Source organism: Myotis yumanensis, unplaced genomic scaffold (assembly GCF_028538775.1).
Source record: "Myotis yumanensis isolate MYYU_CA2020_CCGP unplaced genomic scaffold, mMyoYum1.0.hap1 SCAF_1, whole genome shotgun sequence".
Classification (NCBI taxonomy): Eukaryota; Metazoa; Chordata; class Mammalia; order Chiroptera; family Vespertilionidae; genus Myotis; species Myotis yumanensis.
The window spans coordinates 20,922,452-21,066,630 of NW_027223752.1; the positions used below are offsets into that span (position 1 = coordinate 20,922,452).

At 40.9% G+C, this 144,179-nt stretch overlaps 1 protein-coding gene across 6 annotated transcripts; it reads right to left on the minus strand.

The window, feature by feature from the left end:
• Positions 1 to 5,697: 5,697 nt before the first annotated feature.
• On the minus strand, positions 5,698 to 110,476 carry FLRT2 (fibronectin leucine rich transmembrane protein 2). 6 transcript variants are annotated; one of them, XM_070415483.1, is made up of 3 exons: positions 23,472 to 23,575; positions 22,331 to 22,386; positions 5,698 to 12,489 (listed from the first exon to the last, which is right to left on the minus strand). In XM_070415483.1, the coding sequence occupies exon 3, from the start codon at positions 12,059 to 12,061 to the stop codon at positions 10,079 to 10,081; it is 1,983 nt and encodes a 660-aa protein (XP_070271584.1). In that variant the 5' UTR covers positions 12,062 to 12,489; positions 22,331 to 22,386; positions 23,472 to 23,575; the 3' UTR covers positions 5,698 to 10,078. The 6 variants fall into 6 exon arrangements, with proteins under 6 accessions (XP_070271584.1, XP_070271601.1, XP_070271575.1 ...); XM_070415500.1 differs by lacking the exons at positions 22,331 to 22,386; positions 23,472 to 23,575 and adding an exon at positions 110,189 to 110,476; XM_070415474.1 differs by lacking the exons at positions 22,331 to 22,386; positions 23,472 to 23,575 and adding an exon at positions 110,099 to 110,476.
• Positions 110,477 to 144,179: the final 33,703 nt, after the last annotated feature.

A 144,179-nucleotide genomic window follows, 5' to 3' on the forward strand; every position in this document is an offset into this window, starting at 1 on the left:
ATGCTCTATCCCAGCCATGAGAGCTGATATGTGAAATATTTAAGAACAGAAAGAGATGGGGGCCAATCTATCAAAACAGACACTGGCCCAAACAGAATAGAAATTGGCTGTGGACCACAGGAATGCCAGTATTGATTTATAACTGCCCTGAAACCAATTAAACTCTGCAGTCAAGGACTCAGAGAGAAAATAGTTTTCCCTCTAGCATCCAAATATCCCACCTTCTCCATTTATTGAGCAAGGAAAACAGGATAAAAAAAAGAAAAATAATGTTAACATAGCCCCAAAGGAGTGTGCTGCTTTGAGCCTATTTTAACTACCACCAACAGAAAGTGTACAGAAGAAAAAAATACCATGATCCAGCCAGAGGGGATGCATTCTTAATTACAGCTAGATATCAAGATTAAGAATGGTATTGATTGCAAAAAGTAACTGGGGGACAGCTGGTATACTATCCTGTCTGCAGCACAGAGCCATGGAAATGTTCCTCCTTTTGGTCGCTACCATCCCCCCTATCTGCCAACCAAATGTGGATGTAGATTGCATGTTTGATCATGTAGTAGAATAAAATAAAACTATGTCATTTTTACATTAGAGATGTTTGAAACCAAGTTATTCCCTTGATTTTTTTAAATGTTTCAATGTCCCAATGTCTTCTGGACACTCATTTTAGGGACTATTTGATACTCACATTTCCTGAATTAATTTTCAACTATAACCACACCTGTATGTACCCTTTAGATCCAAGAGGAAATATAATACACTGAAGGGAAGGCTATTCTTTTTCTCTTCAACAGTGCTGTTCAGTGGTCCCATTCACCATGAGACAGAGGACCTAGTGCTCTGTGTCACCCTGTGGGACCTCACTTTCCCAGACACCTGGGGGTGGGGGTGGGGGGGGCATGGAGAGAGACTAGGGAAAATGGGAAAATGGAAAACTCCCTGTCAGACTTGTACTGATAATGTTTGCACAGATTTGTAGGAGATTTGGGATACTAATTACCTTTAAAGAGCTGATCTTTACAAATAATTCTGATCTGAATACTCAAGAAGTTTGGTGTCATCACGTCAAGTTGGCAGTATGTCACCCTGTGCTTGTGAATTGGGTTTGGCTGGAAAATAAATGGTGCTTGATATCATTTATTCAGTCCCAGCGACTGTGTTAACTGCTCTATATGCCTTCAATTCTGACAACTACCATATGTGTTAGACTTCGCTGTCTCCGTTTACAGCCAAAGAAATCAATGACCATAAAGTGTAATTTATTAACAGGGCCAATTGGCAGGTCAGTGGCAGAGGCAGACTTCCAAAAGAAGCCAGCCTGATTCAAGTCTGAGTCCTTAATAGTCACCACTGTCCCCGGCCTCCTTTATGGGAATATCCTTTCTAGAAGAGAACTATCTATTTTCATGATAATAACCCCAAATGGCACAACATAAACCTTTAAATAATGTATGCCATATTTTAGATATAGGATAGAACACGGTGAATAAGGACTGTCTCTTTTGATATTGCTGATGGAAAAAAAAAATAATCTACCTCTGCTTTTACAAGTGAAGAATTCATTTTGACTAGCAAACTGTCAAAACATTTGACTTTGACTTTGTGTCTGCCATACTTTTCATGATGGTGACATTATGTTACAACAGTTCTTTAAGATAGTTCTGTATATGCCTTTCTGCAAGCTGGCTCGGAGCTTTGAGGTTGTCTGTGAAATGTAAAAAGGATGTTCTTCAAGTCATTGTAATCGTTCTCTCAGCCTTCCCTGTGGGTGTAGACATATCCTGATTCCATCTAAAGCTTTCAAGTCAGATTAATGTGCGGCCAGCCAATAATCCCAAACATAAAATTTCTGTAAAACATGGGTAACCGAGAGCTTTTTAAGAAAATGTGTATGTTCTGCTGCTTCTTGTAAAATGCATATTGTGGTGTTTGAACAAGGCTTACTGGGCATGTTTCAGAATTCCACAGCTCTTTCTGAGGCTTGTTTTGAAGTCATCTAGCCATAGGGATGGACAAAGCAGCTGGTATTTGAGCTGCTGCTGTGGGTGGAGACCTTATCCCACAAAGGAGTCTGCAGGGCCCCATGTGCTCCATTCACACTTTCTCCAAAAAACGTGTGGTGGGCACCAGCCAGAGGCTAAACACCTTACTCAGCTCTGAATGAGATACAATTGACAGAATATGTGCTCTGTCTCCATGGGGTCCAGAAATCAGGCCTGGAACAGACCCATCAAAAGTTATCTTACAGAGGTGCTATAAACAAAAGTATTTAAAAGTTCTATTAACTGCACCAGGGGAGTCAGTTATTGACAGGTGTGATTCAAGAAGCTTTAGGGTTAGGGGCCATTTGAATTGTATCTTGAAAGAGAACCATGTCACCAGGCAAAGGAGAAAAATCAATGTCATAGTATGAAAGACCTTGAGCAAAACTAGAGCAGTATGAGGATCTGGGGATCGCTTGAAGATAGCCTGAAACCTTGTTTGTTTATTCACTTCAAGCATATATTGAAAATAAAGCACAGCCTGGCTGGGCTGTTGTGGTTCAGTGATTGAGCATGGACCTACGAACCAGGAGGTCACAGGTCGATTCCAGTCAAGGGCACATGCCCGGGTTGCAGGCTCAATCCCCAGTAGGGGGCATGCACAAGCTGGCTGATCAATGATTCTCTCTCATCATTGATGTTTCTATCCCTCTCTCTTCCTCTATGAAATCAATAAAAATATATTTTAAAAAATAAAGCACACAATGACTGAGGAAGAAATACTTGTAGAAATACCAGAGAAATGTGTGCTTTGACATATATGTGACACAAATATTTTTTAAAGTAAGACAGTGTCACAATCAGGCATTCAGTTCACCTGGTAACAGACTGGAGGAAGCGTCTTAGCCATGATAGAGTTAGGAAACAGAGAAGCAAGCACATGTGAGAGAGCATGTACTAATAAGTGCTGGGCTATGACGGTTGGCTGACTAAATGTAGGAGGGTGAGCGCTCAAAGAGGACAACATGGCAGCAACAGCCTAGGATATGGATGTAAGAGAAACACATCAATTGGTTGCCTCCTGCACGTGCCCCAACCAGGGCCCCGGCCGGGAAGGAGCCTGCAACTGAGGTACATGCCCTTGACTGGAATCAAACCCGGGACCCTTCAGTCTGCAGGCTGACACTCTATCCACTGAGTCAAACTGGCTAGGACCTGGGGAGATTGATGGTCCAGTTAGCTTTCCTGGAAAACAGGCTCTTCGGCAACAAAATGTACCTGGCCTCAGCAAATATTTACTGAATGGAAACAAAATTAAACTAACAAAGGCCCATGTTACCCAAGCCAAGGAGTTGAGTACACTCTGAGCTAGCACAGTATTTGATTAGGAAAAGATTGACCCAATATGGAGTTGTAAGATGTCACTGAAATGATAAGAATCCTCCAAAGGGTAGATTGAAATTTTTATCTAGTCTAGACTTTATACCAAGGGAATGGATACATGGAATTATCAGCTGGTGAGTGTGCTAAAATGACATCTAGTTTGGAGTATGACATTAAAAATGCTTTATCAAAAAAATGCTTTATCCCTTTCATATGACTAGTGAATATAAAGCTTGTGTAATATCCTCTAAAGCATACATTCTCCCTTTGTGCTATGAAAACAGCATAAATCCAGAAACTGGTTTGCTAATGCCCTAATAGATTCTGACGTGTGAGCATCTTCAGCAAGATCTACAAAATACTTAGAGCAACCTCTCCAGTATAAAATGAATTTATTGCTAAACATAACCTGACTCACATCCTTTTAATAGTTTGCTCAGCTCGCCCTGTGGGTGTAGACATATCTGATTCCATTTGAAGCTTTCAAATCAGATAAATGTGCAGCCATCACATAATCACAAAAACAGAATTTCTTTTAAAATGTGGGGATGGACTACCAAGGAAGTTCAAAGACATAGATATTTTGAGGTTTATAAAAACTTTCCCTTGATTTGTCACAAACACTATTTAATATATGCATCCAGAGTGAAGAGATAATACCTCCATTATCAAGAGTCTCAAACATCAACTACAAATTTGTCCTAAAGGCTAGTCAGTGTTAAGGCTAGTCAATTTATTAAGAGGCAGGAAAACAGTTGAAAGTCCATAGAGTCATGCTTGGGGTTAATTCCTGACTCTGCCATTTTCAGGAAGCTGAGTCTTAAAATCTGAAAAAATTAATAACAGAATACACCTTACAGAGTAAAAGACAAAACGCAATCACCTCTATCAAAGCACTTGGAATGCAGTCTTACATATACAGTGATGATGCTCAACAATTTTGGGGTGTTATTATTATTAATTTAGTTTTATTTCCATTCTGGCACTCAGTGGAAGTTTAAGAGGTTGCATGTGTAATTATCAAATACAATTCTTACATTTTTAAAGTGCTTGGTATAAATTTGAAAAATTAATTAAAATTGAGTTCTGACTTTATCCATGTACGATCACTTTGTTTCATCTATTAAACACCAAGATCATCTAATATATGACAGACGTGTTATTAAATTTACCAACATGTACATATGTCTCTTTTGTTACCTTAGATACTTTGTTGAGTTTAATGAGTGTTAAGTTATTACATAGGCTCTCGGACACTAGAATGAGTGAGAACATGAGTTTATTACATGATCTGTGATCTCCTTAGCAGTAGGGCCATACTTTTCTCTGATCCCCTCTATAAGCTAACATAATCCTTTGTATAAAGTGGATGAGGAGTAAATACATTGAACGAGCAAACATATTTCTCTAGGAACATTGTGGAGTAGAAGGTATATTTGATTTGGCTAAGGCTGTATTTTAGTCGCCTATGAGACCTCTAAACACAGCCCAGTGCCTGGAAAGAGCAAAGTTTCATAAACTTTTTTGAATGAATGATATTCCTCAACTAAGGATCTGGTCTTCTTAGAATAAGGTCTGTAACCCTTGATAGAAGTAACCCGAAATACATGAACATTATTTTGAATGAAATCCCCCAAACTTAATATGAATCACTCATTACCACTGCCTTTCATAGTTATTTTTCCAACAGAAATTCTACAAATAATTAATACTAGTTAACTGAAGTGCCGTGATTTTATGTACTGATTTAATCTCTAATATATTATTAGTGAAATGGCCAAGAGGGGACTTAGAAAAAGGGGAGGGGGTCCTGGAAGATCATTAATCCAGAGTCAAATTTGGGCATATGGATAGATCTTTTTCCATGAGTGCTAATTAAAAGTATAGGTAGACGAGCGATAAAAAAATTCTGAAGTAGAAAACCAAAAGAGTTCTTAAATAAAATTGACATTTAAAGCCAATAATGTATAAGGGAAAGGACTACTCTGATTAGATAACTACATTGGTGTTTATCTATATGCTAAACAACATAGGCTTCACAAATACAAAATAATATGCTCAAAGTATGTGTTTACATTCTAAAGACATTTTTAGGAACACACAATTTAAGAAATAGAAGAGAACATGAAGATTTCATGTAAAACCCCTACATGAAAAGAGTCAAATGATCTTAAAACACCAACGCTGTCTTCAAGGTAGGAGAGAACAAAAATCCTATTCCCTCCTTCATTCCTGCCCGCTTCCTGTATGATCTAGAACCACCCCTCGTTTCTCTACCATTGACAAGCATTGGCTGTAACCCAATAAACTTACTCAGATAAACACAATGTGGTTTTCTTTTAAAATAAGCCTTTACTGAATATATCAACAAGGTACTGTATAGTGTAGAGTGAATTTGTAGTTAACAAAGTGTGCGACATGATAGGTCTCAGAGGGTGAGCGATGCAGAATCTTCCAGCCCCTTGCAGTCCCTTGTCAGCAAGAACACATGAAACACAAACCAGAAGCAAATCAACATATGATTCAAACAATAACACATCATCAGGGTTAACTTTCAGTGAAGATATACAGGTCCTCTGAGGGACACACAGTGGCAACGCCTTATTCTTGCCTCCGCAAGGTTATAAATCTGACATCCCATCTCTCTACCAATGCCCCAGCGTGTGTGTTTGTGTGTGCACACACGTGTTTTACACTTGGGTAAAAATGCCTGTTGCGATGGCCTTGCATTGTGCTCTTCTGGAGGGTGTGCTGCTAGGAAAACGAGGCGCTTAGCAAAATGACATGATTGGTGTGTTATAACAACAGTGTCATACGTGTACGAAACTTTCTCCCCACACTCAAGTGACAAGCTCCCCCATCACCAGTATTGTCTTTCTATCCTGATGAAGACATCAGAGAAGGATATAAATGACAGCTTTCTATATTAGAACTTTGAGTTAAAAATAAGAGCCTCAGGCAAGGGTTGACAGGATTGAGGACTGGGAGGGGTCTTTTGTTTGTTCTGTGTAAATATCTCTTTCCCAATTGGGCACTCTTTCCTGCTTTGCTTTCCCAGGCAGCTGGAAAAGTAAGCCAAGAGCAAAGTTATTCTCACCTTCTAAAGTGAAACGTAATGTCTCCTTGTTAAGAGTTAGAGAAAGGTGTTATGAACAAAGAAGTCAAAGGAAAGTAACCACTTCACTGTCGAAGTTTGCAATGGGTTCTGCAGCTGAGGTTCGCTGGTCAAGGACCACATCCGCTCCCTGTGTTTGGAATGGATGCTCTGCTCACATGAAGAGCATGTCCTCCGTGGGGAAGTCCTGACTCCTGTGAAATGTCTAGGACCATTACGACCTGCATTGGTAGGAAATGGACCTGTACTATTAGCTACATCATTAATACTTCTTACCAGACTGGTCACATTACACCTTTCTTTTTAACATCAGGAAGGGAATTTCTAATGTATTTTCAACCAACATCCAGGTAATTAGAAATTGTAATATTTCCTCACAGGGTAGAACGAGGGCAATACAGTCCAGTCTCTGCCTGTGACTGTCCCATGTGATAGGCCACTAATGTGTCTGATAGTTTTGAGGAAAGCCCAGGGTCCCACCATGATCAAACACATTTCCTTAAACAAGCAGGTATTAATGACGACCCTGGGCATGACTGATGGTCAGTAATATCTCTATGATCACGACTATGCCTATTCCTTTGAGAATTTCCTCTGCATGTTGGTGGCCTCCTCTCTGAAATCATCTCACTTGGTCAGACAGCATCAAGCTCTTTATAAGCCAGTGGGTATGGCTTTGCTCATGGTCTTGGCCTGCACCTTCAACTTTGACTCTCAGCTAAACACCTCAGAATACATAACGATGCCAGCAAAACAGGCCCAAATACAGCAAAGCATAATCCACTACTGATAGTTGTTTACCAGTTTTCCTAAAACACATACCACATTACAAATCCCACGATGTGTTTCTCATCTTGGTGTAGGTGAGCGCCTCGGTTATGTGATTACAAACCGAGACTGATTTTCATTTTGGCCATCTTTGTCATGTTGCACTACAAGATGTAACCAGATTCTCTCTCTTCAGGAGCATCTTCTAGCAAAGAAACCTTTTGCGATCATCCTGACCATTTCACATGACTAGTCCCCAATATACCACGTAAGCCCCCAATAATTCTGTGAATCTCATGAGATGTTAAAGAACCTCTCCAACCTTGGCCCAGAGTAAATCATTTTAGCAGCCAAATACCCCACTAGGGGTTGGAGACACACAACACAAATAAATAAGAGTGATTATTCTGTGAATAAAAGGAAAAACAACCTCAAAAGTCAAAGTACCATCATTTGAACACATAGTTTTATCTACACGGCCAAGGTGAAGAGGGTGGTGGAAGTGAATTATCCAGTTGAATACACAAAACCCCATGTCATTGTCCTGAAGTTTAGATGGTTCACTGCTTTACTGACCACCTGCACAGATTGTCTTATCCCTTCACTGTGTGGACCTAGCTCTAGAAAAGCAACAGCCAAAACTCACTAGCTAATCAACTAAAATGGAAATCAAAATCACTGTAGAATTAATTCAATTAATTCATAGTTAATTTCAGCTCAACTGACTACACAGTTTCAATTCTTGTGTCTAGAACATGATATCATCGGTTATGTTTTCTGCTTATTCTGAGGGACAAGGAAGGTTAAAACATATAAGTTGGGGCTATATTATTAAAGAAAATAAAGCTCTTACTATAAAGAAAAACTTGCATAGCATTTTATACCTAAACTTACAAAGAAGACACATCACAGTTCTATTGTGTTAAAAGTGAGTGACGGAGAGAGAGAGGGTGTGTGTGAGTGAGCGCAAGCATAAAATGATTGTGACATTAACTTTATGGGTCCCTAAAATAATGGCTAGTGGTAGAGGAAATATGCAACATAGAGTGATATGCCTGAATTTGACTTTGAAAAGAATTTTCCAAGGGTATATTTTTTTAGAAAATATATGAGATCTATAGCCCTTCTAAATCTAAAAGATGGAAAGGAGGAAATTATATATGCTTTCTGAAGATGGTCATTGCCTCAAAATGGTCCAGATTGAAGCACGAACATCCCTCTCTTCTCTATGCCCTCTGTTCTGTGCCCAGCCCTGCCAAAATTAGGGGGGAAAAAATCTTGGCTCTCTGACTTGTTCATTTTTCAACTTTTATCATGTTAATATAAGATTGATTATCCCTCCCCAATTCCCAAAGAAGAGGAACATCTGAGATTGAAAAGGAATAAATAAAATTTCAAAACGGGACAGAATCAAAGTCAATCCAAGGAGAGAACTCAATATTGCTTTTTTAAAAAAAATGCATTTTTTGGTCAGTTTTGCTGTGTCCTTATAGAATTATTAGCAGTGAAAATTAGTATGCATTTTAAAGTGTATATGGATATTTTGTGAAACCAAGACTGGCATCCATAACTTTCTTTTAAATTTTGACTAGAGTGGGGAGAAAAACAAACAGCATAAATAGCTAATTATGAAAATATATGTGAGGTGATTGGAAGACAAGAATTTGCGAGGGGTTAAAGGTATTAATTCAAGCTATTTCAACATGATACTAACAAAGGCAGTTGACAGTATAGCAGAACCACTGATTTCTTGCTGTTGTCTGAAAAGTATCAATACTTTTTAAATACCAAGCTGTTTTAGTATATTCCAAACACTGATGACCCCTTGTTTGTCTCAATATCATGTTGACATAGCTGCAGTGACTCTACCAAATAATTCTCATTATCAAAAATAATTCCATTCAATATAATCTTCCCATTATTTTTATTAGCCTCTTCTAAAAAAAGTATTCTAGAATATATCTCTGTTGAATGTGATTCAACCTGACATATACTTTGAATAGTAACACTTCTAAAGGGAATTTTCTTGCTGGGACATCGTACCTGTCCCCGAAGATGAGTGGAATCCGACTCGGGTCTCTAACTCTGTTATCACATAGGACCAGGGAAGCACGAGGAGTGATTTTTTATAAATTCCTGGTCAGAACACCAACCCCCAGGTTTGAGGGTCTGTTCAAAACTCGCCTCATTTTCTTGATGGCGCCAGTTTGGGTTAACTTATCATACAGGAACTGACTTCCTGGTGATGCTCTCTCCATTTCCTGCTTTGGGTCAAATCAGGGTAACTACCTCCTTTCTTATATTTTGGCATTTTTTTTAACTTTTCTTCCAGACCAGGAAGTATAGAAATAGCATGAAGATATCTGGGCCATCCTTTGTTTGACCCCTATTATTTCTCCTACCCCGATGAGTCCATTTTCATGGCCCCTTTCATCTGACCACCAGCTCTAGGAAAAGGAATGGATCCTGACAGCGTCAACAGCAAAGTGGTGAATGTGCATCGGAAGGAAGAATCACCGGTTCTCTCGCCTTGGCGTTGGGTTCTCTTTGTACAACCCTGTACAGTACTTCAGCAACTATATATATTTTTTGTAAGATTTAAAAAGCAAAGAGTTACAAAACCGTCTGTAATTAACTTGAAATAGAAAAGATAGCACTTTTTTTTTAAATCCCATTATATAGTACACCGTATAAATTACAGAGTATTCAAATGCACAAATGCATCTGAGTAACATTTATCAAATGTAATCTGCGTGTCTCTAGGCGCGCACACGTGTGTGTTCCCGGGAGTGTCCCCGGGCGCCGGCGTGACGCTGGCCCCGGACCGTCACGTGTGGCAGTGCTCCAGGTCTGGCACACTGCTGTTGCAGTATCGCATGTTGTTGGGGATGTGGCAGTCTGTGTAATTAATGCCCCCGTTTGGGGTGTAAATGGGCTGCAGTCTGAAATCTCCTTTAAGGAGCTGATCGTTATTTAAGGAGACGATCTGAAAGCTGGTTTCCGTCATCTCCAGGATGGAGTTGTCCTTCTTGGTGCCCGCCTCGCAGTAGTCATCTTTCCGCCGGCCGCGGTTGTATTTCCACTTCTGGGACGTGTAGCGCCCCTTTTTGTGCATGTGCCAGCAAAACACGCTGAGCAAGACCACGAGCACAAAGATCACGGCGCCCCCGATCAGGCCCGCCAGCAGGAACGGGGAGCCCAGGCTGTGGGGCGTCGTCTGCTCGTGGCTGGAGGCAGTGTTGCTGCCGTTGTTCAAATACGAGGCGTGGGTGGTGACCTCCGAGCAAATGGTGTCCTCCACGGCCCGGTAGTTAAAAGCATCCAGGGGCACCAGGCAAATCCGGTAGGTGGATCGGGGCTCCAAGTTGACCAGGCTCAGATGCTGCTTCTCCCCACTGACGATGCGCTCCTGAACGATGCCACCGACCAAACTGTGGCCCATTTTCACCCAGGTGAGTTTGTAGGCCATCACCGTGAAGAGAGACAGCCAGCTGACTTGAATGGAAGTGTCGTTCACAAAATGCACGGACAGCTGGATCCGCTCCGAAAGAGGCGGGGTCCCTCTTTCTCTGCCATCCCAGTCGGGGATCGTGGGGAGTTTGGAGGTGGTCGGAGTCGGAGGCGGGTAGCTTTTGCTAGGGGTGGGGACAGCGGGAGTGGGCGGCTCAGTGGTCGGAGCCGCGGTGCTGGGCGCTGGGGTGAAGACAGGCAGGCCGGGGGTCGTGGTGGGGCACGACAGAAGATTCATATTCAGCTCCCTGACGGCCATCCCCCGGACTTGCTCGGGGCCTTGGCACATGAAGCCGCGCACGTTGAGGGAGGAAGGGATGTATTTGAGCCACTCGGTGACCCACTTAATGCTGCAGTCACAGAACCAAGGGTTATTCCGCGCCGTGAGCTGCTTCAGGTTGGCGAGGTTGTCGAAGACCCCTTGGGTCAACACGCGCAGCTGGTTGTTGGAGATATCCAGCCGCTCCAGCTTGCGGAGGTTGGCGAAGGCGGTCAGGGGGATGTGGTTGATCTGGTTGTCCTGCAGATACAGCCGGAGCAGATGCGTCCCTGGGAGATCGGGCGGGGGGTGGGAGAGCGAGTTCCTCACCATGGAGAACTCCTTGAGCTTGGTGAGATGGCTGAAGGTGCCCTCGGCGATGCCCTTGTTGGTCAGGAGGTTCCCGTCCACAATGAGGCGCTCCAAGCTCGTGAGGTTCTGAAAGGCCATGTCTGAGATGACAGCGATCCGGTTCTCATCCACTCGCAGCTCCTGCAAGTCCACGGGGAGCCCGACGGGGACACTGCTCAGGTGGTTCTTGGAGAGAAACAGCAGCTTGAGGCTGATGGCCTCCCGGAAGGCCCCGTCTTCCACCCCCACCGTGGAGATGGAGTTGTCATCCAGGTGGAGCTCTTCCAGCTTCAGGAGCTGGGCGAGAGCCACCCGCGAGATGGTCTGAATGTTGTTTTCCTGCAAGTGGAGGACGCGGACGTTCTTGGGAAGGTTCATGGGAAACTCATCCAGTTGGTTGCCGTACAGGTAGACCGTGTGCACCGACTGGACGTTGTGCAGTTCTGCAGGGAACCCCGCGTTATTAATTTGGTTGTTGTGGAGGTAGAGTACGGTTACGCCCTCCGGGATCCCAAGAGGCACTGAGGTCAAGCTTCGCTCGTTGCAGTAGACGAAGTTCCGGTCGCAGCGGCACACGCTGGGGCACGCCAGGAGTTTGGACACTTGCGAGTAGAGCCCCAGGGAAATGAGAAGCCAAGATTTCAGGAGGAAGGCCCCATGGCTGGGCCACTGTGTGGTCTGCAGGCCCATTTCTGAAGTCCAGAAATAAAATACAATGTGCTGGACAAAAGAAAAAGATGAAAGAAAAAAAAAGCCAAACCAAAATGATTGGATGGGATCTGTCGAAGTCCAGAAATCCAACCAGAGGAAAAGTCCCAAAGGCCCGCGCTGGAAGGATCTTCCTGCGGCCTCTGGTCTTAGGAGCCTGGCGTGCCCTCCTTACTCTTGTCCTCCATGTGCAAAAAAAAAAAAAAAGAAAGGAAAAAAAAAAAACTTCAATAGAGAAAATTTTCTATACAGATGCTCCAAGCAATAATTTTCTGCACAGGCAACAAAGGAAGCCAAGTTATGAGCGCTCAATAGGGGCCCAGCTGGGCAGGCGGAAGACCCTTCTCCGGTTGTAATTCCGGGCAGCGTTAGTCAGCCTATGGCCTTCTCGGTTAAGCTCTATCTGCAACCTGTTGTAGGAAAGCAGAGAGAAAAAGTCAGTTAAGGGAAGTAATGCGGGAAGTGTTGACCTGATTGTACACCTTTCAAGAATGATGTAATTGGGACTAAATGACTAGAGGCAGGTGATTGGCATTAAGTGACACTTTAAGTAACAACGATTTAGTTGCAAAGGTATTCAAGAAATGAAAATGACTCAATTATCTTCCAAACAAAATCATACTGTTACCTCTTGCTACAGATGATCATATTGTGCGTTTTACAATCCCAATCAGCACCTTCTCTTCAGTACCTATTTGCATAACAAAATAGATAGGCACACTGCTAAACCCACTGAATTAAATATGGAGGTCACCTACAAATCCAACTGGTCCAAGTCTTATTTCAAGATGAGACAAGTGAACGAGGAACTAATAAGATTTAAGGAAAAACAATATGAAACCCTTTTGAGTTATAAACAAACCAATGCAAAATAGGGACTAACAAAGTCATTTTAAAAAAATGCAGCCTATATATATATATATATATATATATATATATATATATATATACTAGAGGCCCAATGCAGAAAATTCGTGCAAGGGTTTTGGCTCTCGCAGCCCCAGCTACTTCGGTGGGCCCTGACAGCCCTGGCTTTGTCTGGAAGGTCGTCTGGAAGGTCGTTTGGCTGTTCTGTTAATTAGCATATTAGCACTTTATTATATAGGAGATATATATGTATATATATTTGTATATATATACATATATATATATATATATAATTTTTTATTGATTTCAGAGAGAGAGAGAGAGAAAAAGATAGAAACATCAACGATGAGAGAGAATCATTGAATGGCTGCTTCCTGCATGGCCCCTACTAGGGATCGAGCCCAAAATCCAGGCATGTGCCCCAACTGGGAATCGAACTGTGACCTTCTGGTTCATAGGTTGACATTCAACCACTGAGCCACCATGGCCAGGCTAAAGATGCAGCCTTTTGATCTGACACCGTGATGAAGCACTATAAACATAAGGTGCCAACGCATGAGTGACGGCAGAGAAGAGATATTTCTTCCCCATTTCTTGCCTCCTCTCATCCTTTGTTTTTCTCCAAAATAGCTTACATCCGAATTACCAAGTAGAATGAGCAAACTCCAGTCCATAACACATTTTCACTTATCCTCTTTCGGGACCTCCAGGTATAGATGAGATATGCCACTGTGATCCCTTAGAGCAGTGGTTCTCAACCTCCTTGCCCTTTAAATACAGTTCCTCATGTTGTGACCCAACCATAAAATTTTCATTGCTACTTCATAACTGTAATGTTGCTACTGTTATGAATCATAATGTAAATATCTGATATGCAGGATGGTCTTAGGTGACCCCTGTGAAAGGGTCATTCGACAGCCAAAGGTTGAGAACTGCTGCCTTAGAGGGTTGCAGAGCTCATTATTGGGAATACATTATTTTTCAACAGCAGAACCTTCTTCCCACCTGTGAGTTTTTCCTTCTTTTAAAGAAGGACTTTCAGTAAACTTTGACATGAGAGAAGACACAGTTGCTGCGGAAGTGAAGGCAACCCACAGATAGAAATCTTGCCTTCATGCTCCAGGACGTGTCTCATCTGTTTTGAGATTAGAGCGGTAAAGGAGCTAATTGAAAGGTGCCAGATTTGATTTTCCTATAGGATAAGCTAACATGACAGGACATGGAAAGCTATGAGTCTCTTAATTCTCACCAATATCCAGAGATTGAAATAACCTATATGAAAACGCACGGAGGAACTATTTGAAATTGTTCCCTTAGCTATCTTTAGAAAGATAATTAAAAGAAAACACACACCATTCTAAGTGCTATTGAAGTGTCAAGGATATCGTAAATGTCTTCTACAATTTAAAAAATGGTGAACCATCTAAAAATGTCTTTCATGACCAAAATGGTCAAATTGATTACTTATTGTTCAGAAACATTTTCTTAAAAAAAAAAGGAGCGGGGGGGGGGGGGGGGGGGAGTCTCTTTCTAGGCATAAACAGATGGATGTGTCAAACATTATTTAATTTGTTAAACTTACAGATATATGGTTTGTCACTGAACGGGAGCCATCCCCTCTAGAAAAATCCCTCTATGGTTGCCCTAGCCGGTTTGGCTCACTGGATAGAGCGTCGGCCTGGGGACTAAAGGGTCCCAGGTTCGATTCTGGTCAAGGGCATGTACCTTGGTTACAGGCACATCCCCAGTAGGGGGTGTGCAGGAGGCAGCTGATCAATGCTTCTCTCTCATCGATGTTTCTAACTCTCTATCCCTCTCTCTTCCTCTCTGTAAAAAATCAATAAACTATATTTTAAAAAATCCCTCTAAGGTTAAAAAATAATTTATAATACAACTAAGGGTTGTATTATAAGAAAAATGAGTTTAATGCCATACACTTGGTGCCTTCTTTAGCTTAGGTTTCACATTTTCAAACCATCTCAATGTTCCCCAATAGCCTGCTACTCAAGTATGATCCTTGGTCCAGGACCATAACCTTGACCTACATGTTAGTGAGAGCCTCGGGTGTGCGCATTGAGATCTAAGAAGCACTGTCCTACACACAGTGCCATCTCATTTACTCATTCAGTTTTAGTTTATTACATGCAGAATGAGTGGAAACCCATGATGTCAAATGACTCTTTTGAGAAAAGTAAAGGCATAAGGCTTACTAACCACTTCTGTCCCTAAGAGATAGACTCAAATGACATCTGACGTGCAAATGACATTTTATAGGTGGGCCAGTGCAATGACGACATATGTCACGTGGTCTCAGCAGACTGTCACCTGGCCTCAGCGGATTCCTGAAGAGTGTTTATCTGACTGACAAGCACTATGTCTGGTCTGAGTCATTTGTAATCAGGACTCTATTTGCATGATTTATTGAAGAACAAAAAACTGTGCAGTGTTATTAGCATTTACTCTTCCAAGGAGGGAGGAAATGGAGACTGAAAGAATAAAATCTAGTCTGTTTTTGAGTCCTCCACAGGAAGCTTCCAAGCATGATAGTAACCCACAGTGAATAAACCTTTCCTAAGGGGGGAAAACAGCTGCTCCAGGGGCTCTAAGTAAGTTCTACATAAAAAACAGTAGATGCTTAACTGTGCTGACTTGCCAAGATTTTAGGGCCTGAGAAACAATGAACCAATACTTGAGGGTGACAGAATTGACTTGGAAAGTTCCTCAGCTAACAGCCTCTCTAGGCAATAATCACTGGGAGTGACCACAGTGCTCAGGACTGGACCTGGGGACTCTCATTATGTACCCAAATTGTAAATCTTCCACCTGCCTGAGCTGTGTCCTCTGCAGGAAGGGAGTAAGTCCCTCTGCCCAGGCCTTGCGCCCTTGCAGGTGTATGCTACTCAGGAGTGCTTCTTCTCTAATTGCATAAGAAGAGGATTCGATCCTGAGGAGGGCTCCCCACCAGATTGCAGGGCAAACAGTTACTGTGTATCCACCTTCCTAGGAGAAAAGTCCAATCTAGATCACAATATTCTGATCAGCTATGACAAGTGCAGTTTGGAGTGACAACAAATTCTCAGGGTTTTCGCGGAGCTTCCTGGGAACCCCGCAAAATAACAGTGCACACTAGATTTTTTTCTCATCCTTGGATCAACAACAGCCTTCATATTATGTCAGCCAATATACTGTCTCTTCATGCAAAGTAGCTCAAGTGTAAAATCACGAACACGTAGAAAAAGACATTTTTGAATTTCAGGAGGCTAAAATGTCCTCTATATTTTCAGCTCTGATTCCTACTGAATATTGAAGACAGAAATCTTGTTAGACCTCGAGCTAGAGACTGTAATTACAGAGAAAGTTGTACAGAGCAATAGCCAACAGACAGGGCCCTGAGTTCGTATTCTACCGCTGACCCTCAGTGGCCATAGGACTTCAGATAAATTAACCTTTTAAGTCTCGGTCTCCCCATAAGAGAAATGAGTTTCTAACTCACAGCACTCTTGAAAGGATTAAGTTTGATAATATTGTGAAAAGCTTATATAGTGCCTGACACATTGCAAAAACGTAATAATTACAAACTGTTATTCTCTGTGTACTTATTATTGGTACTATCCAAAGAGGTAAGCTCCAGTATATAAAACAAAATAAAATCACCTTTGACCTGCCACCATCTGTGCCCATTCATTTACCCCAGGATTTCTCAACCTCAGAACTACTGACATGTTGAGCCCGATAATTCTTTGGTTATGGAGCTGCCATAATCACCCAAACATGTCTCTAAACCAGCCGTGGGCAAACCACGGCCCGCGGGCCAGATCCGGCCCGTTTGAAATGAATAAAACTAAAAAAAAAAAGACCATACCCTTTTATGTAATGATGTTTACTTTGAATTTATATTAGTTCACACAAACACTCCATCCATGCTTTTGTTCCGGCCCTCTGGTCCAGTTTAAGAACCCATTGTGGCCCTCGAGTCAAAAAGTTTGCCCACCACTGCTCTAGACAATGCCACATAAATGTTCCCCAGGATGCACATCTCCCCAGGTTGAGAAACATTGATCTGCCCCCTCATCTGAGCACCTGAAAAGGTTGACATTATTATTCTGATTTTACAGAGAAAATTAAAGGTCCGTTTCTAATGAACAAAACCTAAAAATGCTCCTTGCCGCACATACTGAAAATGCAGTATGTTTTTCATTCATTTCCTCAACCAATATTTACTGGGCACTAGACTGAGGTACAGTCTTTTGCAGAGCTGATGTGGTTTTTGTGAGGCTTAAAGTTTAGTGACTGGAGAAGACTGGATAAGCAGGGAATTACGGTACTGCGTAAAGAGCACCAACTTTGCGGTATCCGAGAATTACGGTACTGTGTAAAGAGCAGTAACCTATCCCATGGGTTATCAGGCAAAACACTGATGGAGAAGGATCATCTATGTGACCACCTGAAAGATAAGAAGCTGCAAGCAAGGTAGGATTCCAGAAGTTCTGCATATGGATCCAAGCTGGTTGTAATGTTGGTCAAGAGGCAACACTCAGCCCAGCTGAGAAAAAGAAGAAAACTCGGACTGCACAGCCCTTTGCCCCAACTCTGTCTGCTCCTCACTGAGGTAGTCCAGTTTCTAGAAGGTCATAAATGAGCCCATGTTTCATAATCCCTAGCCATTTCCTTTGTAAGTCTCTACTGCTGGGAATAAAAAGATTCTGCTTCACAGGATGGATTTCAAAGATTGAGAGCCAAAGGGATGGTGTTTCTTTTTTTTTCCTTTCCTATTTGTTTGAATGCTGCATTGACTATGTTTCCCCTCCAGGAAACTGGAGATTACGAGGGCTGGCTCCATGGAAGGCGCTAGGTAAAAACATAAATTTGTATTTAAAAGCAGAAAACACAGTTTCAAAAACCTGGGTGTAAATCAATGCACAACCACCGCTCTCTGGAGAACAGCAAGACCGGGCCCTGCCAATCCGTTGAAGATGACAGTAACAGCAGTTCTTCCAGCTACTTTACTTTAACTCTTTTCCTGGGAACTTAGACTCGAAGCACACAAATCATGGAAAAGCGTTCTGCAAAGTGTTTCCCTCCTAGTGCTGCCTAAGAAGATTTCTTTTTAATTAATTCCAGGAGCCTCTATTCCAGGAGCGCTTAATAAACTCAGGCTATAAAAATCATAGTTCAGAACATAGGAACTGTCCATAAGCACTGGCGATGGCGTAATATAATGATACTAGGACAAACCTAATAAAATCTTAATGGTTTCAGCATTGGCTGGATTGTGACCAGACAGCACAGTGTGTGTGACGCGGTACAAATGCAAAAGCTCACACGGAGAGGGATTCTCCTAGAGGTTTCCTAGGGTACGTGGGACTCCGAGCTTCTGGAGGTAGGCAGTCTGTGCTTAAAATCAGACACACGCAGGTGCAGGATCCACAGGCCTCCCTACACTACAAATGTGTCTGTTGCAATCTGGAAACACTAAAGCAATTTTAGGTCTTGCGCACATTTCCACATTCCGGAGGATAGGTTATAAATACTGTGCATACGACAATCAGGAGAGCGCTATAGTTAGTTGGCCAAGATGTGGGGATTAGCAGAGGAATTTGGAGGAATATATAACAATAGTCACCCCCTCACTTGAAATCACTTTTCCATCTCATTCACTGAACCTCAACCAAGCCCCTTAGAGTTTCTCATTAGGCAAATATTTTTCTTTGTTAAGACAAAGAGAGAGAAAGAAGGGAAGAGAGAAGGAGGGAAGGAAAGAAAGGAAACACTTTATTTAAACAGTTGACAATTTCCTGGCTCCGGTCCATCTAGAATTGAAAACATTAAAATTTAACCCAAAAAAAAGCTATTCTCCCGGCAAGCATAAAACTTTCTAACACATTTGAAGAGTTGTTCTCCCAAGATTTCCAAAGCAGTTGGTTCAAATAATAGGGATAAGCTTAGAACAAGCAAGCAATGTTACAAATTCAAATGCATAAACTTTGAAGACACATTCATCACTGCCACAGGCTGCTCTAAATCTCGCAATCCACTGACCATTCCTTGGGTCCATTAAAATCTGCATAATCTAAACTACAGACTGAGCCTTTAGAGCAGGGGTCCTCAAACTTTTTAAACAGGGGGCCAGTTCACTGTCCCTCAGACCATTGGAGGGCCAGACTATAGTTTAAAAAAAAACTATGGCCAAAACCGGTTTGGCTCAGTGGATAGAGCGTCGGCCTTCGGACTGAAAGGTCCCAGGTTCGATTCCGGTCAAGGGCATGTACCTGGGTTGCGGGCACATCCCCAGTGGGAGATGTGCAGGAGGCAGCTGATCGATGTTTCTCTCTCATCGATGTTTCTAACTCTCTATCTCTCTCCCTTCCTCTCTGTAAAAAATCAATAAAATATATTTTAAAAAAAAACTATGAACAAATTCCTATGCACACTGCACATATCTTATTTTGAAGTAAAAAAACAAAACGGGAACAAATACAATATTTTATTTGCATGTGGCCTGCAGGCCGTAGTTTGAGGACCCCTGCTTTAGAGTCTTCGATAAATCCAATGGTGAACAAACACTAACACAGAAGAACTTTATTGAGACAGCAGCAATTGAATTAAAGGAAAGAAAAAAGTACATGGTCCATAAAGAATGAACCCACTACGGCTAATCTACATACTTTGAAACCATTTCAAAGAGTTCATTAAAGTTCATTTATTCATACATTCATTTGCTCAAAGAAACAGATACTGAGCACCTCCTGTTTCAGGCATGAAAAAGAGACAATTTCTTAAACTCTCATCTTTGTGAGAGATTTTTCCCAGCATCTGATCCAGCGATTCCCCAACCCCAAGAGTCATCCAAAACACTGGAGGAAGGTAATGAAAATTGAAGATTTCTGGGTCGCACTCCTGCAGATTCTAGTTTGATAGGTCTTCAAAGAAGACTGGGCATGTACATTTTATCAACTTTCCCCATTTGGGTCTGATGATTAGCCACTTTAAGGTTCTACTAACCAGACACTCACTATCAGAAATTGCTTTCAGGGCATCGAGACAACTGGTCTTTCTCTCTTCTGGATCAAACCAACATGTGAGAGGAAGGTACAGAACAAAGGGCTGGGAGTCAGAATTCAGCTTTGATCACAGCTCAGCCACTCATTAATAGCATGACAATGGGCCCTTGATTTAACCTCTCTGAATCTCACTTTTTTCATCTCAAGAGAGGATAATAAGCCATGCTTATAAAATTGTTGGGAGGACTAGTTATAATGCATATAAAGTAACTAAGAGTGGCAAGTAGGGATTAAGGAAACAATAAATTGTCATGTAAGAGAGGTACAGACAGTATAATGAATGACCTGAATAGCTTCCCCACTTATCAGCTATGCTAACCTGAGCACCTTGCTTTACCTCCCTATGCCCCAGTGAACTCATATGTAAAGTGGAGAAAGTGATCGTATTAATCTCTCACTGTTTAAGTAATTGTAAGGCTATAAAGTACTTAGAATATTATCTAACCTGGAAAACATAAACTAATTATGTGCTGGTCAGTCCTGCATAAAAAGCAATTATAACAACAATGAAATACTACTCAGCCATAAAAAAAGAATGATATCTTGCCATTGTTAACAACAAGGATGGACCTTGAAGGCATTATGCTGACTAAAGAAGTCAGACAAAGACAAATACCATATGATTTTACTCATATGCAGAATCTAAAACCAAACCAAACCAAACTCATGGATAAAGAGATCATTGATGGTTACTAGAGGGGAATAGTGCTGGCTGGGAAAGGGACAAAATGAGTGAACAGAGTCAATTAAAGGGTGAAAATGGAAAATAGACTCTTGGTGGTGATGACTTTATAGTTCATATGATGTCCAATTACATGCTGTACCCCTGAATTTATATAATGTTATATACCAAGTTTACCTCAATAAAAAAAGTAACAAAAGCCTCTTGTTCCAGAGCTTTTGTCTCTAATATGGTCGAGAGTTGGTTCGTTTGAATCCATCAAATTTTACAGTCCTCTACCTTTCATTCGCTGTTTGGATCACAGTTCTTTCTTTTGGAGATACACACATACACCTTCCCACCCATTATCCCTGCAAATATGTGGAGATGCTTATTGGGTCTCTGAAATCTTCTCCTTTCCTGTGTAAAAGTTCTGTTTGTTCCACATCCTTCAGACTCTTTGCAATGGTAAAGCCTTCACTGGTAATATTTTTCTTGATATGTGTTACCCAGAATGGGGAGGAAAAGCCCACAATGTGGTCTGACCAGCACCAAGTACAGCCCAGCAAATACTTGGGGGCATTCCCACTCCCTGCCAGGCATAGTCTAGTTACTAGAAAGATAACCATGGCACCACCCCTAGTATTGAAAAGAGCTCCATGCCAGATCAAATAACTCTTTGAATAAAGCTCTTAAATTCCCAAATCATTTTAATGTTTCATTTTATTTACTTCCACAACAACCCATAAGAAATATGTATATCAAGTCCACATAAATAAAATAAATTACCTGAAGCCATATAGGTGGTTTGGGTAGAGAATGGTATTATAAATTTCCTGTAAGAAAATACTAGCTTCAGGTGGGATGTTATAAATGCTATTAATTATAATGGTATTAAAACCAACATTTACTTATCTGTAAAAATGAAAGCCCTGCCCCACTATTTAAACTTATAAAACCAGCAGTTTCCTGACACTGGAAGCGGGTAACACTTCCAAGCTGGACTTGTGTACAGGTGAAGGGTAATTGGGTAGGTACCCATTATCCACTCTCCCCCAACCACCGCAGGGAGTGGGGGACCAGTGGCCTGGCTGCCTAGCCAAAGGGCAGCACCGCGGTGCCAAAGATCAGGAGTGTCTAAAAGACTTGACAGCTATTTACAGAATGATAGCAAGACAGACAACAAGGTGTCCTTGCTTACCTCAGTGTCAGAGTCCCAAGTTCTCTGCCACTACATTCTATAGCTTGAGAAAGTCTTTCTGTGTAGCCATTGTGGAAAAAGCTGTTGAAGGTGAACCTATTCACCAAGTGCCCAACATATGGCCACCTTATGTATGTATACTAACCACTAAGGATGAGACATCACAGGTATCATGAGTTCCTTGAATTTCAAAGGAAAAAAAATCTGTAGAAAGTGGCATCAGTAATCCACTAAACAGAAAATGTAGGGGAAATGTTGCTAGATCTGCTTTAGCTCCACAAAAGACAGTGTCCAGGCAATCCCAGAAGAGAATTTAACTCCAGAAAGTCTGAAAGATTTCTCCTTCCATCTTCCACTCTACAGTTCAAACATGCAGTGGTCATTCTAAATGTGAGTGTCCCTTTCTCTGCTGCCCCCCATCCAGTCATGCACCCAAGTGCAATCTCCCAGCATTTATTTACCTGGAGTGGGGAAGGAGAGAATAAGTCATCCTGCCTCTCTCTTCTTCCCCGCCTTTCTGTATTGGAAGGAAGCTATGTTAGCATAGAACAGAGAGTTGTTGCCAAACATATGAGTCTACCTGAATCTGTACCCACTTTCTTTTCTTTAAAGATTGACCACATGTTTACTCTCCTAGAGCCCTTGCCCTCCAGGCCTCTCCAGAACATAATTCTCTATCTCCTCCTTCCCTGTGTGCATAACCTCTTGCTCTCAAACTGGATCCACTTTTGCACCTTCTCCAGTATTTTTGACTTAAAAATAATCCCCAAATCCCATCCCCCAGCTGTTGTCACATTTCTCTCCTTACTTTTTGCCAAATTCCTAAAAGGAATAGGCTGTCATTAATATCTCTGTTTACTCACCTCCCACCCATCTCTCACCATCACAGCCCACACTGGTTCCTGCCCTAGTTTCCCAGAAGCATCTCTCACTGATGCCAACATTCGGCCCCAGGTTGCAAAATGCAAAGGGTGTTGCCTGTCTTCCTCCTACTTGAGCTCCCAGCATTATTTAACTTGTTGTGCATACCCTTCTAGAAACATCATCATTCCTTTGTTGCTATGGCATCTAGTGTGCTGGTTTTCTTTCCATTCTCCCTGCTATTTCCTATTCTGCAGGCTCTCCCTCTTCAATTCTAGCCATTCCGTGTGAGTCCAGGAAGCTCGGGTCCAGGCACTGGTCTTACTTTCCCTCTGTAAGACATGGTCTCCAAGCTTTAAGCTTAAATTATCATCTTATGCAAATACATCATTAAATCTCCATCCTAGACAGTCCTCTCAGCTCCTTACCTGTACATCCCAACACCCCTTGACTTATTCTCTTTGGGGTTTCAAGATCACTTTCAAGTTAGCATTTCAGATATTTTGAATAACTTTACATGCACTGACTCATAATAAAGCAATGCATTTTGTATTGTTATTGCTCCCAAAGAAGGAATGCAGTGGTCATTCTGAAGTTAAATAGCTTCTCCAGAGCCAATCAGCAGATAAGTGAGGGGGATGAGATTTGAACTTGGGCATGGACTGGAGAGCCTTGCTCCTGACCCACGTCCTGCCTCCTTGTAAGCTCCATGCAGCTGGAGATGGCTCTATTTTTACTCACTATTATTTCCCCGGAGCCTAGAGCAGCAAGTGGCTGGCATTCCAGAAGTGTCTGTAGAATGAATGAAAGAATCAGATGATTGCTTTGTTTGAAGACGCGCTCTGTAAAATCTCTTTGACATTTTCAGTCTGAGGTCCCATAAGGAATCATCCAGTCTGAGGAATCATCAAGATTAATATCTCAGAACAGCCTTCAAGGGGTTTAAGCTACACTAACCTATCCAGAGAGACTGAGGAATAGATGGAGAAATGGATGGATAGTCCCTGAACACAAAGAAGCTCGATGCCCTTAGAAAAAGGTGTAGAAATGCAACTGGAAAATAACTACGACAGCACTATTTTTGTTTTACAAAATCACATCAAATTATGTGCCTTTATTGACCAACAGTACTGCTGACATGGGTCAGTCTAACCCACGGGAAATTTCATTTGCTGAAAGGTATGTCTGACCATTGTGGACAAAAACACTGCAGTTTGATGACATTTATGACCTGAATTTTGGTCTTTGTAATCTACAACACACACACACACACACACACACACACACACACACACACACACAATGCATGTTTCTGCTCATATAATACAAATGGCTTATATATTTGCATAGATTCACTGTGACAGTTGAACTGTGCTTTAAAGTATACCACTGTACTGCTCCAGAGAGTTAGAATCAATACAAAATAGGCCTGTGTCTTTGAGAGCTATAAAAACGTGTATGCACTAATTTGGAAGAATATATGCACCCCATGTTCATTTTAGCATTATCTGCAATAGCCAATATCTGGAAACAGCCCAAATGCCCATCAATAGATGAGTGGGTAAAAAAGCCATGGTACATTTACACAATGGAATACTACAGGGCCGTGAAAAATAAGGAAATCTTACCTTTTGCAACAGCACAGATGGACCTGGACAGTATTATACTGTTATACTAAGTGAAATAAGACAGTCAGAGAAAGAAAATTACCATATGATTTCACTTATATGTGGAATCTAATGAACAAAATACACTAACAAAATAGAAATAGGGGAGAAGCAAGATGGCGGCGATATAGGCAGACGCGTCCCAGGTCTTGTCCCGGAGCAAATGGAGTAAGCAGCTGAAACTAATAACACCCACCCCGAATTGGCAAATTTACTCAGCTGGTGAGACGGTTTGCAGCCGGGAAGGGCAGACCTCCCCTGGAAAGGTTAAAAACCAGGGATCTGGGCAGGAAAGTTTGCCAGACCTGAGCCCAGAGGGTCGGAGGGAGACCGCATGGCAGACAGCCGCGTCTCTTGGGACAGACACAGACCCTGACCAGGGTAAGGAGTGCCGCGGGTTTGCTGGCGCCAGGAGATTTGAGATTTGGATTTTGTGATTGCGGAGAACTGAGACTAAAGGGGGCATCCTGAGGAACTGATCAGACCATGCAGTGCCCATAAGAGAGGAGCGTTTCCCAGACCATGCAGTGCTGGTAAGAGAGGAGCGTTTCCCAGACTGATCCAAGCAACAGCAGCCCCCTGATCACCGCAGCCTCCTGATCACCACAGCCTCCTGATCACCACACCCTCTGTCTGTGGAACAGCAGCTGTACGTGAAGCCTCCCCCCACCAGCCAGAAGAGCCAACACAGCTGTGAACAACACCCACCAGAGGAGCTGCTGCCAACTGGAAAGCAGCTGCTACCGCAACCGTCTGAGCAGCAACCACAACCCAAGGAGCCCCTGCCACCCAGGGAGCAGCCACTGAACATCTCAACATCTACATATGTCAGCGAGATCAAACATGGGTAGGCAAAGAAACCCCCAAAGGAAAGAAAAGGAGGACTCGCCAGAAAAGCAGCTAAGTGAGACAGAGATATGCAACATGACGGAAAAAGAATTCAGAATAAGGTTCCTAGAGTACATGCACCAGATGTTCAAGAAGCAAGAAGAAACAGATGAAAAACTCAACTACTTATGCAAGAAGCTAGAAGAAACAGATGAAAAAATCAACAACTTAAGTAAGTCCCAAGAAGAAATGAAGAGCGACATAGCTTCAATAAAAAACTCCATTGAAAGCATCAACAGTAGACTGGGAGAAGCGGAGGACCGAATTAGTGAATTAGAAGACAAGGAAGCAAAACACACTCAAACTGTACGGCAAATGGAGAAAAAAATTAAAAGACAGGAGGAGAGCCTAAGGGAGCTTTGGGACAACATGAAACGAAACAACATACGAATAATAGGGGTGCCAGAACAACAGAAAGATGAACATGGATTAGAAAACCTATTTGAAGAAATAATATCAGAAAACTTCCCTGAGGTGGGGAAGAAAAAAGTCACACAAGCCCAGAGAGTCCCAAACAAGGTGAACCCGAAAAGACCCACACCAAGACACATCATAATTACCATGGCAAATGTTCAGGATAAAGAGAGAATCTTACAGGCTGCAAGAGAGAGACGGAAAGTAACATATAAGGGATCTCCCATTAGATTATCAAATGATTTCTCAACAGAAACACATCAGGCCAGAAAAGAATGGACGGAAATCTACAAAGTGATGCAAAGCAAAGGACTGAATCCAAGAATACTCTATCCAGCAAGGCTATCATTCAAAATTGAAGGGGAAATAAGAAGCTTCACAGACAAAAAAGGGCTAAGGGAGTTTATCACCACCAAGCCAGCCATGCAAGAAATGCTAAAGGGACTGGTGTAAAAAGAAGAAATATCAAGTTCAGAAAGAAAACAGCCACACACACACACACAAAAAAGAAATGGCTACAAACATATACCTTTCAATAATAACTTTAAATGTAAATGGACTAAATGCTCCAACCAAAAGACATCGAGTGGCTGAATGGATAAAAAAACATGACCCATACATCTGCTGTCTACAAGAGACCCACCTCATTAGAAGGGACTCACACAGACTGAAAGTGAAGGGATGGAAAAATATCTTTCACGCAAATGGAAAGGAAAAGAAAGCTGGGGTAGCAATACTTATATCTGACAAAATACATCTCAAAGTGAAGGCCATAACCAGATAAGGAAGGCCACTTCATAATACTAAAGGGATCAATACAACAAGAAGATATAACCCTGGTAAACATATATGCACTCAATGCAGGAGCACCCACATACATAAGAAAACTTCTGGAAGATATCAGGGGAGAGATCGACAACAATACAATCATAGTAGGGGACTTTAATACACCACTGACATCACTGGATAAATCCGCTAGACAAAAACTCAGCAAAGAAACAGCAATCCTAAATGACTCACTAGATCAGATGGACTTAATTGACATCTTCAGAACACTTCACCCCACAGCTGCGGAATATACATTCCTCTCAGGTGCTCATGGGACATATTCAAAAATAGACCACATATTGGGTCACAAGCAAAGTCTCCACAAATTCAAGAAGATTGAAATCATAAAAAGCTTCTTCGCAGACCACGATGGTATAATGTTAGAAATAAACTACAATAAAAACAACCCAAAATACTCAAACACTTGGAAGCTGAATAGCATGTTATTAAATATTGATTGGGTTACCGATGACATCAAAGAAGAAATTAAAAACATCCTGGACACTAATGACAATGAAAACACAACAATCCAAAACCTCTGGGACACAATGAAAGCAGTCCTGAGAGGGAAGTTTATAGCTCTACAGGCCTATCTCAAAAAACAAGAAAAAATGGTAGTCAATCATCTAACTCTACAACTCAAAGAATTAGAAAGAGAGCAACAAGAAAACCCCAGAGTGAGCAGAAGGAAGGAGATAATAAAGATTAGAGCAGAAATCAATGAAATAGAGACCAAAAAAACAATACAGAAAATCAATGAAACCAAGAGCTGGTTCTTTGAAAGGATAATCAAGATTGACAAACCCCTAGCCAGGCTCACCAAGAAGCAAAGAGAGAGGTCCCAAATAAACCAAATCAGAAATGATAGAGGCGAAATAACAACAGACCCCACAGAAATACAAATGATTGTTAAACAATACTACGGGCAACTCTACTCCAACAAACTAGACAACCTGGAGGAAATGGACAAATTCCTAGAAAAATACAACATTCCAAAACTCAATCAGGAAGAATCTAAAAACCTCAATAGGCCAATAACTATGGAAGAAATTGAAGCAGTCATCAGAAAGCTTCCAGCAAACAAAAGCCCAGGGCCAGACGGCTTCACAGGGGAGTTCTACCAAACATTCAAGGAAGAACTAAAACCTACCCTCCTCAGACTACTACAAAAAATTCAAGAGGAAGGAACGCTTCCAAGCTCATTCTATGAAGCCAGCATCACCCTAATACCAAAACCAGGTAAAGACATCACAATGAAAGAGAATTACAGGCCAATATCCCTCATGAACATAGATGCCAAAATCCTCAACAAAATCTTAGCAAATCGGATCCAGCAGTACATCAGAAGGATCATACACCATGACCAAGTAGGATTTATCCCAGAGATGCAAGGATGGTACAACATCCGTAAATCAATAAATGTGATACATCACATAAACAAATTGAAAGAAAAAAACCACATGGTCATATCAATTGATGCAGAAAAAGCATTCGACAAAATCCAACACCCATTTTTGATAAAAACTCTCAGAAAGGTGGGAATAGAAGGATCATACCTCAACATAATAAAAGCCATATATGACAGGCCCACAGCCAACATCATACTCAATGGACAAAAACTAACACCATTTCCCCTAAGAACAGGACAGGGATGCCCACTCTCACCACTCCTGTTCAACATAGTACTGGAAGTATTAGCCATTGCAATTAGGCAAGAAGAAGAAATAAAAGGCATCCAAATTGGAAAAGAGGAAGTAAAACTGTCCTTATTTGCAGATGACATGATATTATACATACAAAACCCTAGAGACTCCATCAAAAAGCTACTAGACTTAATACATGAATTTGGCAATGTAGCAGGATACAAAATTAACCCCAAGAAATCTGAGGCATTTCTATACACCAATAGTGAACTTTCAGAAAGGGAGATCAGAAAAACAATCCCATTTACCATCGCACCAAAAAAATTAAGATACCTAGGAATAAACTTAACTAAAGAGGTTAAAGACCTCTACTCAGAAAACTACAGGACGTTGAAAAAAGAGATAGAGGAAGACATAAACAGATGGAAGAACATACCATGTTCTTGGATTGGTAGAATCAACATCATTAAAATGTCCATACTACCCAAAGCAATCTATACATTCAATGCACTTCCCATTAAAATACCAATGGCCTTCTTCAAAGATCTAGAACGAACTCTCCAAAAATTCATCTGGAATAAAAAAAGACCCCGAATAGCTGCAGCGATCCTGAGAAAGAACAAAGTAGGTGGGATCTCAATGCCAGATATCAAGCTGTATTACAAAGCCACTGTTCTCAAAACTGCCTGGTACTGGCACAAGAACAGACATATAGATCAGTGGAATAGAATAGAGAGTCCAGAAATTAGCCCGAACCAATATGCTCAATTAATTTTTGACAAAGGAGGCATGAACATACAATGGAGCCAAGATAGTCTCTTCAATAAATGGTGTTGGGAAAATTGGACAGATATATGCAAGAAAATGAAACTAGAGCACCAACTTACACCTTACACAAGAATAAACTCAAAATGGATAAAGGACTTAAATGTACGACAGGAAACCATAAAAATTCTAGAAGAACACAAAGGCAACAAAATCTCAGACTTATGCCAAAACAATTTCTTCACTGATACAGCTCCTAGGGCAGTTGAAACTAAAGAGAAAATGAACAAATGGGACTACATCAAAATAAAAAGCTTCTGCACAGCAAAAGAAACCATCAACAAAACAACAAGAAAACCCACCTCGTGGGAAAACATATTTGCCAACGTCATATCTGATAAGGGCTTAATCTCCAAAATTTATAGGGAACTCATACAACTTAACAAAAAGAAGATAAACAATCCAATCAAAAAATGGGCAAAGGATCTAAATAGACACCTTTCAAAAGAGGACATTCAGAAAGCCAAGAGACATATGAAAACATGCTCAAAGTCACTAATCATCCGAGAGATGCAAATCAAAACAACAATGAGGTACCATCTCACACCTGTCAGAATGGCCATCATCAACAAATCAACAAACGACAAGTGCTGGAGAGGATGTGGAGAAAAAGGAACACTTGTGCACTGCTGGTGGGAATGCAGACTGGTGCAGCCACTATGGAAGGCAGTATGGAGGTTCCTCAAAAAACTGGAAATGGAACTCCCATTTGACCCTGTGATCCCACTTCTAGGAATATATCCCAAAAAACCAGAAACACCAATCAGAAAGGATATATGCACCCAGATGTTCATAGCAGCACAATTCACCATAGCTAAGATCTGGAAACAGCCTAAGTGCCCATCAGTAGATGAATGGATTAGAAAACTGTGGTACATCTACACGATGGAATACTATGCTGCTGTTAAAAAGAAGGAACTCCTACCATTTGCAACATCATGGATGGAACTGGAGAGCATTATGCTAAGTGAAATAAGCCACTCAGTGAAGGAAAAATACCACATGATCTCACTCATTCATGGATAATAAAGACCATTACAAACTTTTGAACAATAATAGATACAGAGGCAGAGCTGCCTCAAACTGATTGTCAAACTGCAGTGGGAAGGCCAGAGAGAGTTGGGGGGCAGGAGGGAGGGGAGTAAGAGATCAACCGAAGGACTTGTATGCATGCATATAAGCATAACTAATGGACATAAGACACTGGGGGGTAAGGGAGGGTAGGGGTTTGTCAAGGGCGGGGGGGAAAAAAGGACACTTATGTAATACCCTTTGTAATACTTTAAGCGAAAAATAAAAAAAAAAATAGAAATAGACTCGTGGATACAGACAAGAGACTGACAGCTGTCAGAGGGGAGAGGTTTTGGGGGGCTAGGTGAAAAAAGATGAAGAGATTAAGCAAAAAGAAGAAAAAATACCTCATAGGCACAAACAACAGTATGGCAATTACCAGAGAGAAAGGAGGTGGGGGCTGGGGGGTGGGGGGGTGGGGGGGGGGGGTCTAGGTTGTGAGAGTAAATAGGGGATAAATGGTGATGGAAGGAGACTGGACTTGGGATGGTGAACACAATACAATATACAGATGATGATTATAGAATTGTACGCCTGAAACCTATATAATTTTATTAACCAATGTCACCACAATAGATTCAATACAAATAAAATAAATAAAAATAAAGTGTTTGTAAGCAAAAAAAAAATCTTATGAAAAATATAAATTGAAGCCCCAGATATAAACATGACCTACTTTCCTATGAAAATATTGCTGCATACATAATATGCATAATAAAACAGGTTGTCGGATGTCTTCTTCACAAAAAGAATACAGATTTCTGTCAGTGATATTGATCAGCACATGGAATGAAATTACACAGTATGCATTTCCAGGTGAGCTATCTGATTTTGAGTCTAAAATATGAAAAATTCATTGCTTAATCCTATATCGGTATCATAGGGAGGTTCTGAATGTAAATGCTATAAAAATTCCTCGCTGAATAAATACGTTTTATGTGCGGCTTCTTGTCTTCAGAACACCTGTCATGCTGAGGTGTCAGGCCATGTTCAGGGAATTTAGGGGACAAAAAAATAATTATTTTCTATCCTTGACCTCTCCTTCACTCAAGGACATCTCTCACCCCTGAGACATGATCCATGTGCGAGCTAAAATAAAATCAATTGATTTCCAAAACATAAAATAAAACCCCCAATGAGAAGCATCTGTATCATATCCAGTGTAGCTACAGAGAGCACATAAGGCATAATTCAAAGGAAAATAGTAAGAAAAAAATAAATTGTAAAAGCTACCTTTGAAAAATCTATACTGGTGGTCTTTCTCATTTGAAAGAATTCTGAAATATGTTCCCCAAACACAGAGGCATTTAAACATCCTTCTAGAGGTTTAAACAGTCAGAGCACTGATTTCATTTATGGTCTCAGCAGGTTTCAAACTTTACCCAAATGCAAGATGCTTGTATTTCCTTAAGGATATTCTGTTTCTAAAAAAGAACTTCTCCCCTGCCCCCCAGACACACACACAAATCAGAAAAACGTAATTTTCTCCTTCTTTTTTTCTTTTAAAGAAAAGCAAGTTAGTATGGCTCAGTACATGCCACCCAGGTCCCTGTGCACATAGTTGCCACCAGAGGGAGGCAACACAGCAGAAAGATGGTCCCTTAACATACATGTGCACACTCACACACATGCACACACTCACACACACGTACACATACTCACGCACGAGTCACATGAGAAGATAGTTTTGACTGGTTTCTTATCTTTGTTTCAGCTACTCGATGGCTGTCCAGAAAAGAGTTCTAATCGTCACTTATGAATAAAACTAAAAACTGAAATTTTATAGAGTAATGTGAAATTTGGGGTGATAATCAGATTAAAGTGATTGAGATTGAGATCAGATTGGATTACTTATTCCTTCCTTAGCTAAAATCACAATTGGCCTCTGTTGCCTCTCAAACCTTTTCTCACCAGTTCCCTGACACTTAAAATTTTATAATTATAAACCACTTTCTTTGGATTACAATGTTACCCTCTCTCAATGGGCAAATATTTTTGGCAGACCTTCTAAATCAAGTGAAGTGTATCAGCCCATTTCCAAAAATCTAGAACTTCACATTCATTCATTCATCAAACAATTATTGGATGGCAGCTCTGTGCCTGACATGGTGATGGCCATTCTGTGCCTGACAGGGTGCAAGGCCCTTGAGCTGCAAGGTGAACAAGACAAAGTCCCTACTGTGAGGAAAGTGATGTTTAGAAAGCAAGACTGAAAAAAAAAAGTTAAAGAAAAACAAAAGACCTAAGACTAGACATAACAAATCTGTGAGCCATGTCTTGAAGGACATTATGAAGTATGACAGAGAATATTGGGAGGGTGGGGGCGTGGGTTTAGATATGGTGGTCAAGAATGGCATCAGGGACAATAGGATTCCAAGAGAATGAGGAATCGTTGCTGGGAATCCAAGACAAGGGAGAGAGCTAAGGCAATAGTCAGGCCTAAGAGCAGGTGCAAAGGCATAAGGGAAGAAAAAACCTAACCTCTTCCAGGAAAGACCAATATGGCTGGGGATGTCCTGTGAGGAGTCGGGTGAGTGGAGGACCTTAGGTTCTGATGGGCCTGCTCAAACCAAGCCCCAGGACTCTGGAAAACCACCTGGATTTTTTTCTAAGGGCAATGGAAAGCCAAAACTGAAATGGACTAGAATAGGGGCGGTATGGTGAGAGAAGAGAAAGAACAAAAGCACCCACTTGAATCTGTACAGCAGAGTTGAAAGATAATGGGCCAGGAAAGTAGGGATGAACTCAAGCAATACATTTTATCAAGAAAAGGAGTTTGGGGAGGAAAAGCAAGCTCCAAACTCATCCTGTCAGAATTTTCTCTTCCAATGTCCTGTTTTAGAGAGCCTTTCCAATATATACCCCCCACACACACCACACACACACACACACACACACACACACACACACACACGCACACAGGCACATTTTTGCAGCTGTCCCAAATTCTCTTTGGAAATAGTTGATGTGTGAATAATAAATAAATAAAAGAAATACAGCTTCGACTAAATGAGAACTTTGATGACAAAGTGAGATACCCATGCTGGGTAAAGACAGCCATGTGATTAATTCCAAGAGTCTCTCCCCTTCTGCGGGGAGAGCTAAAGCCTGCCACCCTGCTTAGCATAATGGCCCTTCCACTGGGAAAGGCACAGACCACCCGCTGTTCCCTAGCAAGCAAATTGCTCCCTACCTATAAATTATTCTATGTGGTGAAGAAAAGCATTGACTTGTTTTTCTGAAGCTATAAGCACAGCCTGGCAAACAACCAGAGATAATTTGAAAAAAGTGGCTTTTAATGAGCCTGGTGACAAAACCGTCACTAGTGCTGTGCAGTCCAGGGTTTGACACGGCTGTGTCATTAATGAGCATCTGGACAGGTCAGGTTGGGCCCCCCTCCAGGCGTCAGGAGCCCACCCATTGCCTGCTTTTACCTGAAAACTGTTCACACATTTCTAGACACAAGTCTTCTCAAAAGTGATTAGATGGTCTTTTAGGAGACTCATGGGTGCAGGAACTAGGGATATGTAGGGTCAAGACTTAATGAAATAAATTGTGAGGTGCCTCCCTTAGCCGCCTTTGGATGTGGCCAAGCCCTGAGCCAGGGTTTTCTCAGAATGTTCTATCCCCCGACTCTCTTGCTTACTCTTCATGGAAATGAGATCACGGGAATAATCTTAAAACCAGTGAGAGATCCTGTAGGACCTGAAACTGACCGCAGTCCCACCCTCAGAACGATGACCCACATCCTCCCATTAGGGCAAGGTGTGCTCAGGGCCAATGTGGTATGATTGTCTGAAGCCTGGAGAGCCCCTTCTAGGCTATGTTCTAAGTAGCCAGGTTCCAGAATTTCCTGCCCAAACCTTCTCCCTGGGCCAGGGTGGGCTTCTCCCCTAGGTCCTTCCTTCCAAGGTTATGACACCTGTAGGCCCATTTTCTGGGGAAAGAAGAATGCAGATCTGGTAGTGTGTGTGTGTGTGTGTGTGTGTGTGTGAGCGCGCGCAAGCATAAGGTTCCTTAATGTTCAGGATGGAGCCTCCTTGAAGGGGAAAGGAGGCTTGGGAATAGTTCTACTTGCACTGCCACTTTCCATGCAGAACTTGGTAGACTTTGAGAATTCTAAAGCCAAACCTGCCTGGCCTTCTAGAACATTCAGAAAGACAGCAGTCACAGGAGAACTGGGCATATTTTTTACAAATGTATTGATAAGGTTTATAACTTCTGAAAGATGAGAGCTATGGTGGGCCTCTCTCTAAACCTTGCCCAGGGCCCTACCAATGTCTGGGCAAGATGCTGATAATGTGGCTCTTCACATGATGAGTCACTGAATAAACAGAAACATCACCATGGAATTTTGTCTCCTAAGCATATCTTTAGGCTGAAAGAAATATACACATTTTAATAAATGTATTAATAACTCACAAGTATTGATAGAATTGCTTGTTTAACTAATTTAGCAAAAAATGTATTTATTCATTCATTCATTCATTGTTGAATGTCCATTACAAGACAGATAACTATAGACTGAATTGTGTCCCCCTAAACTCATTTGTTTAAATCCTAACCCTAAGTATCTTAGAATGTGATTGTATATGGATACAGGATCTTTAAGGAGGTGATTCCATTAAAATGAGGTCATTTGGGTGGGCCCCAATCCAATCTGACTGGTGTCCTTATAAAAATACAGAGATATGCTCACTTCAGTAGTTCATTATTGAGTGTAAAATAAAAATATGCCACACCCAATCATAAGGCAAGGTGATTAAGAAACATCTCACACTGAACTCTCGCAGCAGAACTTGCTCATAAACTGAAGGCAAGTGTTCCTTCTGGACATTCATTTTGAACCTAATTTCAGCTTCCAGACCTCCCCAGAACCAATTCTCATTCTTGATACTGAAAACCTTTCCCCGGGTGCCAGGGTCACACCCCAAGCAGTTCCAAGAATCCATCCACTCCTTACTTTTCAGGCCAAAGAATAATGACTTCCGATCTTCAATGACACTCCATTAACAAAAAATGAAAACTGCTAAGTGATTGCTAAGAAATGTAGTAATAACTGACTCTAATTACCTTTTCAGACTCTAAAAATCATTGATGTGCCTCAACCCTTTACTGGGTTCTCTAAGTCAATAACTCTCAAATCTCAGCATCTATCTTGGGTGAGAAACATCATGGGAGGAGAGAGTAAACTCCCAAGCCAAAGCTTGCTCAACCCTTTATTTTCAAGTGTCAACCCCAATCTAACATGGTGCCCTGATGCCTTGGGTGGGGGAGACACCATCTGAAATCCAATAGATCATGCATTCTCAACAAGGGCGATATCATCTCTGATGGGTAAAAACTGAGATTTGGGGGATAGAGAAGAAAACCTTAGATACTATGAGAGTGTATGACCCTCCATGTGGAACATAAACACATACACATCTACGGTATTAAAATGTCATGAGCGAAGGCGATCTTTAGGGGGAAAAATATAAACAACCTCCTTATCAGAGTCAATAATGAAAACATGTTCTAGAGACACTGCCATAGCCTACCAAGGGTCAAAGTCAGAATAATAATAGCTAACAAGCTGAGTGCTGTGTAAAACAATGAAATGCACAAGGCCAATGCTGAGGTTTGCCAACTCATTTAATTCTCATGGCAACCCTATGAGATGGAAATTATTGTCATATTACCATTTTAATGATGTAGAAATTGAGGCATAAAATGTTTAAGTAATTTCCCCAACATTACACAGTTTAGATGTATAGTAGGTGGCCTATATGTAGCAGAAAGTTTCTTACCAATATTACACTTGATCAATATTTCGATCAATATAACAGAAATCTCTGTGCTCTCAGGCACTAATGAAATACAGGCTGCACCATGATGCACTAGTTGTTAGCGGCTGCTCAGGTATTCTTCAAGCACTTTCACACATGCTCTTGACTGTTTACCAAGAGATCCAAACCATATTATGCTTTTGTACTGTAATTATATAATAATAACACACATTGTGTAAAGCAATAAAATAAGAGTATCAAAAGGGAGTTACTCGTGTGGAAACCTAGTTGAATGGTTTAGAAAAACATGAATGGCAAATCAGTTGCAGTTGCTGGCAAATTGGGGGGCGGGGTGGAGATGGAGATGGAGAAAACAGAATCTTAAAAATCTGTTATGATTCTACACTCAGATTACTCTCCATGTGCTTAAAGGTTTTACTCAAATATAACAAAGCAAACAGGAAATCAGAATTGATGCATCTGGTGGAGAAAACAATATTAATTCAATCAGTGGTTCCATATGCAGACAATTACCCGGGCACTACATCAAAAGCTTGGCAAATTCATTTCCACTTAAATGTGTGTGTGTGTGTGTGTGTGTGTGTGTAAGTCACAATTAAATATTTTTAATGATTTCTTAATTTAACTAAAATAACTTTCCAATTATGCTCAATTGATATTAGATGACTTGTACACTGCATATCGTGGTTCTACCAGCCTTAAAACCTGGAAAACCCTGTGGCTTATTGAGGCAAAAATTCAGGAAGAAATGAGTTCCATTCAATGGAAAGAGCTACCATTACTGAAATAAACAATGCTCCTCATTTCCAACTATATTTCTGAGTTATTGAAGGCAAAATGTAGCAGAGAGAAAACCAAACATTGGGCTCCCTAAATGGCCTTTCTTGACAAAAGATAAAGAGAAACAGATGGAGATAGAGATGATAGCAGGAAGAGAGAGCGAGAGAGAGAATGAGAGAGAGAGAGAGAGAGAGAGAGAGAGAGAGAGAGAGAGAGAGAGATTCAAATAGAAGAGAAGGAAAGGCCAAGGTTGATATTAAAGAGAAAGATGAAAAAGCACAGTGGAAGTCTTCTAGACCCAGGCACACTTCGGACTACCTGAATTATGTATCAGGTGCACTGTAGTTAGATTCCAAAGAGCTCTGGGTTCTTAACAGGGTCCTTCTAGTGACCTGTGATGATTCTGAACCCTTCATGTCAAAGCCCAGCTTTTGCTAACCAGCTCTGACAGCCTGGCAAGGCTGGGGAGGCCGCTGCCAGGTCTTCCCATTTCCTTTGCTAATCCCTGCATTCCACCACTCAGTGTGCACACACAGCAGGAAAGACTAATTTCTTCCCATTTTCTAAACCCTCTTTGAAGATATTTCTCTAGCACTGCTCTGAACTACAGCTATTTAGAGCAATTTACTTTATCTGCATCCTTTATTCCCTCTACCGTTAGTCCAATTTCAAAAACGTTAAGAACAAAGGAAATTATTCTCAGTTTTAAAAAGTCCTTGTCGTATTTATCTTGCTTCTAATGTTTTTTTTCTCCTTTTAAGTGAAGTTTTCTAACTTTATTTGTTCACCCACAGCAATTTGTGCAAACAAATGCTGCCCACGGCCATCATTAATCTTTAAAGTGTGACCTATTGTGAATAACAATGTTCAAAGAATTGGGATTGTTTGTGAGAGGTCAAAATAAGTTAAAAATATGGAATCCTTGAAAAATTTACAATTTAGTTGGATAAATAAAATACCCGCATTAGAGGAGATTACCAGGCAACAGAGAAACATATGAAAAATACGTGAAATAAGATAGAACTAAAGGAGGACTTGGAAATATTTTACTCCCGAACAGTCCACTGAAACAGGACTGTCACTTCACTTTCCTGGGCTTCATGTCACACATCTCTTTGGAAGAAGGTGGATTTGACTATATCTAAGCTCCTTTCAATTTTAAAATGTGACAATTTGCAACCATCCCACCACCCACAATCAAAAAATCAATATCTGGGAAGAGATCAACCCATGAACTTGTATGCATGTATACATGACCTATGGTCACAGACAATGGATGGTGAGGGCTTGCGGGGGAGGCGGGGGGGATGGTCAGGGGGAGGAGGACAGGAGCAGGCTGGAAGAGGTTAATGGGAGGAAAAAGAGAACCAATGCAATACTTTCAACAATAAAGATATTTAAAACCAATGTAATACTTTCAACAATAAATATTTTTAAAATTTTTTTAAATGATAAATCCCTGCAAAAATGTTTTTTAAAAACTGATAAAACAGGCTAGGATTAATTTAGAAAAGATAGCATTTGAAGTTCTTGAGTTCATGCAAATATATTTAAAGAAAAACAATGCATGCAGACTTCAGCGAAAGCAATACATTTTAACACGTCAAAATGGTCTCATCAAGATGCAATTAAAAGTCACTTCTTTGTTACCCAGAAATCTGGACAGTTTTAATCTCTAAACTTTTCTCTGTTCTGAATCCAGGTCTCAATTACCTGCCAAGATCTGATAGAAAAAGAAAAGAGAAGAAAAACTAAAGAAGGAACCCCTTCATCTCCCATCAGAAGTTATTTATCTGTCCTAATCTTGTCCTCAGCAGAGAGCTTCAGTCATCAATCAACAATAAAGACAGGGTCATTCTTTATAGGCTGGTTTTGAGCTTATCAGTTATTCAGTCAATGCCATTATTTTAGAAAGCATTATGACACGAGTCTCCCCCCGCCCCCCCCCCCCCCCCCCCGCTTTGATAATCGATGCCCCAGAAGCTCAACTTTCCTCTTCCCCATGGATACAAGCAAAGGGGCCCCTATCTATTGTTCTCTGGAGTTTATGTCATTGAACAGCTCACAGTTACCAAGAGAGCACATACGAAGTGGAGGACTCTGTACTAAGTGCCTTCAGGGCACTTACAAATATATCAGTTTGCACCCTTGCCTACGCATTACTTAGGAGACAAGAAGACAAGGAAGATGAGTAGATCCATCATTGAAGGCAAAAGGTCACATATGTCATAAATAGAGGTATCCACAAAATTATATCCAGGCAGAAAAGAGAGGGAATATTTGATTGGAAAGATCTGAAAGACTTGAAAGAAAAGTATCATGAGTTGTCAAATCACCTCAAGACTCCCCGCCCCCCCCCCCCCCAACTCCCAAATAAACCTGAGAACAGAGATTATCATTAATTTGGGATTATGATAGATTTTCTCTGCAAGATATCTTCCAAATGGTGATTAGTTTTATTTTATACAGGAATGAAGGAAGGGTCCCCACACAGAATGTACACGCATCAAAGGATACATCATCCACTTATGACATTTTAGAAACGTGGTTCCTAATAAAGAAATTGTAGAACCATTCAGCAACCAGACAAATTGGTCCTTGATGTGAATGAAAGGTTCCAAAAGCAAAATGATGCCTATCCTTTCCCTTTCCTTCTTCATAATAACTGGATGGTTTACCTAATCATAGTTGTCTGTGCTGAAGATAGAGTTCCCGGAGCTACTCTCGCTCTGGACACTCTTTGACCAACTTGGCTTTGACCAAACCTTAATAAAGACAACGAGAGCACAGAATGTAATCATTCCTGGTTCCTCCCATTTGTTCCCTGAGCTTCAGGGTGATTTCATAAATTGGAAGCGCCACCTAGCCTCCCAATGAAGAAGCTGGGCAGGGAACTGAGCCAGGAATAATTTCACAATGGGAACTCCAAATCGGATCAGAGATAGGTTGTTTTAGCAAGAAACTTACACTGGGAGAAGCTGGAATAAATGTACCAGCACTGGAAAAGACAGTTTTGTTAGGAGTGAGCAAAGAAAATAAGGCAGTAAGTAATGTAAATATCTTCATGTAACATACATGTACATTTTATATGCGTTTACGTGAATATATTATAAATATATGTACAAATACATTTATAGTCACATAATACATTTTATTACCCTTTACTAAAAATAAGTATTTAATGATAATTTATATATGCTTTAAAAAAGTGTTTATTGTGAAAAGAACATTTCCCCCATATCAACCAAGAAGCGCTGTTTGTCATAGACAATGAACTCTTCTGACCTCCATGAGCAACCGCGTATATAGCCTGTCATTCAAAACATTCCATAGTGAACTCGAGGATGAATCTCCCCTTTCTGAGTACTGTACACCAGATATAGGACTATCGGAACTGCTTCTTAGCAATCTACATCTATGTAGCTTTACCAATAAGAACGATGATTATTCAAGGCTCAATATTCACATACAATTTACAAAGTACTCACGCAAACATCTCTATAAGGAAAGTCTTGTCAGAGGTCCCATTTTGAACATGACAAACTGAGGCTCAGGCAGTGCCACAGATGTGTTCAAGCTTATCTAGGTAGTGGGTAGCAGAGCTGGGATTTAACTCCAAGTGATTCCAGGGTTGTGCTCTTTCCTTTGGGGTGAGATCTTTAGGGCTCTTAGCCCCAGGCCATTAATTCACTGCAGCTTGCCACTCACCAGCTGCTAGGGCAGCCTGCTGCCTTCTCTTATCCAGAGGCCGCAGTCTCTGTGGGGAAGTGGTGATGTTGGGAAGAAGTTTAGTCCTGGCAGCCTGGCTGTGCTCCAAGACCTCTTTATTAGGATCATGGCTGCCGTCATTTAAAATTCAAAGGGAGCCCTAACTGGTTTGGCTCAGGGGATAGAGCCTTGGCCTTCGGACTGAAAGGTCCCAGGTTTGATTCCGGTCAAGGGCATATACCTTGGTTGCGGGCACATCCCTAGTAGGAGGTGTGCAGGAGGCAGCTGATCGATGTTTCTCTCTCATCGATGTTTCTACCTCTCTATCCCTCTCCCTTCCTCTCTGTAAAAAATCAATAAAATATATTTTAAAAAATAAAAATAAATAAAATAAAATAAAATTCAAAGGGAGTTGTAAGCAATGCTGATAAAATGGCTCAACAATGGTATATGAGTCCATGGTGAGTTCAACCCAGCCCTGATGGGTTGGGACTGCCCCTTTATTGCCTGTCTCGGGTCACGTTCATCAGTGATCTCTTCCAAGTTTTGTTTCCCTTCAATACCATCCTACACCCCCGTTTAGCACGTTAGCCTCTATCTCTGCATCTTCACTGCCTTCCTGAGCCTTAGCCCATCAGCTAAACCTACTTCTTTATGAAGTTAACATGTGTTCTTCATTCCAACTCCTCCTTACTCTCCTGACTACTATAGGACATGGCTCCCATTTGCTTATTCCATTTTTTAACATATAGAATGTCGGTAATAACTATCTTTCTGGACTGATAAAAGAATAAGTTAGTCATTCAACTAACATCTACTAGAACCTGGAGTAGATCAGGTGTATAGCATGTGCATAAGTCAAAGACTTGACCTCAAACTAGGTCTTCCCTGATGACAAAGATGGTCAGGTCTTCAGTATTCCAAAAACTCTGAAGTTCACCAAGCTCTCACTCCATCTTTCTCCTTGCATTCATATAAATTATCTCTATTTCTTACCCTCTGGCTCTTACACTATCCTGAAATATTTGTATAACTCCTACCTCAAAAGTCCACACTATGATTTCAAAATACAAAATCCAATGGTCTCTTTCACTCTTCCTCATGATGACTTTTCTGCAAGAATTGATACTCCTGACCACTTTCCCCTTCCAGGAACGCTCCCCTCCACCAGTGTTTCTGATATCCTCTCAGTCTTCCTCTTGCTTTTCTGACTACATGTTTTCTTCCCAACCCCTAAATGTGGACAGTACTTATAGTTCTAGCCTTACATACCTGCTCTTCGATACATGTTGAAATGCTACTGCTTTACAAAGCTGGGTCCCAAACTCCAACCCAGTTCCATTATCTGATCAGAAATACAGTCCTATATATCCATACCCATAGACATTCATAGCCATAGATCCGTTTGGAACTTCAAACCAAATATCTCAGGCCCTTCTTCTGACTTCTCCATTTTGACCAATGGCATTGACATCCTGTTACAAGCAGTCAAGAGGTCACCACGCCTATGTGCTCCCACCCTGCCACCCAAATGAGTCACTAGTGACTACAATTCTTTCTTGAAAACTTCCTCTTCAAATATTTATTGCTTTCCCCCATAAATGAGTTAATCTTGCACTGGAAACTCATTGTCTCCAGTCTCTCTTTCTTAACCACCCTCAACTACTTACAGGTAAACATCCTGACAGTATCATTGTAGTGCCTGACTCTAAACGTTGTTTCTACTGCCTGTGAGGATAATGTCATTTCGACTTTTCTATTGCTGGATGCAGCCTATCTTTTTACTGGGGTCTTGGATTTAAATCCCAGATTTACCACTTCCTAGCTATGTGATCTTGAGGAAGTTACTTAATCTTCCCGTGTCCTGGTTCCTTCATTTGTAAAATACACATGCATTTGTTAACTCACTTATGAAAGAAAGGATGAACGAATGATTATACTAAATTTCTAAGGGACAAGATAAGCAGGAGGTAAATTTTATTATGTATAGCATTGTTAGACCTACTTGATAATTCTTTAGCTTTAATTCTTTAACTTTAATCTTGTTAGTCCAATGTGGTACAGAAGGAAACATGCAAGCTTAATAGTTAGAGAAACCAGTGTTTAATTCCTGAATATTCCAGTGAACAGCTGTATGACATTGTTAAGTCATTTAACTTTGCTGAGTCAAGGTTTTCTCCTGGTGAATAGGGATAATGATACTTACCTTATAGGTGACTTTAAAAATTGGGAATAGCAGACATGGTAGTATCCACGGTAGCTACCAACTTGGTAGTCATTAAGATTATTCTTGAGAATGGCTTAAGGAAATTGCAGCCATCTCTGACACTGGAAAATATTATTTTATCTCATTGGGGCAAGAATGTTTCATGGACTTAAAAGCTGTTTGCATTTTTCACCTAAATTTAAAACAAAAAAATATATTTCCCTTATTTCATCTTAATGCATAGCTGCATAAAATACATTGTATCTGATTAAATCTGTCACTCAACACTACTTTTTAAAGAGAGGCTATCTGAATAGTAGAAAGAAGTAACACCCCAGGTTCCAGAGACTTAGGTCTCTAGCTAAGTTTTGTCACTAAACAGATGAGATGTGTGGCCTTGGGAAAAGTCATTTCCTTTTTCTGGCCTTGAACATTTTTACAATGTTTAAGGATTCTTGCAGTTTGAAAACCCCGTGCGCTCCAGAAATGGAGCACCAGCCACGGTGTCCACCTGAGAGGTGTCTTTAAGATTTGAAGAATTCAGTGTCACCATCAGAAGTTAAGCTCTATGATGAATAGAGTGGACATAACATGTTGATGATGATGACAAAGACTTGGCTTCCTGAATCTGCTCCCAGCATCCAGATTCTCATAAGTATCACTTATGAATCAAAACTTAAAATCTCATGAACATCTAAGGGAGTTTAGAATTCCTTTATTCAATTAAAAAACCGGTTTAGCCCTAGCTGGTTTAGCTGAGTGGATAGAGCGTCAGCCTGCAGACTGAAGTGTACTGGGTTGGATTCCCGTCAAGGGTCTATGCCCCAGTTGTGGCTAGATCCCCAGTAGGGGGCGTGCAGGAGGCAACTGATCAATAATTCTCTCTCATCATTGATGTTTCCGTCTTTCTCTCCCTTCCTCTCTGAAATCAATAAAAATATATTTAAACAAACAAAAAAAACACACAGTTTAATTCTAGGATGAATAAATGCAGTTATAGACTTGAGTGTCCAAACATTTTATCTGCCATTAATATTAGGCAAATCATTTAACTCCTTTAATCCAAAATTTCCTTACCACATGGCTATAAAGATGAAACGAGGGCACTTATGCAAAGCCTTTATTTAGTAAATGGTCTGAATGGAGTAAGAGCTCAGTAAATGCGAATCACAATTTTCATCATTAGACTTGGGCTGTGTCTGTATCAAGTAACTAGATTAAGTTTTGAATGAAACGACTGAAGTGAAATAGTGATGAGTGTAGACCAGCCATTAAAGAGAGTCTCAAACTGAGGGAATCAAGGGTTTATTTCCCAACTGCAGACAACAATATTTATGACTGTACATAAGTCAATTTTGCTGCTGTACAAAACAAAACTGCCACCAGAGCATATCGTAGCCACAGTCCCGCTCAGCTGTAACATCCTGTCAGTATGAAAGTTTAAGCCACATGTCTTACTGTATAATTCACTGACACCTTTAGATTTCTACCGAAGCAGAAATGACTGAAGCGGAGAGAAACACGGTGTCTCTGTAAACAGAGCAGACTTCTCACAAGTTCTTTACACCCTCGAAATGGCTGGCGTTTTGTTACTTCTGGTATTAGGCATTTAACTATGACAATAGTCCAGTTTAAGAAAAAAAATAACCTCATTGACTCGTTATTTAGCTGGGAATGGCGGCCAGGAAAATCGAGTAGAGTAAATAAAAAAACAAACTCATCACAGCACAACTAGGATGTCTTTCCTTGTAAAGAAGCCCAGTATCTCCTAATGGCTCAACTCATTTATTCACATGCTGCTCTCAGGTGGTAAGAGCAGTTGGGATACATGTACTGAGTAATATATAGAAATGTAGCTCATGCCTAAATAGCTCCTATTTCTCTTCATCTTTCTTTCATGCCTTGACATAGTTTTGCTCATTTTCCAGCTCCTTAAACTTCATTTTTCCTTATTATGTTTTAATTGACTTTTCATAGTACATTTTGCTAGAAAGGATGCTTTGAGTTGCAAACCACCAAAGGAGTCAGACCTTTTGAGCAAAGCCTTATGTCATATTTAATTTGATCCAAATTTCTATTGCAAATGCTGATCTGCCTCTTTATTTTTTCCTCTCAACACAATAAAATATGATAAGGGCACAGCTAAAAAAAATAATAGAGAAGAAAAAATGGTTTCTGTCACTCAAACACTCTGATTTTACCTTGACTTTCACTATCATGAAAATCTATTATTTTTCAATGTTTCCTTGCTTTCTTAGAATCTAACTGTTAAGGCCATATGCTATCTCCTAGCTCCGCATTCTCATTACCAAGTAAAGTGTACTTAAAATCAATTGAAAGCCAATACATCACGTACCGAGGCGCAATTAGCATGCTCTGATCTGGGCAGTAGCATGGTAAATGCTCGCCCATGAAACACCCAAATTCTCCCAGGTACCATGGTGATAGGCAATGGAGAAAATGTTAAAAAAAAGAAAAGAAAAGAAAAAGAAAAAGTCCTTCAAATGATGATGGGTTCAGTTACTTTATAATTTCTAAATCTGAAATTCTTTTATCATCTTGCACATTGGACCAATCAATCCAGAGAATAAATTCTCACATTGAAGTCCCTTTTTCACATAAAAGAAAAAAAAGAGTTGCTTAAAACAAAAGAAAACAAACCAAAAAAAGCTTTGTCTCATGTTTGGTATAATTGGCAGTTTAGTCCATGATTTACAAGGCATCAGTGTGGCAAATAGCAAAGGTGCTGGAGCATCTCAAAAAAGATTTTAACATTTTACATTAGAAAACATGTGTCCAATTGTTTGACTGTTTCCAGAAACATTTGGTTCATTTTAAGTTTCTTGTGAAGATGAGGGTTGATGGCCATTTCACTGACCACACCTAAACCCATGAGGACAGGTTCTGTGTCATTCTCCAGATCTGGAAGAGAAGATAACATTTGAAAACAAACAACTGTCCAGATTCAGGAGAGCCTGTTTCCTGGCCCCTGGGTGAGATGCAGCCTCCTTGCCCTGTGCAGGGAAGGAGACTATTTGTTTGTTGGATTCAGTATTTTAAAAGGCTCTTCCTGAACAGTCAAAAAATGACCTGTCATTTCCCCAGAGATGCAGCCACAATCCTGTCTAAAGATAATGAAAAAACGCCTGGTCCCAACTGCAGAAACCTCAAAGACCTCCAAACCTACCCCAGGAGACTCGTAGGGGTTGATGCTGAGGGACAAACCAAGCCAAGAACATGCTCAACTCTTGCTATTTAACTGAACTGTCCTCAACCTTCTTCATGGCACCAAGAAAATATATATGTGAAAGAGGAAAATACATTGAACAGGAAATGGCCTCCTTTTCCTACTGGGCCTGTTATTTGATATTGAGTACTTATCCCCCTGTAGAAATAGCTATGGGTTTTATTTCCAGGCTCTTCTATATTAGGACTTCAAAGACAATTCTGGATATTAATCCTATTGATGCCCTTTGAACTTGGTAGATGCTTATACTTTGGATAAAAGCAGGACATTAATTCCTAAGCTCTTTTCATATAGACTTCAAAAGGTTCCTCCCTGTCTTTGAAAGGAATCATGATTTCTCGTGGCTATGTGCATATACACATCCATAATAAATACACGTAGATGTACATTCAACATATGTGCGCACCAAGGCTGTGTGTCTTGTCAGGCATTTGTTTACATCTTTCCACTAATCCTTACAAAACACAGGTAGGTCATTATTCCTAACCCGTTTTTTTCAGACTTCTTTTAAAAATCTAAAGTTTAAAAAAAGTAAAACACTTCGTTCAAATGCACACAGATTATAAACAATTTATTAAATTCAACTGCTCTTGAATTTAGGATTATGCAATTCCTTTCACTGAGGGAAAACTTGCAATACAGAGAGGACCTGAGCAAGACCTCTGCACCCATCCTCAGTCATCCCATCCCTGCCTGCATTTCCAAACTCCTGCAGAGGTGCCACTTCCTTTCATAGACTTGTGGCTTGTCACTTTCCTTAGGATCAAGCTCCTGCCTCTTGAGTCTATGGAATTTCTTATGCCTCAACTCCTTTGCTGTCTCCTCCTTGAGTCAGTTGAATTGTTCCATCTGTCCTTTCCCCAGACACCTTCCCTGGGCTCACTCTTATTCTAAATCAAAAGTCAACCTTGTCCCACTTTAAGGGCTCATTAATATTAGAAGACTCTCTCTAATCAAGATAAATGTTTGTAAAATGTATTCTTATCTGCAGAAAAGCCCTGGGGGATGCAAAGGAAGGAAGCCATGCTGATGGGTAACAGACAGTAGGGCTGGTATTTGGAGCAAAGCACAAATTCCATGTGTCGCCTCCCACCAGTCCATGCTTCATGTTCTCAACCACGGGATGATGCTCATCTTGGTCATGTCAAGACAGCACCTAATCTGTTTTCACATGACTGCAGAATTACCTGGGTCTACGGACTGCGGTTTGAATTTTTCTAGAGAAACTGGATCAGGGGGCTTAAATGTAAAGTCAGTTCATGAAAATATGCAGAAGACCATAATTTGAGCAGACTGAAAATCTCATTACTATTGAAAATATAAAATTTAGCTTAAATTCTTTTAGGTTAAAAAAGTGGTCATTCACTATCAAAAGTGCCATTACTTGTTTGTTTAATATTATTTAAATAATAATATTTAAATATAATATACTTACATTATGCTAGATAAATTTGGAAGCATTAATAACAGATACCTATGACCTGAATATTCTACATAAGCAGACAAATGGTGGGATACAGAGACTGTAAAGTGAATAGGAATTCTAAAAAGATTATTTTTAAAAATCAGATGCTGAGTAACTGTAATGCTCAAAGCCAGGTGTAAAATTATTACAGTCCAAGGAAGAAAAAAAAATACAGGAAACTAAGAGCTATGTAAACAATGCTATAAAACCAAAATAAATTGTTAGGGTTGGCAATGATGTAAAGAGTGCAGGATCTATAAAACTTTATTCATTGGTTCCCAGGTAGACTATAAATACCCAACAACACCCCTTGGTTTTAGTCCCCAAAAGTACATGACATATTTTAAATCCTACCAGCACTTATTGATTTTAGCCAACCACATTTTCAATCATATCGAGTCAACAGGGTTTCCCTGTTATTTAAAGAGAAATCATACCAAAGGTATGACAAATCTTAAATTAACCTACTGGCCATGGAGACAGGAGATGAATTTTGAAGTACAGAAAAAGAGTTTGAATATTATGAGGAAGAAATTTTAGGAAAAGTTTAAAAACTTGTTAATCATTTGAAAGCCATGTTCAAAGAAACAAAAAGTTAATCTAGAGATATCATAGAGACATCTAGTAAATAACATTTTTCTCCTTTCTTCTGAAGTTAACCTAAATGCTCTGAAATAATCAGAGTATGACTCAGTGGCAATTATTTAGCACAAGAGGGAAAGAAAACGTTCTCCATATATGAACTGAGATTGAGTATGTTTAATGGATGACAATGTATTTCGTGTATTTTCCATTTACTTATTTAAAAGTATCATGCAAACTCTTTATATAATTTGAAAATATTATGGATTGACTACAAAGAAAGCTCATGAAACCACCGATGTGGAAGCTTCTCCACCTCTGTTATGGCATCCTGCATGCACAGGTGCAGAATTGGTTAGTTTTTTTTGATTGAGCAATACTCAATCAATGCCATTACTCAAGTAATGCCAATACGTCTTTGCACACACCGGACCCTATTTATTCTCAGAGTTGATATACGTTTATCCCCCAAGGGAAAAGGATGTACCAGTCTTTTACCTGTTAAAGAAGGAAGGAAAGGTCCTCACTTACTGTGTGTCCCAATTGCTACCAGCATGGGAGAGAAACAAGGAATGTGGCTTTTTCGATGTAAAGAGCAGTAAAGAGGAGGAGCTACCCCCTTCCTTTTCTAGTAATTTCCTTCCTTTTCTATACCGTCTTCCATCATCACAGAATACATGGATTAACATTAAGAAGCATGAAAGCCGTCTTTATCTTATCACTTGCTTTCTTTTTAAATCTCATAAAAGATTTTTGTTCTCTTCTTGTCACATTTATTTTAATCACCCATCTGAGGAAGGATGGAAGAAATATTAATTTGACACTTTAGCAATCAATTGGTAATTTACTTTGTTATTTAAATTTAGTGTAGTGAGTCATTCATTTCATAACTGTCATATGTGTTTAAAACAATGAGATAAATGCAAATTAAAGTTATATAGCATTCCGTGTAAGCATAATGTTCCTTTGTTCCCTACACCCATAAGAGTCAGGGCTTAGCTCACAAAATATTTATTACGCAATAAAAATGCTATACATTCAGAAGACAAAATGCCAACTCGTTTATAAATTAGGTAGCCATGTACTCCTGTCACTCAATAACGAGAAAGCAATTAAGAAGAACCATTTAGCTGCCTACTAACATAGATATAGAAGGATTTGTTCTATGCTCAATGTACTATTTTTTTGTACTAACTGGCAAAAAAAAAAGTAGATGGCTGTTTTGCAGGCCCAAGGTGATGGGATTTCTGATCACATAATCATCTACCTCAGTTATGTTTCCGGTGTTTAATCAGAACCTGCACCATAACTTCCCCACGCAAGGGGCAGGGCTGTGGTCTGTTCCCTGGCTTTGCATCTTCAGATCTTCCAAGTCCAAGCTCTTTGGCACTGCATACTCTCTCACCTGGAGAATGGATTCCCACAAGACAATGCACTTCAAACACCCAGGATGAGAGAGGGCAAGATGTGCCCCCAGCTTCTGTGAAATGAATGGGTGACACCAACATCAACACACCACGGGTGTGTGCCTTCATTCTGTTTTTCCAGAATGGTTTTGCATGTCTCCAAATGCTCAGTGACTAGAAAGGCTGAGAAGGCATATACCACTGAGAAAAACACAGCCGGCCTGAGGAGGGCTTGAATAAGACTTGTATGCTCCCTCTGGACTTCCTTATAGCGATGGCTGGCCAATGGAATGCTGATCTATTTCATCTCCAAAATCAATTCCCAGGTATAATGCTTTTTTCCCCAAAATTATATTTACTTTTCAATAAATGGAATGTCAGAATTCCTTTCAAAGTGTTTTGCAGTTAAGAAGCCTTATGATAGAAAGATGGTTTTCATTTTGACAAAAAGAAAAAAAGAAGTAACACAAATGATTCAGTGACTTGCTCAAGGCCACTCACAATTCAGAGGAAACAGTGATGAGACCTCTGTCCCAGTGACCACATGGCTGTAACACAAGGACACAATCAGCAAGGGAAGAGAGAGGAGCAATTTAAAAAATGCTTACTGTCTGGTTCCTCACTCCTGCAGCTATGCCTATGTGTCATCTTCACAATGCCTAGACCTCTATGCCATTTTTAACTGACCACACCCACAAATAGAATAGGAAGGTATTTATCAATGCAATTAGTTCATCTTTGAGATGAACAAGCTGACATTAGTGATCACTTATGAAGGACTAAAACTCTCTGTTCAGAAAAGAGAGAGAGAGAGAGAGAGAGAGAGAGAGAGGAGAGATAAGAAGAGGTGAGAGCTGTAGCTATGCACAAGAGTTAAGAAGAAGGGAATTCATCTAGCAGTACCCCATAACTAATGCAATGGTATTCAACAGGGGGGATTTTTGCCTTCCTCCCCTTGGGGACGTTTGGCAATGCTGGAAAATTTTTTGTCATAAGCAGGGTCGCTACTGGCATCTAGTGAGTAGAAACCACGAGTGCTGCTCAGTCTCCTATTTTGCCCAACACAGTTCCCCACAACCAAGAGCTAACCAGTTCAAACTGCTGACAGGGCTGCAGGGAGGGACCCCAAGCTAGTGATAGGTATAACATTGAACAAGTTATTCAACTTCTGGAAGCCCAAGTCTCCTCCTCTGTGTAATATTAATAATAATACAGCCGTACCTACCTTGAAGGCAGGTTGGAGGTACCACAAGAGATAATTCAAGCAAAGCATTTTATCTAGTTCCTGGAATGCTGATTGAGTTGTTATTATTTTTTTATTATTTTTACTATTTATACTGCTCATGTCTTTGACTGAACAATTACATGAAGAGAGAAAAGGAAAATATAAAATGCCCCAAGAATAAGCACTCATTTTACATTGACAATAATATTTAAAAATAAAATTCAGTACATGAAAAGTTACATTTGGTTCATTCTAGAATATTTAATCTAATCTCATCACCACCATTTTTTTTTTAAAAAAGAAGTTAAAATAAAAGCAATCTTCCAGAACATTCCCTTATCATTCACCGTGGGAGAGAGGTAGAGATCTTAGTAGGGGGACAAAGCTAATACAGCCTTGTGGGTAGGGTTTAATCAGGAGAAATGTATGCTAAAAGGGGCTATTAAAAATTATTATCATTTTAATATCATCTTTGAAATATGAGCTCTCATTCCAAGGATGAACTTTTATTTCAAGTCTTAAGGGTTTGGATTTCGCTCTTTTGAACTGTCAACTGTGAAGACCACATCTAAAGAGGCAGCTTGCATTTGTCCGCTGAACGTGTGGTAGGGTTTGAGTAACAGCAAAGTGTTCACTTAAGAAAAAAAAAAAATTCCACACTCAGGTCCTTTGATTTGTTGAAATAGTCAGAACTTGAAGAGCAAGTTCCAGTTCAAACGGCCTAAGAACCCAATATGTTTTTCTGCTTTAGGTGGTGAAGAGGGCCAGAAACCACAAGATCATACATTAAATGAGCAAACAAAACAAGTGGGGGAAATCTAGGCGGGCAGAAGTCGCTCTTCCACAGGAATTCTCTGGCACTGTTGGCACACTGGTGTCTGCTGTCGGTGCCAATTAGAGTGACCAAGATGAGTTCTGCTTTTTTTTTCTTTCCTCTAGCCAGCTGCAAACTGATGACAAAGCAGTTTCAAGGCTAAAATCTACTCTTGCCCATTTCCTGAAACGCTGGAAGAATGTAAATGTGGTAAGTTCTTTTTTAAAAATATCCTTTTGAAAACAGAGTAAAACTGAGCTTCCTCATTTGGTGGAAAAACTAGAAATTACGACACGTAACCAAGATGCTGGTTATATAAAAGTGGTATAGATTTCCCTATGGCCAACTCCAAAATTTTTTAAAATCTCTACTATTTTTTTTTCACAGGCTACCTGGGAATTTCTTTGACTTACCTAAACTCCATGAGAACCAGTTCACATTCTGATGTGGACCTTTCAAAAGTGAACTCTCCTGTGACTGAGAAATATCATGGCCCCATTGTACAATCCTGGCCATGAGGAGTTGCCGGACCAGTATTCTACCTTCAACTGTTTTAAAACAATATTAAACAAAGACCCCGTTTTATCTTTTACTTTTACTAACACCATATTTTCCATTCCTAAATTGTTACAGAATTGACACATAAATAGAAGTGAGTTTTATTAGAATTATGAAACACCAATTTGGGCATTATTTATTTTCTTCTTTTTTTAATTTTTACCTTACATGGGGTAAGAATACTTAAGATAGACTCCCTTAACAAATTGTAAGGGTAAAATATTGTTACTACAGGCAGAATATTGCACAGCAGATGTCTAAAGTGTATTTCTCGTGCACAGCGGAAACGTTTTGCCTGTGGACTGAGTGGTAGTTCTTACCCCAGCACTGCCATTGCAGTAGGCAGGGTAGATAAAGACACAAGCTCTGCATTCCCCTGGGATGAAAGCCTGGCTCCACTGCTTAGTGGCTGTGGGACTTGTGGGCAAGTTCTTAACCACTATTATCTGCATTTTCCACTCCTATGAAAAGAATTAAATAAATCACATATATGTTATATGTATATGACATATATAACATATATGGTGTTTGTATGTATTATATGTGTACTAGAGGCCCGATGCATGAAATTCATGCAAGGGTAGGCCTTCCTACCCCCAGCTGCCAGCACCGGCTTCCCTCCAGCTGCTAGCACCCGGACTTCCCTTCTGGCTTCCGGCACCTGGGACCTGGGATTCATCTGGCTGCCTGCACCCAGCACCCAAGCTTCCCTCTGGCTGCCAGCAGCAGGCCCCAACGCCCTCACCCCGCCCCCCATCCTTATCTGCCTTGGCCTGGCATTGCCTGTGTCTACCGCCACCACCTCTCCCTTCCCCCTCATTGATCACCCTGCCTGGTCGGTGGCCAGGGCCTCCCTCTGCGGGGCAATCATGGGGCGAAGGCAGGGGACCCCCTGACCAATTGCATCGCACCCGCCTTGGCTGGCCTGATGCGCGTGTCATTTCATGGTTGTCTGGACGGTCGTTTTGCTGTTCAGCCGTTTGGTCAATTTGCATATTACACTTTTATTATTACAGATGTGTATATGGCATGTCAGACCAATGCCAATGTAAAGATATTCACTTTCAAGATCACTGATAACCAGCAAATGTGAAGCTGGTTTTAAAGAACATTAAAGAACATTATCAAAAAAATTATATACAATTACATTTGTCATTTATTTCTCAATAAAGTGGGGGGGGGGCGTTAAAAGGAAAATGCACCACTAATTTTTTGTTTCCCAGCTTTTTGCCTAGACCTTCTGGAAGGCTCCAGATGGAATTGTCAAATCTCTTGTGATTTAGATATATCTAAATATGAAGAAAATAAAATCCATCCATCCTCAACCTCAAAATAACTCTATTTTGCAGAATCCAGACCATAAATTATATAAGTAATATAATTCACGCCATATTAACTCTCATGCATATATCATACACATACATATATATAATGTTTCTTTCTGTGTATTGAGATTATAAGTGCTGGTTATTTTACTCTTTAACTTGGGTTTTCCAAATTATCTATAATCAGCTTGACTTACATTTGTTATCAGAAACAAAATGGTTTGTGTTTTTGAATTTTAGTATTTAGGAGATAACTAGTATCCTCATTGTAACTGAACACCATTGACCCTCCTTTGAGTGTGTGGGGGGCAGTATGAGCATATTGATCATATAAATACTTCCCTGAGAAATGACAGTCTCCGATACACCAAATGTGAAAAACATTTGAGCAAATGATCTTGCTCCTTCAGCTCAGAGGGCAGACTCAGTTCAGTCCAACCCAAGGAGCGGTGGCTTCAAAAGGCTTAGTGGCTGGAGACGCTTATTAACTGCTGATGACAGATGACAAGCACCATCTCTCTTCATCTCATCTCCACCCTGTAGAGAGCTCTTGGGAACCCAATTTTGCAAATCAGGAAACCAGGGTTCAAGGTCACACAGCCAGTCAGCAGCCAGCAGTAGAATGCCAACCGCATTTCCGGGCTCTAAGTTGAATATCCTTGAGCCATGCCTTACCTCAGCCCTGTCATATCTTCTTCATTCATTGCCTCTATCATCTTCCCATTCAAGCCCACCACCTCCCATGCTTTTTGGATGCTGCCCCATTTGCAATGAAAAGTGAGCAGGGTTACAAAAGCCTCCTATAGCTCCCACACAGAAGGCCTGACTAAGGTAGGGCAGAGCTGCCTGAACCCGCCAGTATTCTCCCAAACATGCAGCTGCAGACAGGCTCACGGACTCTGCAAGGCTCATAAAGCAGCTTTCAGCACCACTTAGCACCCTGTGTTAGGGGGCATCTGCGGAGGCGCCTGCTACGGCACAGTAAGTAATTCTCTGCTGAGCCCAGGCAGCACTGCTGTGTGAGCAGAGAAGCGGGCACGGGAGGGGAGCCCAGAGAAGAATGTCTGTCCTCTGCGGCTCTGGAGGGCATATTGTCATGCCCTGGAAGGCAGGAAGGGGAGAAAAGAGCTGCAGAAATGTCTAAGAACTTCCAAGTCTGAGGGTCACGAGTCACCCCACGTAGGCACTCGATGTCTACTACTGCTTTACGCAAGCCCAGAATTAACACATCAGAGAACAGGCCTTTAGCAGCTTTCACTGGCCACAGCATTTTTCTCACTGAGACTTCTCAGCAGGTTTTTTTTTCCATGTCATTTCTTCTGCTAATTATTTAAACAAGGAACTAAGTGTAATGTCCTGCGTCAATACTCTGTGGCCTGGTGCGTGCGCATTTCATTCATAAAAGGAGCTTCCTAGTTCTGTGCAAATATTAACCAGCTCTTACATTTTGTGAGGCAAGTAGCTAAGGAGGACCCAGTTCACCAGTGCTTCAGTAGAGAAGTTAAGACAATAGAGCAATTTAACTGCGGAGCCTTCCTGAGATGGCAAGCTTCAGGGGAGAGGAGGGGGAGCTCATATTCCCTGAAGGAGAGATGAATCCTCTTGCAGGGATAAAAACCGTCTAGTGCACTACAGGAACCAATCAGCAACCAAAAACCAGTGCCAATCACCACCTGTTCTTCAAACATCCCTTATAATCATTGCCACGTTCTGATTAGCTCAAGAAAGACCCATTTTCTCTCCCTTCTGCCTGATTTTCAGGAGGTGGCTACGCTCCCAAAGCATCACAATCAACAGGCAGCACTCATGTCATAAAAAGTACGTTATACATTCTTCCCTGCACAATGCCATTAAGGATTATTGTAAAGCAGGCCAGGTGTCTGATCTTGACTTATCCTGACAAGGATGTGCTTGGAGCTTCTCCCCTTGGCATGTACTGCCTGATTCTGGGTATATCTGGGGCTTCAAGTACCTGATGCCAAAACAGAAGCATTCTGCTCCTAAAATGCACTGCTGTCACCCATAATTGAATTCTGTTCAGGGAAAAGAGCACCCATCCCTTGCTCAATGGATTAACTCCTTGGTGGCCACTCTTGGGGAACTCTGCCCACTCCAGCTTACCAGCAGCATCCATTTCGGATGGGTTAAAGGTGTCTTGTTTGCTTCTGCTTTGACAAAACAGATGAACTTTATATGTTCTGTCTCATTCCCTCTGGTTCTTTAAGTGATATGACACAGCATAAAAATAAAATGAATTAAAATCAATTATCATAAATAAATGTGCCTCCAGTATTTCCTGTTGTAAGTAGTGGGATAGATGGATGGTCTAACCGTCAGGGCTGATCCTTTCCACGAATGTTCAGCATCTTATAGAGATTACCTTTTAATCATTTTCTCCTCATGGTTCCTAGAGCCTGAACCCTTCACAAAGACAATTTCATGCCTCACGTGGGAATTTTCTCTAGGGTCTTCTCTTCCAGGTGGCTTTCTGTTTCAGATAAGGGCAGGGAGAGGGGAGTGGGGGTAGAACTTTAGCTTTAACCTCCAAATTTGTGCAATGAATCAATGCGAAAAATTTTATTCTAAAAAAATCAGAAGAATATAATAGAAATACATAGTAAAAATCTAAAATATATTTCACTTACTCAGAAATAAATATAAAACAATGCCCCTTTTCAGAGTCACTACTTAATATCACTCAAAATCAAGTGATTTCCTCCCAGGTTACTAATAAAAACAGCTGGACATTCCTGAGCACTTTCTTTGCAAGACAAACCTACGCATGAATATCTCATGTAATCCTCAGGACTGTGTACCATAGGACTATTATGGCCATTATATCTATCATAATAAGGATTATAATAACAGCTATAATTTATTTATTGAGTGCCTAACTATGTGCCAGACACCTTATTTAAGATGTTTCATTTAATCCAAGCATTAAATGGTTGCTTCTCAAGTTATTCCCATTATACTGATGAAGAAACTGAGCCCACAGAGGTTAACTCACCCAAGATTCATACTCATAAATGCCAGGATTTCAACCCAGATTGACCTGATTCTAGACTTCTTAACCATTTTGCTATACTGCTTCAAACAAACACTAACTACAAATTAAAATCAGTAAGGAGGGTTGAAAAATATCTAAGAGTTATAGGGCAAATATTTTTTAAGACTTTAGTTTCCCAACTCAAGCTTTGTATCCCTTTCATGGATATTCCCAAATTGAAAGAAACCACGATTCTCTCTCTCTCTCCCTCTCTCTCTCTCTCTCTCTCTCGGCAATATTGCACATGTATCAAAATAATGTTCCTCTGGCTACTGAGTAGAATGATATCCAAACTCCATTTATTTCACCTTCCTATCAGCCTTTATATGTAAGAACAGGACCTAAATATACCTTAAACCTGGTATATCCCACAGAATATGGAATGGTAGTGGCTATTATCTTCCACTGTTAGAGGTCTGTTCCCTATAAACACCCTCTCAGTAAACTTCATGAGAACATGCAGAAAGAATTCTTATGTACAGTTTAGAGACACAAAAACCTATATTCAGAAAAATAAGATCAAATAAATATTTAAGATTAGTTCTTCCTCCAAAGCCTTTGCTCTTTCCAGGGACACACTGAACCAGTGCTGCTTCCCATTTGCTACCTGCCCCCCAGGAAAAAAATAGCCGGTGTAAATTATGAACTCCATGAAAGGAAAGTCATAACCCATAAAAGGAAACACATAAGCCAATGACAAACTGCGCCCATCTTCGTGGGTACAGCTGTCATCCAGAGCCAAGATTTCATCCATTCAAAGGTTATAACCCAAGTTGAAATGAAAAGACAAAAATCACATTTATCACACATCTTAATTGCACTGCAAAATGACCCCAAATATTAGACCTTTTTTCATTCAAGTAAAATGTGTTAAGGATCTTTAGACACCATCTTCACAACCCTCGTAAGTAAACACATCTATATTTTTTTCTGAAAAAAAAAATTAAATCATTAAAATTCGATTTCTATAAGTTTTTAAATAATTGATAGTGTAAAACAAACTTTATAAAATGCATGTAATGTCACCATTGCATAAAGAGAATTTAAGCCCTGGCCGGTTTGGCTCAGTGGATAGAGCATTGGCCTGCGGACTGAAGGGTCCCAGGTTCGATTCCAGTCAAGGGCATGTACCTTGGTTGCGGACACATCCCCAGTAGGAGGTGTGCAGGAGGCAGCTGATCGATGTTTCTCTCTCATCGATGTTTCTAACTCTCTATCCCTCTCCATTCCTCTCTGTAAAAAATCAATAAAATATATTTTTAAAAAGAGAGAATTTAATATTTTATTCCAGAAGAACATGGACCACTTCAGCCTGGGATCAACCTCCAATGCTAACATCATTGTGCTCCTGACTATGAATGTCCCTGAGGACTGGGGTTTTGAACCTGAGAGAAGGGAACCACGGCCATTTTGTTGCAAGTGGAGACGTGGTAGAATTTTCTAAACTGTTTGAACTAGGACTCCTTGGTGCTGTCAAACTATTGTTTTCCTTTCTCTAACCACTAAATATAGAGGCTGGTCTTTTCTGGGGATAAGTGGCATCCTGCGTGAGCCATATGAAGCCACAGGCTTGTCATTCAGAGCACTGCTTGCTTGGTCTAGAATCCTGGAATACTGGCTGGCTGGCTGCTGCTGTTTCCGGACCATCTCAAACAAATGGAAGGCTAATTTGCATCAGCCTCACTTTCATCTTATTCGTCCCCTGCCCAAATCTAGATCAGGATGGTTAATATCATCCCACTGTGGGAGGTTTCGGGAATTTAAAGGGCATTTTTAGTCAATGATTAGAAGGCATGGGTTCCAGAACTGAGTTTCTTGAAATTAAAAGCTGAAACAAGAGAAAGCCTGTTGCAAGATACAAAGGAGGAAAAACAAAAGGTCAACTAAAGTATAAACATGGAAGAAATCAGAAGCATCACGAAGGTCTTCTATCTCTACTAATGAGTTACAAAACCACTGCTGAAGGAAAGACGGTGATGTCCGCCAGAGCCTTTACTTACGTGTCCACATTTAATCTATTTTTACTCTCTGATATACAAGTAAAGACCCTGAGGAAAAGGAAAGTCGAAAGGCAGGTGGATTCCTCAATGTCAAACATCCTCTAAGCAACAGAAGCAAGATTCGTGCAGTAGTGTCTGCTCTGGCCCATTCCCCTCACCCACCACTCCAGGTGGCCTCTTCTGCTGACCGGCTGTTTCTGAAATCAGCCCTTCATGTGTCCTAACGGGTGTCAACAAAAACTTCAGCGATTCACTCAGCATTTGAGTGTTTTCTTCTCCTTGCACATGAAACAGATTGAGACAAACTGTTAACTCAAACTAAACTCCATTTAGATTTATGAGCCAGATGTTTTGGTGTGTGTGTGAATATTATTTTCTAAGAAGAAATTGGCTCGATATCATAATAAACGAATATACACAAACAAACGTGTGCATGCCTACCTATAAATGCCCATTTCTTGAGCAAACATGATCCCATTAGAAGAAAGCAAATTTACTTCTGAAAATGCTACAAAAATCGAGCAACACAGACAGCACCTTCCACGGCTCATTAATTCTGGCCTAAATTTGCTACTGTCAGGCAAATCAGAAGCACTGGCCAGCAGACACCCACCTGCTATTAGGCTGAATGTGCCTGGCATCTTGACATTCTATTGATTCCAATCCAAAGGTTATGTAAAAAAAGGCAGCTCGGCGTCCAAAATGAATTTTAGCCACAAATACTTTGGGAGAAAGCCAAACAACTAAACACAGAAAGAAAGACAAGATGCAAACCCGAGTGACAGAATTGAAACAACCCCAACCAGGCTGGTGAACGTTCAAGGACAAATCTACACATGGTCCAGGCATCCTCTTTGGATAAAGACTTACTTTAGGAAATACCAGTAGCCTATGCATTGAATGACCACCCTTTCTAACCTGGACTGTGGCAAATAGGTTCACAAGGGCACTCATTATTCTGCCAGTGGTGTTGCTTTTAAAGGGGACCCTGTCCACTTCTACCCTCTAGACTCCTGTATATAATTCGTGAAAATTTGCTATACCCTAAATACAGTCATGATCATGACCAAGGATTCCAATGAAGCAGTTAAGTTGAACCAGAAACTGTGAAATGTTTAAGAATGCTGCATCCTTTCATCTGCAAAACAGCCCACCAGCTGAGAGTTTTATTTCCATTTTATAAGTAGGGAAGTTGAGATTCTGGGAGGTAAGGTACTTTTCTCCAGGTAGCTGGGGAGGAGATATTAAGAAAGGGAGAGCATCAGGAGTCCTTTGTAAATTTTCTGACACCTCCCAGTCCTCCTCTCCCGAATCACCTAAACCTGCATGAAATGGGTATAAATCTGATTTCCAAATCCTGGCACTCATGGCTTTGGCAGCTGCCTGTCACCATCAACTCTGCATACATGCACTGCCTCTGGAGGGGATCTGTGAAACCAGACCGATCCTCTGTCTTATTATAGCCAAGAGACCGCATACATTGTGAAATAAAAGTAAGCATACGTTCTTTTTAAGGAGGAGAAAGAGAAAGCTGTAATCCCAGGGAGCAGCATGAATTCCAGCTGCCCCTGCTCCTCCCCTCCAGCTCCCCACTCCCACCAGCCACCACACAGCTCTGCCTGACTTCAAAGACAGCCCAGGAGAGGGGAGCATGAGGTCTGTCAGCACCTGCTGGAAGGAGGACCTCACGCCTGGGGGAGGGTGGAAGAGGACTCGGGATTCGCTGCAGACACCGGTCATCCCCCAAAAAGACTTTCTGTGTTTCCAGGAGCTGATTTCTATCAGGGCTGCTGGGGAGGATCAGAAGGCATGAGGTTCCAACTGGGAGGGTGTTTCTGCTGCCCAGACATTTCCCAGGTTTGCAAGATGGTTCCAGGTTTCTGAGTGCCAGTCTGCGTTTGAGGAGCAGAGACAGAGATCTAGAAGGCAATCAGACTCAATGTACCTCCTGTGCCATGAGAGGCAGCAGCATTTCACCCGCCCAGAGAGCCAGCAGCCAGCTGTGACTCCGTGCATTTCTGTCATTTGAAGCAATCCTCTTTTTATAAAAGAACACTCCTGAAATGAGCCCCATAAGGTAAATAAGTCAGATAACCAAAGAGTTCCTTAAAATAGTTTGTTACATCCCGACCCCCATTTGTCCCACACTGCTGCCCTATTTTCTTTTTAAAGAAATACATCTTTATTGATTTCAGAGAGGAAAGGAGAGGGAAAGAAAGAGAAACATCAATGATGAGAGACAATCATTGATCGGCTGCCTCCTGCACCCACCTCTCCCCCAGGGAACGAGCCCGAAACCTGGGTGTGTGCCCTGACCTGGAATGGAACCATGTCCTCCTGGTTCATGGGTTGACGCTCCGCCACTGGGCCATACCGGTCAGACTGCCTGTCTATTTTCTTCTATTGTATCCTGGGGATGGGAGGGGGGTGGGGGTTAGGGATGAAGACTCTGCCTGTTAGGTAGGCTAATACATCCTTCCCTCTGCTCTGCCTCTAATTTACAAGGTGACTTTCTTAGCGAGCCATTTAGCCATCTAGTCTTGGTTTATCATCCATCGGATGTCACTGTTACTGCTGCGATGATTATTCTACATGATTAGAGACTTATAAAGCTGTTCTCATCTGATGATAATGTTTGCAGTATGCTTTTACACTGCTGCGTTAACACAGTGTGCCTGTGATTGTTATGCCAGCACAAGTCACAAAAGCTGATACAGTGGAATGTTTAGCCGTTTTCTGAATGGTTGCATGAAGAACTGGGCAGGTGAGGGCGGGGGTGAAAGGAGGGACTAGATAATGACAAAACAGGCCAACAGTGCACGGTGAAAGGAGTTTTTAGGTTAAAATAGGCAGGTTTAGGGAGTTTTAGGAATTAGGGGGCCCATAGGGGGAGGAAGGCATAGTTGGTCGGGGCTTGGAGCTGCCAAAAGGTATACATTCACAGAGAACAAAAGGTGCCACAGGATAAGGGGAGAGGAAGACATCCATTCATAGAAGATAGGGACAAGCCACAGGGAATGGGGAGAGAGAGGAAACAAACTTTCACAGAGGGTAGAAAAATGCTGACAAACGGGAGAAAGAGGAAAACAGATTTTCACAGGACACAGAGAATTCTACCACTGAAGGGGGGAAAAGAGGGGGACACCAAGTGGGGTTTGAGCTTTGAAGCTGATCTAGTGACCAATCAGAAGGGAATATCAAGAAACAAAGAATTGCAGCCCTTTGTACATCTTAGAAAGAAGGAGCTCAGTGGGCTACCCCCTTTGGAACCCCCTCTCCAGGTGGGAGTCTATACTTGTTTCCAATAAATTTCCACCCTTTTCATCTACCACCTTTTGTCTGTGGCTTCATTCTTCGAATCCACCTGGACGAGAACCCGGGAAAGAAACCACCCTTGCATCCTGCTCAGGAAAGACCACCCGACTCAATGGGACAATTAAAATATCTGGCCCTTTGCTCCTCCACTCACAGTTGGACAAACTCTCTAAGGGAAGTGGTTGCCATTTGCTGAATGAAAGCCCAAAGTCTGTCCATGACCTTCCCACTCAAGTCCTATTGACATTAGGGGAAGAACACAAAAAGTGAAGTCAGGGCATGCAAGTCAGAGGCTAATAAACTGACCAAAAGAGGGCAGAAAGCAGAATATTCTACCTGGAGTAAAGCTGCAGGAAATGAATGAAAATCCACATGTCTCCTTTAAAAGACAGCAGCAGTGGTTTTGAGACTAGAATTCTTCCCTACACGCATGCACTCTGAAAGGGCCGGCGGGGCACGTGGCCCCGCAGGCATCCGGCAGGGAGGATGACGGGCAGCCATGGCCGAGGCAGCGCCTGACCAGATAGGCGCAGGCCCGCGGACGCCCAGAAGGACCCGGGCCGCCCTCCTCGGCCTCCGAGTCACTTTCGGGCCGAGCAGCGGGCGACCCAAGGGCCAGGCGGGGTGGTGGGCGGCCCGCCTCCCGGTGACGCCCACGGCGGCAGGCCTTGCATGGGAGCCGAGTGGCCGGCTTCCCATCCATTAAGGAACCTCCATTTTGTATGGAACCATGTGCTCAGCGAAGGCTCCTTCCCCCTCGGAAGGAGCCTCTGCTAGCCACACCCACCATTTCTCTGGACTAACCAATGGTAATCAAGGGAAGTGCACGCCATCGCTATGACCACATCCTGTGTAATGGGTCACCAGCTCGCACCTGGCCAATCGGTGGGGGGCACAGCCCCCTCTCCCACCCCTACTCCAACCCTCTATAAAACCCCTGGTTCGAGCAGACTGCTTTCTCTTTGCCACCTGCTGCTGCGTCAGTAAGGAAGGTAGAGGAGCTAAGCCCGGGCTTAAAATAAAAGACTCTTTGCTTTTGCATCGGACTGGCTGGCTCCCTGGTGGCTTCTTGGGAATCTTGAAATCTGGGCATAACACACTCAACTCTCCTTAATGTAGCAGGAGAGAGAGAAGGGTGTCTACATCACTTCAAATGAACCATTTCCCTCCCTCTCCTCCTCTTGTGTACATATTGACAAAATATAAAAAATACATTTTCAGGAAATCGATTCAGCTTTGTAGTTTTCTCCTCCAACAGCAAAAGCACACATCAAAATGATAAGATCCAATGGCCCTTGAATAATTAGTTAAACGGGGTCACCCACAGGGGAATTCCAGGGACCTCAGACTCGCCAACCCAAAAGGAAAAATGCAAATGGCAACGTATTACCAATCGCTTGCTTCTTATTTATTTTGAGATTTGAATTTCCATTTTATTTTGAACAAGAGCTTCACAGTCCACTGACAAATGTCCAAGCTATATTTAGAGGAGTAACAATATGTCAGATCAGGAGCACACATGTCCAGAGCTGGCTTTTCACTCTTTCTTAAAAAAAAAAAAAAAAAAAAAAAAAAAAAAAAAAGCAAAGCATGTGCACATTGGCTACATTTCATGTTGTGGATTTGTGTATGCCATCAGAATCCCCGCTCCCCTCTGAGCTCAGGGTGTCAGTGCCCTTGGGGGCACATCTGGAACTCCTCTTGGGTCTGTCTGTCATGCCCTTTCTCTAATGTAAGAGATATTTCCACCATCAAGCAAGCAGTTAGTTTTAAGACGGAGAGCTGCACGTCTGAAATGAGTTGAAAACAGAAGGACAAATGGCTTGTTAACCTACCCACAGAAGATACGGGCGGTTTGTACTGCCATTGCTTTAGGAATTAGATTTTCAGAAATTGGAAAACACAGTCTTTGGCTTTCCTTGAAAAAATGCCAGAGGCAAAGAATATGCTGATTATTTTTCAAAGGAGGAGAAGAAGGTGTTGAAAGCTCTTTCTAACGTATAAAGTTTCCAGTTTGCAAGCACCAAACACACAACAATGATAATGTTTTTGCACTTTATAAAAATAAGTCATTCTGTCTATTGTTTGGAGAGCAAATACTTTTGGACAAACTCTAATATCTCTCTGCCTCTATACCCAAGTAGAGAAAAACAGCCAAATACTTTGAGGCCTCAGAAGATACCCATGGTGATAACAATACATAGTTCTCATCCTGAAAGGAAAATAGGAAAACACATATAATTAAAAAGCAACCAATCTGAAAGAAACCTGAATAACTGAGGATTTAATCAGGAGTTGCTGAGGCTGCCTCTGACAGCCAGAATTTTAAATATAGCATACCCAACTTCCAGTTACAAAATAAATAAGTCATGGGAATGTGATGTGCAGCATAAAAAATAGAGTAATAACTTCTGTGTGGTGACAGATGATCACTAGACTTATTGTGGTGATTGTTTCATAAAATATATAAACATCGAATCGTTATGAAATACACCTGAAACTAATAGGACATTGCATACCAATTATATTCCAAAATTTTTTTTAAAGAAATGTTTATTACAAAAGAAAAGAAAATGCTATCCTTTGTCCCTAGTCATAAGAAACATATATTGCATAGATTTAGAGTAAAGGAAGATCATTTTATCTCAAGATTGGTCACTCGGGAACTCCACGGTAGATTACCAATCAGAGGAAATGCAGATTATGAGTAAACAAGTCCATGAATAATCTCTTAAAGAGTTAGTGCAATCAGCATCCTTTCCAATTCTAGAATATGCCCTCACAAACCGGAGTTTTACAAACAGGAGGGAAATAAGGTTTACTGAACTCTGTAAAAGTCTTCCCCCTCCCAGGCACTGTACTAAGCATTTAACATATATTACTTGCTTTCATCTTCTGGAATAGCCTAGCCAAGCAGGCAGTATTATCACTTCATCACAGATGAACAACTGGACACTCAGAAAGAAGGCGCTTGGTAGCAGAACTATGGCTAGAAGGTGGCTCGGGGGACAAAGGTGGCCCCATTCTGTCTCCCCTCCTGCACGTTCACACTGCCCGCAGCTCTTAAGGAGAGGCTGGGAATGGCTGCCGCAGGTGGTTGTTTATTAGCCCATCCGCCCTGCGGGGAGAAGTATAGTCTGGGGCAGGGTTTCCCATACCTGTCAACATTGTCGGTTTGAGGCCTCAGGGATCCAAACTGTTCATCTCTGACAGTTCCATTTAGCTACCCCTGGTATGAGATTCCATTGGGAGGCCATTTCATGTCCCCAGTTCCAACTTAGCATGTACTTACTAAAAAGGTGAGTGGATTTGGGATCACTTACTATATCTTTCTTGAGCTGCAAAGCCCTTAATCCATTCTAAAACAATGATCCGAGGGAGAAACAGAGGTATTGGTAGATTTTTTATTTTATTTTTTTAAATTTGAAGAAATCTTTCAATAAGAATGAATCAAATTGACATCCGCCCCGGAAAGTGGGGAATGGGGCTCCAAGTCAGACTCACCTATTCCACCGACACACTCCTCTCCAAGGTGCTGAGACATAGCATACATATTCAGTAGTGACCCGGACTGTAACGGAGGGCCTGTTTTAGATGGAAGGATTGAATAGGATGATCTGGTTTCAGTTTTAAGATTTCAGTGAGAAGGGGTCCTCAAACTACGGCCCGCGGGCCACATGCAAATACAAATATTGTATTTGTTCCCGTTTTGTTTTTTTTTACTTCAAAATAAGATATGTGCAGTGTGCATAGGAATTTGTTCATAGTTTTTTTTTTTTTTTAACTATAGTCCGGCCCTCTAATGGTCTGAGGGACAGTGAACTGGCCCCCTGTTTAAAAAGTTTGAGGACCCCTGGTTTGGGGGGCAAAGGTTGGGAATAAACAGCCATCAGATAGCTGAACTGGGCAATCACTGCCACCTATGACAGGATAGTATCTACCAGTCACAAGACCAGTGTGCCCATTCAGTGCATCGAAAATCCCATCTATCACTTATCAATAAAGGCCAATGCAAAAGTAGAGGCTTATCTAAAGGCCTTTTTTGCTGAGTCAGTTTATACTAAGCACAAGAGGTAGGTACCCAGAGATCAACTTGGGTGGAAATGAATGTCGGTGTTGCTAGCGCTGACCTTGTCTGCTCTCAAACAATGGACCCATGCCTCTGTTTCTTACCTTACCCGGTATGTCCAATGTTTTCCAAAGGAGACTAAAGTGATGCAGTTCAGTGCCAGTAGAAAATATTCCACTTGGAAGAAAAACTATTTGGGAAGACAACAAATTGGTCAGGAAGGAGGTCTTAGATTCCACATAAAGCCTCACATCAAAATAGAGTCGTGCAATTTAAGAGAAGGTGGTTGTACCCACGCGAGAAACGCTGGAACAAATTTCCACATGAAGTGATGGCTTAATAGGAGCCATGCGGCTAAATTCCTTTGCACTCTAAAAAAACACATCAAAAAAACCTTCAATTTACTTAAGAAATAAAAGTGAATGCAGTACTGGCAAAATGCAGCATAGAGGGAAGAAAATGAATGAAAGATATATTTTAAAATGTTCTATTTTCTTCCCTAAAACAATGGTCCTCAAATTGATCAAGATAGAGTTCAAGGACAGGGCCAAAGCCTCCACAAACATTTCTTTGTCTCAGGATCCTTTGTGACCCCTCGATACTAACACTGCCAAAGACCCAGAGTCTGTCCTGGCTTTCTATAGCATGAAAGGTTGCCAGGTGAAGGAAAATTAAGATATGGTGCATGGGGCATAAGTGTGCAACAGAATATATGTTGTTTATCAGAAATTCAAACTTAACTGGGTATCCTGCATTTTTAATTATTAAATCTATTATTTCTATAACAGAACAATCAGTCATGAGCAAATTTTGAATGAGCTATGTTTTTGACCTGGTTACTGGTGCAACCAGAGGTCCTTCATCACTAGTATACTTCATGGTTTCCTGGGAAGCTCTTTGGAAATGCAGACGCCTAGAAACTTCCACTTTCGATTAGCTCTCCTTTGGAACAGAATCACTGTTTACAAACTCCCACATTGGGGAATGACTATTTGAACCCAGCGTAACAAAAGGAAATGAGGAAGACACAAGAAGCCAGATTTCTCTGATGGCTCAAGTTACTCCATTAGGCCTTTAAAAGTGGCTCAGATGTCTGCAATCTTAAGACAGTGTTAACCTGAGAATGTCAAAAGGAGATCACGTAAAACCCAAATACTGGTTAACAAAGTATATTGTCAGGGACAACTTCCACATTACCCAGATGAGGACGCTGAGGGAAAATCACTCACTCTAAATTAGCAATCCAGAAGCACAACCCAGAATAGAATTGCTGACACCTGATGCCAGAAGTCACCCCATGCTGTCATTTCTAAACAAGTCCTCCTAACATCCTGTTCCTTGAACAGCTGAAAGAGTTGGCACACCCAACAGAAGGAGCTGAGACATTCTTCTACCCTTAGCTAATGTGTACACTCCTTCACTACAGAGTAACTGTCCAATCAAAATGCAGCATGAAGAAATTCACATTGAATCGGGAATTACCTCAACAGATGTAAGCTGCTTTTTCATTGTATCAGCAAATGCCAATAATGTAGCATTAAAAGTAAGTAAAGAAACAATCTGATTGCACTTCACTGAAAATAAAACTCAATTACTTTTTGTTTCCAAGGATGTGTATGAAGTGTGTAGCGGGGTGTGTGTGTGGGGGGGGAATGATAAAGAAGGGAGAGTTTTCTTCTCTTACCATCAGCAAAATCTCATCTCTGTGATATAGTAGCCATTTAAAATAACTCCCCACCACCATTCCATTTATAATTGATAAGAACTTCCCTCCCATGGAGGCTATGTTTGACAATTCTGGGTTGCTAACTCTGAGGTCCATGTGTCCAAAAGGAAGATTCAGCCAAGGAAAGATGTTAACACAGAACTGTGGCTAATCAGTGATAAAAATGACCAAGCACTGGAAAATTAAAACTGAAGCAAGGGCCTGAATGTAATAGGAATCCAGGAGAGTGGGAGACTGATGTCGGTGTGAAGTATCTACCACAGGGCACGGTACATGGCTTACTAAGTGGGAAGAATGAGAAGCAAGGGTGTGCATTTCTGTGGGCCTGATGGGTCAGCAAGTCACCATATATTTGCCGGTAACAAGTACAAACTTACTCTGTGTCTAGCTAAGTCCAGAACAAATAAGCTATAAAAGATATCAAGACCTACTTACTGTCTGTATATAATTGTCTTATAATCAAATATCCATTTAAGCAATTAACCAATGCATATTTAATAACAACCCCTGTGGTGAACATGAAATCTGGTTAATTGATGAAGACAATGCAAAAAGTTCTAAGATATGCTGCCCTGCTCCCCAGATCTTGGTTGAGGAGCTAACACATACCCGGCTTCAGAAGCTAATGAAAATGGCAGTTAGACAACAACAACAAGAAGGCACATAAAAGTACAAGTGGCAGTTGATGAATAGCTGATGAGTAGTCAGAGAAGATATTGCCTATGAGCTCAGAGGAAAGGGAACGGCCATGAGCTGAAGCAGTCTGGGAATTCACAGAAGATAAGTCACTGGAGATTGGCCTTGAAAGAGCAGTAGGATTTAGATAAGCAGAGAAGAGGAAATCCTAGGTTCACGATACAAGTAGAGCCACAGACATGAGAAAACAGGGCTAAGTGATGACTTCGAGATACATGGCACATTATCCATGTCCTTGGTAGCACTGAGAGCCAGGCACAAAAGTTGCACCATTGCTATAGCCCATGGTTCTCAACATTTCATTGTTTGTCTCACCACTATAGAACTGTTGGATCATAACTGTTCATTATCAAGGGTCCACTCCAAAATTTAGGGGGTTGTATAAGATTGGTTGTGGATTATATAAAATCCTAGTAAATTGGTACTAACATCCTTCTCCCCAAACATACCATACACGCGCATTTCCATTTTACTGACTGAAAAACCATGTTGTCTCTTGGCTGCCTTGGGGAGCAGGAGCCATGAAGAGCTTTGTTAAGCCGAATCAGGAGACATTTGATAAGGAAAGAACTGTGTTCTTCTATATCAATGCAGCCAGAGTAGGAGAATGCATTCTCTATGGCTCTGCCCCAGTGGTCTTAGCTCAGCCCACCTTGTTATGACTCCTCTCACTGCACCATGTAAGAGAGTCAAGGAAATATTTAGTCCTGGGTGAATAATCATTACTATTGAATCTCTTTATTTAAGGAATCAATCTCTGAACTAGACTTTGGACAGTTCAATGGAAGAGAAGAGCCCAGAGATTAGATAATCCATTCCTCCTGTTTCATGCCCCCATCAGCCACCCCTCCCCGCCCCCATCAGTTATACTCACTTAAACTGCCAATTTTGAACCATTAAATACAGATGTCATAATATGCACAATCAAGCAACCTCATAAATCCATATCCTCCCTACCCCACAATGTTCTTTATGTTATCATTTGTTAAAACTAATCTAGGAGTGTGAAAATTTCCATTTTAAAAGGAATTCTACAATACAAAAATTTTACAGCAGATCCAAATATAAAAACATAATAGCTGTCAACATAAGAAACATCCAAACCTGTAGAGAACTTTTATACGAGTTAATTTGAACCAAACTGATGACATATACCAGGGAGCAAGTCGTCAAATTCTCCAAAGAATAATAGTTTCTTTTATTCATTTGAAATTAAGGAGGTCATGTAAATAAGATTACATGGAGGTGGGAGAAAGCAAGGTGGGGATTGGATCAAAGGATAGTTAACAAGGTTATGTACTTGAGGGTAGTCACGCTTTTGAAGGCAGGGTCTGAAAGGGTGGTCAGGTATTAGAAAAAGGTAGTCTGAAAAAGGCATCTCAAAGGTATGTTAACCTAGATGCACAGACACAATGGACAGGGCTTGCTTAAAGCAAAGATAAACCTTTTACTGAAAATGTATATGCCTAGAGCATGACTACCCACCATGACCTGCCCAGTTAGGAACGTATGATTTATTACAGCACCCTGTTTTCTCCCACAGAACCGACCTAAGCTAATATCATGGTGACACTTAAAATGATGAGACCTGCTGGAGAAACACATTAGCAGACAGCATCCTGTGCTTAAGAAAAGTATATCCATTATAAAGCACTTCAGCCCTGAGCAAAACAGATGAAGCAAAGCCTTGGGTTTCAAATCCTTATGATGTCACCAGGGCCCAAGATACACCATTATCATCACTTTACAGCACTCAAACACAATACCACTGAGAACCAAGAACAGACACTCTCCTAAGAGACAGGTCCCACAAACACTTGAAGTGACACATGCTTTAAAATCAAACCCTTGTCTCAGTGTAGAGTGCAAGGAAAAGCAAAGTATAATGGAATACATTAAGCTACCAGAACTGTCCTCAAGAAATAATGACAATTTAAGGGAAAACTAAGATAAAGGATTCCTTAAAACCACACACTTCACTCTTTGCTTGGCCTCTAAATGTGGACCAAACTGATGACAGAGAATTTGGGGAGCAAGTCCTCAAATTCTCCAAAGAACAACAGTTTTGCAGTTTCTTTTATGCTGCTTCCAATACTGTGGTCAGGTTGAGGTAAGGGGGTAAAACTATGAAACCTAATGCTGAAAAGGAAAAAGGAGCTGAATCATTATGTTTAATTTTCATATGTATCTACTGAGTTATTTACAATACCGTCGCATAAGTGCTAATCTGGAGTTGGAATTTGAAACCAAGCTTTCACCTTTAACATTCAATGCAAACTTGACAAGAGAATGAGGGACCATCTTTGAAGGAGCCAAAGTATAAGTTATGTATCAAAACGACAACCCTACCCTCTCTGGTGAAGGTTGTCAATACTGGAAGCTGGAGAATGAGGATGTTGGAGATACACAGTCTTATTTGGTGTGAAAGCTGGTCACTTTTTGTTCTTGATTTGTTTTTCCTAAGGCTGAAAGATGATAGGTCCATTTGGAGAAAGCTTGTTCAAAGATGACCGTGGTGAATGCAATGGGCATACCAACATTTTATAAATGCCACTGAGACTCACTGTCCGATTTAATGAGCATGATCCCCAAACGGAACTGGTCAAACTTATTTTTAAAAATTATTGGTAATAACACTTGTGATCACTTTTATGGCTAATGCAAAACTGCTCCAAAAGCACAGGGGAAAAAATGCTTTCATAACATTTCAGGATTAGTATTCTGCCATGGTGTCACTGGTGTTTAGCAAGATAAATGTATTTTTCACTAACTCTGATAAAACCAAAACAAACCATGGTGACCAAAGGGCTTGGGAACAAAATAAGCCCATTTGAAATTCTTAAAACATACCCTTAGTGTGAAGTGTGCAGACTTATTAGAACTCTGAAGTGCATGCCCAACGTTCTGGTTCTAAGGTGCCTTGTCTAACGTTTGTCTCTAAGGGCCAAGATGAATGCATCCACTGCGGTGTTTGCTGCAGGAAATGATTTCTTGCTTCTGCTGTCCTTGCCCTGCCCTGGTTCCACAGGCCTGGCACAGAGGACTCTGACCTTCTTGTTGCTCCTGGTGGCATTTCCTGGTCAGCCCAGGGAACTGGTCGACCTTTACTCCAGCCCAGGCAAGAAAAAGGAAACCCGGGTGGGGGTAGGGGTGGGGGTGCCAGGGCAATGGTAGCCTTAACAATAATGGTCAGTTGCCAAGAATATGGAGTGATGGCAAAGCTGCCTCGGGACAGACACATTTCCTCTGCTCTTTCTAGGGGAAATCCAAGAACAGCGCCCAAGGCACAAGGACAATAACAGTAGGGTTAAAGTGCCCTCCATCTGCCCACAAAGCCCTCATAAGTTTGCCGCCATGTCCAACAGGTCCGTCATTAGTATAGTCCTTCTTTTCAGTGGAGGTTGTAGTTGCTAGGAAATTAGTGTTAAAATGTTACTATTTATCATTAAAGAGTTTACTGATTGCCCTGACTGGTTTGGCTCAGCGGATAGAGCATCGGCCTGCGGACTCAAGGGTCCCAGGTTCAATTCCAGTCAAGGGCATGTACCTTGGTTGCATGCACATCCCCAGTGGGGAGTGTGCAGGAGGCAGCTGATTGATGTTTCTCTCCCATCGATGTTTCTAGCTCTCTATCCCTCTCCCTTCCTCTCTGTAAAAAATCAATAAAATATATTTTAAAAAAAGAGTTTACTGATTTATTCGTATCACAGCCCAAATTTCTAAGATAAAAGATAGTAACTTTGGAGTTTCTATTGTGTGCAGACACTGTGCCAGTGATGAGAATATCTTGATGTTCAAGACACCACCCAGAGGCCCACGGGATTCTTGAGGGGACAGGTCAAATGTACCAGCTGACCTGGGCTGGTTTAAAAACCATTTCTGTAGCCCTAACCAGTTTGGCTCAGTGGATTGAGCATCGGCCTGCGGACTGAAGGGCCCCAGGTTTGATTCCAGTCAAGGGCATGTACCTTGGTTGCGGGCACATCCCCAGTTGGGGCTGTGCAGGAGGCAGCTGATCGATGTTTTTCTCTCATCGATGTTTCTAACTCTCTATCCCTCTCCCTTCCTCTCTGTAAAAAAAATCAATAAAATATATTAAAAAAAACATTTCTGTAGAGCTTAAGTCTACCATACTGCACCCAATTAATTTATGGATGTGTTTACACATACCTTTCCTGACTTCAGCTCTTTTTGGAAAAACAAACAAACAAAATGACCACTAGGCACAAGCATTGCCGCAAGGCCCATCGGCCCCCCGCATTCCTTGGAGCACTCTCATGAGAGTCCTGGCAAATGGTGGCTTCCCTCAAAGCATTATCATATTTTTCACGTAGTTTCCAACATCTGTGTCCTTCCTCTAACTTTCAACAACACTGTTTGAATCATGAGAAATTTTGTGTGAACAGCAGAAACTATGTTCATTACTGTTTAGTCACAACACAAATATCAATACTGTTTGCAAGTTCTACACTGCATTACCCTTCATCTGGCAGAAACGGGCTGTTTTATCATGATGAGTAATTCACAAAGGATCACACTGAAAAATATTTACTCTTGCTTCATTCCTGGGAAGCTGATACATAGAAGGAAAATGTTCTCTGTTATTCATGCCAAAGTTTTCATAGTACTCAATACTGAGACTATTTTTTCAGCCACCAAATGACAGTCTCTTTCCCTGCACCTAGGCCAGAAGTATAAACCCTGTGTGTTCTACCATACAAATTTGGATCAACCACAGAGTAATACAATACAGAATATTGCATTTTCTAAAATGCTTTCATCAAAATAGAAGCAGAAATGTCCACCTTTCTTTTACAGACACACACACACAGTGAGCATATTTCCTTCAGGATTAGACATGAAAATTTAGTAAGTATGATCTTATGGGCTGAAGAATCAAAGTGATCCTCTGGCTGCCTTTAAGGAGCCATTTTCTTCTTGAAGAAAAGCTCCTGATTTCAGTCTTGAATGGAGTAATAATGTGTTACATTTCTTTCTCAATGGAACTTTCCTCAGACTCAGTAATCACCTAGTGATACCATCTTCTCTCACCCATGCATGCAAGGTTTGTCAGGGTTACTTCCAGCCACAACACTCTTGACTCACCACCCCGCCGCCCCCCCCCCCCCCCGCCCCCCACCACACACACACACACACACCCAACACAGTCTGAAACTATAGTTTGTTGGCTCATGGCCCTCAACCAGAAAGAATTAGGCCAGTGAATTCTCTGGAAGGCCCTCAACCAGAGAGAATTAGGCCAGTGAATAATGAGAATGGGTCTCCCTGGTCTCTCCTACTCTGTCCTCCACTCTCCATTGTAGGAACCCTCAGGATGACTCATGAGAAAAAGACTGCTGGCATAGTAGCATTTGCAAATTCCCCTACATTTGTCACCTTCCTGTGCTGGTTTATCTGTCAGCATGGCCTAGATTTGGCAGAGGACAAAGACCATCTTTCTTATTCTAATGATTGGGGGTAGGGCAGAATCTTACAAAAACTGGTACATTTGACTTGTTCATCCTCTACTCAAAGGAATCCCCAAGCAGTGACATTTCTGTCTAGAGGACAAAGAAATTGCTTTTTTTTTTTTTTTTTTTTTTTTTTTTGCCTTACGGTATGGCCTGTTGGTAGGCATTTTGTAATAAATTCCATTATTGGCTCTAAACCTTCCTAAGGCCCCATGGATTCAATAGGTATGAATTCATCAGTCACCACAAGTACATTTTCCCTTGTGACTTAGAACATCCCTTTCAATCTAGGAGTCTTTTTATGCTATTTCCAAGTATCTTTTCAGCATGACAAGCCCAAAATAGCAACTCTTTTTATAAGCTCACAACTTGTATTTTAATACCAATAACCTGAGGACAAGGACTCTCAAGCATATACATCTTATGCATCTCCATTATTTGGTTCCTGAAATAATTTGAAAAATTTAAAAAATAATAAATTTGGACACTAGCCATGCATATAGGAAATAGGTGGTAATATCTCTATTACCGAGGCTCCAGATGCTACATATTACTCTGAATAGTTCCATGAAGGTCATTATCTTTACAGCCAGCCCATTAAAACAACTGCAGAATCCACTTGTCTCATATCCACATTGTAACTTAAAATAAATATGACAGATTTCTTATGAAAAAAGTAGAGGCACACAAGAAATATTATGACAAAAGCTATTTTTATGACTCCATCCATACTAAGGATATTAATATCACTCTTTCTATGCAAAAAAATATATATATTTGGGTCAGGAAGACTTTCATTATACCCATCCTAAAATGAAAAAAAAAAAGAACAAAAAAAAATACACAACAATTTCTAAAATAGGATATTTCATTCATTTTTCCTAAGATCCCTGAAAAGAACTGAGATGAGAGAATTGGAAGTCTAGCTTAAAATAGAACTTTAGGGTTTCTGTGGCTTTGTACCTTGACTGTTCTGTATAATAGCTTATAAATTCTGTTCCTGAAACTGACATTGTTCATAACTCCACTACTCTTTTCTTGCTGCCATACAAATGGTAAGACAGAGACAAGATAAAACCAATGATCATATGATAAATATATCTTCTCACTATAGAATGACCAGTGCACATTCAGCAGCTTCCCTTTCAATATTATATATAAATTAGGTGGAACCCATCAATTCAGGAGCTTTAATTCTCTTTACTACTGAGGAAGAAATGTTTTAAAATCCCCAAATACTTGATTGAATTATAAAATTTATATATATATATATATATATAAATTACTTACTATATATAGTAAGCCCAGAATTGCAATTGAGAACTAATCACGGCTGTACAATAAATATGAGAAAGTGATTTATTGAAACAAAAGGAAATACATTTAAAATGGGTATTATTATATACACTAAAGATATGACAAGACAAGCCAAATAAAACTATGCTATAATGTATGAATTATCCCATAGAATCAGAATAATAATCACCACTAGGACTTACACATGAATAGTAATCTTCAACTTGCAAATTACTTTTAGATACGGTCTCTCATTTTATCACTACAAAATACGCTTTGAGATTAGCACTATTATAATCCTCATGGTATAGATAAAGAAGCTGATTTGCAGAAAGAATGTAGAGTGGCATAATTTAAGAACTATTACATTAAATTACATGTCATTTGTTTCAATCATGATAGGGATAGTAGTAGTTCTCTATAATAGTGTTATCCATGTCTACAAAAGACAGAGAAGATGGTTTGCATGAGAGATCTTACTTTCAAATACTTTATTTTATGTTATCCATGAATCTGATGGCACACTCAGAAAACCAACCATTTTTTTTTCTTTGTCAAAGTCAAAATGTTTTCACATAAATCCTCCATCAATACATTTGGAATGGTCTTGGGTGGCCCAACAGAGTTGGGATGATTAGGCTTTTAATTACCTAAATATATTCCTAACTTGGGTTGCTAGTAATTGTTTTTATTAATTTAGTTTTCTATTATCCTCTCTTTTTCTCAGACAATTATTTTGTAAAATGAGGGAAACCAGCATTTTTTTAAAGCTCCCAAATTGCTACTACTCATAATGATCAAAATAAATAAATAAATAAATAAGTCACAAAACTTGTGAACCTACCTGCCCAATTCAAACAATATGTAGTCATTGGGGTAATCAGTTCACAAGACGTGAAAAGAATGTCAATTGGCTATGCTATTCCCCATATCCTGGCAGAGAAGAGCAGGTAGCTAAGTGCCATTTTGGTTTGCTGCCATGTAAAGACTGAAAACACAGCCACTACAGCACGAAACCCCCTGCCTTCCCTTGATAAGATCATCTCATGGATCAATCAAAGCCAGGGGACCAATGCCTCACTTCCGGTAGTCCACTCAAGTGTCAAATGTAGGACTGCCTTTTTTAAGGGCCTTTCTATGCTGGGATTTTTACACATGTCAACACCATCTTCCTTTTAACTCTAGTATCTTCAAGGAGAGTTAGAGCCAACTACCATCTATTAAGTTAGGTACGAACACCAGGCACATCCTGCTCTCGACCTAGGAGAAAATGGATACAACATTTCGCTTTTTGTTTTAGAAATCCCTTTGTCTGTGTTTGTTTGTCTTCCCCAACGTGACACAAAATACAGGGATTTGAAAATATTAGAAGACCTGAACCCTGTCAGTCATAAAAGGCCCGGTGTGGGGAGGAGCATTCAATGCATCTGGCATTTGCATAAACTTTGGAATCAGATACAGCTGATCCTGTTTCAATCTCATCATCACTTCCTGGTTGTGTGTTCCTGGTGAGAAGGATAACTGCTGTAATATTACTGGGGCATACCCATGACAATTTATGCTTCATACGTCTTCTGTAATGATTAATTTGAGTAAGGCAACAGTGTTTAAAAAACCAGATTCTGAACAAAATAGAACCAGAAATATAGAATCATGGAACAAGACTGTCAAATCTCAGAGGATGGGTGGGTGGGAAGAGATTAACCAAAGAATTTATACGCATAACCTATAGACACAGACAATAGTATGGTGAAGGCCTGGGGTGAGGGGCAGTGTGGGCTAGAAGGGGTCAATGGGCAGGAGAGGGACATCTGTAATACTTTCAACAATAAAGATTTAAAAATTAGAAAAAAACAAATAAACCAACAGAAAACATGCTATGTGTTTCTTGTAAGTAGTGGAGATGCTTCTGGATGTCTAACTTTACATAGGAAATTGGTTTGAAGAATGCATTCCTTTAGTGTTTGTCTTTATATTTAACTAGACACCCGGTGCACAAATTCATGCATGAGTGGGGTACAGCTGGCCGGCCCAGATGGGGGCTCATGGGGCCTGGGCCAGCAGGAGGGAGGGGCCACAGGCAGTTGGCTGACCAGCCCCGCCCCTGATGGTGGTGGGAGAACTGATCGGGGCCTGGGTCAGGCTGGTTGGCTGCTGCAGTGCGTGTCATAGCCAAAGGTCGTTCTGGTTGTTGTGGTTGTTCTGATCATTCTGCCATTCTGGTTGCTGGGCTTTTATATATATTGATACTTTGGAAACAGTCTTGGAAAAGCAGCAAAGGAAGCTGAGGCTCTAGGCCACAGGGCTTCCCAATCGACTCTGGGTCTCTAGGACTTGAAAGCCTTGTCCCTTCTTGCAGGATCCTGTTACAATATATTGATTTTTCCTCACAGTATAAAATTTCCTTTATTTAAGTTTATCAGGCTGTTTCCCCTGCATCATTCTGACCAATTATGTTCCTTGCTGTTTATACTGTTCAAGAACATGATGCAATCATGTGAGGGCATTCTTTCCTGTTATTGAACTGTTGGTGCCTGAACAATGACCTAAAGAACAAAAGCAATTGATGCCCATAAACAGCATTGCCTTTAAGACAAAGCTGAAATAAATTAGGAGAGTTGGGAATTAACTTCAAGTAGCTGATATTACAGACCCATGTACTCTCTCCCTCACTCCAAATATAGATAGCATCTCACTTGATCCTCAGAATGAGTCCATGAGTTAGTATCATTAAACTCAGTTTACAGAAAAGGAGATTGGGTTTCCAGAAAGTCAAATAACCTGAATTAAGTCTTCACAGCAAAGAAAAATGGTAGAGATTGCATTCAAACTTGGACTTCCTGATACCAACTGCCCCACATCTTCCATAGAAAACCCAGAAATCAAAAAACAGAAATGTAATTTTCTTATATAAAATTCCAGTTACTTTTGGTTTGAACTGAAGAAATGTCAATGTCCATGTGAAGTGAACTGTCCTTTAGGAAATCTAAGTCAGATGGACTCAACAAGCTGACCATATGTTCAGTAAACTTTCAGAAGAGCATGACTTTCCTCTCATGAACAGTCTTCCCAGTGGTCCATTAGCTGCTAAACAGTCTATTTCAGAAACCATCCTCATGTACTCCAAGGCCTTACTCATAGTTTGAAAATGGAAATACTTTCAGAACACTAACATTTAGCCTTGGTGTCAGTCATATACACTGTAGTGAGAATCAGTTTCCAACTTGAGGCCAGTTTTATCGGTATGACAGCTCTAGGACAGAAAAGAAATGTGGTGACAGAAGTGTCCCCTAGACATGAGGATGGGGAGCTCTGGAATATTAGGGACACGAAACCACACAACAAAATACAAAGACAACATTTATAACAACAGAAAGGATTTCATAATTTTACTAAAGACTGGGGCTGTCTAAAAAACTCATGATTTAAGGCTACATTATTATACATTTTAAAACAAGGGGAATTTTCCTGGCTAGTGTCACTCAGTGGTTTAGCGTTAACCTATGAACCAGGAGGTCACGGTTCCATTCCCAGTCGGGGAATTGCAGCATGCAGGAGGCAGCTGATCAATGATGGTCTCTCATCATTGATATTTCTATTTCTCTTCCCTTCTCCCTTTCTCTCTGAAATCAATAAAAAATATGTTTTAAAAAAGAGAATTTACCATTCTATTTGGAAGGTTTTATCTCACTCCTACTTTATCACTGTGTACTACTAGGCAGCCATTCTGCAATGTTGTTGGTTGTCAACAATTTCATCTGTTGTAATAATGGAGGGAGAACTTCCACGCAGGCAAGGCCATGTGTGAGGATGTTTTGTCGTTTACCTGCCAGGGCTCTGCGAGTGGTCTAGAATATTCCCAGCCCTCATTCTGCACAATTCATAATCTAGCAGATGGCACCATTAAACAAGTGTTCCTTGTAGTCAGTCTCTTTGAAAATGAGGGCAACAAAATGCAGAATAAAATGAAGTTGACTAGAATAATACACGCCCTCATCCCTTACAGTATGTTGACAACGGCTGACAAATTTCTAGTGGATATAATCTCACAGAACATGCACAGTAACGTTTTACAGCAACATAAACTGAGATTGTAAGATACCTTGATAAATAGCTACTTTCTCACCCCGGGCTGTACTCTACTCTCTCCAGATACTTGCACAACTCCCATTACCATCAAACAGCCAGGGGAGAATTACATACTGCTCAGGAGATAGCTTCTGAAACAGTGAGATGTTAAAAAGATGCAATTCAAAACATGGGGTGGCGGAATACAAACATGTTATATAGAATGTAATACCACTTTCGGAGGACAAGAAATATACAGGACACGGTGCAACAGAAAGGTAACAGGGGCGGGGGGGAAATTCAGTGCTCTCTGCCCTGACAGGGAGCTGTTAACAAGGTAAAATTACCCAATATCGGTGCAATCTGGAACTTGCATTTTGTGTTTGGGGAATTATGATAATGTGACATGGTGATCGTTATAATTAGGAGAATAATTAAAGTAACGGAGTAATTGCTCTTCTGCATTTTTCTTAGTCAAAAAGATCTAATTGTAGATAAAAAGAAGAGAAAAGAACATTCTTCATTTAGTTTAGTTGTTTTTTGTTGTTGTTTTTAAATTTCTCACAAGCATCACAGAACCCAAAGCAGCAAGACTAGTCACATTGGTACATAGCTCCTTTCAATTTCCTTCTCATGAACAACTTATTTTTTTAGCTGTTACAAATTCCTTTTTACACAGCATGGATTCTAAGTGTGAAGACTGTCTATTAAAGTCTTTTTTAAAATATATTTTTATTGATTTCAGAGAGGGAGGAAGAGGGAGAGAGAGATAGAAACATCAATGATGAGAGAGAGTCATTGATAGGCTGCCTCCTACATACCCCCACACTGGGGATGGAGCCCACAACCCGGGCATGTGCCCTTGACTGGAGTCAAACCCGGGACCCTTCAGTCCACAGGCTGACGCTCTATCCAATGAACCAAACCAGCTAGGGCAGAAGTCTGTTGTTGTTTTTTAAATATGATATTTCTAATTCTGATAGGTTAAAATATTTTTCTCCTTTATGCCTCCTAATGCTGGACTTAGTTTCAATTAATCATATGTTCACACTGTCTCATCAGAAAAAAATTAGGAAAAGCAAAATTGTTTCACCAGGACAGATATAACTCCACATGTAGACAAGTAAAAATCTTAAAATAAATAAATCAACCTACCCATCCCTGAAGAGTTGAGCCAGGACAGACAAGGTCTGTCTGGCAGAAACACTTTACAGTACAGAAATGAGAATGTACATAGTATTGAGAGATTTGTTTAAATTCCTGGATGACACAATTCAATATATAGGCGATATATTATATAATTGTACGCCTGAAATCTATATAATTTTTAAAAATATGATTTTATTGATTTGAGAGAGAGAGAGAGAGAGAGGAAGAGAGAGGGGGAGTGAAAAACATCAATGTAAGAGAGAAACATCAATGGGCTACCTCCTGCTCACCCCCTACTGGGAATGGAGCCACAACCCAGGCATGTACCCTGACTGAGAATCAAACCAGTGACCTTTTGGTGCATGGGACAATGCTCAACCAACTGAGCCACAATGCACTGGGCTAAGGCTGAAACCTATATAATTGTATTAATTAATGTCACCCACAATACTAGTAAACTCAATAAAAAATAAATTAAACCTCAGAGGGAAGGTAGGGGAGGGTGGGGGTAAGGGGGAGAGATCAACCAAAGGACTTGTATGCATGCATAGAAGCTTAACCAATGGACACAAACACCAGGGGGGTGAGGACATGAGGGGGGGTAAGGGGGTAATGGGGGGATAAGTACACATATGTAATACCTTAATCAATAAAGAAAAAAATAAAATAATTAAATAAATAGATAGATTCCTGGGGCAGAAGGGAGCAGATCTGAAGAGCTGTGAGAATGTCCACATTTTTGTTCAAATCCTACGGCCTTCCTAAAACAGATGAAAAGCTTTTCCTATTCAACAGGAAGTGAGAGTGGCCGAGACAGACCCAGGAAAGTCACTGACTGAACACCACTTATGCCCAAGAGGTCCTGGCATCAGAGATCTCGCCTGTAAACCGCCACCTGACCTCAGGTGGCAAGGACAGCACAGACCGGGTCAGAGTGGTGAGTCCCAAGGACATCACTGGAGGGGAACTGAGCCATGTGACTGTGCAGATGGTACCAATTTCGTGAACCTCCCTTTCCCTACCTGAAAAATGGTCCCATCCATCTAATGTGCTGAGCTGCCATGAGGTAATCGAAAAAAGTATAAGAGGGCTTTATAAACAACACATGAGTTACATGTATTCATATGCACATATATTGCATATCACATATAACCATTACTACATGCATCTACGGTTTGGCTCCCTGGCTCCCTTTACTCTGGGCAGTAATAACAGCCCAAAGAACACCTCAACTTTGGAAAGAAAATAAGTCACATTCATTGTAGTGTAAATTAATCCCCAAGGTGATTGCTCACTGCACCTGGTAGACTTTTTTTTGCTTATCTGCTTATTTCTTTCCCTTCGTTAGGGGTCATCTCTAAGGTTACCTCCTCAGGGAGCCTTCCCAGGGTCCTAGAGGGGGAATGAGCCCCATTTCTACTCTGCTCCAGGCACCTACCTACACCCTGCCCCCCACTATCACAACTTATGACACTTGCTCTTTTATCTTTCCTGCGCCAGACCATGACCAACATGAGCCAGGGACTGAGCCCTCTGCACCTCTGTGCCCTTAGGCGGAGCCGGTGCTCAGAGAAGATTTGTTTACTGGGCTGAATAGCAAAGTCTTTAGCATGAGTAGCTATGACAGCTATACATGTGTGTCTATATGTACACCTATATGTGCATATCTACTTGTATGCATGTGCTTATATGTTCATTCCTCTGCCCATATGAATATATTTTAAATACAACTTCCTTTGATTAGGATACTAAACCCTTAGGAAGCCACTAGCCACCCACACTACCAGATCCAGAGGAGGCGATGTGAAGAACTGTTCCTTCCTATCAGAATTCATTAGTTCCCCAAGCTTATCCTCTGCTCCAGCAATGGTAGGATCACAGCCACCCTCTAAAGAAACACTGAGCCCAATAGGCATGATACAAAAGCACCGGGAAAACAAAATGGAAATCTAGAAAGGAATCATGTAGCAGGGACTCCCTGGTGAGTAAACACCTCGCTGCTGCTGATGCTACCGCCGCTGTTCTCTGAGCAACTGCATCTTCCCCTCTCTTTTGTGATGGGATTTTAAACTGAACGCATTAGGTAGCAAGGAGCACTGTAATTAAAGCTTCAAACAGAAGATGATTGAATGCTGAAAGAGACTTCTCCTTTGAAAGTGCATTTCAATTCTCCCCGTGTCTCCAGAAGAAAAATGCTTCTGACAGTCTGTATTTTACCCGTTTCATTTAATAATGCATATCGACATTTATCCAGGAACAGCGGCCGTTGCTTTACTTCTGGTTTTAAATCAGTGAAGCGCCAGCCCAACTTCATGACTCCAATTCTCCACACCCCCACCCCATACCTACCTAGTTTGTTTTTTCTGCTTATTTTTCAAATTAATTTTTGAAGCAAGGAGAACTGTTGCAGGGTGAAAACACAAATTTCCTGAAGATGCTAAACATAACTCGGGGGAGGGAAGGAATGAGAGGCCTTTGCCTCTTTTTCTGCTTTCAGAATGACAATGTCATAACCCAAATGAAAACACAGACACGCACAGGACATATACATTCCAACAGCAAAACATCCTCTGTGCTTAGAACATCATATGAGACACTTTCTACAGGACTCCATGGCCTACTTCCCCGAAGAGGGCCTCCTTTAACTTCTATTTCTACAATCCCCATGTCCCTTCTAATCTGAACTAGTGCTATACGCAAAATAGTTTTCAAACGTGCCTTTTTTGTTTTGCTTTAATTTTTATACTGTCTGGGTCTTCTTTATTTTTATACTGTCTGGGACGCCATTTTGTCTCCTTTTTGAAAATCGGGGTACCCAACTCATAAACCTAATATTCACAATGTAAACTTAGGGAAGTAGAAATTCAAGCAGACTTGTTCATCCCTTCATTCAATACTCGGTTAGGAGCTGTGGCGGTTTTGCAAGATGATGAATACGATACGAACCTTGCTCTCAAGGTATCTGCAAACTAGTGACATAACTACCTAGTAAAAAAGGGGGGGACTCTGTGAATTAGTCATGGTTTTAAGCGTCCAATTGAGTGAGAGGGTCTGTGTGTTTTGGGTTTATCGCTCAGAAAACAGGAGGTGTTCACAAAGGCATTCACTAGGACAGTTACAGATGGGACAGAAATTGTGCTGGCAAAGCACTATTTGTAACTAATGGCAGCAGCTACTAATTGTGCACATACTATGTGCCAAGTCCTGTTCTGAGCACACTGTATGTCTGAAGTTCTTTAATCCTCAGAACCATTTTATCAGGCCAACGTTGTCTCCATGCCCTAAGTGAGAAAAATATGACTCAGAGAGACAAGTAACCTGGCTAAGGTGGCAAAGTATGAGGAGAGATGGTGCTTAAACCCAAGGAGTCTGGTTCCAGGAAGAGCTTAACCATTTCCTCCAACTGCCTCCTGGTGCAGGTGCAACCCTGCAGAGGCCACATTACTGGGATAAAAATGGATTATCCTCAAGGAACACGTGTGGCCCCCAGACCAAGCTCAGGCTCTGATGCAATTTTTAAAGTGGAAATATTTTTATCAGTAGAATTTTATCACTAACTTTTTAAAATTACTAAAAATTCATTTTGCCACTTATCCATGAAATTTGGGGAAAGAAAGCAGGGTATTTGGGATGCAGAATAGAGTTTGTCAAAAAGTAAATAAAAGCCATAACCAGCATGTAAGGCCATACCACCCTGACTTCAAAAGGACAAGGCAACATCTAAAATAAAGCTCCTACCAAAGAAAGTTCTGTGCCTTGCACAAATCCCTTGCCAGACCCCGTGGGGCATTGTCTCAGACAGACAAATACTGCCGATGAAAGCTGTACAATTGTCTCTAAAATACCAAACTTTAAAAAAAAAATTTTAAACATCCAGACAGCACTCCTTATTACTATTGTTTTGATTTAATTTTAAGAGAACCATCTGTATATTCCAGACAGTTTTATGTAAGTACAAAACGTCTACATTCAGACAACTGAATTTAGCAACTTCATGGTAAATTTCTTAATTATATGCCTTCCATCCATATTTGGTTAATATCTCACTGCTAGAAAATACAAATGTGTACAACCTCTCCTTTAATCGTTTAAAGTTTTAACAGTTATCTTTTTTCTAGTTTTTGATAGTTGGCTTTCTTCCCATTTTCTTCTATTCCTATCCGACCCAGTTTGAGATTTCAGGTAGGGAAGAAATCGTTATGTTGCTGTCCTATAGCACTTGGTGGGAGTCTAGGCATAATCGGAAATACAGACAAGTCATTTCTGAAGGTATTAGCGGGATTATTGAGGCTGCTAATTTCCTTTGGCCCCTTCCATCAGGATCTCCCTCTACTATGCAATTTGATGTGAAAAGCCTGCAATACTCTGCCACCTGTAGACTTTCCGACTCTCCCTTTCAATGAAAATAGCTGTTTCACAAGGAATAAAATCAGAGTCCTAACTTGCATGCCAAGTCTCTAAGGGTGCAAATTGCATTACCAGAATGATGTCTATATCCATTAGAGAGGCATTATTAGCTGATGTTATAGGTCTTTAATCCACATCGGAGCCTTCTGTGGGAGTGATGTATACCCAAGGGGTGAGGGGTATGAGCTGGCATGGCGCAGAGGGCCACCTCTGACTCTGCAGGCGGTAAACCACCTCAGGGAAAGGGGACCTCAGAACCAGATCTTAAAGCTCATCCTGCAGTGATACTGAACTGTCCCATGAAACAGTCCAAATCAATTGAAATCCATGGCAGTAACTCTCTATTTTTCCATTGAGAAAGAAATGGCTGAAGGGCCGTAAGCATTCATTGAAGTAAACACCATATCCGTACACACAGTGCTAATTGGCTAGGTCAAAGACCATAAGTTAAATTTTACAAATAATGGTTCAAGGAGAAACAGCACAATTTCAAGAGGGAGGGAATCTCCAGTCTCTGAGATGAGTTGACTGTGTTGTCGGCTTCAACTGAAACATGAGGTACCAGTTAAGAAATGGGGTGGAGGACTCAAAATAGGTATTCAAACCACACACAAGTGGTCAGATAGGACCTCAGAGTCATTTGTATGTCACTGGCAAGCTTCAAAAAAAAAAAAAAAAAAGAATGTTGTACATCCTGGGCTGCATTTCTTTCTTTTTTTAAAAATATATTTTATTCATTTTTTACAGAGAGGAAGGGAGAGGAATAGAGTTAGAAACATCGGTCAGTTGCCTCCTATACACCCCTACTGGGGATGTGCCCACAACCAAGGTACATGCCCTTGACCAGAATCGAACCTGGGACCCTTCAGTCCTCAGCCGACACTCTATCCACTGAGCCAAACCGGTTAGGGCTGAGCTGCATTTCTTAGGTGCACTAATACGTCAGGAAATGAAGGAATAATACCTTCCCTCTGTAGGAAGGCCATTTGCAGCCTGTGATCACTCAATGTCAAATGTTTATCTTCTACATGTCTTTTTGCAAGATGACAGTTTACTAAGTCCCTCGGGAAGGCCACTAAACTAGCACTTGGAACTTTCTGGCATTTGGGACTTCGATAAATACTTGTGGATTGCTAGTCCAATGATGAAGCGTTTCTACTTAAATATATGTGGTGTCTTACAGAGCATAGTGAAACCTTTTAATCAGTTAAGCTCTTTGAAAAGAATAAAGAAAAACGTTTTCCCCTTTTTTCTATACGAGAATAAAGACAGAAGGGAGGCTTGGCTTTCTATTCCTGATGAGATTTTCTTTCCAATTTAAACTCTCAAAATCACCTTTGAAAAGTATCAGACCCACCCTATAAGTTAATGAATGTAAAATTGAGTCTATTCTGGACCACTGTGTCAAGCACATAGGCAGAGCTGAGTGAGGTTTAATGCACTGCAAACCTCATCTGTTAGGCTATTTCTTCAATTAGGACAAAAAAGCTCTGTCCTCTTCCAAAATTACAATGCATAACCACCACCCCCAACAACAACAACACTATTTACAATCACCTATTGGAGATAACCTGAAACCCTCCTTTTTTCCTTCTACCTCCATCTTCCCATTCCACCTGCTCGTGCTCTCTCTCTCTCTCTCTCTCTCTCTCTCCTCTCTCACTACTTCTTTCCACAAATATTCGTTGAATCCCTACTATATACCTGATCAGTGCTGGAATCAGAGGCTAAAATTATGAATTAGAAGGTCATGGTCCCAGGGTATTCAATGAGGAGAAATGACCCTAGTGCAGTGATGGCGAACCTTTTGAGCTCAGCGTGTCAGCATTTTGAAAAACCCTAACTTAACTCTGGTGCCGTGTCACATATAGAAATTTTTTGATATTTGAAACCACAGTAAAACAAAGACTTATATTTTTTGATTTTTATTTTATATATTTAAATGCTATTTAACAAAGAAAAATCAACCAAAAAAATGAGTTTGCGTGTCACCTCTGACACACGTGTCATAGGTTCGCCATCACTGCCCTAGTGGCATAGCCCCCTGGAGGAGGGAGAAGAGAGAGGTAGAGATAGATAGAGACAGAAACAGAGACAGAAATGTGTGTGTGTGACGGGGGAGAAGAGAGAGAAAGAGAGAGAGAGAGAGAGAGAGAAACACACGCAAGTGTATTATTGAGGCAAGGCATTTAAAAGTTGACCACTACTAAACACTGTTTGCAATTAAGATTTTATCATCACATCTGTCCTCATTTCATGTTTGTGGCCACTAAACCTTTATCACTGTATTACCCATTGCATCCTTTGGCTCTGTCTGAATGCAGTAAAGGAGTGTGGGTGTGCATTTCATAACAATGAGTAATGCAGATACTTGTACAACCTTACCCAAATCAAAAGAGCCAACAGGTAGAAGGTGGGTGCTCTCTGAGCATTCCCTGCTGTATTTACTGTATCTGCTTGGCTGCAAATCTTGAATTTACAAAAATCCCTTAGGTAAAATTTAATGTGAGAGTCCGATACTAATCACTGCATCAAAAAATGCCATTACCCCTGTAGTCTTCTAAAACTAGATCCTGGAGGTTAGGCTGGTAAATATTTCAGAAACTTAACGCAGTGGCAGGAGCATCAGATATATGTGCAACAAGACTCATTAGTTATAGTAGTTTAGGCCTCTTGGAAGGATTTCTGGAATAGCTCCTTCATATCAAAGGTTTCCCAATCAGCCTTCTAAATCCTGCCAATAAGCCAAAAGATCTCCTTGCCTTACTTGTTTATACCAGGAAACTCCATGCCATCTACAAAAGAATCATTAATGTTATCATCACTCAGCATTTGCTGAGCTCCCATAGGGACTTAGAGGAACCATATCTCTCTTTGAAGAGGCCTGTGGGATGTTCTTCTGTGATCATCTTCCTTGGTAGCTTTGAAGGCCATGACTTAGGCTGTTGGGTCAGTATTACAGGAACACATTAATGTCTATTACTTTCTGAGAACATCAGTGACACTTACCTATTTTTGAATAAGTCACGTTGGAAGACTTCTTAATGTTCATTGAGCACTTAACTGACCCAGGTGCTATGACAAATGCCCCACAAGTATCACTTCACTTAATCCTCACTGCAACTCATTAAGGAGGGTTTGATTTTGTTATCCCCACTACACAGATGAGAAAAGTGAGGCTTCTAGAGATTAAGTGCCTTGAAAAGATGCCAGAATTGTGAAGCTGTGAAGTCAGCTCAAGCCCAAGCAGACAGAATCCAGAGCCAAGCACCTAACCACTGATGCTAGTTCCCTAGATCCTAATCATTAGAGAATTCCTGGAAATGTTCAGTCTTGACCAGATAAAAAAACTTAGGCTCAAGAAGGGCATGAGTGGGAGGGGGGGGATGGGGGGGATAAGGACACACATGTAATACCTTAATCAATAAAGAAGTTAAAAGTAAAAAAAAAAGAAGGTTGAGTAATTTGACAGAAATCAAAGATCTTTAGAGTTAGTACAAAAACTAGAACTCAGACCTTCTGTGCAGCAACCTACTGAGCTTTTGAGTATCCCATACTGCCGTCCAACTCAATTCATGGCATCAATCCTATATAATAAAAGGCCAATATGCAAACTGTCCCCTCAACTGGGAGTTTGACCAGGAGTTCGACCAGGGGGCAGGGCCAGCCGGCCAATGGCTGCGGCTTCTCCCCCCCTCCCCAGCCAACCACGGCCCCTTTCCCCAGCCAGCCCTTCCCCCAATTGGCCCCTTCCACCTTGATAAGGGGTGGGGCCAGCCAGCCAACCACCACAGCCCCTCCCCTTGGCCCACACCACCCCTGATCAGCACCCCCCACCCCAGTTGGGGGCGGAGCCAGCCGGCCAACCACCCGCATCCCTTCCTCCTGGCCAGCCCAGCCCAATCAGACCCTATCAGGGCAGACCAGCCAGACCCCACCCATGCATGAATTCATGCACCAGGCCTCTAGTTATTAATAAGATGACTATTTAGTACATAGCTCCACAAAAAAGATAGGAACATGACCTTCAGCATATCATTTTCCTCTCTTGGAATCTATGAGATAGGAATAATTGCACATGTCCTGCCTATTATGAGAAAGTAAAATTATATATCTTAAATAAAAATTAATAGAAACACTAGTTATAGAAATTGAAAGAATTATTATGAAAAATGGTTCCCATCTTCAATTTCTCACTTCATATTGTTTTCTCTCTGGCAATAATTATATTAGGTATTCAGTTATTCCATTAGGGTCTATTGAAATCTTAATGAACTAAATATTTTCTGTATTTTAGGGCAGAATCACTATACTTATCCATGCATGCATGCATTCATCCATCCATCCACTGATTAAAGAATTTAGAATTCAGTGGTAAGTAACCAAACATACATAAAACCAACAATAAGGGACTAAGATCACCTTATGTATAATATCTTCCATACGTTGTTTTTCTTAATCTTTATAAGAACTCTGTAAGAGATTAATATCTCATTTTACATAAGAGTTGGATAAAATGTATAATTTCCCCCAAAGTTTCACAGTCAGTGAACAGCAGAGCTGGGATTCAAACTCAGTTCCACCTCATCCCAGCGCTGAACAACCATGCAGTCCTTGACATTCTGTTTACTTGGAATCATGTGTGGGTGTACCCATGATCGCAAGGTACCAACCCCTCCATCCCTTCCCATTACACAGAACAAAGTGAACCTCTATTGCTATCACTTGGGCTTTAGAGTAAAATCATGGAGTGACATGAAAAAAGGAAACATTTCTCTTTTTTTAAATTAAGCCCCTAAAATGTCATTTGGAGAAGGGTAAGAGATAATATAAGCAGAAAAGGAGATTCTAAAAGGTTATTTCTACAAGTGGCATGGCTGTGCACTTCTTAAGCTTCTCCCCCACTGCAACTTCCTAATTTTCCAAACAATCCCATTGTTTATAGCATTTCAGTTATAACCTGATGTTCCTGTTCACATTCCACAAGCGCCAACTATCACTCCTCCACCAAGAACGTGCTCTGAATTTTGAAGACAGAAGATAAAGAGACTTCAAGTTTAAGCCCCTTCATCTTTCTTGTTAAGTGTTCAGTAAAAAGACGGAGTCAGAATCAAACCCAACTACCAGTGAAATTAAGAATGTCTCTCTAGATTTCATTATTTACAATTCGCTCCCTCACTTAAAGACAAAGAATTATCTGAACACTCATTTTCTATTTGCTATATATTTTCATAAAAATTCCATTAATTACTTAGAAATACAGACCCATGGAGAAGGAAAGAGCAATGACAATCCAGCTTGTTTTGCACGCCTATCATAAGGACCAAATTTAAGTTAAACCATCAAGATAATTTGTTTTTTTTTAAGTTGCTAATGATGGCAATGTTACAATTTCCTCATGAAAACCATTCTAGATTTCCAAAGCATTTAATACAACATCAATATTTCCACACATAGAAAAATATAATCAAGGGTAGGCTCTAATATCTGTCTGTTAAAGGAGGAAAAATAATGTTCTATATATCCTTCTTTTGGGGGGAAAATATATTTACTTTTAACATAAAATGTGTTAAAGGGTTTCATATTGTTACTTTATTGAATTTATCTTTATTGTTAAAAGCATTACAGATGTCCCCCTGTTTTCCCCAATGACCCCCTCCTCCCTACTCCAGTAATTCCCTCCCCAGGCCTTTACCCCACTATTATCTGTGTCCATGGGTTATGCATATATGCATATAAGTTCTTTGGTTGATCTCTTCCCTCCTCACCTTCCCTCCCTACCCCCTCATTCCCTCTGAGGATCCTCAGTCTGTTGCATGCTTCCATGCCTCTGGATCTATTTTGTCTGTCAGTTTATTTTGTTCATTAGATTCCACATCTGAGTGAGATCATGTGATACTTGTCTTTCTCTGACTGACTTATTTCACTTAGCATGATACTCTCCAGGTCCCTCCATGCTGTCTCAAAGAGTAAGAGATCCTTCTTTTTTAGAGCTGTATATACTTCATTATCTTACAAAATTGTGTTTGCAGACTATGGATAAGCCTTAAACTGAAATCTAGATTAAGGATAAAACAACACTGACTTTTTACCAGAAAAGAAGCCCATAAATATAATTGTGCATGACTGGGGGTTTTGATATGCAAAACACCTTCATCACTTTCGATGACACTAATATTATGCAGGAAAAGGAAAAAAACACTCATTAGCCAATTATAATTACATCCGTCATTCATGCTAAATGAAATGTGGCTCATAGCGCTTCATTTTTTCCACTATGTGCTCTGCATTGAAAGGACTTACTTGATTTGCCTTTTGGCTTCCCTTTGTAATGGCTTTTGCTTATTGTTCACCTGGTTCCTAACAGACATTCCCTAGGGTTCTCTCAGAGTGAATGCTCATCCTTAGAAGCTCTTACTTGAGAATTTCACCAGTGGGAACACTCACAGCTTTGTCCCCGTAGAATATATCATGAGTGTTGCAATTTTCACGTTTATAAGTGACAAGCTAAAATTTGGTAGAAAAAATTCCCTTGTGCCTGGTGATAAGTCGACTCCTCTGCCGGCAGTTGTTTTTAAGAGCTCTTTCTTTGGGTAATTCTTTTCTAATGATCCATGATACCCACTGTTTTTTTGAGGAGACTTCTGGAAAGATGGCCTTTTTTCCCCCAGAAAGAGAAATGATTTTAAGAGTTCTTCAACAGTGAGTGTCCTAATTGAGACAGAGTGATGACTATTTCTAGGGTAGCCAATCCTCTTCTGGCCCCCAGAAGTAAATGTTGTTATGGAGAAATCAGGCAAAAGGCACCATGGCTCTACAGAGAGCTCCTTTGGAGAAATAGTGACATAGTATTACAGAATATCCTTCTACATGCAGGATAAAAAATTGCCATTTATAAACCACAGCATTCATATTATTTCAATTTGGAGGGAAAAGAGGAAGGGAGCCAATGCTTACTCGTACTTGATGTGTGGCGGGCATCACCTAATCTATTCGTCACAGTGATGCTATGAGATGCGTGTTACTTTTCCTCTATTTAAAACTTGAGGAAGTAGACAAAAAGACGAAGAAACATGCTTAAGTTACCCTCGCTTGTGGAGGCAGAACAAATCCGGTCCGTCTGAATCCAAACCCCTTGGACTTTCTATCTCCCTCACTCTGCAGATCCCCTTTTAAAGGAATACTGTTATAGAGATCATCAGAAGCAAATGATTGTTGTATTTTTGAAAACATCCAGATGTCTTCCAAGATTCCAACAAGCCAGAGTCAATGGTTTTGCAATACTGCAAGCATCTCTCTCTCTCTCTATCACACCACTCATTCTTGCTATCAAGCCTGAGTTATACAAATCCAATTCAACATAATCAAGTTCTAATGCCTGTGATTATTTCTGTTTGCTCTTGCCTCAAGGCCTGGAAAGACTACAGGTTTTACAAATATAAACAGAGGGCTCATGATGCTGTTGGAATGTTCCACCTTCCTGTTTTCAAAGCCAGGGCACACTGCTTCTACACAGGATTCCGCAGAGGGAACAAAGGGAGCGTCTATTAGGCAACTCTACAATTCAAATACATGAGTTGTTTGTGCAAACTTTGTTAATGTTCATTTGCTCAATATTTAAAATCTGGTGGGAGGTAGTATATCGAGGGGAGACATAGATTTGCGCTAGTATGTATATTTCATAGAGGAGGTTGGGGTCAGATACAGGAGTTTAATTTAGCTGCTCAGACATTTATTGGGCATGGCCTTTGCCCTAAATGAGCTCACAGACAGTGGACAACAAGTATTTGGTACAATGTTACACCACCTTCGGACCACTATAAAGGTAAAAGTAAGGACACACCCTAAATTTAGTTCCTAAGAGGAGATTAACTTTCGGGTGGGGAGATTAGGAAAAGCCATGGAAGGGAAGGCCTTCAGTGTCCAGCTAAGAAGTTCAGACTTGACCCTGTAAATTATGAAGAGTAATCTCAACAGCACAGGACTGGGGGAGAGGAATGGAACTATTGTGAGAAGGTCACAGGTGGGAAACCACACATGGGCTTAACTACCATGGATACAACAGGACCAATTTAAAGGTCAAGAGCAGAATTTTTTAAAGATGCATAAAACTAGGCATAGAGCAGCTGAAAATGAATGAAAGAGAGTAATCAAGATGACTCAAAGTGGTAGTTCTAGACAGCATATTTATTTGAGAAATATAAGCAGGACGGGACCGGGTTGGAAATAATTACCTCGTTCTAAAACGTACCAACACTGGAGCCCAACAGAAAATTCCAGCGAGTTCAGTATTCAGAGTAGAGAGGGAAGAGTAACGCTGGGTAACCAGCTGGTCCTTCACAGATGCATGTGATCTAGGCAAAGCAGGCAGCCATTCCCAGTGAGAGTGACACTGGCATGTGGAGGTTCCTTTCACATGGCCTGATCACATCTCCCTTGCAAATTGCAGAGAGCAAATGTTTTGGTTCCACCCAATTCAGCTAGATTCCCACCGTCATAGACAGATACTCCACAGAATTCACCTGAGGGCCAAACAGAGCTGGTGTTTTCATGTGGTCTCGGAGCTGGCTGGCTATGGAGCCCTTCCCCAAACTGCTACCACACCTGGGCAGAGCCTGCTTTCATAAGCAACCACATCAGTGAGCCCACCTAGACTGACCTAGATCAGCAGTAATCTTATGCCACCCCGTCCACAGTTGCCTCATGACAGATCATGGGCAAAGGGTGACAAAAGGACGTAGAAATAACAGTAGCCACAGTCTAGCTACCTCAGGGGAAATGAAGGGACTAAGGAATAAATCACTTAATTTGGATAGTATCAATAATATTTACATGGAACTAGGAAAGATCAATAATTGGAGGGCCTCAGTTATAATCTCTGAATTCATAAAATACAATCTTGACACATACAGGGATGAATGCATCAACAGAAAGTGGGAAAAGGGAGTGATGGTCAAAAATCAAGTTCAACAGAGTAAACACTCACAGGTACATACTGCACTTCTTTTGGAATTATCAGTGTGGAACAACAGCCTTCTCCAGCCCATCTCTGGGTCATTTTTTCACCCAATAAAGTCTACTGCCCGAGCAACTACACAGATTTAGAAAAGGAGAGAATCTGACCTATTTATAACACAGTCAATTCTCCATTATTTCCAGGCTCTCTGAGGCCATTCACTTTATGTTATTGTCTGACCTCTGGCCATTCCATTGTCCATTATCACCTCCACAGAGAAAAATAGGTGCATCTCAAATCCATCTATTTAACTTTTTATTAGTAGAGCTGGTAAAGGGTAAAGGCAAAAAAATGCAAGTGTTCTCCACAATAAATGTTTTCCTCACTCATTAGGCATTTATCCACAGCTTTCGTTAATACTGAAAACATGCTGGAAGTTGTCAGTCACACTTTATTTTTAAAATTGTAGTTCTTCTCGCTTCTCATTTTACATAACTAAATTGAGAGACCTAAGAATATTTTTTGTTCTGAAATGGCAAAGAGCAAATCATGACTCTTTAGATTATTACCCCTTAAAAAATCAAATATAAAATGCTCGACCACAGCTTACCCATGGACAGTGAGCAATCACCCTGAACTTGATTTTAGGACATGAGAAAATAAGTTTAGAGTTGATTTTGGAAATTAGCCAGTGCTCACCTATCCTATAAAGATAATTAACAATAGCTACAAGATAAGCAACCTCGGGCAGTTTTCTCCACTTTAGTTTCCCTGTGTAAAATGGAGTTACTTGTATGCATGCTTTTAACCAATGGACACAGACTGGGGGGTAGAGGGGGAAGGCATGTGCTGGGGGTGGGGGCGGTCGAAGAGAAGTCAATGGGGAAAAAAGAAGACTTATGTAATACTTTAAACAATAAAGAATTTAAATTTTAAAAAAGGAATAATACTGGACAGAGTCTACTTTATAGGCTTTTTGTGAAGATTTAAATGTGATAATATACATAAACTGCATAAATAGTACTCTAAACCTTCTCTATGATCAATATCATTAATTTGATGATGATGATGATGATGATGATGATGATGATGATGACTCCTTCTGGATGTGAATGCGGCCTTGCTGATACTCAGTCTGATTCAAGAATCAGGAGACACTGACTGTTTCTAAATATTACTATAAATTAACATAATAAGACCTTCTGGGGTTGTGTTGTAAGTCTCCAGTACTAAAGCATAGTCACTTATCAAAATCATCTCAAATGTTACTCCATGTATTCCTTATTGGCATGGAAAGAGTTGCCAACATATAGACAGTCCAGAGGGCACAAAGGGTTAAGGTAGGGGCATATCAAAATATGTTCCACCAGAATCTACTCTTTTTCACCATCAAAAATTTTGCTGAAAAAAGGGGTGAAGAGACTAGAGTATACTTACAGGTGCACCCCCCACATCCCCCCATTAATGTAAATCACCTCTGTCCATTATTGATAATCTACCATGAAAGGGGCAAGGTGTTGTTAGAATGCTCTTTTGGTGAACAAGAAGGAATTAAAGCCAACTCTGTCACCATCAGGATCACATTAAACCCTATAAGTTTACAATTGACTGTAACTTCCCATGATCTTTGCTGTAGTCAATGTCAAGTAATAAAGACTAAGGTGGATCCTGCTTTGTGGGGACAGAGTCATTAGGGAGTTATCATTTCTAGACTTCTTTTCTCCTCTCTGAGGGGCCCTGGCTCCTCAGATATCTCCATCAAGAAATAATGTGCTTAGGAGAAAATAAAAACACAGAGGAAAAAAAAAAAGAGCTGCATCCATTTTTCACAAGTCCTAGGCTCTCTTTAATCATGCCAAGATGCACAAAGATAATGTGATGAGTTAAATGTCTCCTTCTATGTAAATCACATCTGTATGAATATCTACTTAACCGGTGGCTTTACTCAGTGCCAAGAAAGATCATCAAACAAAATGATTTCTTCTTTAAACAGATCATCCAGTGTGGCATCTGAATTGCCTCATGGGTGGTTTGGAGAGCTTGACACTGATCCGGGTTGGGTTAAGCAGCAGGCATTTGCTTGACAAACCTGCTTAGAGTAAGGTAGAAAGGTGGAGGGTGTATATTTTTCCCCCCATATGGGAAGAAAAAAGCACTCAATTTTTTTTTTCACACCCTATCACTAGATTATGAATCCTTGTCTTCCAGGATTGGCAAACACAATTGTTCACGCAATTACATTTGTGCAGAACCTGCCGCATTGGGCACTATTGTATGCACTGGGGAGACAGAATGAATGAGCCATGGCTCTTGGAATCTAAGGGGAAAGGAGGACATGTGAACAGAAACATTGCAATACAACACAAACAGGGAACCAGTAAAGGTACAAACAAAATGCTGTAGAAGCCTAGAGAAAGGAATGATTAATTTTGACCGGGAGGGAAGGTGTCATTCATGAGATCTTAAAGGAAAAGAGTCTGCCAAATGGAGAGTAAGCAGGTAATGTTCTACGCAAAGGCTAAACAATCCGGGGAATGCTAAATATGAGGAGGAATATGCTTTACCGTCTGTGGCACATGGGTACACAGGACGGGTGCCTGAGAATGAGGCCTGACATCCGAGTGCCATAGATCTCATGTGTTAGGATAAGTTTGGATGGACTTTGTATAGGTGGACAGGAAATAAGGTAACATAATATGATTTGTCTTTAGAAATTAACTCTAGGGACACCAAGAACAATATGTACAGTACAATGGTTTGGGAGATACTGATGGATGGTGGAAAGACCATACAAAAGGCCATGGCTACCAAGGGCTAAGTCAGCTCTGACGTTCGGCCCCTCTGAAGGTTCTTTCCTAGGAAAAGTGGGTTAAATCTAGAAAGATTTCCTATGTGGCAAAATACACAGCAAAAATACTCCCAGAAATTCACAAGTGACTAGAAACCAGATGATTATAAAAGCATGGAGATTCTGGATCAGGAAAAAAAAAAGTCTAAAAATCATCTACATCAGCGATCTCCAATCCTGAGCTTTTCAGCGTCCACATTCCCATTCATTTATTGAATCTAGGCTTGATCATAGATTTAAAATCAGAAATTTCAGGCCTAGAGCTCAGGAACTTGTATTTTTAACAACTTCCTCCCATTAATTAGGATGGATGAGTTAAGTTTGGGAAGAACAACTTGGGCCAACCCATCAGATTTCTTGGTGATCAGGAATGAGGTCTCCTTTGAAAGAATATCCCAAATGCCTGACAGGAAACTTAGCATGGTGCCTGGCATTGGTGAAGGACCAATCTTGGTCAAATCCCCAGTTATAAGCGCGTGACTTGAACGGATGTATGCCTTGCATTCCTTCGGGACTCAGAGATTATTAGAACAGAGTTTTAAATTCCATTGCTGTCAGCACTACTGGACTTGTTCCTTACCTATTTGGGTAAAAACATTTTAAATTACTTTCCAAAGAATTTTAATCTCTCTTACTGTTCTAGAGAAACAAAACAAGGTCTTATTGTTTTATGTTGGGGAAAATGTTGGTTCACAAGCTACTTACTAAGATGTTAACAATTTACAAAATACACTCTAGCGACTGTTTCTCTTAGCTCCAATTGGATTAATTATATTACGTGATTTTTATCAGAAAAAGCTTTTGTGCTGACAGACTTGGTGGTCTGGGGCATACCTAACATCTTGTTAAACTTTCTACATTAATAAATTTACAGATTCATAATGTCAATAAAAATTTCCAATTGCTGAGTAGAATGAGAAAATTATGTTATGCACACATGGAATTATAATAATAAAAAATAACCCCAGCATTATGTATCTTTATCAATGTTGAGCACTGCATTTGTTCAGAAGTATCTGCCATACAAGCAGTAAGAAGCTCCTTTACATAAATTCACTGAAAATTATTTTCTGAAACAAATATTTTCACACTGAACTGATAACCCCAATGCATCTATCATTAAACAAGCCAGGTATCATCTTGATCTAAGTACAGAATAAGTATTATATACACATAATAATAATTTACATGTTAATCTTCTACAATACAATATTTTTATGACTCTGCCAAGAGTCATGTATGAGATGAATTGTATGAAAAAAGTGTTTAGCATCCGTTTTGATAAAAATCTCTGAACAGTAGCAAAGACATAACCACAGCTCACTGTGCCTAGTGTCACAGTCTAGATCAGAACTTGCAGCAAGCTGCATGCGTTGGTCACCTGTGAAGGGTGCATGGAGGTGAGTGGGGATGCATGGAGAAGCATCCCTTAACTGCCAAAGGCAATGCTTTCAAGAAAATCTACAGTTGTCCGGCCTGCATGGCTCAGCAGTTGAGCATCAACCTATGAACCAGGTCACAGTTCGATTCCCAGTCAGGGCCCATGCCGGGGTTGCGGGCTGGATCCCCAGTGTGGGGTGTGCAGGAGGCAGCCACTCAATGATTCTCTCTCATCATTGATGTCTCTATCTCTCTTTTCCTCTCCCTTCCTCTCTGAAATCAATAAAAATATATTTTTTTAAAAAACTAGAATTAAACAGGACCCAGATGACACCATTTTCTGATTCCCAAACTGAAACACCTTTCTGTCCACCATCCTTTTTCTCTGTCCCTAATCACAGCATCAGCCTACCCTGTGCACCACTAGCTATGAACTCATTCTGCCCCTGCGTGGAGTGCTTATTTCCTTTGCTGTCCTCACATGCTCTGTTACACACGTAAATAATGACATTTTATTTTGCAGAAGGGGCTGTATCCTGTTAGTGAACAGGTTCAAGGAGTCAAAACCTTTCTTTGGGATTCCAGAGAAATGACCAAAATAATGTGTAGAGGTCTGGGAGAGCAACATAATGGACTCATTATCATTTTGGAATGATCTGCCATCAACATTTATTAAGCTTCTACTGTATGCCAGAACGTAGACACTGTACATAACTATCTCTATCCTCAGAAGAACAACTCTGAGTAGAAAGTATTTCCTCCAATTTTCTACTTGAGGAGACAAAGACTAGAAGACATTTACAAATTTGCCCAAGTAGCCCCAGCTGGTTTGATTCAGTGGATAGAGCGTTGGCCTGAGGACTGAAGGGTCCCGGGTTTGATTCCAGTCAAGGGCACATGCCCGGGTTGTGGGCTCGATCCCCAGTGTTGGGCATGTAGGAAGCAGCTGATCAGTGATTTCCTCTCATCATTGATGTTTCTACCTCACTCTTAACGCCCCCTTCTTCTCTGAAATAAAAATATAGATATATTAAAAAATAATAAATAAATAAAAATGTTGCCCAAGTTTACAAAATTAACAACAGCCAGCTATCTCTTTCCAAATGTAATGCTCATGTATTCCTGGCAGTTATTGGGATTGACTGTGCTATTTTCAGACATGTATAAAACTGCAGTGGAATTAGGTTTTGTGTCTCCCTCTCTTTTCACCAACCCGGGTAGACTCAAGTGGATGGATTCTACATTACCCGTTTCTTTCTCCCGTCTTACTTTAAGCCTGGGACATAGTAAGTGCTAAAAATCAACTTCGAAATGAATGAAAAGGCTTTCTTCATCATCTATTGTATGCCTTCTGCCTCTACAAGAATAATATCTCCTTCATGATTACCAAGACAGCCACACAAAAACGTATTCCCTCACTGCATTTTGTGCTTTTCTTTATTTAGAGTTTCCCTAGGACCTACGTGGAAAAGAACATCTCCAATTAAAAATAATTGGGGTTATCTCGTTACTCCATTATGTTAGGGACCTATGGCCGAAATGAGCACCATCTAGCTGAAGGGTATAACAGTCCGCCCTCCCCTTAGCATCTAAGACTTAGATTTGTGTGTGCATTTCAAAGATGCGCACATGCACACACTCACTCCCCACACACATACCTACAGATTCATCTCGTTTTATTAGCAGAACTCTTCAGAGTAGTAGTAAACATTTTTCTTCTTCAAACATCATTATTCTATCATTCAGCACTGCCAGAACAAAAGGTATTCAGATTCTGTGAAAGTAATTTGTCATGTGAAAATATAGTGCTGTGGCCAGATAGTTTATAATGCACTACTGAAAGACTAATCCGCTTTAAAAAAAAGAAAAAACCAAGTGTCAGACCTCTGGCAAATACAAATTAGAAACTGAAAAGAAAATTGTCAGATAGAGACCGTCATACATTCATATTGCTGATAGAAATATTCCTTCTGACCAAGAGTCATGTATGAGATGAATTGTGTGAAGAGAGTGTTTAGCATCCGTTGTGATAAAAATCTCTGAACAGAATCATGACCCTAATCACATATTTCATAAATACGCACTTCACTTGGGAGTGTTTTCTGCAGGCTTCAATTAAGCAACCTTAAACTATTAGAAATTAACCTTGACAAAGGCCTACCTGTATACAAATTAGGAAAATAAAACCAACACAGTCTCTCTCAGAACATTTACATTTAAAAGCATCTCAGATTGGACAATTATAAAAATAACAACTGAACATAATATGAAGAAATAAATTGTAAAGACTGTCCCACAGAGGTTTTGTAACACTAACAAAGTCAAAAGAAGGCCAAGCTTTGGAGATTATGCTGGTGTCAGAATAAATCAAGTCTTTTCATTTATTGGTAATGGGCCCAGGAGGTCTGCCAAGCGACTGAAAAGACAGTCTTGTGCCCTAACCTGCCTTCTATTGCAAAAGAGGCCTTAAAAAATCATCATATATCCTATTAATGACTGTGTTTTTGCAAAAGGTAACTTGAATGGCTAAAGTATAAACCCAGCCTGAAGGGGAAATGACTTTATTTCAGGGAATGTTGATGGTTTCTTCCCAAAAGATCTTCAGGGGAATCCATCTGTGATCAATTCAGTGTCCAACGTCAAGCCAAGCTGTCAAGAGAGGCAAGCCTGGCCCTGGCACCCAACTCACCCCATTTACCCTTGATCCTTGAAAAGAAGACTTGTATCAAAGTTGAGCAAACTCTAAAAAGCAGGCAACGTACCATTAAATGAAAGAAAGGAGTGATGAAGAGGGCCATCTACACTTTACCAGTTAGGTGATGTCCCATAGAATCCAGAAAAAGGCTCCCAAAGGGCAGGGCACTCTTCCTTGGTTACCATTTTATTCATATAAAACCTGGAATTAGCCCTAGCACAGGACCGTCATGGAGTGATAAACGGTATCAATTTGAATAATGCCTCTTTATGGGAATATAAAACTGTACTGTTATCAAGGTATTTTCACACACATTAATCTTATCCGACCCTGGAACAACCCTGTTGAACTCTGCAGAGAGGAAATTAAGTCTCCAAGAGACTGAGTGATTCGTCCAAGGTCATAAATGTAGAAAGGAGAGTGCTGACATGAGAATGCGAGTTTCCATTATAGAAATACATCCTTTCTTTACCCCAAAACAACCTTCCCACTGCTCATTCCCATTGCCCAATTAAGGTCCCAAATCACAATGCCTACATCATAAAATTATCCTCCTCCAGAACAGGCAAACTTGCATCTTATATCATGTTGGAGAGGGTGAAATCCTACTATTTAAATCTAAATATTTATAGAATTGCTGTATTTTTTATTTACTCTTTTAATAAAAAAAAAAATCCAACTCTGATCATTTTGGGTTGCTTTGTAAAGAAGGAAACTTCTATGTAAATAAAATGTAATGTCCATAATTTTGTATAACGTCAAATGGTTTCAAGGAGAACTCTCCATAGCCGTAGGTAGCCTTCAACCTCTTTCTGGCTCCAATTACCCAATGAGGAGCTAGGTGAGTAGGGCTTTCTATACCAATTCCCAGAGGCAAGGGTTGAGGAATAAATGATATCCTCTATGTGAGAATTGGAAAATGCAAGGGAGGAGGTGCATAAATGCTAGGTATGAATGTGTTTTAAAAACAGTTTCATTCCTCAAGGCCTACACAGAATTTCCTGGAACCTCTATGCCAAATGCTTAGGCAATTTACTCTCCTATATTTCATTTCCTCTTTATCTAATATCTATGAGGAATATTACTATTTTCTGCATTAGTTCCTTCTCCAAAATAATTGAGGAATATTACTATTTTCTGCATTAGTTCCTTCTCCAAAGTAATTGAGAACCTTAACTCTGGAGCAAAGTGGGAGAGGAAACTATCCCAGAGGCTATTTTGACACCGGATTTCATGAAAGTGATGCCCATCGGCAGCTGAGGCTCAGAGTGACACCAGCACGTGGACCTATTTCTGGACTGATATGAGTCTAATGTTTTCCATTCAGCCACATGACCTCTGGTGACTTCAATGGGCAATAAATTTGTGAACCAATTTTAGGAGCCACTCTTGAAACAGGTTTCAGTGTTCTGAGGCCTAATAGCATCTATGAACTTTGGTACCTGATATTTTTCGATGGGTTGAAATCCAAAGCCCTAAGGTTCTTAAATGGTTCAAATAGAAGATTCTTTTATCTGTGTCTTGAAAGCTCTAATAAAGAGAACTGAAATATAACACATGACCTGGGACCTGGGGGGAAAGGGGGCCTTTTGCCAAGTTTCTTGCACATTCTCTTAAAAGCAACCAGGGAAGAAAGTGAGAAAAACAGCTCAGTTTTAATGAGTGGCTAATGGCTAGAAACACCAGATATTTTTTTGCGAATGCTTCAAAAAAAAAAAAAAAAAAAAAAAAAGGCTCAGGACTTTAACCACTAACCTTCCAGAAAATGTGTGCCCTTATTACAGGCAGAATAACTGACCAGTGTGGCCTTTTGACTTCCTAAATTATGCAAGGCTATTTTCTTTGACCTTCCCTTATTACAGATTGGTAAAAATGACACTGCTTTGTTCAGGCGACTCGGGACACATGGTGCTGCGTGCTTCTGCAGAAACACATCCCACGTTAAATTAAGTTAGAGGTGGTATTTGAAAAATAAATAAATAATGGAGTTCCAATTCACTGCAAATGGTGCAGGAGGCCAGTGAGTGGGAAGCCTGCAAGAGAAGGACTTCTTTTAAAAAGATGTTTTACAGGACTTTTTCTGCATCATTAACTCTTCTGGAATCCTGAACATAACATGATGAATTTCCCTAAAGAAGTAGCTACTGTTTAATTTTGAATCACTTCAAAGACCCACAGTAGAAGAAATCAAAGAAAACCAAAAAAGACCAGTAGATGCGAAAGTCGCCAAGGGGTGGGTGTGGGGGGGGAGTCCATGAAGGTTCTAACAGATTTTGACCATGTACTGAAAATACCACTGATTATTTTGCTAATACAGTGTTTTACTGTTCCATGCGGCTGAAATAAGTCTCTGTATTCATCGGAACACAGGATATTTTTATTACAATATTTGTGTCATAGTTCTTTAAAAAGGAACATATTTTAAAGCCTTGAAAAGAATCTCTGTCTTTAAATGGTTCTTGATGTATATGTATGTGAGTGTGTGTGTTTTCCTCTACACAGATACTTAATTGGAGCTCGCATTGATGGAAAAAAGTAAAGAAAAAAAATACTGATAACTTACTCCAATCCCCAACACGTAGTTTTTAGAAAAAAATAATTTAAAATAAGCAAAGCAATTTGGAGGGTGGAGAAAAAGAAAACTGGCTGGGGTAGTATAATGATTGTTTAACTTTAATAATAATAATTGGCCTTTTAAAAATGTCTTTTGCACAAAACCTGCCCAAGGGAAAAGAAAAAAAAAAAACACTCCTAAAAATCTCATATTCCCAAATACCACTACATCAAAAACCATCTGGAAAATGTCTGATAATGGTATCCGCCCTCCTAAGAAATTCAGCAAACTTTGTCTTCCATTACCATTAGAATAATCAACTCAAACTGAAATTTCAACTTGAAAACCCTGAGAAGACAAAGCTGGATTCGGAATCAGATTTTGAAAGTCTCCTTAAAATACCATCTGTTTATAGACACCCTTCTCACACCCGACTCGCCCTTGATCTTACCATAAGTTCACAGCTGAATTTAAAGACATACACACACTGCTACTATGAAGTCTAGTCACCACATACATGTTCTGGGCTTGAATCAAGTTTCCCTTGTTATGTAAGCACTTGGGGGCGATAAAATTTCACTGACATCTAGAAGCTTTGTGAGTCTCAAAACATTAGTCTACCCGACTGTACAACCCCTTTATTGGCAGTGGATAACACTGCTGTTTTATTTATGTTGATCATATTGTCAATGCTCCATGGAAGAGCCGTTTAGTAGCCTATTACCCTGTAACATTTTTATTGCTGTTGTTAAATATCATTACTTGCACTGAACTCTGTATTCGAAAAGTCAAGTTTGAAAATTGGAATATCTGGGAAGAACTACAGGCTGTTGGTTTTCTCCCCGTCACATAATCTGTAGATTCTGATGAGAAGAAAGAAAAACAATGAGTATTCACATCTCACAGACAGAGGTCACTAATGGACTGCATTTGAATCACTGTGGCAGTAACCACAAAGTTATTAAAGTAATCCAGTGAAAAATGGACGTGCATTGAAATTAAAGTAAAAATACCAAAAGATGATTATGCAGGAAGGTCTGACCTGAATGGAAAATAAAATGACATCACCTTGACCTTTTTTGGAATCTTTGAAACAGAGAGAGAGCAAAACTAAGAGGTCCTGGCACCCTGGCTTGCTTTTTAACTTCAGACACTGCTGATCTTAGAAGCAGCAATTCTGCCTTGCAGAACACAAAGCTGAAGACTCAAACTAGATCACAGGTTCACGCGGAGTCTCTACAGTTTAAGGCTTCTGGACTCGCACCTACTTGAGCCTTTCTTGAAACCACAGCTTCAAACTGGGAAGATGTAAGGTTGCTTTAAGGAGCAACCTAAAATCTACATCCTAAATCAAACTCTCCAGCAGGCCAGAATATAAATGGAACAGACATCAGAAGAGCTTCCAATTAGATCCAGCCGGGCCAAGTCAAACTCAGATAAGATCACATCATCAGAAACCTGGCATACAGAAAAAAAAAAAAAAAACCATGACTGTCTTGGGAACTAACTCCTAGGCGCCCAGCGTGGTGTCATTTGGGAATCTATTTTCTTCTGTCCAAAGCAGCCCCTAAAATTTGTAAAACTGCAATGAAACTAGTGAAGTGTTAAGAGGGGTATTAAAAAAAAAAGGCATTCTTTCCATGCTAGGTTTGTAATAGGTTCTGCTACAGTCCAGCCAGCCCAGGTCTTTTCTACAATGCCTTGTATCCCCTGGCACAGACATGGAATCCTGTTTGAAATTTCATCTCCAACCTCCTCCAGTCAGATATTTGCGACTCAACATGACAGTATGGTGTTGCACTGTCATCTGTGGTTGTTAGAAACCCTTAAGTGGCTTAACCCTATCCTGTGTGGGGCTTTTGAGCAGGGGAGGAAGAAAAGTGTGCTCTGGAGAGCAGTAACATTGTGGGGAAATTAGTAACTTTCCACGGTGCATGCATTACCCATGGATTTATTCTCTTCTAATACGGCGGCCTGTCCATCTTAGGGATCTGGTGCATGTTGCTTAGTGATTAAAAAAAAAAAGTCCAGTTCTAACACTTTAGATGCTGAACTAAATTTTTACATGCATACTGCAGCCACCAAATATATCCCTGGACAAATGCCAAGCTGCATGCTGTTCACCTCATGTTTAGGGGATCCTGACACTGGAGATTTAATAAGGTCACAGGGACAATATCTTCCCGATATGGAAGCTAGCCTTCATATTAGCTGTTGGCTGGGAGAAGTTAGACATAATAAATTTAGCAATAAGCCCAAGAGCCAGTGGCCATGCCCCGAAGCTCCCTGAAACCCTGTGTGATGAAAGAGCCTCCCAGCTGAGCGGGGAGCAATAGATCCCATTTAGAAGAGGCTTTGCATAGCAAATGCAGCCTGTAAAGAAATCTAATCAGCACCTTGCACTCCTGGGTGAGCATTTACACGGATTTGTGCCTTGCCCTTGATTAGCTTACTGTAAGCTTTACCAGGGGAGTCCCTCCACTAAAATTAATCAAAAGCTCTAGGAAAACTGATTTCCATTTACAAGAGAAGGCACCATGAGTTTCCAGGTGAGTTAATAACGATCCTAATTTAAAAATAAAATACAAATAATAATAATAAACGAGAGCAGCCTCAAACCTTGAGCCGCTTGGAAACTCAAAACTCCACTGGGGGGAGAGGGGACGTTGGGGAACCCGGGGCTGGAATCCTTTCGCTCTCAGAGTGAAAGGCAGAGCTATTTTCTTAGCCTAAGTGAGGCTGCGGTTCCGGACGTCTCTCAGCTGCCCCCTCCTCATTGCACACTCGCGACCACTCAGCGCCCCCCCCCCCCCCCCCCCCGTCACACACACACACACAGGCACACGCACACTCACCCCAGCACTAGGACGCATCAGGCCGCCAAGGAAAAATCAAAACCTCTCTGCAACACCACCATTCACACCACCCCCCCACACACACACACACCCCAGCACACACGCGCATTCCAAATCACAGTGGTTAGTGTTTCATCTCGCCCTTCAATCCAAATGTGACTTCTAAAGTTCTTGTTTTATGATGCCATAAGCTGAATGGTAGGAGGAGAGCCCCCCCCATGTCAAAAGGGGGGAGGATAAATGTTCCCCTTTCCTTGAAATTTTCACACAGCCCCCCTCCCCCCCGTTTGCTTTCCTGCACCAGCTAACCGCGGCAGGGGAGTGCAAATGGGCGCTTGCTTTTTTTAATACGCTCAACGAGAGTGAGAGGGTCAAGGTGGGAGTGAGTGAGATCCATCCATCATTTCCCCTGATTGAAGAATACTGAGCGCCTCTTTACCCACCACATTCTAAATTCCCAAGGAGCTACACGGTCGGGCACCAGCTGGAGCCGCGGGTTCTGATCCCTTCCCGGGGGAGACTCGCCTCGCTGCCCAGCTGCCCCCCGGACGCCAAGAAGCGCCACGGGCCCTCCACGGTGACTGTAGATCGCCCGGCGCTGGGTGCCCACGCCCGGGATGGGATCTGGAACTTCGCCTCCCACTTACTTTCAGCCAGAGCGGGCGAGCGACAGCAAAGGCGCTGGGAGGGAGCCGGAGCCCAGCGAAGGGACGCGGGGAGAGAGGGTTGGGGGGGGCGGGGGGGCCGTTACCTGCCGAGGTTTCCGAGGTATCCTTCTGGCCTGCTGGTAATCCGGCTCAGCGCCGCGTCCTTCCCCAGATCCAAACTTTTGCCGGGTCCTCCGGCTGGAGGCGGCGACGACCGTGGCGGCTGCGGGAGCCCGGCCCTGTCGCCCGCAGCGTCGGGGCGCGGGGATGCGGAGGCCGGAGCCTCAGAGAGCGGCTCGAGCCTCCCCGCAGCCGGCCGGCGCCCGGGAGCCCCGCTCGCCTCGCTTGCTCTCGCCTTTCTCCCCTACCGAGCCGCGGCATCGTCTTCCCCCGTCCTCCGCCACCTCCGCCTGCAGGGCTCGGGCATGCCACTTTCTCGGCGCTCCGGCCGCCGGGCCCCCCGCCTCCTGGGCTCCTCTGCCGCCCCCTCTCCGCCTCAGCCCAGCCCACCGGTCCCGAAAGAAAAGAGGGCGAGCGGAGAAGGCGGTGATCAGCAGCCCGGTGGGGTCGGGGATCCTCGGAGAAGGAGGACCCCGGGGGGCGTCTGGAGAGCAGGGCGGGCGGGCCTCCGACGCCCGGGTGCCGACCGCGCGGACCCCGGCGTGGGGCGCTGCGCCTGGCTCTCTCCGAGCGCCGCGCCGGTCCCGCGTGGGTCCGGAGGCTGCTCCGACCTCACTGCTGCCTGGATCCGACGCGGCCGGGCTTTGTAGGCGCTGCGGCCCCCACACCCACCCCTCCTGACACCCCCGGGAGATGTTTACAGTAATGAATTCACGGGATCGCCTCTGCCGCTCCCGTGCCCCTCCTCTCCCCCGTCCCCAGCTCTCTGGCGCGCTCCCCTCCTGGAGCCGTCTTTCCCTCTTTCCCTCCTTCCCTCCCTCCCACCTCCCTCCCTCTCGAAGTCCCTCCCACATTTCGGGTTTAAAGAATGCTTGGGAGGCGCGGCCGCAACCCAAAGCTTTCCAAGAGGCAAAGTAAGACTAAGCGCTTAACCCTGTCCTCCCCGAAGAGAGTTGCAGAGCGCCAGGCTGACACCAGGGATGCCACTGTGACCAAGCACGCCTCCTCCTCTCTCTCTCTGCCCCGCACCATCCCACCTGCCCCCCAACTGTTAGGGATCGTGCCACCACCCGAACGCTCAACGTCAATGTTCCCCCTGCCTGCTTGGCGTTGTACTTCCAAGCCAGAGGGTCTAGTACTCAGACACCGAGAAATGATGGAAACGACGGATTAGAGGGTAAAAATATTACAAGTCTCTCAACCAAGATGGCGTTATGTCAAATGCAAGCAATCTTGGTGATTTGCCCCCACCTCACCCCCCTACACCTCATCAATCGTTCCCTGATCCCGGACCTTCTTAAATAACTTTAATTGGGAACATTATCCAAAATGAAATAGGGTTATCTTCAACACCCCATTTTCTTCCTTCACCTTGGCCGCTGGAAAGAGCGTTGTTCACTTTGCCTGTAGATTACAGCGGGCAAACACATTCAGCCCTCAAAGATTTAGGAAACAGGCTTGACAGCTAAAGCAGCCTGATTTGTAAGCAGGCAACGTTTCCACGCGCAATCTCTTGGTAAAGGTTAGAGAGTAATATACGAAAGCCAGGTGCACTTCTCTCTCTTGGGGTGGGAAAGGGGGTTCTGGTTTCCCCCCTTTCATTTCATCGCCGCTGCTCCCGCCTCCAGTAAGTTGCTGTCATGTTCTAACAAGTCTGTAGAGAGGCAGAATCTGAACAGAAGAGGGAGAGCGAGCTCGCGCCAACCGCCGGACTGCGCTCCGATGCGCGCCGTCGGGGGGGTGGGGGAGGCGGGCCTGAAGCACCCATGAGCTTGAACCTGGCTCGGGACCAACTCCCTAGGGAGCCTCTCCGCTAGCGTCGCAGAAGCGCTGGCCAGAGGCGGTGGCCGCGACCTCCTGGGGATGATTTCCCCGTCCTCAGTTCACAGCCTGAGTCACTTGGCACCACTTTCCCAATTGTTTTTCTTTCCTTCGCATCCCTGTTGGGTCTCCCGCCTTCACGTCTCTGAGCGCCTCAATGGTGTTAAGACGACTTGGAAAAATGCCCGCTTTGCCTCCCAAGCACAAGCCACGCACCGATCCACCCAGACGCACGCCCGAATCGCACGCACGCTGGCCCCTAAGCACACACCACCCCGGTTCGTGCCCGCTAGTCGCTGCTCTTGCTGCGTTTTGCAAAGGTGGCTCGGAGAATTCTTAGACTGACTTATCCACAGCCGCTCTTCTCCCCAAACTCGGTGTGTGACTAATGTCCAGAGGAGGAGGGGCATGGCTGGGGGCGTTCATTGGACTAGGACAGACTCGGAGTGCCATCTTGCCAGGAGGTGCCAGGAGCGACCACACCAGCAGTGGCCTCCGCCTCCACCAGCACCTTCCACCGGTCCGGTCCGGAGGGAGCTCTAAACGCTCCAGGAGTTTCCCGGTATCCAGTGTGGGTCCAGCCCGCCCCGTCACCCGCTTCCCCATACTTCCTTTCCCTAGCTAGTGTGCCCGACTTTAACTGGCAACCTTGATCTTGCACTAATTACAAAAGAGAAGTGACCCAGCCGGTGCTGAAAGCAGACATCGAGTCAGCACCGCGGAAGTTCTTTCTAGCTGGGTCCAAGCCTTCGCGGGGACTGGATGGTAGCTGGTGAGGTTCAGCCCCTGCCCTCCTCACCTTCGCCTTTCCCCCGGACTCGGAGCCGAGGGGGGAGGTATCCGCCCCCTCCCCGCGTCCCACCCACCCACCGGGTCAGAGAATGCATTCGGGTTCAGCCTGGCAAGCCACCCGCGCCTTCCTGGCCGCTGCTGGCGCGCAGAGGATGCGCTGGTTCCAGCTCAGTGCCAGGCCACTGAAGACCGGTAGATCTGGAGAAAGAGTTGATTTCGGTCAAAGTAACCACGTCCTCAACTCGAAGAAAAAGGAGCTAGCAAACCGCACCCCCCCCCCCCCCCCCCCCCCGCCCCATCTCCTCATCTTTTTAGCCACTAATAGATACCGGATTGCGGGCAGGGGGCGTGCTGGTGGCTTTAGGCGCCAGCTTTTGATAATCAGGCTGGTGACATTAACAACAGATGGAGCGGGCGCAGAGGTGGGGGCGTCGGGGGATGTTACTGCTAGAAGTTAACAGATTCATTCTGGGGAAGTGAGAGGCTGGATTCCGGCAAGTTTAGCGGCTCTGGAACCCCCAATTTAGGATGATGCTCCCCGCAGGCGAGCAAATTTACGTTTTGACTCCGAGCTCAGTTAGAAAACTCCTTGGAGGAGGTGGATTCGACCTGAACACAGATCTCCCTGGAGTCGGGGGCCAGTTAAGCGGTCTGTTTTCCCTCGGGATGAAAGATAGAGACTGAAACGAAACATCCCATCCACCCGCTAACCAGCCTCCCACCCCACGCCACCTCCCACCCCCGCTGGTTAAAAAAAGAATCCCTCCTCCCCCAACGAGACCACGCGGTGCCCGCGTAGGGACAGTCCCGGGGGTTCCTGGCAACTCCACCTGGCACCGCAGCCCCTTTACCTGATGTCCGCGTCTCCTTGCCGCGGGCTCATCCGAATCCGACGGGGTCGGGGAGGTGGAAAGGAAAGAAGCTGGCGCGGCAGCAGCGGGGCTCCCGGGGCATGGTATTGTTTTAGGGGTCGCCGCCAAGGTCCCTCCTGCCCATCGTTGAGAACTGCCAACCTGGTTCCGGGGCTGGGTGGGCACGGCGGCCGGCGCGGAGCTGTGGCCTCGCTGCTGCTGGTTACCCCGGACCTAGGACCAGAGACGCACCCGCGCGGTAGCAGCTCGGAGCCGTGGCGCGGAGACTTCGGCCACCGATGTCGTCTCGGAGCGCTCGTTCCTCTGCGGCGACCATGGAAGATGCCAAACTCGAAAGTGACGGCGACAGGTTTCCAACGTACAACTAACTACAAGGTACCCAGCCGGAGACACTGGGCTGCCTTCCCCCCACCTCCCTGCCCCTCCCTCCGACGGGGGGGAGGGACCTGACTTAACCCTGTGTGCGCCCTGCGCTCCCCGGAGAAGTCGGATTCAACTAGGAAACCGCAGGCGGCGGCTCCCGAGGCGAGAGCTTTGTTCACGTGCGTTTCCAGTGGGTGTGTTGCTGTCTGGGGGCACTCGCGTGGCAAGACGCCAGGGGCAGGCTTCCAGCCCCAGACTCCGGCATGGGAAGGAGCCTATCGTTTCATCCGGACCAAACCCAGCCCTCCGAGTCTATTTTTTGCCTCCAGTTACCAGATTTATTGAAGTTGCCAGCGAAGTTGAGTTTTATTCCCTTATTTCAAACACCCCCCACCCACCCCACACCCCCATCCCCACCACGCTGTCCCCGTATTTTTTCCTTTGCTAGCGGCACATTGAACATGTGGAACTCTCGGCTCCTCCAGACTCTAGTTTTTTTTTAACTGTTTGGCGTGTGCGAGAGGAACTGTGTAAGGAACCCACCCACCCACGATGCATTTAAATGAAACAGCGAGGAAAGCTGCCTCCCACCCACGCACCCAATGCCCGCCTAATAAGACCACAAATAAGACTAAGACACCGGAAAAATGGGGGAGGACTCGGGTTTGAGGAGCCTGAGATGTGTTTAGGCAGATGGAAAGGTGGGGGGCTGGGGCGGGGGAGAGAAAGAGGCACGGAGCCTTAGAATGGCATCCACAGGAGAAACACGAACAGAAAAGACGATGCAGAAGAGTCCCAGCATTGAAAGCAGCGGGTCAGCTCTAAGAGCTGAGATTTTGATCTGCGTTACTGCCCCGTCGCTCTCTTTTGGGAGCGATTTGGGAAAAAATAAAATAAAATAAAATAAAAGAGAATACCGGAGTCTCCCCAACCATAATTTTAATTTTATGGTTGGGGGTCACAACATGAGGAACTGTATTTAAAGGGCCAGAAGGTTGAGAACCACTGAAAGTGTTCTGGACTCCCAAGAAGTTAACTGGAATTGGAGCCCAGGCATCTCGTGGGCACGGAGTGGAAGCTTAGAAAACAGGGATGGTCGAGCGCCTCTGCATTCGCCATCACACCCCAGAGAGCCCGAAAGTCGCCCAGAGCGCAAACTCAGGCATCTTCAACCTATTCCTTCTTCCGGCATCTCCATTCCGGACTGAAAAAGAAGAAATACGGAGCCTTTCAAAATAACTCAGAGGGGTAACACGTGGATCTTGCGGAAACTGATTTTTTTTTTTTAAAGAAAATCTGTTTCTCCACCGGAAAGATGTTCTCATTTCTATCTGCAACATACCCAAGCCAAGGGGAATCTGTAATAGCCATTTCGAACACCTCTGAGCCAGGCCAGCCCACAGAGGAAGTTTCCAGCCCGCCCTTTGCAGAATTCCGTTGTAAATCCTTCCAGTTTGCCAAGGGGGCAGCAAAGCACAGGGATAGCTCCTCAGGCTGCAGAATCAACAAGGAAGATCACATTGTAGGACAAACACTCACATCTATCTGCTTCTAAACATGCATCTTTGCATGTGTTTGTAAGTTACATAAGTATCCACACGAGGCTCTTTCATTGATGATACCTTGATCTGAGATAACAGTATACTTAGTTCATCTTTAAGAACGCATTTTTGTTTAAAGACAAAACAGACCCTTACAGGTTTAACTTCCTGATTTATGCTCCTGGAAAATGAATGAGACTGAAAAAGGGAGAGGGGTTGATCGCAGATGTACAGAATTTGCATTTTATTATTGCTGATCCTAAATTGTAAGAAAACTATGTCATGTGGATATACTTCCTATTCAAGATGATTGTAATCAGGACAAGGAAAATTGAGTATGGAAAAATATATCAAGTAGATGAACAGATTCAATGTAATAAATGTGTCATCCACAGAAACCGTGAGTCAGCTTTAGAAATGGTGATGGTGGGCCAGAGGTAGCAAAGAATAATAAGTGTGATTCAGGGGCTCCAGAATACAATGATTTTGCAGACTCAGAAAACTGTGATCATTAAGTTACTTTATTTTTATTGAGGAAACTATCACTCCTATATAAATTTGGGAAGTATAGAGATAAAAACCAAATCTGCCAGCCTCACATAACAGAAAGTCAGCTCATTAGTTATTCTTAGGCTTTCAGTCTTCAGTGGAGTTTTCACTCCAATGGAAATTTGACTGCCATCTCAAATCCTTTTGTGCCCATGTTTCTTGTACCCTTCCCCCTCTATCCATGCACACATTCACTGGCCTTTCTCATACCTAGTGAAAATAAAAGTAGTGCAGCACTCTGATTCAGAAGATAGTGGTAGAAGCCCAAGGCACTGAAATTTCGATCTTGGATAAGTTTAGTTTTGAGCCACTGTTTACTCATTTATAAAATGGACGTAAAGCCCTAACCGGTTTGGCTCAGTGGATAGAGCATCGGCCTGCAGACTCAAGGGTCCCAGGTTCAATTCAGGTTAAGGGCATGTACCTTGGTTGCGGGCACATTCCCAGTAGGGGGTGTGCAGGAGGCAGCTGATTGATGTTTCTCTCTCATCGATGTTTCTAACTCTCTATCCCTCTCCCTTCCTCTCTGTAAAAAAATCAACAAAATATATTTTTTTAAAAAATAAAATAAAATGGACATAAAAATACCTCTACTACCAGCTTCATAATATTGTCACATCATGAATCAGTGTTTGGGAAAGTGCTTTAGAAATTTGAGTTGTTATTGCTAATGATATTATTGCATCAGCTAGTCCCAGACTTCAAAACAGAGGAAAATTACAACTATCGAAACATACTCAGTTTTCCCTAACATTATTGTGTTACATTATCTTGGAACATTTAACAAAAAGAAGAAACCAGTGCTACCACAATGCTATTAACTAAACTCCATATTTTATGCACATTTCATCGGTTTTTCCACTAATGTCCTTTTCCGGTTTCAGGATCCCTTTTAAGATACTGCACCGCCTTTAGTCACCATATCTCCTGTACTCTGTGACAGCTCCACAGTCTTCCCTTGCTTTTTGTGACCCTCAGAGTTTTGAGGGGTAATGAAATGGTCAGGTATTTTGTCCATCAGATTGGATGTGTATGATGCTTTATCATGACTAGACTGTAGTCATGGGTTTGGGGACAGAACACCACGGAGGTGGAGGCACATCATATGAGGTGGTACACAATGTCAACATGACATCGTCACTCTCTAAGGTATTGTATGAAAAGTTTCTCCACTGCAAAGGTATTTGTCCTTTGCTACACTCTATCCTTTGGAAGTGAGTCACTAAGTTCTGCATGAATTGAGAATTTTAAAATGAGCCAAATAAGCATCTAGTTCAACTTGCAAACAGCCCCCACCTTCATCCCACCATCCCAGATAGTGATTCACCCAAGAATAATCTCCCAGGAAATTCCTCCTGTGTTTTATATATTTAGGAAAGTGGTCAGCAATTTCCTCTTGGCTATATATTTCGAACCCATCTTTAACAATCCCCCAACCCAGTCATTCTCCAAATCCTGTTAATTCTTTTCGGAAATGCTCCCTTCCTTTGGAATCCTCATTGCCACATGTGGTTGATTCAGAATTCCAACTTCCCTGTAAAAAGATGACATTTATGACCTCTTACCCTTTTTTTTTCCATTCATGGTTTTCTGATAATAGGGCATTCATATAATTCTCTCTTAAAGTGAAAATGGCTATCTATATGTCTGTCTCTGGACTACATCTGTCTCAAAGAATTGAGTTGGTCTTAGTTTTTTTATTCTCCTGGTAAATGTTCAAAACAAGCTTGTTGACTTCATGAATAAGCTCCACCTTTCTCCTAAGATGAGGATCTTTGTAAGGGAATTCATGGTTAAACACTGTGGAGAGGTAGCTTTTCATTTCTCTCATGAGTGTAAAATACTCCTAATATATTTCAGACACCCTTTTTGTGAGTGTAGCTTAGTTCATATGAATCCATAACATTATTTCAATACCCTTCTGATTTTGAAACACCTCACTACAATATATAATTCATCATTAATCTAATAATCATTTGTAGAAAGCACAAAATACATAGCAGGACTTTGATGAATAGACTCCATCACTAGTCCCTATTCTGTCAAAACTCTTAGTCTAGTGGAGTCAGATAGACAAATATTTACACACTTGTTAGGTAAATATAACAATTTGGTATATGCAGATTACTTCAATGCCTTGAAAATGTTTCTCTCTACAGGGAAAACTTCATCAAAGTGATGATGAGGTTCCTTTGAAAATGTCCTGATTTTATAAGGGACTTTGCGACATCATTCTTATATCCAGCCTTCTGCATTCAGCAGTCTCAGGTACCAACTGGTGGAGCTCCCTGACTCACGGAAAGCTCTGTGGGCCAAGAATTGGAAAATCAGTGTGGAAGTAATTGTTTGAATCTCCATTTCCCCAAGCATTGGATTCTTTGCCTTTTCATGCAGGTTACAAGATGATTATGAGTGAACAAAAACAGAAGGCACACACTGACAGGAAACAAACGCACATTAAACCATGGAGATTTCCTCTTACAGAAACCTGCCATTTGTTAAGCAATTGCTCTGTTCCAAAGGGAAGCTGGCAAGAACTTGAAGCACACATTCTCCCACAGCACTGGGGAAGAATAAGAGTCGGGAAATGCCTTTTTAAAAGGGGTAGAGGGTGATATGAAGACGTGAGCCATTCTAAGGAGAGATGAAAGATCTACCCAAGGACTTGTTCAAACCTGGTCACGACCATTACAGAAAATGTTACTGGGCTTCTATTTCTGACTCTAGGTCTGACGAAGAGTAAGTGTCATTTTAGTGTGAGAAAGCACATGTAGTAGACTGAGTGTATACTATTCTGAATTAGAATATATATACTTATATTTATACATACACATATAATTAAAACTTCCCAATACTAGTACACTATATATGTATCTACACACACATAAACACACACACACACACACACACACACACACACTTTCCACTGTTTATCAACACATTAGGAAAATACAATTACATTCTTTAGAAGGTCAAAGAGACTTTTTGAGACTCATTATGAGAACAAATATCATATCCATTAAACTTTGTGTAGTTGCAAGGGCCCTAAACTTGGGCTTGGAGGATGGTCTATCACGTCCCCCACTACTTTACCAGGGAAATCACTTAGTTGCATGAAGCCTCAGTTTCTCTTCTATCAAATAAGCAAACCAAAAACCATCCTTTGAGGTAGATATATAAAGAATAAGTGAGGTGAGTTATTTTCCAAGTTCAAAATAAAAATAAGCTGTCATTATTTATATAATTATGTTTTGTATCAGTTAATGTGAGAGGTATTTTACTCTGTATAACCTCAGACCATGGGATTTACTTGTGTTGCTATTTTTATGTATTCCTAGGAACCTAGTTTTACATAACGTCTCAGAGTTTCAAAGATACAGAGCTGCTTAATTCTGCGCAGTCACTTTGAAGGATACTTTTAGGTGCTAGCCTTTGTTACCAAGTTTTGAACTCCCCCAAAGATAAACTTCCTCAGGGTAAGGAATTCTTAGTTTAACTTCACACAATATCATTAAAAAAGTTCATACAAATTGCTGTTGGCCGATTTTCTTCCATAGTTCCTCCAGTTAGCTAATAGAAGTAACTAAAGTTTTTCAAGTGATTCTTTTACTTTTTTTATCTTATTGTTGGATCATTTTAATGCTTGAGTTTTCTGGGTTTAGTCATCTCATTTGCTTACTCAGTTGGAACAACTTGGATTTCAAGTTTTCAACTTTCTCCACTGGAAAATAATTTTGAAAAATAAAATTAACCCTAAAACTTGATAACAAAAAAATTTAAAGGGATAGTGTCTCACAGGTAGCGTCTCTTTCTCTGTCTCTCTGTCTCACCTTGGAAAGTGTCCATTAGTACAATATTTAGTCAACATGCCAGAAAGTCACATACTATGAATGTCAGTGAGCTTATTGTCATTTGATTTTTACTCTTTTCATAACACAGGGGCAGGAGTTAACTTCTCCTTCCTGAAAACTGAAGGGCCTTTGTGGATCACCAGTCTGTGAGGCAAGTTGACAAAGGCCTTGGGGCTCTTTTCTCTGAAGAAGTCATTAAGAACTTAATTTTGAAAGGCCCCATTTTCCTCTGTGTTTTGAAGAGAAGTCTAGTGAATCCCAAACACAATCTCAAACCACAGAAAGATCTGAACTGTTCTGTTCTTGGATTGTGTATTTATTTTTCTTTCTAAGGATTCTGCATTTTCATGTTTATATAGTGGGGTTTCCTCTTCCGTTCACTTCAGTGCTTTATAAAGGGTATAGTGTTATATGATTAAGTGGAGCAGATGCAAGAATATGGATTATAAATTGAAGTTATTACAAAGTTAAATGGTTAACATTAAGAATACCTCCAGCCCTGGTCAGTTAGGCTCAATGGTTAGAGTGTTGGCCCTCAGACCCCAGGCTCACAGGTTTGATTCCAGGTTAAGGGTGCAAGTTGGAGGCAACCAATCGATATGTCTCTCTCATGTCAATGTTTCTCTCTCTCTCTCTCTATCTCTCTCTCTCTCTCTCTCCCTTCCCCTTTTCCTTTCCACTCTCTCTCAAAATCAATGGAAAAAAATATCCTCACTCCTCGGGTGATGATTTTAAAAAAAATAAAAAACAAGACCTCCGTTTGTAGAGCCTGTATTACTTCCAGCATCCTTAACTGAATGACTTTACCTGAGAGCTCCCACTCCACCCACATGTCCCAGGTCACAGAAACAGTGACACAGTTAGTAGCAGAGGCCAGCTCTCCGGACGCCTGTCCAGAGTTTGGCCCACTGCCCTGCTGCAAATGTGATTCTCTTATCAGCAGGGATACTTTTACTTGTCACTATGGATAAAACCAAAGGTATTTAAATTTTCTTCTAAATGTCTATGAATGAAAAGCCAGAACCCTTCAAAGACACTGTGCATTCCTTACATGTCTGTCCTAAACAGACAGCCTTAAAAATTACAGAAGTCAGCCCATAAAATCTAAGGCAGTCTCAGCATCATTAGGGAAATGCAAATCAAAACCACAGTGAGATACCACTTTATTCCCACTCGAATGGCTATAATAAAAAACGCAGGCAATACCCAGTGTTGTTGAGTAAATAAAGAGACTGGAACCCTCGTACACCGATGGGAATGTAAAATACTGCAGCCAATTTGAAAAGCAGTTTGGTGTGAAGTTGTCTTAACAAGTTGAACAGAAATTGATCATATGGTACAGAAATCCCACTCTTAGATATGTCAACCGAAGAGAAATGGTGACATATGTGTGGACAAAGAGTTTCACATGAATGTTCTTAGCAGCATTATTCATGATACCCAAAAAGGGGACAGAGCCCATTAACTGGCAAAGAGATAGAAAGCATGGCATCTCTATGTAACGGAATGCTATTTGACAATGAAAAGGAAGAGAATGGAATGTGCTGAAGCATGGATGAACCGCAAACATATTTTGTTCAGTGAAAGAAACCATGTGGAAGAGACCATATATTGAGTGATTTCATTTATGGAAACGTACAAAAAAGCAAAGTTTATGAGAAAGAAAATAGATTAGCGGTTCCAGAGAGAGAAGAAACTGATGGAGGGGAGAAGGAACAAGGATGAACAGGGAACATTCACGAAAGATTGTAATGTGATGATGAAAATGGTTTCAAGTTGGCTCATGGTGATGGATGCATAATTTGGTAAATTTACTAAAATAATCATTGATTCACTTGAAAGGAGGGAATTGTGTAACATGCAAAATATATCTACATAAAATTATTTTTAAAATGCTTAGAAGGTTGGTGTCAGTATCCATGAAATTTAATCTGGGTGATATTCTTGTTAGATCCTCCACGTCACCAATAAATAGGACTTGGATTATCTTAAGAAGGATAAAAAGTATGGAGAGTACCTGGTATTAGAAATAGTAAACTAATATGCACATCTAAACAATTCCTCCTGTCCCCTACTTCTTCAAAATAGCAGGTCATTTGCAATCTGATTAAATCCACCCGCATGATCCATAAATTCAAAAGTAAAATAAATGAAATGAAGAGTGACATATTCTTTCCACTTCATTCTTTGGAGGGGGGGGGAGAACATTTAAAAAATGTCTATGAATCAAAAAGGGAAAACAAATTTTCTGCTTTTGTATGAAGGACTCTGTTCACCAGACTCTTCTGCCAAAAGATTATTTTATTTTTACAACCTATGGTACACTCATTTATGATGGCTCAAGGAAAGACGATATTTTATTAATAAAAATATCTCTTTGATTAGTGTTATCAATTATTTTAATATGCCCCTCGAACAGTTTAATTCCTTCAGATATTCATCAATCAGGAATCTTCTTTTTTTCTGTCCACTACTTAGAGCAACATAAATATCATTTGTAAGGCTGTCAAATTTCTTTTTTTCTGGCAAAACAAGAAAGCACAAGACAGATGGGTTAAGAAGAAAGTCAGACACAGTATCAGTTGCCAAAAGAGAAAAAAGAAAAACAAAGACAACATCTTGTCCATCAAGGAGCTCAGATCAAGTCTTCCTTTTCTCAAATGATGACAGCTCCAGAGCTGTGAAGCGATCAGAAAATAAATAAGCAAACCCACCAAAGGTGTTTCTCCAATGTCTGGAGGAAGCATGCCATTTTACTAGGAGGATTCTCTTTTTAAAAAATTAGCTACAGCAGATCAAGCAAAAAAGAAGAAAAGACTAAGAGTATGTCACGTCTATTACCCTGGGATGACCTGTCATCATGCTTTTCTGGGTGCTGCTGATGCAAATTTCCGGGAAGAATAATCTACATCTACCTTCAATAATATAGAAGGATCCAAAATACAGATTTATAATCCTCACCCGGGGAGCCTCAGGACAACTGGCATTGTTGCTGTCAGTTGCCAATGGGTCCTGATTGGTGTTCTGCGTTTATTTTTCCTCAAACAGGAGTTTACCCACTAGATGTGGTGAAACCGAGTTTGTGTGCTCTTTAATGGCCCTTTTCCAGCCAGGAAGGCCTTGTTTTTCAGGCCTCAGGAAGTTGTTGATAGAATGAAGGAGGTTAGGACTGTGAATAGATCTACTGGACCTGGGAGTCATCCATTACCCATTCACAACAATATCCCAGATGGGCGAGAGATGAGGGTAGGCACATTTAATGAGGTGTGAGCTTTGAATGGACAGAAAAAAAACACAGTTCTGAAGGTTTTGAGATCAACTTCTGAAATCGACTCAATGAAAAAAATATTTTATCTTGGATATAAATCACACTTTTTTTCACGTTACTTTCAGGCTTTAGGATAAGAGTAGAGACCAGGCTTGAAGAATTGAGAAAATTTGCTAATTGGCCACGGTCTTTGCCAGTGCTTTGTAGGATGTGTTTAAGTATAAGAACATGTTGCAGTCTATTTGGAATCGAATCAGGCTAAGTTCTGGTACCAAATATGTTCCCAACTCACTGAGTATTTAGGAAAGCCACTCAATTTTCTTAGGTCCCAGATGTCTCATCTCATAAGGTGATAATAATTCCTGGCAAACCTTCCATCATTTTATAGGCATAGAATAAAACGATAAATGTAAAAGCAAGAGAAAAGCATTTCTCTAAGCAAAGGTGTCATTCTTATTAAAAAATGAGACTGTCTCCTCTTTAACCCCTTAGTTTGCTTGAGGATGAAAGCCAGGGCAACTCCTCTAGGAAATGCTCAAGTTCTGGTTTACATTTCTCATGTTATGAGGGTGATAAAGGGCTGATCTTTAGATGTGACAAGTACAAAGTCTTATGCTTGGGCTAGAGCTTGGAGAGGCTCATTAATCATGCTCCATTGTGTTATAGGTTCTGTAAACATTGCAAAAGCATAAAGTATAGCCCTTCTATTAGTGACATCTTTCCAACCTAACTCCAGGAAGCCTTTGAGATTTCCTTAAATGACTGGGTTTCATTTCAGTCATTAGTTAACCCTGCCTAGTGGGTGACTCCGAATCCCACCAGGCAGGAGTAAGAGGATATGTATTCAAACAGAACAAACATGGCTTGTCCCAGTCACATAACCATTAAGAACAGTAGGGGGGCCTTCCTTTCTCAGGATAAGTCCATTCATTTACGTGAATCTCATAATATTTTACTTTATTTTTTCTTTGCCTTTGGAAACTAATACTATAAAGTTATAGCTATAGTGACAGTCCTTCCTCTGGATAGTTTGGAGGAGATTAAAAGGCAAGTATTATTTCTTACAGATTTATACATTCTACTGGCAAAGTATTTTTAGCTATAAATGGGCTACTCTGAACAACTAAGAAGCCAGGCCATCTTTGGGACTATAAGTCAGAGTACTTTGGTATTCATTAGGACTCATCTGCTTAAGTTCCTCCCTGTATTTTAGTTACACTTAGCTTCCCAAATCTCTAAAATCCTTTCATTTGTAAATATTTTACTAGTTATTAATAAGTTGATATTTCATTACTGTGTCTTTTTTCCTGGAAATGCTTTAAAGCATATCTATCAATTGAAATCTATCAATTGAAATCTGGCGTTATTTGAAACTAGAATAACAAAGATCCTAACAGAATTAATGTAAATGAGACCATTTAAATAACTGTGTGGGTGAAATTTGTACAGAAACATATCAGTGTATGTTTTAATACTGTTAATTTTGCAATTTAGTTGATGCATAGTATGTTAAATTCCAGTTTCCTAGTTGTTTGGGAGGTCCAGATCTAGTAAATGGAATAAAATCAGTAATTTCTTGACTGCTTTTCTTGCCTTTGACCTGTCCTATTTATTTACACCCTAGTAAAAGCCATAGATATAGGAGTTAAATATTGGACTAACAAAGCAAATTTTGGCATTTATATAATAAGCAAGCTATCTCCCTTCATGTAGACAACAAGGAAAACTTCACGAGTATTTTAGTAGGATGACATTTATACACAGGGGAAGAGCATGTGGCTGGATAAGAGGCAACCCATAATGACCTATGCATAAGCAACTCAAGATATGAAACATGCTGACAATGAGTCACAATTAATATAATGTTCATGGAAAATAAAGCATGCATTTCCTATCCAGATTTGTTGGTGATCCTAATGTCTATCTTCTAACAGTTTTCCTCTTTCATACTAACAAATACTTTTCATGTATTTCAAAATAGTGAAATTCAATCTAAGCAATTACTAAGAATAGTACTCAAAATTCATATCTGAATAATTGAAGTGGATCAGTTAGAACCATTAATAATAACAAAATACTATGGATGTGATAATGTCAACATGCTTATAATAATGGGCTGAGCAGCATGAAATACAGCTATGGAATTGACTCCCCGTTCTTGCATGTCAGTACTCAGTAAATATGTATAGTTATACATAGTTATTACATTATCTTTCTCAAAGCTGTAGTATATTACCTACTTAATTTTAACTGATTTCCCAACAAAACTCTATATGAGTGCTACCACTCTTGAGCCTTGTTTACTTCTCTTTAAATGTGGTTGTTCTCTTTCTACTTTTACAAACTTTACATGACTTTTTAAAAAAAATATTGTATTGGTTTCAGAGAGGAAGGGAGAGGAAGAGAGTGATAGAAACATCAATGATGAGAGAGAATCATTAATTGGCTGCTTCCTGCATGACCTACCCTGGGGATCAAGCCCACAACCCGGGCATGTGCCCTGACTGGGAGTGGAACTGTGACCTCCCAGTTCATAGGTCCATGCTCAACCACTGAGCCATGCAGGCAGAGCTAGATTTTTTTTTTTTTTAGTATATGCCTGGTATCAATGTTTTATTGTTTACATTAATAAATATTTCTGAAACAGTACTGTGTGCCAGAAACTGTATTTAATGCTGGTAAAGCGGCAGCAAGAATTAGATTATTATAGAGGAATAGACAACAAGTGAAATGTCAGTGCAGCTATAGTAATGCTAGATTAGGGGAAACAAGGTTCTATGGAAAAACATGGAAGCGTCCTTTAGAGTTACAAGTCCTTTCTTGTAGCGTGTGGAATATTACAGAAATGTAAAGTTGCCGAGGAGGAGGAAAAGAAAAGAGAAAGAGGTAGTGTTATGCCCAGATTTCAGGATCCCCAAGAAACCACATCAGGGAGCCAGCCATGTCCGATGCAAAAGCATAAGAGTCTTTATTCGAGCTAGCTCGGCTCCCCCACCTTGCCGACACAGCAGCAGGAAGCAGAGAGAGAGATAACTCTGTGTGGAGACGGGTTTTATAGTGGGGATTGGAGTAAGGGGAGGAGAAAGGACTGTGCTCTGCCGATTGGCCAGGAGCAAGTCGGTGTCTTGTTCCTGGGTATGGCTAGCAGAGGCTTAGACTTCCGGGAAGAAGCTCCTTGCCAAGCACGTGGCCAAGGTAAGATGGAGCACTTACCCTGGGGCAAGATGGAGGGCGTAGCCCTTACCCTGGGGCAAGGTGGAGGGCCTAGCCCTTACCCTGGGGCAAGGTGGAGGGCCTAGCCCTCACCCTTCCAGTAGTAATGGGGCTTGCAAGTTGTGTTCAAAAAGTTGAGCTTTATAGAGAGAAACTGGCAGCCATTGAAAGTTTTTAAATAGAGGAGTATTAAGAGTCAGTTCATGCTTTTGTTACTCAACTCTGCTGTAGAAAATATGTAAACATGAGTGTGGATGTATTCCAATAAAACCATTTACAAAACAAGGCAGCTGGCAGGAATTGACCCATAGGCACAGTTTGCAGAACTAGAGAGTTACTGATGAGGTAAAATGGCAAGGTTTTGGTCTCTGGCTAGAAGTAAAGAAGAGAGGAATACCAGGTTTCTGGCTAAGTCAGTGCTTGAGAGATAACAACCAATGGATGACCCTGAGTCTGATAAAAGGTGTATGTATTTAGATAATATGTAAAATGTTGTAGAAGAAGGCAATGACACAGTAAGAGAGGTATCATAATTGGGAAGATAGTTTTAAATGTCCATACAAATGCGTTAGATTAAGCACTGTAGAATCAAAGTATGAGCTAGTCATTCTATCTCTTTTTTAAATTATCACACAAGTTTATACCTGTAAAATGAATAATTACTTTTTCAAACCACAATAGTTAAGAAGACAGTATTTGAACACTGACTTCTAAGAATAAAAGGTGCTAGATCTAGGCAAAGTAACATGTACTATTTTGAAATGCTCAACAAAGAGTCACACATAAGCTGCAGAGAGAGGAGGTAAATATGGAATCAGTTAAAGAAAGGAAGTGACTCACAGGAAGAGAGCCAATCTGAAAATTCAGAGAACTATAGGGAGGAGACCGAGGAGAAATCCAGAGTGAAATAACTGTTTGGAGAGCAGATGGTGCAATATCTCATTCTTAAGAGATAAGATGAGTGAAGAATCTGCCCTTTCTCCTCAAAAAGTTACATTACTTATATTTTTATTCCATTTCTTCCCTTTGGGGGAGTAGGTTCATCAGTAATTCATCTTTATTCAAGTTTGGAATTTTACCAGTTTCCCATATAATGTCACTGCTTTTACCTTACAGACTAGAATGCTCATGCCATTTTTTCTTGCCCACTCCATCTCCATTGTTGCTTCTAACCTTCATATTCTGCAGAGGAACATGAAGTCAGTGAGGTTGCACCCTAATATGATGTTACAATATTTTTGCAACTTCTAATTGCTGTTTTCTGCAAGACATTTGGGAGACATTATATATTAGGACTAAAGGAAATCCTTTCACCCTCTCTTTTGGCATACTTCTCTTCAGCAATCACAGTTAGACCATCAATGGGAGAAGATGTAGCTTTGAAATTCTTGGCAAATATAACTTGGAACTTCAACCTTTTATTGGTTTTAGCATCCACAATCCAGATATCCTGCCTGGACCCCTCCTCCTTGCCACTTCACCCATCGCCATTCTCTGAAAACTTGGTGTCTGTGTCTTCAGCGTCTGGAAACTTTTTGGCATGGAAACCACCAGCAAACAATGAAACATTTCCTTTTCATATACATTGAGTCATGTCAATGTGCGTTAGATCTCGGGAACCCCTCCCAGAACTGTCTAAATGCCCCCATTTTAAAGGGGAGCATTGATACAAATGTCAAAAACCAATGACAGCAGGGTTGATGCCATCCCAACTGCTTAGTTCCAACATGACAAGTCCTGAGTACATCCAGATGTATGTGGATAAGGTTTCGTTTAACTTGCCCAGAAAAAGAACTTGGAGGAATACAATTGAATGCTGTTTATTTAGAGCCTAGATATACATAGAGGCTATATATAAATGCAGGCTATATATACTACATTTCTCCAGAGGGGGGAAAGCCATTGTCCAGAAAAATAAAGTAAATGCATGGATTCTGAATGTTCCAAAAAGGCTTACTTTTTTTTTTTTTTATCAACTTCAAAGATCCTCCTTGTTATACTGTCCATCATGTAGAAGCAAGTACGCATGTCTAACAGCACATCCTGGAGCTTCTTTTTCTTTCATGACATGATTCATTTTAATAAAATAGGACATAGGTTTAAAAAAAAAAGAAAAGAAAGAGTGCTAGCTTTTTAAACCAGTACATTGTTGGAATGTGGCTGAGCCTACCCAGGTTTAATTCCAAGTTCCCCCGGAGGTGGTCCATTGTATTCAAAGTGTATTCTGTCACACTTAAAAGCTATCAAGAATATGATATATGTTTACTTGAAAAAGTCTAAAGATTCATGTTTGACACTGTTTTATTTGTTTTAAATTATTTTAACATATCCATTACTCTATGTAATGAGGATTAATATGGCTTAGCCCTAATTTAATTTTCTCACAACTAAGTGTCTGCAGAGAGCAGGCAAATTATCATATCTCTTTATTAGGCTCATTAAAACCACTGAAAGGTGATATTTACAATTAGTTGTAAAAACTTATGTCTTTGGCTGAAACAAATCCAGAGTAGGTGATCAAGACTGTTATTCTTCAAAATGTCATAGCCACAGTGCGTGCAATACATTTTAGATAATGCAAAACACAAAATCAATGCTTAAAAGATACCATTTAAAAAACTCATGTTTCAAGAAGTAACTGGCCAAGTCACCAGAGAATGGCCAGAGATTTTCTGCTGAAAATATGCTTCTTAATCTGTATTACAAAAGATTGGTATTTTTAATGTAACAAAAATTACCCCAACTATGGCAACTTTGCTAATTATACCAATCTGTGAATGAAAATACATTCCCAGCAACCTCTAGCTCCTTCCCTCAAAAAAAAAAAAATACAATCAGAAAGCAAAGTCAACCTGCGTTTCAGACTTTGCATCTATGTGAGTGTAGGTTGTATGCCCTCAGAAATATCTACAAGTCTCCAAAGAGAAGACTGGCATTCTCCAGTCTCCTACTTGTGCAAGCCTCTCAAAAGTAACCTCCTCGTTGCTACTACACATGATCTAGATACTCACAGAGCAACAACTTTACCGCAGCAAATAACTTACTACACATGTGCCACCTGTCTGTGGTTGGTGTTGGGGTGCAAAGCTGAAGAAGAAGCTCTCCTCTCTGTGATCCCTCGGAGTTTGCTTAGTTGAAACAGGAAGAGAGAACATTAATTTGCTTTCCTTGACAAGAATGGTATGTAGTTATCAGATAAAACCCATCAGTTAAAGTCCTCCTCCAAATTATTGGTTTGATTTTGCTCTAGACCTAACCTCTGTGTTTATTAAGCAGGTATCTGCTCATTTCATTTGCTACCTGGAGCTCCTCAAAGTGACAAATTATTCTTTAAGTATTTCTCTGTTGATTTCAAGACAAAATATGGTTTTAAAATAGGTTGTTTCTGTGCTTTGCACTTCCCTGCGAGTTTGCAGGACAAGCCATGAAGTTAAAAATGGAATCTACAAAGAAACCACCACCCAGTAACTGAATAAATTTTAAAACCTCTAAGGTTCAGCAAAGGTAAATACCAGATAGAGACGAGATGGTCCACTCTGCCTGTCACAGTATGTCTTAGTACATCTTTCTCTTAGGGTTTTCCCACTTCCAATTCTGCTGCCAATTTACTCTCAAAACCCATTGGATCCCTCAGCTGTAATGTCAATATAAGGTAAAAGAAGCAAAATCCATGTCTTTGATTGGCTATTGGTCAAGCTTACTCTGGGAGTTCCACATTTTTACTGAATGTTAATAGAGAACAAATAGAAACTGAATGTAGAAAATAAAAAAAAAGAAGTATTTCCCTGATAAGGTAGAAGTGTGATCCTCTATCATATCTAGCTTCCTAGCATCTGCTAAACTTATCTTGTCTAATTAGTTAATTAGTTAATTAGCTCTAGAAGCTATCATGATTACTGATGTCAATGGAGAGGAAGGTCTGGAGGGAAAATAGAGTGAGTGGAGTTTCAAGGTATTACTTAGACACCTTTGTTTTTATCTATCTGGTTTTTTTAATTTTTATTTTCTAGGTGAGGTTTCCTTTGAATAAAATTTTTGAGCTAAATGGATTTTAAAACCATTACACAATAATGTTGAGCTAGCTACTTTCTGGCCCACATGTGACAAATATATGACATGGATATGGCTTCTTATGTTCCTTGCTTCCTTGGAAGGTATCACTACATTCATGTAATCCTTGCTGATTTCTGATAGATCTTCAGAATCCTTCTCAATCCAGCATTACAGACAGCTACACTCACCTTGGTCAGTACTGACCTCTTATTTTAAACCAATGCATCACCATCCCTGTTCTAACTCTTTCTTAGAGTTCCTTACTTCCTAGCTCCAGGCCTATCTGATAGGGAAGTCTTGATTCTTACATTTTCCTTGGGGTATCATTCTCTGCTCAGTATCATAAGCTGGAAGTCAACATGTTAATTCTTCATCATGATAGCTCTTAGATTAATCCACTCCACCAATGTTTTTATGAATATCACCTTACAATTATTATGAAGCATTCGTTGAAACATGGTTTCTGTCACATATGTCATGAAAAATATTCCTTAGGCAAATATATTTGGGAAAAAATGGTACATACTATAGTCCCGTATGAATAGAAACAATATGTAATAGCTAAAGAAAGATTCTGAGAAATACTTTATTAGAGAACACTGTCTGACTTAATTTAGCCAAGCATTTCCCAAACTTATTTGACCACAGAAAACTTTTTTTTTTAATCCTCGCCTGAGGATATTTCTCCATTGATTTTTAGAGAGAGTAGAAGAGAGGGGGAAAGACAGAGAGAAACACATCGATTGGTTGCCTCCTGCACGAGCCCTGACTAGGGCCTGGGCCAGGAGGAGCCTGCAACCAATGTACGTGCCCTTGACTGGAATTGAACCTGGGACCCTTCAGTCTGCAGGCTGACGCTCTATCCACTGAGCCAAACCAACTAGGGCAAGCACAGAAAACTTTTAACCAATGACTATTTTTTTTGACAACTCTGTGTGGGAACACGTTTTGGGAAATGTTCCAATAATGTGGCCAATTTTTTATACTCAAACTTCTTATCCCTTCAAGCAATCTTTTTTCTGACACCAGCATTATCTTTTTAAAATTACATGGTTAATCATATTACCCTTGAGTTAAAAAAAATTGTGCTCAAAGCTTGAGGTTCCCTCTGCAATTCATTTCTATCAGTTGTACTGCCAACACAGAGTATCCCTTCGCACACAATAGATGATTTATCAGTGAATCTGCCTCTGCTTAGCTCCAAATCTTCCTGAATGTCATCAACACTGGCATGCTCACTCACTTTGATTTCTTTCTGTTTTGGATCAGTCCATGGAATAGCTTTCTCTTTTACTGTTGTCAACCAAAACGTTTATTTCAAGTACAGCTCAAAGATCACTACAGGTGTGAAGTACTTCTATTGAAATGGAATTTTTGAACTGGAACACAAGGCGTTCCCCTGGGCAGACTGGTTCCCAGGCTCTTTGTCCACTGGAGTCGAAGAATGAATCCATGGATGGAAGATGGTATAGCAAAGGTAGAAATTTATTGAAGAACAAGTACAGATTCTGATGTGGGGAAGGAGAAAGAATTTCACAGCACAGACTCCCATGTGGGGAGAGGGAAAGAGTCCCACTGAGTTCCTTTTCCCTATGGCTTATAAAGGCTGTAGATCCTTGTGCCTTGATATCCCCTCTGGTTGGTCACTATTTCCTTAGACTGGTTACTACAGTAACTTCTGAGCTCAAAGGTTGAACCTCACTAGGACATGTGAGGTTTTCCCTCCCCTCCTTACTTATTGTTTTCCTATTCCCTTTGGGCTTTCTTCTTCTCCCTTTATTTTGTAAATATAGACCTGCTATTCCAGCTCCCTCATTCTATGGAAATGAACCTGTTGCAGCTTTTTACCTTCCCTATTCTATGGAAATATACCTTCTGCTGCTCTGCAGCCCCACGATTCTTCCATGGTCCTCTTAATTTCTAAAATTTCCTAAACCTGTCTTTTTCACCCCTAAAAATTCCTGCTTCACTATCTTCTCCACATTCCTAAAAAAAACTAAGCATGCCCTCAGACATCAGACACGTTCCCATTATACTTCCAGTATTCTTCTCCACATGTGTCATTCATGTACATAGAGGGAAACCCTTTCAAGGACTAGCCCAGAGTTCCTCAGACTGGAACTATTGACATTTGGGGATGGATAACCCTTTGTTGTGTAGAATTGCTCTGTGCAGAGTAGGGCGTTTATCATTGTTTCATGCCTCTACCCACAAATGCCAGTAGTATCCAATACCTTCTCCAGAGTCAGAGTCAGTTGTGAATCAAAAATATCTTCAGATATTGCAAAATGTCTCCCGGGGACAAAAATGCACAAAGTCAAGAGCTACTCTTCTAGATCAAAATTTCCAGCTCCCTGGACTTTATTCCATGCCCACCAAATAGCCTGTGTGTGAAAACCCATTTCTAGCAATCTCATCAATTCACTGAATTCAAGAAATTGAATTCTTCTTATTTGCCCCTTGAAGGTTTGACTGTAGTTGACCAGGAGAAGAGAAAAAAGAAAATAAGATATTCAGGAAAATGCTGTCATTTGGGAAATCTGAGCATCATTATTGTCTTATAATTGTCGACACTATTACTGATGTCCCCCATTTTCTTTCTGATTTTAGATTAATCAAAGTCAAACTTGAGAGGATGCAGGATGGATCCTCCCCATTTAAAGATTACCCAGACCTTCAAAGTCTATCACTCATTTTTAGGAGCTTGTTATTCAAAAGTCATCTTTTGTTTTGTGTTCTCTCCAGGGTTCAGATTTGGTGAAGGGAATACACAGTCGAGGCATTAAGACTCCTTAACTGCATTGATTTGTCCTTTTCTTTCCGTTTCTCTTTCATTAATGATACATAGAGATTTGTCTCCTGAGACTTCTTTTATCCTTTAGAAAAAAAATCTTATTTTCTTTCTTACAAAGAGTTGTCTTGTGGCATGAAGACTCATCAAAGTCATAATTACATTTCATTTGTCTGCATTGAGCTGTCTGTCATCTGTAAGCATTTGAGCCTGGCCCAAGTCTTTCTGCATTTGAACTACATTCTTTTCTGAGCTACTTACCAATCTGAGATGATTCCTCAGTGAGTATCAGCTGTTTTTGGCTCTCTCTGCCTTTAATTTTCCTGACTACATAACAAGGTTGCATATAATCTTCTAAGGTGTCTTCAAGACAAAATAATGATGATGCTATTTATGTTTATTTATAGAAATTGCTCCAAGATATTGTCATTAACCTGGATGTTTGTCTGCATCTGTACTGGCAATTTCTATGCTTTATTCACAAATACCCAACCCCCACTTTAGATGGAGGAGATGGATTTAAGAGGTTACAAATGCATTAAAATGTTAAACCTTTTCTGAATGATCTGTGCTTTCTGAATCTCAAATCTTGTAGACTGAGCTGGAAATAAGAGAGCAACCTCTATCACTAGGCTTCCTGCTTTTAATGAAAACTAGCTAATTCTGGGAGAATTGCTGCATGCAGAGAACTTCTCTTCAGGAGCTTCAGGTATTTAATTAAAATTACAATGGACACCTTGTCACTTGGCTTTGTTTAACAAGACTTATTATTTTGGACTCAGAGGAATCTTAACTCAGGATCCATTTGACATCTTCAATCTGTAAATGGGAAAACCCACTTTTAAGTGAAAGATCAAAATGAAGTTAAAAAGAAAGAGACTTAAAAATATATATATATTTTTTACTCCTCCAGCTTGACTCTCCAAACTCAGATTGAGATTTGACAGACACTTTTCATCTGATTTTGCCCCAGGGGATGTACAAATGTAATTTAACCTAAACACAAAATAACGGCAAAAGAATTGGCATACAGGCAGTCTATCCCTTCCCCTCTCTTATTTCTGCTTTTATCTTAATGTGTATATTGGCCATCTATTCCATTTATAAAGACAACTAAATATGTCTTCACAGGCACCCACCATCCTTTGGGCTCTTACACTCACTGGAAAAGAACAGCATTGTTTATAGTCATCACCACTTACCTCCATAGTTGCACATTAGAAATATAGATTACCTACTGCATGTTTTCCCCTATTTTAGAATCAAAATGACTCAGGATTTTCATTGATTTTTTCTAGTTTAATTGCATTCCTTCCAAGAATGCTAACTATTTGGAAAATGTCAGCCCTTCTAGATCAGTGTGTCTTGAAGGGTGGTTGTGCCAGAATCATCTAAGAATGCCTGCCAAAAATGCAGATTCCTGAGAGGAGGAGAGAGAGTTTGCTGCCTCCAAAAATGCTTCTGAGATACTGATAACGCTAAGCTCATTATTTTTAAGACACTAAAGATCCAGAAAAAACTTTTTTGTTACAGGATAGGGTTGCTGCTAGGCATTGAATTCTTGCAATATCTAGAGAAAAGAAATTTTCTGAGACTCACCAGGGAGAATGAATGATTTTTATTTGTGTGGAATTACACCCCAGGGTTTCCAAAGCCCCACTTCCTTTGTCCAGTCCTGGAAGAAGAGCAGCTGGGGCTTCAGTAGAGCTAAATTCAAAGCCAATGTCCAGACTTTCCCTACAATATCGAAGTTGGGTCCAGTCCAGCATCAGGCTAACTTCTCATGTGTTTTCTCTCTGCAGTCCATCCATCGGCCCATTGCATGGGTAAATGCAAGAGAGCCAAGAGAGCACACCAGGAGCAACAAGAGCAAGAAGAGAGAGAGAGAATTCTTTTGCAGCGGTTCTCAACCTGTGGGTCGCGACCCCTTTGGCGGTCGAACGACCCTTTCACAGGGGTCGCCTAAGACCATCCTGCCTATCAGATATTTACATTATGATTCATAACAGTAGCAACATGACAGTGATGAAGTAGCAACGAAAACAATTTTATGGTTGGGTCACAACATGAGGAACTGTATTTAAAGGGCCAGAAGGTTGAGAACCACTGGTTTAGAGGATTATGTGTCCTGCAATTTTTGTGGGCCTGCAGTGGCCACAACCATTCTGGCCAATGATCTCTGTTTCTAGGTGTGATTGACAGGCAAGTACCTTCCCTAGCCCAAATGCCATGCTTATCGTGTCTGGCTTCCTTCCCCTTTGCTCCTTTCCTATTATTAATAACTAGCTAACTGCAAAAGCATCACTTTGACTTTCCTCACAACTGTCTATGAGGAATCTAGACAGAGCACCTGCTCCAGGAAGGTAGCTATCGTCATAGATAAGTATAGTTTAATACGAACTAATGTGCTAGACAGAGAGGGACCTAGGAAGGACCCTTTGATGGAAGTTCTCTCTGTGTCCTATTGTTAAAAATTGCCTGGCAAAATTTATTTACCAAACTTTGCTTTTTCTATCTCCATGTGAATTGCCTTCCTGCCCTTTGAAGTCACAAACCATAATGACCACCTTCTCCTTAGCTCTAGATGTAATATAAGCCTCAACTGCCCAAGGTGTCCTCGGGTTCCATATTCTTATGGCACCCCCATGTGTCATACATAATAAATGTGGTTATTTTCTCCTGCTAATCTGTCTCCTGTTAATTTAATTATGAATCCAGCCAGAAGAACTTAAAGGGTGGGGAAAATAATTATTTTCCCCCACACCTGAGAGGGCTCAATACTGAATGAAAATTTTCTGAGCATAGGTCCCAGTATTCTTCACTTTAATAGAGTCCCTCCATGAAGTTCTGGTGGAAACATGTGTAAAGTGACTGTCTTAGGAAGTGACTTCTAGATTCCATGTGTGGTGCTAACTGCTTCATGCACAGTATTCTGGATATCTCTCTTTCATTCACACTCCACATCCAAATCTGTCAGCATCTGACTCTCTCACTATCACGGCTCTACAAGTCTGGCCAAGCCACCAGCGCTTCATGCTGAGATCATTACAAGGCCTCCACACTGGTCTCCTGACTCTATCCTTGCTCTGCTACAGTCTGTCTCCAGTCATGTTGTATCCCTTCCACCTTCAGATCCCCTCCAGGGGCTTTCTGTCTCTCTCAGAGTAGAAGTCAAAAGTCATTACATTGTAATCTAGATGCTCTCAACTGCAGCCTCTCATCCACTCCTGCTTTCTGCTCGATCACTGCTCTCAAGTCACTCTGATTCTTAGTTTTCCTGGGCAGTCAGGCTAGCTTCCAACTCATGCTCACCTACATTGGTTGCTCTTCTCACAGTTATCTGCTGCCCCTCCCCTCCCCTCCCCTCCCCTCCCCTTCCCTCCCCTCCCCTCCCTTCCCCTCTCCTCTCCTCTCTTCTTCCCTCCTCTCCTCTCCTTTCCTTTCTTTTCCTTTCCTTTCCTTTTCTTTCCTTTCCTTTCCTTTCCCTAGATGTTTCTTTAAAACTCTCCACAAGGCTATTCCCAAGAATTCTATTTAAAATGAAATTGCTTTACTTCTGGATACTTCCTATCCACCTTCTCTGGTTTTGTTTCACCTAAATTTATCACCATCTACTATTTTAAATATTTTAATAATTTTATGTATTGTAGCCCCTCCCCCAACTATGATGAATAAAGGACTAGACATTTTAAAAATATATTTTTTTATTGATTTCAGGGAGGAAGACAGAGAGAGATAGAAACATCAATGATGACAGAGAATCATTGACTGGCTGCCTCCTTCATGCCCCACACTGGGGATCAAACCTGCAACCTGGGCATGTGCCCTGACCAGGAATGGAACCTCCTGGTTTATAGGTCAACACTCAACCACTGAGCCATAATGGCTGGGCAGGACTAGCCATTTTTTAACATATTTTGTTCAATGCTGTATATGAGCCCCAAAATAGTGGACTATGACAGAGATTCAATAAATATTTGCTGACTGAAATAAAGAAATCATCTCATATTAGCAGCTGAGTATTGCAGTGTTATTATCTCTATTAACATAGGAAAACCAAAGCTTATAAAGCAGAAAGAAATGACTCATCCAGAGTCACGTGGCCTGTGTATAGCCGAGCAGAGCTTGATTCTGATGCCAAAGTATCCATTCTTTCCATGCCTCCACAATACTTCTTAAGGATATCCTCTTATTACATGAGTCCAGGTAGACCTACACGAATTTAAAGCAGACTTAATTTCTTCTTTTGTTCTTCAGGTGCAGAGATTTGAGTTAATCTTACTTCTTCATTTGTGAATTCAAGCAAATTATCATTCTCACTTGGCTTACCTTTAGTTTTCTCCTTGCATTCCTGGTTTCTGCTCCTATCACTTTCATCCTGTAGATGTTTATTAAAATGTGTTTGATATATGTCTTTAAATATGTATGTATCCTTGTAAAAAAAATGTGGTGCTGCTGTTATGTTGTGTATGTGTTAAATTTACACAAATGGAATATACTAAAAATATTGCTTCTCACTTTTTTTTAACTGAGTACTATATTCTTGAGATATATCTGTTTACTCCTTCTAATATGTAGTATCCCATAGTGTGCATCTTTGACATTTTGTTATGCCTTTCCTTAGTTAGGTCTCCCAACTCCTTACCTTAAACAACCCCATGAAGAATTTACCTGAACCCTTACAGACCTCTAGGAGCAGGGTGCTGTGGGTCATGGGGTCTGTGCTCAGTTTAAGTCATAAAATATTAGGAGACTGCTTTCTGAGTCTGGTTTACACACCCACCAGAGCGCATGGGCAAGATTATCTCTATACATCCTCACCAGTACTTCAAAAATATTGTGATTTGAATGAATATAAAGTAGCATCATTATAAAATGAAGTTATCTGTTTGAACCATGCTTCTAAGAATTCCTATTTCAATGAACTATTTTAATATTTTTTACCTTTTAAAAGATTAGGATTTCTGTTTCCTATTGGAGTTCTTTGTATACTAATTATAGTAATAGTGAACTTATTTTTAATATTTTAAGTACTTTCTTTAGTATCTTATCTGTCAACTTTGTTTATACTGTCCTTTATTAGATACAAATTCTTATTTAAGAAGTTTTCTCATCCTGTCTAAAGCAAGCAATATTTTCAAAGATACTCATGAGCATTTTCTTCTTTTAGCTTGGTGGTACCTCTGCCTAATTGTTTTTGTAATCTTAATGGAGTATGCTTTGCATTTTATGTAAGGTAGAAAACTGGTTCAGTTGTTTTCTGTAGAAGGAGCCTGTTTTCCCCATACCATATATCAAACCCTTCATTCTGTTTTCTGCTTTGAAGCACCATCTTTACCACACTTTTTTTTTGTATAACATGAGTTTCTGTGTATAAATAGATCTATTTATAAGCTAAATATTCTGTTTCATTGACATTTTTGTTTCCGCACCTATGCCATATGGTCTTCTTATAATCATGTAATATATCTTAATATAGTAAAAGACTAATATGCAAATTGTCCTCTCAACTGGGAGTTCAACCAGGGGGTGGGGCCAGCCGGCCAACTGCCCATGGCCCCTTCCCCCAACCGACCCCACCCCCGATCGCTCCCACCCCCCATCAGTCCCCTCCACCCCAATCAGGGCGGGCCAGCCAGACCCCACCTGTACACAAATCTGTGCACTGGGCCTCTAGTATCTTAATAAGTAATAAAGGATTTTAACCTATGCTAAACTTAGTTCCCCTTTTAAAAAACTGACATAATTACTTGTAAGCCATTATTATTCTATATGAATTAATAGACTTTTATCAATTTTCTAAAAACATCAGCTGATTTTTTTATTATGATTGCTTTTCATGTGTACAATAATTTGGAAAGAATTGCCATCATTATCATGATATATTGTCTCATCTACATAAATGGTTAACCATTTCTTTTATTCAAGTTTCTCCTATGATTCTGTAAATGCTTTTTTTTAATTTAGTTTGTAGATAAAAGTTTTGGTGTTATTATAAAGAACATTCATCTTCTACTTGGTTTTTACTAGCAATGACTAGTTCTTGACGGGTGGACAGGACTTGCAATGCCAGAGATTGGCCAAGAGAATTCTAGTGAGAAGGATAAAACTTAGTGAAAATCCACAGCCTGCAAATATTAGAGCTATATTGAGAATGGAAAGGGTTTCATTTGTTGGAGCTAAAGCTATCTGGAGACATCTGTTGGAGAAAGAATAGGACAATCCGTAGGATGACATGCATGGTGCATTAGGAAGTTTAGCTCCTAGAGGTGGTAAAGCACACCCATTGAAATCACGGGTTCTGGAGTCAAACTGTCCATATTCTGGCTCTACCACTTATTAGGTGGGGGACCCAGATCTCTCTGTGCTTCAGTTTCCTCGTTGATAAATGGGGATTGGAAGAGTGCTGACCTCCTTAGAACATAGTGACAATTAAATGAATTATGTCATATAGAATCTGTCGTGGAATAAGCGCTCAATGAATGTTAACTGTTATTGTAATTATTACTAGGAAATAGGAAATCATTATAGAGTTAGATGTGATTTGTCCAAGGTCAGAAAGCAGGCCAGCAATACAGCAAGCAGGGAGCAGAGACTTAGGTCTCCTGATTCCTAGCATAGAATTTAGCTTTGAACATTTTGTGGGAACAAATAAATGTATTTTAAACATCTTTGAAAGAAATAGCCATTGATGAAGATATTTTAAAGGACCCACTAGTATCAAAAGTATGAATACTATAGTGCTCTTGAGTGAACTGGCATGACGAACCCAGATGCTGTCTGCATGCAACTTAAAACACAAATGATGGCTGTGTATCCAGGCACTGAGTTTACTTAAAACACTATGAAAATACTTTAGTGCTTCCTGGTTCTGACAAGTAAAGATGACTTAGGTATAATTTAAAATATATATATATATATATATATATATATATATATATATATTCAAATATGCCATCATGTATTATATTATGAATAAAAAATTTAATCAAGTATTTACTTTAAATCATAGAAAAGCTTTCAGTTGTCATCTTTAGCAGTTGATAGCCTCTTGGAAACGGAAAACAAAGCAATAAAGAACAATTTACAGTGAGATGTATTCACCCTTAACTTACCCTTGTCATTAAAATTAAATTAATATTGGAGACCTTTACAGAAGGTGGCATGTCAAGAAAAGTTGGCTAACAATGACCAGCTATGAACCAGGTTTTTGTTTCTCTTCCAAATTTAAAAAATATAAATTCTTTTAGTTTTTCTAATGAGTAACATAACATGGACCAGCTTAGCTTATATTCTACGATCATCATATCCCATCATTTGTATAAAAATGATTTTAGAATTGAGGGATCAATAATAAGGGAATTCCCTTTGCTTCTTAAATCAGCATCACAGTTTGTCCCAATTCACTCCCCTCCCCCCACTCCCCACTTACTTTGCTATTTCTTGGGTGCAGGTCTACCGCCATTGGAGACCTATGGAGTACAGGCCCCTTGGAGGACAGGAAATGCATCTTACAATGCTGACTCCTCCAGAAGGTGCTGCCCAGGATAGTTATGTGGTAGATCCTCAATACAAAAAGAAGTGGCTTGTGCCAGAGGGAGCTGCAATGATTTGTGTTCAGTAAGAAATGACGACTGTTTTTGAAACCACTGACTATAAATTCCACTAATGCCTCTTTCTGTTTTGCCTTCAGACCACTTCCCCTCTCCCCACCCTCCCTCATGCACAGACAGGATTGAACCTTTTGAGAGGGAGGTTGTTCCCCCTAAAACATTGATAAATAAAAACTTTGTTGAAGGCCTGAATGGCTTGCTTTGATCAAAGCAGCACAAATGTATGCACAAAAGCTGCTACCCCTGGTTTCTAGGCCCTCTATTCTTTGTGTAATAACTCTAATTTGGCTAATAACTAGGATAGAAATAGAAAGAAAGAAAAAAACACTTCAGATAAAATAACCACCTCCCCTAAAACCTATCTTTTAAAAGATTTGAAATCTGAAGTCCAAGGAAAACTTTTTTATTACATTTTTTTTTCCATATTCTGCTTCCATTGTTGCTCACAACAGGAAAGGTAAACCAGGTGTATACAAAAATATTTGTTAGTCTGGCCTTTACATGAATCTTGTTTTCTTGCTCTCATACTTATTTAAATTTTAACTCAAGGTAAAACATGTATTTAGAATCTTCCAGGCAACACACCATTCTGTTTCAAAGATGTACAGAATAATACTACTGATCACATTTTCAAAATTTTCAACTAGCAAATGTATACCCCAAACTTTAAAAGTTTTAATTGCCAAAGTTTTAAAAGTGATTCATTTCAAAAGTCAATTTGACAAAAAAAAAAAAAAAGAAGTTTATTGATAAATATCTTTGTGGAAAATGGAGAAAATACATCCTTAGTCTGGCTTGGCGCTGGTATTTAGCAGTTGGTATCTAATTAATTAGTTATGAGGGGTGTAATAACAATGAAGCGATTCCATTTCTCCTGATTATGGATTGCATTTTGATGGTAAAATTGTTGGTTGTGTCCTTCCTTAGTGACAGATTTTTTTATAATTAATGACTCTAGTATCTATTTTTCTTTGTCCCTTTCACACAAAAGACAACACAAAATCAGCATCACCAATCAAAATACAGCTTCTATCCCCTTAAAAAAAATCACCCTCCATTTTCTCTTATTATGGTTAATCTTTAGCGTAGTGTATGTATTTGACACTTAAGAACAAAATGAAAGACCACGAAGTTGCTATACCTATAACTGCCAGATTAATTTAAATTATGGCTGCATAGTTCTGAGCTCCGCTAGGTTTCTACGCAGACACGATCATTTGCAAGGAGTAGTTCATTAAATGTACTTGTTTTAACAAAATGCCACTCAACAAAACACTGTTTTCTGCAATTGACCTAAACATTTAGTCATTTAACTGTGTTCTGTACATTGTTGTTTGTTGACACCCTAGGGCAAATATACCCAATTTAACAAACATTTGTTCAAATGCATGTGTAAGATACATTTTTATATATGTCATATAGTAAGTATAACCTCATGGTGCCCCTACCTGATGAATTTGTTAGACTAACTTGTTTGCAAGGAAAAGAGATCTATTGGAGTGACCTTAAAAACAGTGACCTAGAGAGAGATTGGTATGTTTAGGAAGCTCCTCCTTTTATTACAGCCTCTCTGCTTCTCTCTTGTGCCAGTTAAATTTCCCTGTAAAATAACTTCCTCTCATTTGCATGTTGTTCTATGTTCCTTCCTACCTTTGCAGCCTGCATGGACCTTCATTGTCATCTCTGGGCCATTATCTGCCTCAACTCTATCCGTCAGCTCAATCCTTCAAGTTTCCAAAACCAAATGCTGGCTCAACTCACTTACATGAGGCTACAGTGATGGAAGATTAGTTAACAGAACTGTGGATTTCACTGCCTGGAGTTGTGGCTCATTGCTGGTCTAATTAGTCCCATCCAGAGGAGCATTATCGTGTGGAATAAAATAAGGCTTTCTTAGCCAACTCTTTAAAGTTACCTGGGTAAGAGATATCCCCTTACAGCAGTTCTCAACCTGTGGGTCGCGACCCCTTTGGGGGTCAAACAACCCTTTCACAGGGGTCGCCTAAGACCATTGGAAAACACATATATAATTACATATTGTTTTTGTGATTAATCACTATGCTTTAATTATGTTCAATTTATAACAATGAAAATATATCCTGCATATCAGATACAGTGGGGCCTTGACTTACGAGTTTAATTCGTTCCGTGACAGAGCTCATAACTCAAATTACTCGTATGTCAAATCAAAAAGTGAACAAGTCAGACACGTGATGTTATAGCATTCACTGTGATGTTCGCTGCACCAACTAGTGGTGGGGTATTTGAAGCTGGCTTGTAACCTGAATTTTAGCTCACAACTCAAAGCAAAAAATCAGCTGAGAGACGGCTCCTATCTCGAAAAACTCGTTAGTTGGGATACTCGTAAGTCAAGGCCCCACTGTATTTACATTACGATTCATAACAGTAGCAAAATTACAGTTATGAAGTAGCAACAAAAATAATTTTATGGTTGGGGGTCACCACAACATTTAGGAACTGAAGGGTCACGGCATTAGGAAGGTTGAGAACCACTGTGAAGAAGGGTCTTATATGGATAAGGCTAAATCTTAAATGTTTGTGTTACCTCTGAAAATTCATATGTTGAAGCCAAATTCTCAATGTGATGGTATTTGGATGTGGGGTCTTTGGAAGTAATTAGGTCATAAGAGTGGAGATCTCATGAATGGGATTAGTGCCCTTATAAGAAGAGACACAAGAGAACTTGCTTCTCTCTCTCTCTCTCTCTCTCTCTCTCTCTCTCTCTCTCTCTCTCCTTTATACCATGTGACAATACAATAAAATGATGGCCATTTGCAAACCAGGAAGTAGGCCCTCACCAGACACTAGAAAATGAAGGGAAATGTCTGCTTACCTGGTGTGTTGGCTACTGACTATTCTCAATGAGTGATTCTCGCCGTGGTTGGCAAACTGCGGCTCGCGAGCCACATGCGGCTCTTTGGCCCCTTGAGTGTGGCTCTTCCTAAGCCTTAGGAGTACCCTAATTAAGTTAATAACAATGTACCTACCTATATAGTTTAAGTTTAAAAAATTTGGCTCTCAAAATAAATTTCAATATTTGGCTCTGTTAACTAATGAGTTTGCCGACCACTGCAGAGGTAAAGTGATTTTACAATATGGTATATTAAGAAGGCCATTGAATTGGAAGTCAGCAAACCCAGATCTGCATTTTATTAGCCTTATAACCCCAGCTATCTTACTTTATCTCATCTTCAGGTTGCACATGTGTGCAGTGGAGATGATATTACATGTTACAATCAATATTATTTGAAATCACACTTGTCTGGCCTACACTTATGTCAACATTTCCCTGAAATGGAACCAACCTTTACATGCATGGGCCTTAGTATTCTATATCCATTTGTACATAATATAGTGTGTGACTTCCTGTGGATTACTGTTCATCTCAGGGATGTAAACCAGGGCCTCAAGGCAAATGTTGCCATTGAAAAGAAAAAGGGAAAGAAAAAAGTGTAGTGTAGGAGCAAGGATTTAATAGGGATCAGAGATGTTACCTGTGGAGTGCCAATAAGAAGATATAGATATAGAAAGGCCAGTCCTGAAATTTATGGCAGACCTATAAAGTAAAGTAAACTAGAGACCTCGGCTCACTCTTCCACAGCCAGGCAACAAATCTGATGGTTTTTGCCTTTGGTTTTTGCCATCTTATAAAACTACCTAGCAGATTTAGAAGAAATTGAATGAAATCAATTTCAGTCTTTGCTTTTATAGACAAAGGAGTGTTTGACATGAGACAAAAAAACCCTGGGAAAATGCTCTGGTAGCAATAAGAACCCCTGTATTGTGATTTATCCCTTTTTAAAAGTTTTTATCTAAAGATAAAGGGAACTATAGAGAAAAAAGTGAGCATAAATAAAAGTTCTCTTATAGAATGTAATTATTCAAGATTTTTTTCTATTATTCCATTGTGTTTTTATCTAATTTCAATGTATCAAGTTTCTTAGGTAGCTCATAAATATATGCTTTATGCTCATGTACAGAATAAACTTCTTGCAAATAATAGGCAAAGCTAATTAGCAACTTATCACTCTTATGTAGACCAACCAGAAGCCGCCCCTATTGAGCACTCTACCTTGTAAATATAACCTAGCTCTAGGAGTGTTAATTAATCTGTTCTTTAACAGCTAAACGTCTTTAAAAGGTAAGGTTAGTGTATTATTACAGAGTGCAAAGCTTCCTGTCACCCTTTCTGGGAAGGATTGAAAGCATTATATTGCTTTTCTTTGTCAGGTTTTGTTAAAGAACAACTACATCACTGAAAGCTGAGGAATTTGGACTGTTTTTAAAAACTGAGAAATGTAGAGGTTTCTGACTTATATGTGGGTGGCAAGGAAGGAAAATGCCATATGTTGATCAAAGTTAGAATCTTCTGATATAACTAGATAAATAATTCATCCAAGTTCTATTTAGGGAACACCATCGGTGGTCTTTAAACCAGGTTCCATGTGTGGTGGAGACTTGTAAACTTTTAGGGTAGATAAGAGAGCTGGAGAGTTCTACAGACGTCAGTGTCTGGACAGTCCACTTCATCCACACACTTCCTAAAATTACTCTGTGGGAGATGGAACTTTAAAACCTTCTCTGTCACTATAGCCCTCCTTTCATGTTACAAAATAGTCTCTAGGGTTCTACCTGCAGGTGTAAGGTCTTCCAGGTATCAAACAATAATAAGAAAATGAATAACTAAGGACTATGTAACACATTCCTTTGCAAGTCTGATGGTTTTCAATTATTTGCTTAAAAAAATTGAATGGGTATCTGATTGAGTTGAAATATGATGGATCATAAAATTAATTTTAGATGGTAGATTACTATGTAAATTTTGTTGTGAAACTCAAAAAATGGGTCTATGGGTTGAGATTTCTAAATCTCTTTCATTCCCAACTACTATATAATAAAAGGCTAATATGTAAATTGACCAGATGGCAGAACAACTGGTTGCTCTGATGCGCACTGACAACCAGGAGGCAGATGTTGAATGCAGGAGCTGTACCCTAGTGGTTAGTGCGCTCCCACAGAGGGAGTGCTGCTCAGCCAGAAGCTGGCTCAAGGTTGGTGAGCGCAGTGGTGGTGGTGGAAGCCTCTCCCGCCTCTGCAGTAGTTGGACATTCCCCGAGGGCTCCCAGACTGCGAGAAGGGGCAGGTTGGGCTGAGGGACCCCTCCCTACCCAGTGCACAAATTTTGTGCACCAGGCCTCTAGTTTATGATAATAAGTTTACTCAGTATTACATCTAAAGTCAAAGATAATAGTGAAAAATAGGGGGGAAACCTTGATGCTAAACTCTGTGTTATTCTATCAACAATTTGCATTCATTGGTGACACATACACCTAGAAAAATAATATATTATAACATTGCAGTCCATCTTGTTATGGATATTTTTACAATAGAATTTCCTTTTTTATTTTAATAATTTTAATAAAAATGTATAAATTAATCACATTGTTTAGTCAGTTGAACATTATTAATAACTAGAGGCCCGGTGCACAAAAATTTGTGCACTCGAGGGGGATCCTTCAGCCTGGCCTGCACTCTCTCACAGCCCAGCAGCCCTCGGGGGATGTCCACTTGCTAGCTTAGGCCCGCTTCCCAGGGGATAGGGCCTAAGCTGGCAGTCAGACATCCCTCTGGCAGCCCGGGCGGGAGAGGTTCCCATTGCCACTGTGCTCACAGCCATCAGCCCGGCTTGTGGCTGAGTGGAGCTCCCCCAATGGGAGTGCACTGACCACCAGGGGTCAATTTGCATATTACCCTTGTATTATATAGGATGGTAACTATACCTCAATCCAGAAGAAAAAATAATGTAGTATTTAAAGATTTAAAGTTATTGAAAATTTCAAAATAAATTTCAATTTATCTACATATTTTTGTGGGAGGCTCATATTATTGGGCAATGAATAAAAGACTTTTACCAGTATTCATAAAACATATTACATCATATTACATTCAGATCACATTCAGTAAGAGAAGGGAAATGGAATTATTGGTTTAAGGATAAATGATGAAATAATTTAAAATGTATGAGGAGGGTTGTCAAATTACTGTTATTTAGGTTCTACAGGATACATTTAAAAGATGCATTATAATACATACAAATTACACACTTAGCAACTATATAAAATCATGATAAAATTTACAGATGCCATCTTAAAATTGTGTGAGATTTATATGGCTTTGCAAATTACTTAATGGTGTTCAAGAGCAAAGATTAGACAACCACTGCTGTATAGAAAACACAGACCAATGAACAATCAATTTCCTTATGTGTCCTGGGTAAGGAGGCAGGCACAATGCATATGAGAGTGCATTGGCTTGGCACGAAGCCCAGTTTACAGGCTAAGAGCCAGTCTCCTGAAAGAGGTGATGAGCAGGATTTTTTCTAAGTAGGTGAGTGAGGAAGCGGGAGGGGAAAGTACTCCAGGAAGGCAAGAGCAGGACCTAAAACTCAAAGCAGAGGAACACCAAAAACTAGGTCCTAAAAATTACAGTTTAACCAGCATTGAGAATGTGAGTTGCTAAAGGAGGACAGGGATGTAGGGGTGAGATGAGAGAGATTTCAACTTGCCAGCTGAAGTGCAGTCATTTGCCACTAGGGCCTACCATTTTAGAAGTTATGAACAATTAACTTGAATTATGAGTTTTCATTTTTCATCTAGAGCAAGAGTCACAAACATTTCCTGAAAAAGGCAGGATAGTAAATATTTTAGACACTGAGGTATCTGTCACAGCTACTCAGCTCTGCTATTGTGGTGAAATCCAACTTATGCAATACGTAAATGAATGAACATAGCACTGTTCCAATAAAACTGTATTTAAGAACAGTGAATTTTGAATTTCATATAATTTTCACATTTCATGAAATACTATTGTGTGTATGTGCTTATTTATTATTCCAGACATTAATTTTTTTTAAATCATTATTAGTTTTCACACTGTTCAAAAATAGACAGTGGACAGAT

What these genes read in the sequence shown, in the direction of transcription:
- FLRT2 (XM_070415500.1), bottom strand. Translation starts at nt 12,061, where the DNA reads ATGGGCCTGCAGACCACACAGTGGCCCAGCCATGGGGCCTTCCTCCTG.